This window comes from Melopsittacus undulatus, chromosome 3, assembly GCF_012275295.1.
Source record: "Melopsittacus undulatus isolate bMelUnd1 chromosome 3, bMelUnd1.mat.Z, whole genome shotgun sequence".
Lineage (NCBI taxonomy): Eukaryota > Metazoa > Chordata > Aves > Psittaciformes > Psittaculidae > Melopsittacus > Melopsittacus undulatus.
This window is the reverse complement of record NC_047529.1, coordinates 38988988-39133166: the sequence shown is the minus strand read 5'-3', so window position 1 is coordinate 39133166 and position 144179 is coordinate 38988988. Positions and strand designations below refer to the sequence as shown.

The 144179-nt window shown below is 38.6% G+C and overlaps 1 protein-coding gene across 2 annotated transcripts; it reads right to left on the bottom strand.

Annotated features, from left to right (window-relative positions):
- Positions 1-36263: 36263 nt before the first annotated feature.
- Positions 36264-143705, bottom strand: PRIM2 (DNA primase subunit 2). Of its 2 annotated transcripts, XM_034061243.1 has the most exons (14): positions 143662-143705; positions 143294-143467; positions 142521-142624; positions 142136-142215; positions 139358-139478; positions 117984-118079; positions 116518-116655; positions 74523-74590; positions 70340-70412; positions 69016-69201; positions 51171-51297; positions 50258-50340; positions 42922-42990; positions 36264-38442 (listed from the first exon to the last, which is right to left on the bottom strand). In XM_034061243.1, the coding sequence occupies exons 2-14, from the start codon at positions 143448-143450 to the stop codon at positions 38215-38217; spliced, it is 1530 nt and encodes a 509-aa protein (XP_033917134.1). In that variant the 5' UTR covers positions 143451-143467; positions 143662-143705; the 3' UTR covers positions 36264-38214. The 2 variants fall into 2 exon arrangements, with proteins under 2 accessions (XP_033917134.1, XP_005153241.2); XM_005153184.4 differs by lacking the exon at positions 143662-143705 and having other exon boundaries at positions 143294-143509.
- Between the last annotated feature and the right edge of the window lie 474 nt (positions 143706-144179).

Here is a 144179-nt window from a genome sequence, read left to right as displayed (position 1 = left end):
TATTACCTGAACTGCATGGCATGAGTCTGTTAAGTATTGCCTGTGTAAGACTTAAAGTGAATTAAATTCAACACTCAGAAAAGTTTTAGGCAGATCTCACCTTAATGAATGTAATTCAAACAGGCTATTTTTAAAACTTTTCTATTATAAATGAAGCTAAAATCATTGATCAGATTCTTGCACAGTTAAACATAACACAATGGTTTACAATAATGGGGGAAATTCTCTAAATTTCTATCCAACATCAAGAAAAATTAGAATATTTATTTTACTTCCCCCAGGAAAACTCCACATTCTTTTGCCGCAACTTTTTAGACAGTTTGATTTTTATGCATTCAAAACAGAAGGCTTTCTAGTGATTCTGTTCTTAATGTTACTTGACAAAAGACTATAATAGGCACCTAGGTGCCAACAGATTTAAATCCTGTTTTAGCAGGTGCAGCAAAAGATCCCAGTCTTTGCTAGAAGAATCATTTCCTTAATCAGGCAGCCAAGGAAAACAAGCATGTTACAAACCAAAAAAGAGGGGGCACAATGAAAGGTTAGTAGTGATTACTTCCCATAACTGTAGTTTGAAATGTATTTTACTTTGGCAAATCAAAACTAAGAAGGATATGGATATCAGAGGAAAATAGCAAAAACGTCATCGGGACATATTTCTTCTTTTGGAAGAAAGAGAAAGGTCCAGAAAGGAAATCAAAGGCTCTGAAGAAAGGAGAACACCTGAGGAATAAGAAAATCTGAGGCCTGTTGTTAAAGGCAGCCACAGCCCACAGTTAAGAAGAAGCTGAGAGGGCAGAAGATGGACTGTGACCACCACTGTCAGGTTAATTGCACATAATCATCTGCGTTACACTGCCCACCACCTGCTTCCCAAGTCCTTCCACTGGTTTACAACAGAAGATGTCTAACCTAATCGTAAGAGTGCACCACGATGGTGCTTTCAAAACCTCTCTAATCAATCTGTTTCCATGAATGAGTATGCCTTCAACATTAGAAAAGTTTAGGGGATTTTTTTATGGTTTACCATCTCATCCAAACTTGCCCTTCTTCACTGGAAGCCCATTTCACTTTGTTGCATCCCAAGAGAATAAAAATTAATATTTGGAGCGATTGGCTTTCTTTTATTCAGAATAAAGAATAAAAACTTTCCCTAAAAGATAAAGACAGGTATCAGGTTTTCATTCCTTCAGAATTTCAGTTACCCTGCGCAAATTCCCAAAGATTAATAATGACTCATGATGGATTCAGTTCTTCCAATATCCTGGCACAGATGTCACGATCCAGATATTTTGTTAAATTGCTTCAAGTGTTCTCCCATCTGTCTTTCCACTGGTCTAACATAAGATTCCATCTACTATTGTCAGTCTAAATAGCAGTTTTCCAAGTGATAATCTGAGGAATGAAGCTAAGAAAGCTTTAAATATTTCTGCATTTTAGATATCATCTGTCCACAATTTTCCCTCTTCACTGAGTGGAAGGTTTTTGTTCTTACTGTTGTACTTATATAATGATATATTTTATACTGCATGTTCTTGGTTTGCTTATCTTTGTATGAATTAGATCTTCTGATTTTTTTTCTCTCATTCCTGTTTCATTCTTTACAATTAATCCTTAGTAAATTGACCAAAATCTCCACATCCAGTCTTTTTAGACTGTGAATTTGCTTGTGGCTAACATTTTTTCTTATAGTACTTCCTATTCTTCCTCCTCATTGAAATGATTCATAACTGAACATTTAATATAGCTTCTCAGGGAACTGCCAACTATTCCTGACTCCTTTTTTCATCTTCGATTTTCCCCCTGTGATTAGCAATACCACTGCAGCCATAAATCTGAAATCACATGCAGAAAACTAACACAACCTTTACACATAGTAGGGAATGAATTTCAGAAGTGAGAAATTACTTGCAGATCAAATAGGAACTTCTTCTGTATACATGAACTGGGGAAAGTCCCCTTTCAAACAGTACATGAATTTGTCAGGTTTGAAATTTGTAATGATGTGTTAATGTTACTGCACTGAATCCCAGCAGTCAGTGGTGAAGAAAACAGACTTTCATAAAATAAATTACTGCAATTCAAGAAGCTGCATGGAGAATTAGAACCAATTTAAAAGTTTAAGATAGCTTTTCTGAATGGCAGGAGTCAGCTTAGTAAAAGGCTCTTAGAACATAGTATTCTCTAGATGCCAGGATGCTTTTACTTTAAATAATACATGCTAATTATGAACTTACTTGACAGACAAAGGTATTTTCAACTTATTTTGTCATATAAAAGTTTGGGTGTTCCCATGGGGACAGAAATGAGGCTCACTGAAGTCAGTATAAAGCCTCAGACTTACCTCAGTGGTCTCTAGATATATCTTTAACGTGTATGATAACATTATGTGAAGTAAAAAACTCAAAGATAAACATAACCAAAGTATGACGGAAGAGCTGTGCAGACACAAAGACTTGTTAACTGAGTAGAGGTGCATTGCATCATTGCTCAGAAATAGAGAAATAAATAAAGTCTATTGCATAAGTCAAGTCTGAGAAAAGAATAAATAGGTGGTGATGTAGAAAGATCTGTGGAGCTGTTTATCCTGTTGGTGTTGAGCCAAGTTACAACTATTGGAGAACATATCATTCAAGTGACTTTTACACTGCTGTATAATGGACTGATAAAATATGCTTATAAAATGTTAAAGAATGCAGGAAAACTAATACAGACTAACAAAAAAGGTCTGACAAAGCTTCAGGAAAGGGGGAAAATATCTGAAAAGATACAGAGAACTCTGCAGGCATCCAGGAAGTTACATTTTTCAAGTTATCAGCACTGTCACTACAAGAAACTTATGAGCCTGTAAGTGCTGGTTGCTTAAAATGAATTTCAAAATCTGGAAAGGTAAACTGAAATTTATCAGGATTCTTCATAAAAGAATGGAGATTTGCACAATATGATGTGAATACACATTTTTCAAAAATTTAATTACAATATCTTTTCTACTTGAACTGCAAAAAAGTGATATTCAGACAACATCTTCTGGGGAGCATCACAATTCCTGGCACAAAAGATTTCAGATTTCACAGCAGTACATCTATTTTCTGATAAAGCAAATTAGTCAACTATTCATCCCAGCCAAACAAAGCATTTGGTGCTTCTAACAAATAACACAATACAACCCAAAATGTAAATAATAACAGCAAGACAACACTACCCTGAGAGAACAGAAAATACATAGCTCTATCCAACAGCAGCTCAGCATTCCCTCGCGAAACTAACTGCTAAGATGTATTACTCTTCTCTTAAAAGACAACCACAGCAGAAGTGCCAAACTGAACCAGACAACTGAGCCAAGTACAGATTTCCCTTCTGCAAGAAGTTTCAGAAACTCCTCTCTCTTGCCTAAGGCAAGGCTGGGTAATTCTAAGCTTGAAGACAGCACAGTGCTAGAAAAAGCTGGTGAGAAGCAAGTAGGTATTTCTTGGCATCATTGTGATTCACAAACCACAATGCCCTTACTTACTCAGAAATAACTGAATCAACATTGAAGATATTGAGAGTGAATTGAGGTTTTATACAAGTTCAGGACTTAAAGGTTACTTTAAGGGAAAACACCTAAAGCATAATGTCAGCTTACAGGATTCCCCTTTTTTTTTTTAATGATGTCACACAGGCCTTTCAAAGTAAAACCCCATCATTTTAAAGCCATTTCTGCAGCACCAGAGGATTGCAGTGTGAGGCTTGACCCCAGCAGCTTCAGGCATTTCCCTATGGTAGGATGAAGGCCAAGCTCTTTTTACTAGAATGGAGTTTGCACTTAACATCTAATGATCAGCAGCTCATAAAACATCTGCATTTCAACCCTGGCATTGCTTTGAGCTTTGCTTTAGATCCGTCTGAAACAGAGAGGTGATCTTTGGGGTACTCGCTGCCCTTGAAAGAGTCAGAGACAGAATCATTTAGCCCAATAGGTTTAATAAATGCTTTTACATGAAAAAGAGACTGAACTTGTCTTTTCCTTTTCAAGAGTATTCCCTATTATTCTGTCTGTCAACACAAAAGCCATGGTCAACTTTTCATTCCTCTTTCAGATCTATTCCTTCCAAAGCAAACACATTTTCATTTAGCTGTACAAAATGCTTTTGTTCAGCCCTTGGTCTGTAAGTCCCAGTAGCAGTACCACCAGATGCATGAGCCCAGAGACTGGGCATATGTTACTTTAAATATTTACAGTACAAAGAGTAATGCAACAGGATTTGGAAAGATGAGACATTCGGATAGTGCGGTGGTACTTACACAATCAGATGTTTATGATCAAGTCAGAAAAAGGTCATACAGTGGGAATGACTCAAGGGGAGTCCAAGGTGTCCCCAGAGCACACAAAGCTGGAGGTTACCTCTTCCCAGCTGACATTTGGCAACAGACCACATACACTTCCAGTCATTTGCATTGCAAAGTGAACAACAGACGTATAAATCACCTAAAATCTCAGACATTCACCTGACAGTGCTACAAAGAGTAGATGATTAACAGCACTTAGTGCTATGTCTAAGTGAGAAGTGACATGAGGTTTACTCCATGTTTTACAGCTGATATTTCATTTTTGTTTTCATCTCTGCTTTGCTTTTGCATTATACTTCCTTAATTGCTTCAGGAAATGGTTAGGGTTTACAGGCTGCCTGGAAATTGGGATGCTTTAAGAGAATGTACTGAAGCACATTGATCTGAATGATATTGAAGCTATTCTTTCTCAACAGTGCATAGCAAGTGACCTTACCTGATTGCACAAATCTACTGCTCTTCCATTAACAGTTTAAAACTCATGGTTCCAGTTTTCATCCATATTAAATATATTACAAATCTTGGACTTGAGAAGCAGCCAGCCAATATGCAGGACTCTGTAACGTATCAAAACTCTTCTGTTGTTTGAAATTATGGTTAGCTCCTGGGGATGGGTTTTGCTGTGGGCAGGCAAGGGGTCTCTGCTGAAATCTGCTGTTAAAAAAGCAGTGACAGTTAGACTTCTTATTTTAAAACTCCACACCAAACAACACCTTTATGCAAGTCAGCTGCTTCAGAGAGTACATACAACATTTAAATTAAAAATTATGCTTTTTTTCTTTGTTCCTTAGCCAATGGTTGCAAACCCCTAGTGCAGCATAGTGCTTGACAAAACACCTATGCATTGTTTGCAATGAGACATGGAACAGAGACCCAAACTCAGAATTGACCTCTAGTACTGCAGTTTTGTCTGAGAAATATATATTTAATGTCTTGGTGGGGTTTCATGTGTCACATCCATCATTATCATGTCACTACAACTAACAAGCATTTTCAGAAGATCCAATAAACTGAGCCACAAAAGTTCTGTTAATTATTTGATGCAAACATTGCCCACAGCATGAGAGTGATTTTTGTCCTTGCCATTTCAATCACTGGAAATAGATACAAAGAATTAGAGATTTTAGCTTCTTATTTTGTTTTTGAAGCAGCAAAGCGTCAGCCATCATTAACTATGTGCAATGTACCTGAATACAAATGAGAAAGGAAATGTCAAGAAACCCTTATCTATAACTGTGCTACCTGATAGTGCAGTAGTACAATACTCCCTATACGTATTGGACAAGAAAAACCAGAACAGTGTTTACTGCTTCTTTTCAACAAGGTAAAGTCCATGTAGTTTAAACGTTCTCTTTTGTTTATGAATTCTAATGAAGTTGTAGTGACAACTTGTAGCCAGTTTGTAGTTAATACAGATAAATATGGATTTATCTACTTCAGCTCTCCATAGATGAAAGGATAGTCATTATTAAAGTAGGTGTTATTCTGAAGAAAAACAGATTAGAGTTGTAGTTTTCAAAGAAGGGCTTTATGTTTACTTCACAAAACTTCTGCTTGGAAATGCCCATGAGGCTGCGATGCTCTGCACACAGGTTTGCCAAGTTTAACTTGGGATGGACAGGATCAGGAAACTCAATCCATGCACTGATATTATTCTTCTTGAGAAACAGGTATGATAACCAGCACATCCTGCCAGAAATACAGCTACTGAGTACAGAGCTGAAACAATCTCATGCCCCCTCAGCAGAAGGAGAAAGAGGAGTGGGTCTCTGTGGTTCCCCCAGTGATGACAGGGCAGCCCCAAATCCCAGCCTGATGGGGAGGGCATGGACAGAGCCCTCTCCCACCGTCCTTCTTCCCTTGTTTCCACTGCACTTTTCATTATGAAAGGTTCATTTTTGTAAAAGATCAGCTGCAGCTCCTCCATAAGTTGCTCTCCCTGCTCTGCAGCCTGTCTGGAGTGGATATGAGTGGGACTAGGGAGGAACAGCTTTGCTGGGCTGCAGCTGGCAGTTGAGCAAAACTGCACCCAGGCCTCCCCTGTGCCAGCTGAATTGAGCTTGGCCTCAGTGGGAGGAGAATGTTTATTGTGAGAACAATCTATCTGGGGCCCTGAGAAGCCAGATTTTCCCCCAGGCACAGGAGTTTCAGACAAGCATTATAGTTTTCTAATATCAACCTGCTTCATAACTAAGTTTCAAAAGTAAATTTCTCTGTCAAAACCATGGGAGTCTTGCTCATCTCATGGATGCTTTGGTAGGATGCTTGCAGGTAAGCCTGGAAAGATTCACAAATTCCCATTTTTCAGTTCCAGTGCCTGCGACTGGATATGATTTTTTACAGGAGCTTAAACAATGAACATACACTCTTCTTCTGGCTAAAAAAATCCACGATTGTTGGCATTTTGCATACCTGATTTCTGCTGCCATGACACAAACTAGTTGCTTGCTGAGAGAATTAGACACTACAAAACATCCTAGTAAATCTGTGCTGTTCAAAAACCCCAAATAAACCCAAACTCCAGAGGCTTATGCAGATTTAATCTCCTTTCTCACTAACCTTGCCAACTAATTCCTTTTCTGTAGTGATCCCTGCACATCACTAAACTTTATGTGAAGACCAAAGGTCTACTTTATGGCAATAGTGCTGCTTTACTGTTTCATTCCCTCTAGAAGTGAAACTAGAGCAATGGAGGCTCTTCTTTTCAATATTAAAGCTTACTAACAAAAGAAACACTCGCTGTCTGCCTTCACACCTCTTACCCACAAACTATGGACCTGTGACAATGACAGCTGTAGTCAAGGGCAAATTTGCTGCCCCTGTGTCTCCTCTTATTGATGGATGCTATTCACAACATAGCTAAAAATATTTAAAATGAACCCTAGCATGAAGCAGTGTCCTCTGCATGCCTGAAAGTTTTATTCCTCTTCCATGTGGGGTCTCAGTGGTATGTCTCAAACAAACTTTTTGTTTCAAAAGACAGCTTAACCTTGCAAACACATTCTGCACAAGCAGCATCAAAGGATTTCTTAGGTGTTCATGGTTTATGTGAGAGTTGTTCATTTCACAAACAAGGAGATAGGTATTGCTGACTCCAGCTGACCCAGGCCACCTTCTGTGTTACTCCTGACTTGTGCACAGCCTCCACCACTGAAACTTTCATGTCCTTTCTCTGTGCCTTTAGTGTCCTCCCCCAGATCTTAATGGGGGCTCAACTTGTCCCACCAAACCAAATCTTACTTAACGGCTCTCTTGTGTTGGGAAAGTCAGAAGAAAATCCATTTCATTCCTTTTCAAGTGTATCTTCAGGGCCAGCAGCAAGAAAAAAAGAGGCAGAAGTAGCTAAGGAAATTCATCTGCAATGAACAAAACTAAATCCAAATCTGTATGCACACAGGAAATGAAATTGCTCCATAAGAATGTTCCACTTTTATATATTAGCCCTCCAGAGATAAAATGCCCTTTAAGATGTGAATCCTGGACAGCACGGGTAAGCAACAAGAGAATGAAATTCCAATTATTCACCTTGTGCACGAAGAGGAAAACTCAGAAAATAAACACATGGCTTCTACTGTCCCTAGATGCCCTACCTATACACAAGGGGCAGAGAGAGTTTGTGATTCCCTCCAAGGTCATGTCACCATAACAGGGATGGTTTGTGTTTTTGTTGTCCTTTGTCCTGAGTCTATTCTACCTCCAGTTGCCAGAGAAAAGGGCATGTTGCTACTTACAAAGAGTAAGCTAATACAGTTTTATGAACAGGCTCTGGTGAACTGAAAAATAGATAAACAATGACTTAAGAAAAAGAGCTCTTATCTATTTAATGTAGACAAGTGAGCATAAGAACAAGAGGCCAAGGGGATTCTCTGGTGGAAAGCAACCAGTTCTGAACTGTGATCCAATGTGATGGTCACAAGATACTTTCATGGGAACTGCAGCATACTGGAAGACAAAGGAAGAAGAGGACATTACATGGAAGAAAAACATACAGGAAAAAATACTTGCCTGTTTGATAGAAATGTGCTAATGGAGAAAAGAAGTTCAACTCCTCAGAATGTAATGAAAGCACGTCATAAAAACTACCAGAGTAAATGTTATACCATAAAAGGCATATCAGGTAAGACAGTTGTGTTTAACTAGTTTAGAAGTTACTGTGTGTATTTAGCCAACCTTCATCTTATCACACATATTAACACACAGCTTTATGAGCACACTCACCTGGGTAAAATACAGGTTTGGCCACTTACGATGACTCCAAGGATCAGCTGAAGATCACTTCCCACCACCAAACAGGTCCCCAGTTCCCCTTTGGCTGGACAGCCTTTGACACCTCGGTCACTTTTTTCAGCACATCTGGTGACACCGGGAGACAAAAGTCACCCCTTCCCTCCACTGCCCCTCTACCTGCTCAGCACAGACACTCATGGAACAGCACTAGAACACAGACTACAGCAATGGACTGGACTGAAATAACCCTCCCAGATGAGCTACATGACAGGCCACTAGCTTGATTTCCAATTGTCTGTTTAAAACTTGGGTTTTTCTTCCACACCCCCAAACAGAGCTGTAATGACCACTTTGGCATGCAACAGTTGGAAAACTAATTTTGCAGATTTTATGCTTTTTATGTAGCTTTGGACATTTCATATCTTTTTCTGGACCTGCTGAAAATTCTGCTGTGGCCATTTTGAACTGAGCCCATACCAGGCAGGACCATAAAGCAGCATGTGAAGGAATCAGCTATGAAGAACAAGCCAGAGAAGGATAGGAAGTGCAGAGCTGTTCTCATTTTTAAGTACAAAAGACACAACTGTAATGCATTCTCTTCCAGTTACTAATGGTCGCTAAATATTTTATTGTCTCTCATCCTTTTCCTGGAGAAATAAGGAGCATGTGTGATTGTAAGCAGCTGACCACATCTGCTCCAATGTATTCCATAAAGAAGCATAATTTACAATCACCATTTATTATTTACCAGATTGGTTGCTGGACAGTAAGAGCAGAGCTCTTCAGTTTTTATCATCAGTGGCAGAGGATGAAGAAAAGAGGAGTGGTGAGTGTTAGAGCAGCATCACTGAGTGACCCCCCACCTGCACAGCAGGGGAGGAACTGCAGCACTGCCCTGCCAAGTCAGCAGTACAACACAACCCTTCAGAATAATTTTTGGCATTTTACCTGTAAAACACTGATGGTTTTTAAGCAGCAGGTAGTGGGTAAAAGGGCAAGGAAAAGGTTTCTGCCTGGCATGAGACAGAGGTGACCTGAGGGCCACCATGCCAAGCCTACTCCAAAGAGGACTCCCCCAGCATTGACAGAAATTGTTTACAGCTCACTTGCTTCTTCTCTTCCTTCATAAATAAGATAACAGGCACATCATTGCTGGGACACTCCCAGTCTTCTTGAAAACTGCTTGCATTTCATAGCTAAAGACAGGAATTACATGATGAAATGGGTCATTAAATAAAGCATATGCTTTTATTGTAGCACATTAACTTCTGCTTTATTCTAGAAAAAATGCTTACGCTTGCCTGAGTGCACGCTCCATTCCTTCAAAGCCAGCCACTAAGCTTAAGCCATTTGTCAAGCATTAAGGGAGTCAGATCTACACTCTCAGAGGTCACTGACTGCCTCATACATTCATTTGCTGCAACAATTTTTTAAGCATCCAAGGCACTTCTTTACAGTACCCGCACATCTGACCTGGCTCCATTTCTTGTAATGTCATATAGCACTTATGGCATCTGTCAACATCTGTAGCTGGTCTCAAGGTAATCTGGAAGGCGACCCTCAAGGAATAATAATCCTGTTCAGGAAGCAGCTCCTTAGGTTTGGAGGGCAGGAGGTTTCAGTTTAAGGTAAGCACAGTGCACTTGTGTCTGTCAGCCCAGCTGATTTTTCCAGCACACAGAGAAACACCCTGTGGGAGTCACAGAGCAGGTGGTGAACGTGGGGGTCTGGGAAATGAGACTGGGGGTTTTGTTTTCCAGAAAGGACATGAAATGCATCTTCAGGAAGGACAACGGCGCACAACAGAGAAAGGATAGAGCAAAGTAAAGGGGAGAGGAAGAGAGGAACACCTTGAAAGTCCACCTCACAGCATGCTTAGTGGTAAAATCAGATCCTTTTAACTTCTAATAAGATGGATGAATAGAGCTTACCATTTTGTTTCTGCTTGAGAAAACTGTGCTGATGCTCAGATGCATCTAATGTGCACTTTCATTTTATGGCAATACAACTTTTAACATTTCAACTGCTCATATCAAAAGTCATTTTGATGCCAGTTGAGTTGCTGAGCACTGTTTCATTGGAAGGGGTTTTTTTCACCCACAAATGTAATATGTTTTTCCTACCAGACAAAAAGTAATGCAACGAAGGTAGAAAGAGAGTAACTCCACAGAACAGCAGTGCAGTGGGATTCAATTCTTCAGACTAACCCCATTAAAAGGATTTTGTAATGGCTTGTGTCCCCTCTTCTTTTTCAGGTTTCTGAGTGTGCCACTAGATATTGCACTGCAATGGGACAGGCATCCACTGCACCTACAGTCTACAGCAGCAGGTCCCAGATGTGCCACAGTATGAGAAGGCTTTTAAAGATAAAAGTGCAGCAGCTTCATACATCACAGATTGCTCTGCAGCCCAGGGTGCCCTCACTGGGTGCTGTCAGAATCGCATATACATCTCCTCCGCCCTTGGCACAAGCACTACAGACACAGGCTTGAAAAGCCACTGCCAGGTCAGAACGTAAGTTCTGACCACAGCATCCTCCTGGTACCAGGTAGGTCTGGGTAGCAAGGGAAAGCTTCCCTTTTGAAAGGGAAAAGATTAAAAGGGAAAACGATCTGCAGAAACCAGCAGTCAGCTTCTTTTAAGCATCAGTAAACCAGGAACAGATTTCCTTACAGTAATTTGGTTTTTTACTCTGTCTGACAGACCCATTTCCTCACTGGAGCATCACCTCTCACAGCTGCCCAGGCAGTGGACAGGACAGGATGCCTTGTGCCACCTGCCCTATGAACACATCCCAGTATTTTCCACCAACTGCTACATCCTCCCTTGCAGTAATTCAGCATAAGACACATTGTTTAAGGTTATCCAAGCCATCAAAAGCATGAGTTGTCTTTCTGCCTCTCAGCATTCTGGCAATCCAGCCCTACAGGACAAAGGACTAACCAGGGAAAGTGCAGGATGGAAAAGCACCAGTGATGAGATGGAGGGCCAGCACAGCAGCAGCTGTGGACAGCTTCCTCCATTCTCAGTAGAGAGACAGGGATGGAGGACAAGGGAGTCCCAGGGAAAGAAAGGACCCAGGGCTGCCCCTCACATACAGCAGCTGTCTGGGGCTCTGCCAGGGACAGAGCATGGCAACAAAGGTCATGGTTGCATTCCTGGTTCCCTAGGCACCTGCCTCCTTTGTGCATTAAATTGAAATAAACCACATGGGACTGGATAGGGATGTAGGGGAGGAGGGACTGCAGTGCCCCTCTGCACACAGGCTGAGCAGTGGTAATTTACACAAGTCTGCTCCTCCTGTGTCAGTTCTCAGCTGAGGTGGAAGTCATTAACAGCGGTGGGTTGATACTTTTTAAACCCTTCTAACAGAGGGGCAGAGTTCCTGTTCTTATACCCTGACACAGCAAAGGGAATTATAGCTTAATCCTCAAAGTTAAACATCTATTCCTCCCCAGTATCAAAAACCTTAGTGATTAACCAGAACCTGAAACTTACTCCAGCAAGATTTACAAACTGCAACACTGTACTATTGAAATGTAAATTAAAATCTCTCAGGGATGCACTCTAGCATTTAATTTTAGGCTGTGCAGAGCTGTGGATGAATGCCAGGAAACAACTTCCCTCCCCCTGTAGAAAAGCCAGATTAAAATATAGAAGCTGGTTTACAGTGTTTTGTGCTGTCGTTCACCCAATGCTACCTGTGTCAAACAAATGGCTGAGAATCAACTGGCCATCAATAAGTCTCAGAAACATTAGTGAACTTTACATGCAGCCCTTGTCCTTTGGACTGGGTACCAAAACCACTTCACCAGATGAATCCTCTGAGATGAGGCTGCAGTGCTCCACACTTGTGAAGCACCAACCATCCTAGTATCTGCACTGGGGCAGAATAGGTGAAGCTTCCTACAGAATGACTGTAGGGTAAGAAAATGTATTTCATCTGACACTGCCAATATTGCCAGAACCAGGGACTGTGTGGTGGTAATTCATATGCTGAAGTAAGTGCTCCTCTTCTAAACACTATGACATAAGTGACACTAAACTATGACCAAGTTACTTCCCATTGTAAAGCAGAACAGAAAGGGAAAAAATCAGTCATTTCCCCTCACCACAGTGGAAATGAGCAGGGGAGAAGGCCTGGGAGGAGAAAATGCTTTTCAGAAGCCACGAAATATAGAACCAAACATTCACTCGTCCCCTCTTCTGCCTAACCCACTCTGTGGCAAAATTAATGCTTGGGGCTACAAATTAGCATGTGTGCTAATCCACTGTAGAAAAAAGGCAGTCAGCCCCTTAATGTCTCACTCAGTTTTGGGGACCCCACCCTCACCAGTGTAACAGAGACACCAAAGCTATTTTATCACACCATGCAAGTCAGATTTGCCAACCACAACCACAAGAAGACTGCACTATGTGAACGCCTTGTACAATGCCCTGTCCAAATTCCTTCCAGAACAGATGAGGGAATACCCTAAAAAGACCACAGCTGAAGAGAGAAAGCAAACCCATATATACTGACTGCTATTAAAGACATTTAGCCAGCCTTCATCAGTAAAATTAGAAAAAGGCGCTGTATTACATCCCAAAAAGAAAAAGCTGTGCAACAAAATGTTCATTTAACACTGCTGGCTGTACCAGAGCAACAATCCTGAAATTAGGACTGGAGAGACAGAATTGTTTGGGGCCTCAGTCTTGTGTCTCCTCAAATCCACTCTATCCCTTCATGACCACGAACCTGCTCTATTTCCCACCTCCCTTCACTGCAAGTCTCTCCTCATTGCTTTCTGGGTCCCGAAGGCCAACACTTGGAAGGAAAGTCCCAAAATCAGCAGCGCAACCTATTGCTCTACATACTGCACAGGCTGTACCCATGTGAGGTGAGGTTCATTCCTTAGCTGCAATAATGACTTGGCAGTCCTTTCACACCAGTGGGAGTTGTGCTACTGAGGACAGCGGTGCTGAGCCCATGCCCCACAGCATGCTGGCCAGATGGCTTCTCCCGAGAGAGCTGGGAGGAATTCTGCAGAGCTTTGGAAACAAGATCATTAGAGGTGCATTTCACCGCCACCACCTCCAACAGCAAAACCAAGTCTGTACTCACAATTGGTTTGCCTGATTGCAGGTGTGAATTAAATATGCAGGAAGCACAGGGAGCAGCAAATACTCTGATTTATTGTAACAGGAACCTGTCCCCATTTATAAAAACTTGAATTTTTGCTCTACAATGGTTTGACAAAAGCCTCTGTAAGTCATTCTCTATCCAATAGCTACATTGAGATATCACATGAGCAGCCATCACTCAGGGTGACAGTCTCAGCACAACAGGCCCCTGTTGAGGGCACATGAGTTTATGTCAACATGAAACAGATGAGCATAATGGATATCTGCCTGGATGAGTCCAGCACCTGCACATAGCCATCAGCCTGACTGCACACAGTGGGACAAACCAAGCGAGCAGTGCATCTCCCCAACATTGCTGTCTGCACAGTATGACTGTCATTTTTCTGCTTTTGTTTAGATAAGCTTCAAGTAGTAAAAATAACTCCCAATGAAGAGCCACCAGTCACATCTGGCAGCATCTTTAGCACTGGGAAGGGCAGTAACCTCTCGAAGGTGATGGGAGAATGCTTGATTTTCTCTATCAGACCTGATCCACCTGACACACTGGGCACAAAGTTAACAAAGATACACAAAGGTCTGACTATGCAGCTCACTCTGGGGAAGAAAGAGGCTGTGTCCAGTTCTAGTGCATGTTAGACCAATCTTGGAGGCTATTCTAGCCCCAAATCTATGATCTTCTTTAGCTAGTTCTGTGGACTTACCTGTTTTATCGAACATCTTGGAAGGCAAGTTTTCTAAAGCTGCTATCTGAGAAAGATCAGGATTTCCTCTTTGGCTCTGTCTCTTGATTAGGAGATATTTCCTTACTGCAAGCAGACATCACTGTTTCTGAGCTGATGCCAAATAATTTTTGCTAAAACCTACAGCTGAGCCTCATGGTGCAAAGAGAAGATTAATTCCCTAACCAAGGATAGCAGAGAACAAATACAATGCACACCAGTTATTTTTCTACTGCCAGTTACTTCATTGTCATTTTTTAATACACAATTCTCTAAACTACATGCTGAAATTTCCTTCTAAAAAAAGTAACAAAAGTCAGTGTCTGAAAGTAGAATATTCATCTTGTGCCTTTTTTTACTGCTGTATTAGGCTTTTATATCTTCACTGCATATAAGAATGCGGAAAAAACAAATGGTAAGTAGCTAGTGAGATTGATTTCTGGAGCTGTTATTTAATCTCTGGTGGTTTTTTCAGCACTTAACACAACATAGCCAGTAGGCAACAGTCACATTTTGTGTTCATTCATCTGCTTAAGGAGAAAAAGTAACTTTGTAATGCCAGGCATTGAGCAGGGATTAGCCAAATAACCAGTGTCTAAATCATCAAGCCCATCCCTTCCCTCCATCCATCTCTGCACAGCCCTTCAAGCAGGGAGATGCAGGGCATCAGCACTCCCAGCCCCTGTGATGCCACCACCCCCAGAACAGGGTCCCACCAGGGCCAGTACCAGCCCCTGAGAGCCCCCACCAGCCCCATGGTTAGCACAGCTCCAGCAGAGTCAGGAGGCAGCGAGGGGCTGAGAAAGTTCTCCTCACCATGGGCACCAAGGAAGTGCCACCACAGACAAGACAGAGGGATATTACATCTATTTGGAGTAATTTCTTTGGAGCTTTGTTTAAAAGGAACACCAGGCAGATGGGGATAGAATAAATCCACAGTGAGAAGCAAAGCGGGATAACCAATAAGACAACAATTCTGAACTCTATTCTTCAGGGAGCACGTTAATATTCTTATCTAGTAATATGTCCCTTTAGTGATAATACACTGGAAACAATGCAAAATCATATTAATATAACTAATGGGTAGCTGTTACCAAAACTCAGTTTAAATGACAATGCTGTCTAATAACGTGAATTCATCAGTATCCTCTTCCCTGGATATCTAATTTGCAACTAAATTGTTTGGGGGGTTATGCTGTGCACAACCCTGACCTGATGCTGCAGTACTTTTACTCCCAGAGAACCGGAGGGGGGAGGAGCAGGCTATCCTCTGAACCATTGTGAAACACCAACAGAAACAGTACAGCAACTTCAGTACTTGGTCAGGGAAAACCTGCTTTAAAAGGTTATTTGCAGAGAGAGTAAAGAGCAAGAGATCAGAGCTCCACCGTGCGACACAGCCACAAGAAATTGCGCCATATCTCTCTGTCCAAAATGGAGAACACCACTTACAGAAACCACAGCAAAATTGGTCGAGTCGTCCTCCATCCATCACAATGTTTGCAGCTTCCTCCTCAAGGCGGGCAAGATGATGATAAATATGGTGCGACAGTATTAAAGTGTGTCTTTTTCTGAGCCGCAAATAAAGCTGCCTGCAGGATCTGCCTCCCCAGCAGTAGATGCCAAGAAGAAATCCAAGGAAAACAAAGGGAGCTGGTTAATTGAGTGATGCCCACATCCCTCAACAGACATGATCCTAGAGAATGGAGCATGCAGTCCCAATCTGGCACTGTTTACAAACACGATGCAACTGGCATCATTTCAGTAGTGTTGTAACAGGTGAGCACATGTATAGCCTGGGGAGGAAATAGCTTTTTTATTGTCTGGCAGATTGCAGTACTACATTACATTGAACATCCCACTGAAAATTGAGTGAGCCCTGCCAAAATACAGCACTGTGCAAAGGTTAGCAGTACAGTGGCCATTTTTCCAAGCTTTGCTGTAAAGCTTTATGGGTACAGTTATGTCGGTTATGATCGCTAAATAAATAAATAAATAAATGCATACTGTATCTCAAAGCCATCTTATCTCTACCACAGGAACCTGTTGAGTAGGTACAGATATGCTTTTATAAGCTTAGTGAGCTGTTCAAGGAAATAGTGCAACAAAAGTGGCATCGACATCTATCTGTGCTGCAGAGCTCAGCAGACACACAATGCTGCAGCAGCACTGCTTCCACCTTAAATCACCCTGATGCAAGCTGTATGCATGTGTGCACGCATGTATAGATAATGTGTGTCTGTATGTACATACCCTGACTCTCAAGTCCCAGTTCCAGCTGTGGCCATGGCCTTTGGCTGCTTCTGGGGCACGCACAGTCCCCAGCAAGCTCCTGACAGTGTTGACCGTCACTGCACTGCCCCGCCACCTCTGTCACTCTGCAGTTCTGACCTGACATTCAGCATACTTTAGCACTGAAGGTTTTGCATGGATCTGAATTACATCTCTGCTAATTACACATCGAGTTTTCCTCACTGACAACTTCATGACTGGTATTTGGTTGACTATGATTTCTGCACTGAGCTTCAATCTCAGCAACCAGGGCTTGAGGACTCATCAATATCATTAACCATCAAATACTAGAGAGTAAATGTTCCATGTTGTCAAAAACTAGGGATGAAGAAGGCCCCCATGAAAATTTAAGTCACTTAAATACCTTCAAGGAATATCATGGAATAGCCAAATAAGTCTGGATGTGATGACTTTCTTGTCCTGCAAAAAATCCTTAAAGGTTTTGTTTTTTTTTTCCCCTTGCATCCTGATATAACAGAATTTGGAAAAAAAACCTGGAGATCATATATTTCTCAAAAATTACTACTATACCAGTTAGAACATGTATCCTGAATGAGAAAGATGGGAAGCAAATCCCTCACCTGCCTCTTTCAGACCAGGAACTTCCTTTGAAACCCATTCTCTCTGAGAAACTTGTTTCATAAATACGTAAAAAAAATAAAATTATAAAATTTGGCAGCCTCTTTAACTTACTTCCAACATAAATTCTGCTCTGGACTATTAGACAAGAAGGAAAATCACGGCAGCTTATACTAAGGTTAGAAACACGTATATTTAAAGTGAGCTTTCGTTGGTAGCTGAGCCAGCCCTGAGTGCTGGCAGAGCTGACTGTTCCATCAGCTGCCTGTGGTTACTTAACCCACTGCCTGGGAAGCTGCTCTCCGTTGACAAGAACATACCAATATTTCTAGCAGGAGAGAGAAAGGCTTTCTTGGCTTCTCCTTTGACACAGCTAAGTCTGGTGAGAGGAAACAGCAGGAGGACCCTGACCCAGGTGTTGCACTGGGCCCTGAAGCTCACATTCCATGTGTGTTTATGCTTGCTGCTGATTTTCAGAAGCCTGCTCATTCTTTCAGAATAGCCTGCTCCCATAAAAAGAAAAAACCTCCAGCACACACAGGAGATGAAGAGCATGGAATTGTGCATGGAAAAGTGGGGGGAGGATTGCCAAAAATTAGTTTTTCAGTTATTAATTTCTTCCAAGGTCTGAAGTTAACCTAAAATACTTCTGCAGTTGCCTCAGCCAGCTCATGTTCTTATAAAATGCATGGAAATTTTAATTTTCAAGACAGCATTTGAAGGCCACACTGGATTCCAGACTTTTTTTAATCACAAGACAGAATAATCAGCAGATCACAACAGATAAGGCCAGAAGGAGCCAAACTCACTGAAGTTGAAAGATATCTCCAAAAGCTCTAGTAGGATTTGTTCCAGAGCTTACCTTGTACTCTAACCACTCTAACAGCTGTTGGCAAGCAATGAGACAGTATGATTTCACTGTTTTCATCATGAGAGTCACATGAGTCGATAAATGGTGCCTCATTTGAAAGCTGGATGCTTAGTCCCTGGCTTTAATAACACTCTGCAGACTGATGACTGATTAATTGACAGCATTTTTGGGAAACCTGCTGGTGAATATCAACAACAAAGCTAAATGTCAGCGAGTGAGTGAAATACATTTCAAGGCTTGCATGGATTATGAGAAGCTGCATTATCAAACAAGACAACAAAGTCAAGGGATAAGCAAGTACAGAATCAGAGCATCCAGTAGGACAGTGACAGTTAATTCCAGGGAGATAATTTTATAAACATAGATTTAATAGCTTTACTCAGATTCTCATCTTTTCTTGTATAACCAGTAGGGTTATTCCAAGATCCTATTAGTAATTGACTCAAGTAGAACTGGCAATGTGAGTAGAAAAGGGCTGCACCAATGAATAGATAGGTTAAAGCAAAGCAAAATTACAATTTCCCTGCTGCCTACTAATGACTTAATGACCTCAAATGTTATCCATAGGGGGCCACAAAAGGAAGCTGTCTTTTGAAATTCAAGCAGGAGTTTCATATCTGTTATGCTAATTCTCAGACATTAATGTGACTGATTTTATATATAAACAACAATTTAATCTGTCATTTGGGGATCAAGTTGCAATCCTTTTTGGTAACAAAAATATCAGCAAGTAAGTAATAATGTCCCTTAGGCTAGAATTGTGACCCTGGTGTCACCTAAAAAACAAGCCATGTTAATCAGGCAGCTGTAATGCCATGAAAATAAACCCATCTGTTTATGAGAATTGCCTGTTCTTATATACCTGCTACTGGGTGCATCATATGAACCACTGTACATTCATAAGGTGGCTGGCCAGAAAAGGAAAGCTCTGCTTAACAGAATGGTTCATATTTCACCACATAGTTTTGCCTGTTCTAAGGATGAGGTGGAACAACTGTGCATGGTTTTGGGAAGGAACAGGAGAAAAACACATGGTGGTAAGATAATTGCTGCAGATAGACAGTGTGAAATTACCATTCCTTGAGATGCCTGATTTCCCAGCAGTTCCCCAGCCATGACACTGTGCAATCAATATTCCACACTGCACATATAAATTAAATGACTGTCTTCCAATTCGCAGCCTCTAGATCCCTAAGGAGTCCATGAAGTGATTTAAAGTTGTCCAAGAGAGGAGATAACAAAAACAAGCTCCCATAGTCCACACATGATTGGGTGGAGAGGTTTTTGGTGTCCACAGATTGCTTGAAATTGAAATTCTCTAAATGAAGTTTTAAACAGGTTAAGGGGAGTGGTAACACCAAAATCATGAGGCTTGACCTGCAGACTCAATAAAACAGTGGAAGCACCACAGCCATCAAGGATTAATCACCTCAGCATTTCTGCTGCACACACCAAGCCAGAGTCTGAGGACTTTCTAACAGAAACCTCCTCGAAACATTTGACCAAAACTATTAATTTCAAAAGATGGTAATTTTCCTACATTAAAAACTTTCCAGCCACCTGTAATAAACACAGGCATGCACAGTTTGCACAAAGAGCTTCAGTCCCTGGGTTTTGTAAGCTCAGAATCAACAATTGAACCGGAAAACTGAAAAAAGCCTCAGTGTCAGGAGAGATTACAACCGAACAGAATTACCATAAATTAGTATGAGAATAAATACATATTCTTTTCAAACACTGTAAAGTCTGATATCATATTTAAGCAATTGTTTCATTATAGCAGTGCTTAAATACCTAAACAGCTACAATTACATGTTGGTTTCTATTGCTCAGACCATTTTCTATGAGTACATAAGGTTCAGATATAAATCCTAGGTGGTGATTATTTTTAATAGTGCAATTATTTTCTCATCTTAATCACTGGGGTACTATTCCTGTTAAACTATTCAGCATTCCTTGAGAAAGTTAAGTAAAAATCAATCTGATTTACTTTAAGGTAAGAGCTTCCCAGCTCTGTTCTTTCTCTCTCTGCTCAAATAAATATAAATGTGTACTAGCTATGGGGAAAATCAATGAAATTACATTAAACTTGCAATTCAGCCAAGTGTCTGCAAATTCAACTAATTATTTATATTTTGAGTCATGTTGATGCTGTTGTTATTGAAAAGCTCAACAGCCCATCTCTTTAATGTAAGCAATATCCGAGGCTTTTACACCTCCATTTCATTAAAGTTAAAACATATTGTGGCCGAGTTAAGTAGTGTAGGCAGTGTCCTAATTGTGTACTGGAAATTGTGAAAGAAAATTTAGTGTCCTGAAACCCATTTTGTAAAGTAGCACATTTTGAATAGGTGCTGATAGCTTAGTAGATAGGCTGTATAAAAAGATCTGCATGCTTGGACCTCATAAAATCACGACTGATTGTGTTTACTTTCCATAGGACTTCTCTGAAGAGTTCCTGGTGAAGGTGAGAGAGGAGCAGGTCCCTCCAGACCCCATGCAGCAGGTCCTGCTCCAGCAGCTGCATAAAAAAAGCCTAAACCCATAATCCTCCCTATTCTAGCAGTAAGAAAGCAATTAGCCTGATGTTAGTAAGCCCTGACAGGGATGAGGAAAGCCAGCCCAAAGACTGTAAGGCAATGAATTTCAACCTATAATATGACGAACATTGGTGTAAATACCTCAAAATCAATTTGAATCCACAAGGATAAATTCACCACAAAGACCAACCCTCCCACAGTTGCTAATCACCCTGTGACATTTATCAGAGGAGTGCAGGTAACAACCTCACTTCTCTTTGCTGGTTACGTTCTGCCTCCATGAACTCACCTTTAAAATTTCAAATGGATTGTACATTAATTTCCTGTTTCAAAATGTCCATTATTACCAAAAAAATAACATTTCGGTAGAGAAACGATTTCAATGTAATCTGCAAATCAATGTGTAAGGATTTCAGCAAAGCAATTAGGGGAATTTCTGGACTACAAACACTGTGTGAGATTTCATCTTGACTGATAGACCTGCCAGGATTTCCACCCAAAAATACAGCGGTGGTTCCCTCCTCACCACCCCACCTTTTCCTGAGTTATATCTGAAAGTTTTGTTCTTTCCTGTATTTATTATTGGCACCTTGGCACTTTACCCAACTTTAATCCATTTTAATCCTGCTGTTGTCCCACTGAGCAGAACAGATGCCGAGCAGGACTGGAGAAAAGGAACAAATTAATGCCATATCTTAGGGGCTCAGGAGCCACCAAAGAGAAACACAGACCCAATTAAAAACCTGTAAAATGTACTGAGTGCTCGTTGGGCAGGGAAAGCAAGGCTGAACAAAGCTGAGCTTGGGTACATCATGCAGCCTGCAGATGACAACCAGTCTCAATGCATCCTAACAAAATAAGCAAAATGCAAGATTAGAAGTTATAAGCACTGCCAAAAGGCCCCAGGGCATCATTTTAGGAAGATTCATGGCTGGGTTTGGGGTGGGGAATTGAGATTTTTTTTACCCCTCTTTCTCTGTGTGAATTCATAGTTTTGTTCCAGTCTTTTCTGAACTGTGCACCAGGGACATCATAAATAACAACCTTGCTGCCATCTCATTAAGAGTCAGAATTTTTCCAGCCATTAAAAACCTGAATTCCTTTCACATTTGCAGGTTGTGCTGTCTCGCTGGCAGCTTCCTCTGAAAGGTTCCCTGACATCCCAAGCTTACTGCAAATAAAATTAAAACCTTCATTTATCCTCAGTCTTCTTCTCCCCCAGCTCTTTGTTAGAAATGTCACGTTCACAACACTATTTTCAGCCCCATCTCTCAAGGGTCATCTGCAGTTTCCCCTTCCCTCTCTTACAGCCCATGTCAGTCAATCTGTTAAGATCTATTCTTTTTCCCTTTCTCCTTGGAGGCAGTCATATCCTGGTTTGCTTATTGCACTTTCACTTCTGGGGCCCTTCTTCACTTTAAGTTTTGCTAGTCTATACAAAACCAGTCTTCCTTTCTGCCTTGCAAATCCCCACAAGCCTATCTGGGAGGTTAGTTTAGATGGTTAAGCAAAACTGAGCTGAAGTAATTATATATTGCACATGTATAAAGCAATGTCTTATGAGCACCTGGCATCCCCACACTAAGCCTAGCTCTTATTTTGACCTGTCTCTGCACCATCACGCCACAGTAAGAGAGAAATTCATGAAGTATTTAACCAACTTACAGAGTTTTTGTGTTGGAAATAGAAATAAACAGAACAGCTGAGCTGGTCAAGAGCATCCAGCTAGGACCCTCTTCCCTAGGCTTCAGACACAGTCATGCCAGCTGCGCTGGGAGGGAACAGGAGCACACATAAACAGAACATTCAAGATAATTAGATATCTACAGCACTGCAAATGACTTAAATAGCAGTTTTCACACTCTGAAGGAGTGGGATGGAGCTGCTCAAGACAGACTTTTCATGTCTGCATCTGAACTGACTACTGAGGAGAATAAGAGAGCAGAAGAGTGAACTCAAGGCAAAAGCAGCCTGCACCACCCACGTAGCAAGAGGAAATTTCCATTTCCTACCTTATGCACACCATGCTGCAGCCCCAACACACACACAGTACGTGGCCCTTAGGAGTGCAGCAGAGGACGTGTTGTGAGAGGGGAGTGGGAACAGTTCCAGATGAGCTGCAACCACTGGAAACTTGAAGGTAATATCAAATGGCAGACAGAAATCTAGCATCCTGCACCAGTGTGAAATCCAACAATTACAGAATTAGCAACTAGGAATGCCCCAAACACCCAGAAATTTTAGCATCAGAATACTAGAGGAGGCCACCTGGGATATTTGTTTCTATTACAATCCAAGGTTATTGCTCAAGTACAATACAGCTTTACACATCAAGTGCCTGGAAGAAGAACTTTTATCATTGCTCATTGTCACTGAGGCAAGCTTGGAGAATCAGCTGAGACAGTGCTCTCACTATGCTACACAAAGTAGCAGACACGATACACACGGTATAGCCTGAAGCAAATGGCCCAGAAATGGGGTAAGGAGAAATGTTTTCTCCACCTTGCAGGTGAGGCAGGTGGGCAGCTTGCCATGGATCACTAGGGAGCTCCATGGTCACATTGCATACTGAACTTCAGCATGGCCTTTGAGTCATAAGAAAGGTGACAATCTGCGCCAACAGCAGTGATGTGGTTGTGCCTGCTCAACCAGCATGATACCTGGTACATTAAGAAGGAAAAATGAATGCACTTCACTCACTCTTGTCCCAGCATTTCCAGCACATCCCCGTACAAGGGCTTCTCTGGCCACTGCTGGCACCCAGAATCTTGCAGCTCTGCTGGTCAGTCCCCATTCCCTCACCTTGTAGGAAGGTGTTTTCTTCTCCTTTTGAACAGCCCTCCAAGCAACTGTCCTTTATTTGTAATAACATTATGCTCTTCCTAAAATCTGTCACTTGAAAAACAGGTATATGCAAAAGCATTGTGAGATTAGCACCTTTCCATACACAACCAAAGCCTCATTCTGAGCTCCAGCAGAGGCCTTCATTTTTCCTCTTCCTCCTGTTATGCAGAAAAAGCCATGTAATTCCAGACTGGGAGGAAATGAAAGTGGAACATGACTGATTGCGTCAGGAGCTGTCCCCTGCCCACCACCAGCATGACATGGGCACTTGCACAGCCCATGCTCAAGCTCATTGAGGGAAGAGCTGTGCGTTTACTCAAAGCATCATGGAGAGATGAAGAGATTAATGGGGCAGGAAAAGACAGGGCCAACAGCAAAATCTGTTGCTGCAGCTGCACCACTTGAGAGCTTTAGATAGCAAATTGTGTATTTGTGTCCTTCCCCACAGCTCCCCAGGCAGAGCATGCTGTTTTAGAGATATGACCAGATAGATGCAGGTTCAGCCCCAACAAAGTTTCACAGTAAAAAGGGTTTGCAGTCCGGTCAAAATTCTGGAAATATTTGGCCTTGGGCTCACCTCTGGCATTAAAACCTGTCAGTTCCCAATAAGCAGGCAAGACAATGTTTTTCTCATCATATCTTAATGGTCTTGCCATCATTTCGCATTCAGCAAGGCAAACCCTATTTCACCTACCTCTGATTGACAGGATTACCCTCCTAGCCCCCATTTACCATACTTCATCATGCAAGCTGAATACTGTACCTGCTTATACAGTCTGAAGCTGTGGTTCTGCACATTTTTATTATTCTCTTTGCAAACCATTCTGTATCCTTTTGTACTGCAGGGAGATGAAATTGTTTTCCCCCTCCAGATCCTGGAGTATTTTAATTTCTTTAAATACTGAGTAAAACAAAAAAAATCACTTTAAATGACTGCTTTAACCTATACTTATGCCTAAGATATGTCATTTTGTGGTGCACTAATAAGAAATATATGTCAGAACACAGAAGCTGCAGGGTTTACCTGCAGTCCATTGTGACAAAGCATTTATTTCTGACTGTATTCAGCCACCATCTGTGGTCACTGTGCAACCTGACAGCTACCACTGGTGGTGTGACCTCCTAAGTAATCCTTGGTAGTACAGCTTCTTACCATAACATTTAAGAAAAAGGAATGACTATGAAATAGCTCCCAAACATGCACCTCCCTCTGCAACTAAAATTCAAGGCATGAAACAAAAGAAAGAACATCTGGCAGAGAAAGAACATCTGGCAGAGAACAGTATATTTTAATCAGTAGTGGAGAGCAAATAAAACATGTTTGGGAAATCAAAGATTGAATTCTTCGAAATCAGAAGAGATTATATCTGCCTATGCTGAGGAGGAAAAGCAAGTGACTGACCCAGCATACAAGAGCATTCCCAGTTAAAGGCTCCCAGCTGTTCAGCAGGCGGCAGAAACACTCCCTCTCCCACAGAGGCGGAGGTTTCTGGATGATGGAAACACCCTGCCACCAGTGTAGACTTCAAGCATTATTTAAGGGAGTTAGGTCAAAAAAATATTTTGTGTTTTTTACCTTCTTGTTGGGTATCTTCAGGCTATTTGATGCTGTGCCCTTGGAACCGAATGCTCAAAAAGCAGATAGAGGAAAATGAGGTTTTACTCTTCTCCACTTTTTGTCATGAACAAAAGCATTTGCTTCCTGAACCACCTGCGGAGAAACACAAAGACTTTGCAAAAACCCATTCCAAATCAGAAACACAAGGTAAAGGCCAAAAAACTGGAAGCCTGATCAAGGATCACAGATTTCCTTATGCGACTCCAATTCTCTTAGAAGTTCAAGTTTCTGCTCCTGAAAGTACTGTTAAAAAAAAGAAGTAAGTAAATGGGAAAAAAAAACCAACCCCAAAAGCTCTCCTTTAAAGCAATTCTGGCATGGCAGACAGAAATTAATTACGAGACCAGAGCCCTGTTCTGAATGTGTCCCCAGTGCTCATGAAATATCTTAAACTTACTCAACTGACAGCTCTGAAAATAAAACCCTCTGTGGATAGAAACAGCTGAACAGAAGACAGAATATGCTTCTTGCTGAGCTCCAGACATGTCTCTAACCTTAGCACATTCGGGGAACGTATCTACAGTGGGATGAATAAAGTATCCAAGCATCTATTATGGATATCCAACCATCCAAAAATTGTTTAAATTATTAGGTTGCATTTAAACAGAGAGGATAACAGGAACAGGAGCTCTATTATTCCTTAGTCAACCAAATCTGCCAACCAAAAGATTTTTGTTGCTTTTTTCCTTAACTGTGTGTTAATTTGCATATTTCAAATTGTTAATAGCTATAATTATGTGTATATATAATTTTTATATATAAATTTATATATGTGAAATTATATATATTTATAATTATGAATATAGAATTTACATATAATTTATATAATTATAAAATATAAAAAAATAAACAGACCAGTTTTATGGCATGAATCCAAAACCATTTGCTGCAGCACATGAGCTAGTGCATGAAACTTGCTGAAGCCAGAGTTTTGATCCAGCTGTAGTATCACAAGACTAGAATACAAAATGGCATTCAGATACAATGAATTTATGAACATTAAATACCTGTGTTTAAAGAATATGAGCCCTGTAATGCTCAGAAGAGACAGCGACTACAGAGTGCACACAATCCTGTTCTTTGGTTGGTCAGTAATTATAAAAATATTTTCTATTTGGGGCATTTCATCTCATCTTCAAGACCTCACATAGAGGAGTATGGTGATAAAACACAGGGTTGGCTTTGGTTTTCACAACACTGAAATTAATCAAGTATCCGTATGCAGTCCAAAGGGACAACAAATCATGTTTGTCACACCTACAACCAATCTTCCGAAAAGATGTAACAATTCAGAGATCCTTAGATGCCCTATATTTATCCTTTCTCTGAGAGCTAGAAGTGAAGACAATCCACCTCTCTCTTCTTTTTTTTTAATAAGTCTTTTTTCATAGACCCTTTTTTGTGGTAAATTTGTTACTACAGCTGAAGCTTTTGCCTGAGGCATAAGACATTTGAAATGTTTGAAACAGAGCACTCTGTGCTCCATGTGGGCTAGATTATACTTCATATGAATAGTTATTATATTAATCTTAACATTCGTCATGAAGTATGACAAAGTGTAAAATGTCTTAGATTTGTTATGAAAAACAGTATTAAGAAAAATCCTTCCTATTACATCTGTTTAATTTACTGCCTCCTTCTACATATATATATTCTAGTTGAAAAACATGTTTGGTTTTTTTATTGGTAAATATTAGAACAATATGAGAGACCAAATTAGAAAAAATATGTGCTGTTGTGAACTCTTAGTTACAGAATTACTTGCTTCCACTGCACTGCCTAGATAATTTGTTGATCCATACACCCTAATAAATATTCACTCAGGTCAGTCTTAAGCACAGATCCTCATCAGGTAGACATGTTTGAGGCTTACCAGCTTCTGGAGCCAAGAAAACACAAGAGGATCCATATTTTCCCTCATCATGTCCAGCCACCTTTGGTTACCCCTAGCCAAAATTACCAGGTACCCAATTAGAGCAGTTAGCTGGCAGCAGCCTTCATGCAGGTTCCACGTGAGATGTGAACTCGTGCCTCTGGGTGCGCAGTGAGGCTCATTAGCTGCCCTGTAACAGCAACTGAGGAAGTCTCTGGAGCACAGGGACTGCAAATAGGGCTTGAAGTCTGGGATAAACCAGAGACAGAAAAGGCAGGAAAAAGGAATATCAGAGGCATAGAAGAACATCCATGTGAAGAAGTATTAAATTCAGTTTAGGAAAGGAATAACTGAGGAAGGACAGCTAGGACCTGTTGCATTGAGAAGGTGAAAAGAACAGTTAATTGTTGTTTCTCATCATTACAACATAATGATACAATCAGGCAGCGAGGTTAAAATAATGAAAACAAAGTGTTTTTTCACATAATGCATGACCACATCATGGGAACTATTGTTACACAAGCATGCAAAGGTATAAAAAATAAATTACTTCAAAAAATGTTTCAAAAATTCATGGACTGCCCAGGGAAGGATCACTGCCCACTTGTCCTCTTTTCCTAAGCATCCAGCCAGTTACAGCTGCCAGGAATGAGATACGGACCAGGAAGCTATCGGACTCACTCACTTAACTTCATTAGGTAGAAAGCACTCATCTCAATTTAAAATGCTCAGGGAGTTCGAAGCAGCAGCAATAACAATGAAAATTTAAGATGTGCCCATCAGAATAAACAATATACCAAGTAGGCAAGAAGTATATATCAAAGCTTGTTATTGCCATTCTATGTTATGAGAATTAGAGCTGGGATTGAGAGATTGCAAGCAGCTCCAGTATTTCTCACCTGAATTACAGTGCTTTTTTGCTAACAGACGGTCTTTCAAAAGACAATATAATGACTAGTTCATGTGCATAATATTTACTTACTTAAGTTGGATTGAAGCAAGTGAAGAAATCCAGGGTCTCAATGCCCTTGCAATCACTCATAAATGCAATTTAGTGCACCAAAACCCAATACCTTAAAATAATCTTTATAAATAATTATGAACTGACACCTAAGAGCTAACACAGCTGAAATGACAAATGAGAAATGTCATCTCCCAGTGTGCGTTAGCCCAGTGTCACTCAAAGCCAATGTATTTTTACTCATACCAAATTAGAACTGCCAGCTACTCTGGTGTTTTTTTTCTAACTTGAACAAGGTACAGCTGAAAGGTCTGCAAAGACAAACTTGACTTTGAAGCATTTCTTTTGGAGCAATCCATAAACCATCTCCATTAATGCTGGACATAAGATCAGGCTGCTGTGTGTCAGAATGCTCACACGACAAAAGGGCTTCTTTGGAAAAATGATTTGTATAAGCTGACAGAAAATATTACAAAGCTGAATGAAGGAGACTTAGGCAGCAATGAAACAGAAAGACCTGGGCTGTTCTTTCTCCAAAAGTCACAGGCAGGAGAACAGGTAGAGCTTTCTGGACTCTGACAAGAACAACATCATGAACAGACGTCTTGCCAGACACCAAAGAATCCTTCTCAGGGACACACATGTAAAACAGGCACATTCCTGTGTTTTTTGTTATCGATGCAAATCAAAAGAGCCAGAAAGTGAAGGTCCTTACTTAGACAAGGGTTTCTGCGTTGTCAAAGATCCTGAAAAGTTTGTGGGTGGCAAGAGAATTCAGACAGTAAAGGAGGCACAGGCTTCAGCTCAGGGTTATTTAGCGTGTAATTTGATTTCATATGTTTTCCTGCTTTGTATTCATTGATTTCAAATCCTTGCTCAGTACCCATTTCTGCCAGAATAGCTATGGTAAATTGCCAGCCCATATTAGATAGGCAAGTGGCCAGCTGAGACTATGAATGTAATTAATGTGTCTATTTTAACAACCCACCTCAAACCTTCAATCTATACAACCCATCAGTGTATAAACATCTTCTGGTCACGGTCCTTTCTATTTTTTTTTGTCATCTGCCCCTCATACTGGTTACATTCACCCATCACAACATCTCATAATTGAAATTGTAAGCTGCTGAGGACAAAAAAAAATCTGTCTTGTATATTCTTGTGCTATGAGACCATGAACAATGAGACCCTGCCACAGTAGCTCCTCTGGAAACTAATACACGCAATAATGTTATTATAACCTTCCAACTATTTCCTTAGCATTTCAAAGTATATTTTTTGGGCAGAGCAATGAAAGCTGCTGTCTGATTTGCATTCAAACGTGAATAAGATGCCAAGTGCTGCACCTCTTTGCACTGTGTGCTCCTTACAGCATGCATCTTCTGCAGACAAAAGTGTGCCACAGCAGCAGTAGATTAAATGAATCCAGACAATTTTTGTCCCTCAGGGAAAGGCACCCAGTTGTTGTCACGCTCCCGTCTGTTGCTGCTCTGAAGTCAGAGGACAGCAGTACGTGGCATCTCAGCATTGCACTCAAGATTAGAAATGAAAATTGTGTTCTTCTTTAGGAAAAAAAAAGATCTTTCATACAACATCTAGTGACCAAAGTGCTGCAGCTTTGGTGAGTAGCTATCATTTAAAGCAGCCTTCAGCTTCCATAAGGAAGTAGAGGGTCTTCACACGTTCCTGGTGCATATTTTCCCTCTTCCCAATTCCCTAAACATAGAACATATAAGACAATGACAACATGGAGTTTACCTGAATGTTTACATTAGGCCAAACCTGTTTTGAAGAGCAAACCTGACATCAAAACCCATCTAGGGAGTGCTTTCCATTGAAACCCTCCTAAGAGAGAGCACACACAAATGGAAAGGCCTGCTTCCTGCCAAAAGGAAAAAGTTCTTGGGGTTGAATCACCCATCTATTAGTAACTGTGAATAATAACAGCAGCCTGTAACCATGAATACTATGACCAGAAATGATCACTGCATACTATTTTGCTTATGGCCAAGGGTGTTCTTAATGGTTTGGTGGTTTCATGCTAAACAACCAGGTTTTAACATGACATGTCTTTCGATACTGTGTTTCTGTGCATTCATAGAAATTAAAATCTATATAGGATTTTATTTTTTGGGTGGGGTATTTGTCTTCTAATAACCCAGGAAGGTTATTAACCTGAAGAGAATTACATAAATATGTGAATCTTCCAGCTTTGTAGGAAACCACCTAGCACCCCTTTTTGTGCAAACTTGGAATAAACAAATACCTCAGTACTGCATGTGAATTGGCTATTGCACAATGGGTAACAGACCCTGTTTGCAGGACAACAAAGCCACCCCAAAGGACCCCAAGGACCAGCTGGACTCCCTTCAGTGCTAAGAACTGCTCTGAATTATGAGTCTTTCTTCATCCCTGGGAAGTTAAGATGTTACCAAGCACTTACAAACATTCCACGGAGACTGGTTTATAAGTATATATTTATTAGACTTCAGTCTCCCACCCGGCAGAACAAACAGATGCAGAGTAACCCGTGGCTTTAATCATTTTCCCTCCATAGGCACAATTCAGTCATACATCTAATTTGTGCTGTAGATTCTGCTTCATGAAGCACTGAAAATTATCCACACAAGCAAAAAAGCACTTCCAGAGAGTACATTTAGGTTAAGCATCATTCAAGGATTTGTATGCAAGACGTTCACCACAGTGAACCATGAAGACATTAACATCGTGATACATTGAAAAGATACACCAAATGCATTTATTTATTTAGAGCACACACAGAAGCCAACTCCTCATTCCCAGAACAATCATTCAGTGACAGCTAAATGCTAAAACTCTTCAAAAGTACCCAGGGATAGCATGTAGTGGTGATGTTTGTTTAGTTTTAATTAAAGTACTTAGACATCTGGAATTGAAGGAAAGACCAACAGCCTTCAACTTTTTGGTAGAGAGAGAAGATACTTCTACTATATCCCTACAACTTCATTTTAGTTCATAAAATTTAAAACATCAGTCCAAACTAACTTGATTATCTCCTTGTGTAGCTATACACTGAGTATTCAACTTCATGTAAGATCGCTCCCTGGCAGACCTGAATACATAATCCTCAGCTGAAAAAAGTAATGAAGAACAAACAGCTTAGTCTGATACTATGAATCGTAGCTCTATTAAGGCACCAGTTGATACCAACTGCAGTATAAATCATGCTCAGTAAAACAGAAAGGGTCTATTCATTTCTTTTTAATGTCAGTTTAACAATGTCTGTTATAAAATGGTCTTTACCAAAGCTTGGGATGTGCTCATTTAGACATTTCTTCCAGGTTTATGGACAACATCGTGTCTTTGTACTTAAATGATCCCTTCAGTTATAATGGCTACAGTGCTGACACCTGAATAAGTAGCACTACATACAGGAGAACTACTTTCATTTCTGTTTTACTATATTGTTCTTGCAGGGTACAGAAAAAAATCCTCAGATAACTTTTGTTAGAGAAAATGGTTCTTGCACCCACTGTCAATGAGGAAGTTTAATGGCTGATACAGGTTTAGGTCTACTAAAATGGAGGGAAAAAAATAACATAGGGAACAAACTTCATCACTGGCAATAAGCTCCAACTGACTTTAAGAAACTGTAGTAAGAGACCATAATTAAGAAATGCAGCATTTTTCCAAACAGATTAACTACGATTAAAAGCTTTTTATTTATTTATTTTTTAACATTTCCCAGAAACACTGGATCACTACTGCTGAAGACTGGAAGTAAAATTTTTGAAGCAGCACTAAACTCTAATGAGGAAAACCAGCAATTTTAGGGTTTGTTACATGTTCAAAACCAAGCTCAACTACTATCTTTTTGAGAAACTGGATCTGAACTGAGAGCCAAGAGCACTTGGTGGCTGGGATTACTGCAGAGATTTGAGCAGCATTCCCAGAGCACTGGGCTTAGTGTGTTTTAAATTCTGCACAACAGACAATGGAATAAATATTGAAACTATCACATAATAAGAACATTGCTTGCAAAAATAAGTGTTACTGCTACAGCTATTATTTTTTTCAGACATAAAATCAATTTATCAAAAGTACTTTAGCAGAACTAGTTATAAAGCTATATGTTATATGGGAACAATTTTCTCCACCTGGGCCCCAGGGAGGCAGCAGGCTTCCCTATGTGTGATTCAGCAGGTTTCTTGGTATTTTTCTAGAGCCAGCCACTTCCCTGAAACTTGTAGGTGGCCAAGCCACTGACACTCCAAAGACCTGAACACCAAGCAGCTGAAGCACACGTTTCTCACTCTTACATCTCTCTACTTAGATTGCCTCTATATACTACCCAAAAGCACTAGAGCATGTGTCTGAACCAAGGACACTTTGCAGCTTGGAAGATTAAATTCTTATTAAACTCAAAAATAAATTCAAGTGTCATAGACTTTAATGGCCAAGTCAGATTGTCTACTGTGAACAGTCCAACACAGACCATTACATCTCATCCAGTAGTTCATGCATCAGCTTGACTAGTTCAGTCTGAGCAAAGACATTTCTTCTGATCTAACTTGATTTTTACTGTTCGTTTTATAAGTGTTTCTATGAAGCATGGCAGAATTTCTGTTGGAGTTATACCTCTTACAATACAACTCTGACCCTGAGCAGAACATAACGTTCCTCTAAAAATTAAATGTTAAGATTATGCCACACCTACTTCTGCTACACTAATGTCCCTCACATTATCCCATGTTCATGAAGAATATTAATTAAGGTTTATATGACAAAATAGCTTCCAACTTGGCTGAGAACTTTCATTTCACCTAGAAAGATAACATCTTGTGATATTGTGTTATATTCATTGTGGTTATGTTTTATTTCTTAAGAGATATTGACAGTTCATACATCTTGCTGCTTTTTGCAGACTAATCACCAATTCCTGTTCTCCCTCAACAGATCTGTGTTGATATCACCATCCTGTCTGCAGCTATTAATCTAATTTTCACCTACCCTAACCCACTTCTGAAGTCTTCTAGTGCTTCCTGTTAACAAGTTAGTATTTAGCTATCTATGCCTATTTCCCAGCTACAATTCACCCTTGGCATTATTCCAGCCATTTTTATATCTGTTTTCCAAGCGATTTACCTATGTAAATGCTTCAGGTTCCTTGGGGTACTGAATTACACCCACTGATCATATCCTTTGTTTGATTCAAATAAGTTAGATCCTTCAGCAGTTGAGGGATTTAAACAAATCTTAGCACACAAGTGTGCTAAGGGGTGAAAGTCTGTATTTTACTTTTTGTTAACTAGACACCAAAGGTAGAAGTTTTCACAGAGAGAACACTGTTACCAGGAGTACTTCAGGAGTGAAGATCCATGTAGAAAAAAAAGGTTCATAGTCTCAAAATGGTCTGTTAGAATCAGTGACCCACTGTTGTAAACTAGGCTTCTGATTCAGAGAGCACAGTAACATCTGTAAGGTAGAAGGGATAATACAACATGAAAGGCAGTGACTGGAGAGCATGGCAGCAAGGACAGGTTACTCTGCTAATGTGAACCAAGAAGTGTACTTCATGTAAGTCTAAAAATCACCAAAACTAACATCTACCAGATAGCAGATAAGGAAGAACACAAAGGATGGTTATTTAAGAAGACTGAACAGCAGAAGTTTGTTAAAAGATTTATTTAATAAAGACTTATTTAGTAAGCCTACAGTGTAGTAAAAAGAAGCTGAAAAGTCCTTGACTTAGTTACATCCTGCTCAGCAACGGCTAAAACATTTGTGTGTTATCAACTTTATTCTCATCCTTCACACAAAACACAGTGCTGTACCAGCTTCTAGGAAGACAATTAACTTTACCCATGCCTAAACCAAAATAAATCACAAAGGCTTTAGAGTGAAATGTTCATCATCTTCAAGGGAATATCTCAGTCATTCCCATCTATTATGCTTTGACTCACACTGCTTATCACTATGAGTGGTTGCAAACTGGATTCCTTCTGGAAGAGTCATCCAAAAGGCACACCCTGCAATGTTCCTCCATCTCCTAATGATCACTACAGCTATATTGTGAGATCAAAACTAGTCCAAAGCAAAACTCTCAAAACATGCATGCCTTCAATACCATGTACTCAGCATCAGCTGTTTTACTGCATGCATCCACTTTTACTGTGTCATGATGGTTGCCCTCACTGTTCCCTTGATGGGGCAAAGCTCCACACATCAGCAGAGCACTTTATAAGCAACACCCAGCTTGAGAGCTCCTCACATCCTTCTGCTGAATGCCCATTAGTAAAGTTCACTTTTTCATTAGGTCTTGAAAGGCTTTGAAGTCAAAGATTGTTTTGTGGGTTTTGATGCTAGCAATTCAAAAAGATCACAGGCTATGGATCATCATTCCTTTTCAAGCATCCACCTCTAAATTGAACTGTGGTACATTTAAGATCAGATGTGAAGAAAAGCACTTCCCACATTGTCCTGGGTTCAGCAGTAGCAGTCATTTTTTCTCCTTCTTAGTAGCTGGTGCAGTGCTGTGGTTTTGACTTTCAGTCTGGGAACAGCACTGATAACACCGATTTTTTTAGTTACTGCTCAAATATTTGGTCTGACCAAGGATTTTCCGAGTCTCATGCTCTGCCAGGGAAAAGGGGAAGCTGGAAGGAAGCAGAGATGGGACACCTGACCCAAACTAGCCAAAGAGGTATTCCATAGCACAGCACATCATGCCCAGGATGTAGAACTGGGGGCAGTTACCTGGAAGGGCTAGATCACTGCTGGGTCGGGCTGGGTATCAGTCAGTGAGTGATACTGTATTCTCTTCCCTTGTTATTTCCTTTATCATTATTATTATTGGTGGCAGCAGCAGTGGTTTTGTGTTATACCTTAGTTACTGGACTGCTCTTATCTCAACCAGTGGGAGTTACATTCTTTTGATTCTCCTCCCCATCACTCCGGGAGTGGAGGGGAAGAAAGGGCAGGACAGGGAGTAGACTGCGTGATTCTGATTTATGGCCTGGGCTTAAAGCACGACACACACAAGCACCATAGCTGCACAAAGCTATCTTTATCACAGTGCCTCCCCTCAGAAATGCACCCAAATATTAGTATATTCTTTACTGACCTGGAGTATATAGGTGTTTTGTCCAGAACAATTTCAAACTTCAGATTTCTGTACATCTCCTGTTGGCTTTTTTTCCCAAGTAACAAAACATAACAAAACTTACTTAGGAGAGTTGATGCTTGCAAGAAGATTCATCTGTAATGCTTTACCGATGAAAAACATTTTCTGGGGTTTTGTTTAGTTATTGATTTGATTATTAGTTTATTTGGTTATACAGTTTGTTATTACTTTTGACTACTGCATAATCATATCGGGGTCACTTGGTTTTCAGAATCCTTATCTTGTGACTCAATATAAGTTTTAATAGCACTACTACTATGCAGGAAGTGTTTCAAATGAGTTATTTACATATTCTTAATGACTTTGCCTTTCTAATTTCAAACAGCTCTATAATCAAGGAAGAAGTGATTCTGAGTGAATTTACAACACATTAAGAGTTTAGAGATCCTTCATGTCCAATTGCTCAAAAGGATTCTCATTTTGAGTTTTTCTACATTATCAATTTTAAAATATTCTGCATTCAAAGAAAAATCAAATTATCCAAAAATATGCAAAATGTGAAAATTACCATTTTCTTCAAATAGCACCAAAAGCATTAATTTAAATCTTTTGCTACTTACTTGTAACTGTATAGTATAATTTGTATACTTTTCTGTTATATACTTTTTTATAGTCATCCTGACAGGTAATAAAAGGGAACAAAATACAGTGTAAAGCTATTTGTAGTACTATTACTCAAGAGAGGTAAACTCACAGTAATGAAGCAAACCAGTGAAGGACAAAGGCTTTGTCACAAACTGTTATGTTTGTTGCATTTCACATTAAGATTTTTCATTCAGAGGATTTGTGCCATTATATTCTCTCCCTTGTAAAAGAGACTTACTTTTTATATGTTGTATCAGAATTCCTAAAAATAAGTTTATTCTGCCAATGTAGCAATCTGTTGTGAGGTACTGGAACAGGCTGCCCGGAGAAGTTGTGGATGCCCCTCCCTGAAAGTGTTCAAGGCCAGGTTGGATGGGGACTTGAGCAGCCCGGTCTAGTGGAAGGTGCCCCTGCCTATGGCAGGGGTGTTAGAACTAGAGGATCTTTAAGGTTCGTTCCAACCCAAACCATTCTATGATTGTAGAACACATGGAAGCAGCCCATTCCCAGCATAATAGATCTTGAAGTACACATAAAACTCAGAAATTAAGAGCTAGGAGTTTTATTCACATAGCCAGTGACAATGTCTACATGAGCAGGGTTAGGGTACAACAGAATGTTTCTACTAAATCAGATATTACAATTTCCCTTGGCTGAGAAACACCACCTGCATTCAGTTCCTCCACCACCTCCCAGCTGTTTCACTTAGGAACATAAATCTCATTGTAAAACTGAAACCATTTCCCTTCTAGCAAAAGGATCCATGATGTCCACTAAGGCACTTCCAACTCAGGCAGTCAGTAACGCAAAATTAGAGGACAGTTACTGCTTGCAAGGACACTTCAAAACCCTAAGGTCAAGTTTCTTAACCATCTACCAGTGGACTTCCATACATTGGGTAGGGTGCTGCCAGGAGCTTAATCAGCAAGAGAAATCAAGCCCATGGCTGTTTTTAAGTCCTCCTTGTTTCCTGGGCCCAGAACCATCAGCACCCTGCAGGATTCAGGTGCTGAGCCTTTGCTCAGGGTGGACTTCTACAACTCCTTTGAATATACAATATCCAAATGAGTATGAGGCTTGGTACTTTACACAAAACAGCCCCTAAATAAATTGATGAATAATTCAAGGAAGAGAAAAAGAACAATGAATCCTGGCAGATTCTCTTCTAACAACAAACAACTTGTTTTATTTTTAAAGCCTGATGTTGCACTGGCCCTGTGTGAGTTATGTGCCTTTAGGGGATCACTCTTCATATGAGTCAAAGATCTACAGATAGCCTAAATTCTTATGCATAATCAAACAGTCTTCAGTCCAGCCACAATATTAATAGTCAATGATTGCAGAGAAAGCATTTGACATAATACAACTGCCAAATGTTACCTATTCATACACTCTCTTGAATCTATCCTTTTCTATAGCATACACACATCTTTCCACTGCCCATTGGGGTCCTGGAACCAACAGTAGTAAGGGTCCCACGTTACTCATCACAAGTAGTAGGATGCCAGTGGTGGGGATTGTTCTTTCTTCTCTCCATAGTCCACCTGGAAAATTACAAATTTCCAAAACCATTCTATTTCTTGTTCCTTCTTCACTGGTCTGGCAGTTCCACATTACAGCCAAATAATGTGGTTTACTCATGTACTAGCTATACCTGGAGCTTCCACCTACTGCATGGTGACCACTGCTCGACTGAATGCTGTCCATGTGTTAGGCAACTTAGGATTTGAGGAATGGGTGGAATTTAGGTGACTTTAAAGCTGCTAAGGTAAACACAGCTGTTTAGCTTAGCAGGATACTGGAGGCTAGAGCCACACTCAGGCATTGAGGAAATTGGAAAAGGAACATATGCTAATAAGTTTTTAACTTCTTCAAATAAGTCAGACGGTAGAGTATCAGCTTTTTGGATTACCTTCTTAGGCATCTAAAATAACTGCTTATGTTCAACCACCAAAACAAGCTCTCTAAATTTAGTTTCAAATTAAGAAGCTGATTTCCTTCAGGTCCTCATGCAGAAAAAAGACAGAATCCTCCAGAGGGTAATTTTGATCATAGGAACTCCTACTTAATTACCACCCAAATATGGCTAAAAAACCCTAAAACAAAACAAAAAAATTCCACAAGCAATTTATTTATTAAGCAGAAATATATAAAAGTGACCACAAAATGGGATAAAAACAAACATTTTGAGGAAATACAAAAAAGGTATATCAAACAAAAATCACCAAATTGTGAAGGAACTTTCATTTCCAATCCTTCTACATGCCATTGCCTAAAGCAGCAAGAGTAAGTACTGGATTAAATTGCAGCTTCAGTACCTATCTTTCTTTTCTTCAGTCTATTTAAAGCACAAAACACCCATTTCTTCCAGGAAGTGAAATGCATATTCCTTAGCATAATGAAAAATCCAGCTATAGAAGGGAAAGAAAGAAAACAAACAAAAAAACAAACCAAGGGAAACAAAACAAAAAGAACAAGTGACACAGTTGCTTAATCTTCAGCGAAGTATTCGTCCAGGCCCTCCAGCTCCGCATCAGCCGTTGCTTTTGAAGACGTGGGAGTAGAATTTGAATTCGTGCCTTCCTGACTATTATTTTTTTGTTGAAAGTTTCCTGAATTATTTATTTCCTTCTTTAGTTCTCTACCACCATTTAACAGCCTTTGACTCTCTGTAAAATACTGATTAGGATGATTCAAAGAAAACCCAATGTCATCAACCTGCACATAAAAGAAACACTGAGTTATTATGTTTATTTCAAAAAGTCATCTTTTTCACATTCAAGGACAAGTTAAGTAGCAGTTCTGATTTTGCTGAAGAAGGTGGCATCTCTTTGTAAATACTACCCCAGTAAATATTAGCATGACACAGATTTACATTCATCACAAAATATCTTCCTTCATGTTAGAAGAAGAAAAACCACTACTTTGCATATTCAAAAGATATATTTCACACTGTCCTTGCTACAGTACAGAAAAACAACACCCCAAAATATATAAAACAACACAAGTAAATGGCATATAATTCCACATTTAGGACAATCAAACCTACACATTAAAATAGCATTTCCCTACCTGAAAGAGGGACTCAGACAAGTCTGAGTGCAAATGACAGCAGGGAATATTACTATAAGTTGTAACAACTGCACAATATAAATACAGATCTTATGTATCAGTGTGAAACTGTGAATGGAAAGGGGTAGCCAAAAATGTAATATTTGCAAGCCAGAAGGCTAAGACAGAAACCCAAAAGATCTAGCTTATCTCCTCTCCATCACTGCCAACATCAGCATCCAGAAACTAGATGAACAAGCACTGCCAAAGAACATTAGTCTTCCGTGGAAAACAACAAAGAAAACTAACATAAAAGAAGAATATTTTTATTGCTCCTCTCCACTAATAAGCACATTCTTTAAGGTCCATTATTATTTGATAAATGAACATTCAATTAATGCTTATCAAATATTTCAAATCAACAAAGCTTTCTGTTTTCAAAGTAAGCTATGCTGACAATATTCACTACAAATCTCAGCTATAACCTTTGTATTTCTTTTGGGAGGCTCAGAAGTTGGAAATGCTTGCTTTAAAAGATGCTCCCACCTCCTACTCAGGCAATCTGCACCCTTTTTTTCCTGTTGGTTCATGTGAATACTAAGAACATTTTAAGAGAAATACTACTCTGGAGAAACTTTGGCAAACCTTCCAAACCTGGGATATATGAAACCAAGGAAGACTAAGAAATATATACTGTTCATTTTCTGCTCCCGCTATTTTCCCTTTTTCCCAGAAGGGTGGAGCTAATTCAAGCATAACAAGCAACTTTGCACACACAGAGCGTCTCATGAGGACACATACCGTGGCTGATTAAATATGCCAAAACCCATCAGTTTAAATTTCAGCCACTTGTGAAAAATCATAAAGCAGAGGATCAATGTGTGGTCTAAATGGCACCCTGATTAAATGCATTACCACTGCCTAGCTTAGCTCCATCAGAAAAAGGTGACAGGTGTAACAAAATCTAATTCAGACATGAAGAAGACATTAGCAACTGCAGTAAGTGACCTTATTTGAAAAATCTTACAAATAAGTGACAGGACCAGCACACTAATTTGGTACTCAAAGGCACAAAAGCAGAAAAATAAAAGAAACCCAAATCCACCAATGAATTTCATTTCAGTCTTATCTGGATGAGTTTCTGCCAGCCAGCTTTCATCCATGCTCCAATTTCCATTATGTTGGAACTAAATTACTTTAAAAAAAAGACTTAAAAAGAAATGATATAGTGAAAACTTGTCTTTCCTAGAAGAAGCTCTTAATTAGCTCTGGATTTTTTAACTTTAAAAGCTCAGTTTTCTTCAGACCAATTTAAGAGTCACTTTGTAACTCTTAATTTTGTCCTGAACTTATCTCTCCCCAGCAAATTGGAATAAGCTGTAGAAGCAGCTCATTGTATGAATGAAATCTACAAACAAATTTTCAGAGGTGACAGAAGGTATTTGGCTAAAATCCATTTACAAGTTGTTAGTTAAAATTGTAGTATGATTCCACGTACCATTTCCCCTTTGCAAACCTGAATACTACTAAAATAAAGCTCTACAAGATGAAGCTTAGATGATTCTATTTTAATTAAAAGATTTCTGCCCATTCATACTATCACCTTTTTCTGAAGGCCTAAGGAGGGAAAGAGGAAATTTTTCTCATAAAGATCATCTTAATTTATTACCTAGTGATACATAAATAATTCCATCCTGTGTAATTTTCAACAAGGTTCAGTGAGCATTTCTCTGCATAGTAATATTCTGCTCTGGCTAGAAATATACAAGAAATTTGACCACAAAAACAAGGGGTGAAGCATACAAAAATTTCCTGGCTTTTCATGCTAGACTGCTTATGTTACTTTATGTAAATTTACAATGTTTTTAGGTACGACAGATCAAAGCACATACATTTTAAAAGCTTCATCACTAACATAGCTAGAACTAGACTTCTCCAACAGCTTTATCCATTCACACCTTAAATCTACCTGGAGTCCACCATGGCCAAAGAAAAACTTATTTTCTGGGCAATCAAAAATTTAAGCTTATAACATGTATTGACCCAAGTGTAAAGGCCTGTCACTTTGGTAAGAATAGTTTATTCCACCTCAGCAGTGATACTAACATAAGACTGCTTTTAGATTCAAAAGATTTTGCACGTACTGGTTTTCACACAAACACCAATTGTGTTTTCCCGCTATAGCAAATCTTGTTTTGAAAAACCTGAAACAACCATTTTGAAGCTACAATATCTTTGAGTTTTAACCAAGAACTTTTAAAATGACAGCTGATAATGCTACAGCTAATACTACAGAAGAAGCATGTGAAGGAATCGTGGTGCTACAGTAAGTTATATCAATTAACCACATCCCTAAAAAGGTCTTCTTGCAATTTGATCACAAAGGACTAATGAAAACAGTTTTTGCACATGGTTTTAAATAAACTAAGTGATTCTTCTGTACCATGAAGTTTCTTATGTGTCACATGTCATTTACTTCTTAAAAAAAACCCCACAAGGATTATAAAATATCAGTATTCAAGAATAAAATATTTAGAGATAAATATTAGATATAGATAGTCAGCCGTTACAGCTATAACTGTAACAAGTAACTAATATACAGCAATACTCATGTAACCAACATTAACATCATTGGTTCCTTTGGAACATAACTCAGTGACACGGGCATTAGCCACTGAGACATTCTTATTTATTCACAATACTCAGGCTCGTAAAACAGTAGATTTATACACAATCAGATTTTAAAGTACTAACTATTTCTGCAGGCAGCACACTGTCACAAAAAACATTTCTTTAACCTCCTAGTAGCTCATAGCTGCTAGCATCAATCTCTTTTTCTGGTCTACATATACATAGCCAAGATCTCCAGACTGGACTGGAAATATCTTTCTCTGGTTTGAGATGCCGTCCAATTCAACCAACTAAAGTAAAATAAAATCTTGCCACCATCATGACTATTATGACTGAACAACATATCCCATCCCTGGAAGTGTTCAGTGCCATGCTGGATAGGGCTTTGAGCAACCTGGTCTAGGAGAAAGTGTCCCTGCCTGTGGCAGAGGAGATTGGAACTAAATGATCTTTAAGGTCCCTCCCGGCCCAAACCATTTTATGATTCTATAGTTCTATGATTACTGTGACTATTTACTTTGAGTTATGGTTACACTGCTTACATTTTCAGGATGTTATGTTTGGAGTGATGGTATTTGTCTTCCCAAGTAACCATTATACTGGATACAGGTTCAGAGTATACCTTTACTATATATTCACACATATAACTGCTGGAAATTTGGGGGGACAGTTCCATTTAACTCAAACGTGAAAACCAGTGAGAACAAAAAAGTTAATGGTAAATGTCATTTAATCCCCATCCACATTTTTAGCAAGGCTGTTACACAGTCTGCTGTTTGAAAGGGATGTTTCCATTTTTTTAGTTGTTAGAAAAAACATCTAAGAATCTTCATTGCTTCTGCTTCATTGGTTTTTCCTGATGACAAGGAATCTTGAACTGATGCAAAAGCTAGTTCTTTGAATCAAGAAATCACATAGCAGACAGACTGCAGCCATTTACTATCTTACAATTTTGTGGAGGATCTTACTTTAACTGTGCCTGTGATTAAGCAAATGGGAAAGATCTGAGAATGTTCAACTTGATTTAACAACTAATCACACATGACTAAGGATGTGGAAAAATACCAAGTGAAAATTAACAACGTTAGCTATGTATGTGCTGGGAGATTAGAATTTTAATAACACTTTTCAGATTCTTTTTGTTTATTTTCAAGGTATATCTCAAAAGATCAAACTTGCGTAACAGGTTAAAAAAACAGACTTGATTAAAACCAGCATTATTGAAAAAATAGAATGGCCTAAAATAGGTAAAATTCGACAATATTGACATTTCCAGAAAGAAAGCATAACTCACTACATCTTGTAATGCTGAGGGTACTAATAACATCAATATATAAATGCTGAAAATAACAAAAAAAAAATTTGAAGTTATTGAAATAAAATCTAACAAGGCAAGACAGCTAATGATGGATGTGAAAACTGCAAATAGTCTCTTGGCTTCAAGCATGATTTCCAAGGCCTTCCTCAAGATAAAGGCAGTGATTATAGTTTTAATAAAAATTCAGAGGTACTTACATAATGTGTCAACTCAAAGTACTTCTGACAGGCCAGCTGATAATGCATGCCCTTCACCAATTCCAGGATCTATACAGAGGGAGAAAAAGGTAACCAAGTCAGATTATAAATCTTGTTGATACCTACCAGGTATCAAGGTATTTTGCCACAGCCTTGTATAATAGCTCACATAAATTTGCAGCACATAGCATCTTTGACATCTGTGTATCCTACTAAAAACTAACAACATTTAGACATACTGTTGTTCTTTAAAAATACCCTGGCTACATTAAAACAAGATAAAACAGCAGGAAGACACAACTAGTCCTTAAAAAACAATTTCAATACTCTTAACTTCAATAATAACTTGAATCTATATTTTGGTAATATAATTGTGACAGTTATTGTCAAACTATCATACTGCAGCATCTCTTCCATAACTGCAGACATAAATCTAGTAAGTCAAGTGGTTGAAGCATGAAGCAATGATGGACACAATTTGTATTTTTATTTTCCACATTAACAGTTCGTGCAGATGCAGAATAAAATACTACTGTGCTTTCATCAAGACAATTTAATGCAAATCCCTTAGACAAGTATCTGTGAGAGGGGAATGCTTTTACTTTCAATCAGATTTGTCCTTTTTGAAACGAAGTTATTTCTAGTCAAGCTCAGCAGAATACATGAGCGAATGGCCTGTTTTGAACACCTATTAGGAAAATCATGCCATCTTTTGTAAATACAATTTGCTTCCCAATTCTACTTAAGGTAATCTTCTCTGTGCCGCATAAAGTCCCATTCTTATCACCAGAATGTAATGCCAGTTGAAATTTTTTTAAGTTTCATCACCTCCTCCATCCTTTACATAATCAAAATGCGTGCTCTCTCTGCTTATCAAACAGAGAAAATTGCTGGAATTAAGAGAGCCTCAGTGGAAGGAAAAATAGTTTTTAAGAAATGTTAATTTCAAGCCCCTTTCCCAAGGATGACCTTTGTGTCAAACACAGCAATAAACTTCAGCTTAAATCCCTGCCGTACTCATTATTGGATGCCGCCTCGTATTTATTGGCAGATGTATAAATAAATTACATTTGCTGAATGGATAAAAACAACATCACAGTGCCAAGAAAGTACTTAGCCACATTGTTTCTCCGTAATAGTCCAACTGATTACATTTTTATCCCTCTTGCCACCTCCTGTTAAATCTTCTGCAGAAGATCAAGGCCAAGGCCAACTAGGCAATGAAGTCTGAAATGTGGATCTCTCTGTGTATATACTTTTTCTTTATTTTACTTCCTTCCTCACTTGACATTGACTGGAAAAATTAGTGTCACATTAAGCAGGTATGGACTGAAGAAAACTCAGCTTTCTAAACAGTTTAATTATATGTTGCCTTGTGCTTCCCTACTTGTTCCTTACAATAAAATCTATGCCATGCAAAAGAGCTATCTTTATTCTTAAGTAAATGCTAACAACATCGTATGCACGTATTTCCTTTAAAAGTATTTGACCCACCTGTATGTACTCTGTTAAATAGTATTTGACCCACATTTAAGGTGGAAAAAGGGACTTCACTGAATCAATGCTGCTGACATATGAAAGCCATAATAGTCACATTATCAGAGTTGGCCTTGAGGGACTTAAAATTCTGAAACAGGAACCATGTTATTTTGTAGCAGCTCAGTCTTTGTTGTCCAGCTACACTGCCCTTCCACCAAGAAACTACTCTCCCACATCCCTGAGACCTGTCTTCAGACCTCTCAGAGGCTATTATTAGCTCACCACACAGATTTTCTACTCTACTACTATGAAGATACATATCTTGCAGGAACCTCTACCAGCATTCTCCAGTGAAGTTCAGCAAATAGGTCTTCATGTCACTTCTTTTCCCAATATTGATAGAGTGCTCCATAGAACAGATGCCCACCAGGACAGACCACAGACTTGCATCCAGTTTGTTAAATTTATTAACATACTTGATTGCACTGGTAATCATCACTTTACACCTACCCCATTACCCTCTCCACCACATGAGCTCCCCCACTGCCTGATGGCAAATTTCAGCCAAATTTCACAAGTACAGATAACAAATGTGTACAATTCCTTCATGTTGATTAAAAGTGGTGCTTGGCTATAAAAGCCAGACCAACATTTCTGGCTCATTCAGAAAAAAGCAGTTACAATTCAGCTCCTACTCATTCTGAGAGGCAGCCAGAAGGCAGGTAAATGATAAGCCTGGTATTTAGCACATATGTAAGTTTAAAGCAGTGACATCACAGGGAATCAGGTTCACCTTCTGTATTTATGATCGGGTTGAGGAATAAGGGGCACATTAAACATATCCAAAGAAGAACAGGTTCAGTAGATTAACTGGTTTTAACAGGGAACAAGTTTCTAAGAAAGAAACATCCCTGGCAGTGTTCAAGACCAGGTTGGATGAAGCCTTCGGTGATATGGTTTAGTGTGAGGTGTCCCTGCCCATGGCAATGGGGTTGGAACTAGATGATCTTAAGGTCCTTTCCAACCCTAACTATTCTATGATTCTATGATTCTATGAAATTGCAGTAGATTGGAGCACAACTAGAAAGAAGTCCTGTGCGAGAGACACTGACAATCCTCTATTTAAATGAAACAGAATTATTCCTCATAATAAATCTTGTATTTCCTACTACATTTGTGCACATAATGAAAGCAAGCTTGCAGCTGTTTTTTACTAGTGTTATGCAGAAACAAACCTCCACTAACAACAGCAGCAATCTTTTCCCTCTACATATAGTAAGACATTTACATTGCATTGCTTTATTTTGAAAGTAAAGTTACATACCAAAGGACTGTTTTTGTTAGCTCCTATGTGCCTTTATCTTTTGCTGCCATCTGCAACTTGTTTTCCTGATGTTGCTTTACTGACTACTGATGAGGTTAAGATGATGTTTGGCAGCTGTACGCAGCCACCTGCTTTATAGATCCGCAGTATTCAAAGCTGCAATGTTGCATAGCAGGAGTTTGGCTCTGTAATTATCCATTGTTATTTTAGAATCCTAGAATAGTTAAGGTTGGAAAGGACTTTAAGATCATCTAGTTTTACTCAAAGTTAGTTTCTTTCATTTGAAAACTGCAGAATTAACTTATATTTTGCAAATTTAAATCTTTCTACTATAGATTCAGTTAAGTGTGATTTATTCATTGCTTTCCTTTTATTTCAAAGATGACTGAAGATACAACTGGATGCAATTGATAGAGCATATATGAACACATTCCAATTTCTTCTATTTCAGGCCACTTTGTGACCACCTCAGCACTAATCCTACCCCAGGACTCCCCAGTGCCCTTTGCTTCCTGGTCAGTAGAGCCATCTGTCCTTTCTGCTGCTTTTAGACGCTACCTTTATATTTTAAACTGATTTTGAAGATTTCATGTTTCTAAGGTACACATGTATAGTACAATTTCCTCAGATTTAAGCTGTTTTCCTTAAGGGACTGACTTCCAGGATGGAAAATCATCGTTACTGCTTTGCCAAAACTCCTTTTTCCTTTACACTCTTTGACTTGTCATTTGTAGTGAAGAGCACTTGATTACACAGTGTTCAGCACTGTACATGGTAGTACTTACAGCATTACATCAGATCAATTTCTCTCCTGCAATTTGTATCACAACTGTCAAAAACTGAACTGTATTCTAGCACACTTTAAAGAAATAAAAGAGGCAGTCATGATCCAGAAGAAGGTATTCATTAATATCTCTTTAAAATATCTGTATTTTTCCCTCCCCTTTTAAAGTACAGGTTTTCTAGCCTGTACTTCTTATCTCATGTATGTCAGTAAAGAACTCATTAGATACTTAACAAAATTAGATACTTAACAAAAGAGAAGTGAATGTCTAAATATGTTGATATGTTCCCATGTTTGCAGAGATAACCTGTGGGCAGCTTATTAAATGAAGACAAACCTTAACATAAACTGAATAAATCACTTTAAAAGGAAACAGCTCTAATGTTGGTTTGTTTGCTTGCCTGTGGGCTATTTTTCAAAGTTTTATACAGTCATCTGCTAAAAGTCAATGGTGTGAGCATCAAATCAAGAAGGGTTAATGCACCCAAGTATTCCACTTTTCTGTTTTCACATAGTTCTAAAAAAATGTGATACATTTTATGATTAGAAAATTTGTCTGGTTTTCAGTGACACATTTTTATTTAACTGACAAATCTACTTATTTTAAGACAATTATGCCTGGGTTTAGATATAATAAATAACCTGCATTCCTCTGTTGCAATGCTAAGTCAAAGTCTAGACTGTTATCAAAGATGAAAGCAAACATCTGAAATAATTCAAAATTTAAAACCGGCTACAAAAATTGCTTCATGTACATTGTAAGTATGCAACATAACAGTTTGGAGAGCTACGAAGTTTTTTATTTCACATGCGTGCTCTTTGTTGTCCTGTTTTGTCATCCTGAACTGCATGTTAATCCCTTTGAATTTTTTTTGTGTGTTTTTTTCCTTCCTTCTCTTCTAAACAAAAAATTCATGAGTAGTTTAATACATCATAAATTGGAGCTGCTGAACTGTGAAGACACAGCCCCTAATTCTGTCCACCAATTCCTGCCAACTCAAAATGAGCCTCATTCCTCTTCACCTTCCCCAGGTAAGCCTATAGTTGGATAATTTTTTTAATCTGTTTTACCATGTAGTCATAAGGCCAGCACAAAGAAAGGAATGGACACCAGCGGGACCCATTAACTGCTCCTGGAACTGAAGTCTAACGTTAAAGAAAATTCTCCACCCTAGGTTTCCCGCAGCAGAGTCTCAGCCCTCTGATTCTTAGAAAAACAATAAGTGAGTGGTACAGCAATAGGAACAGCTCAAGCCGGATGCCTTCAAGGGAGGGATCCAGAACAATGAAAAATGAAATTCCTGGGATTTTATACCCTTACATTCTGTGCACCTGACCATCACATGCTGTTGCTGTTCATATACTTTTCATGCACCTCTTGGGCCAATGGTGAATTTTGGTCTTCTTGTCCATCTTGTTTCACTGTCTCGAGGCAGGAGTAAAGCATAAGGCTCCAGCAACTTCAGGTATCAGTGCTAAGCACTACTCATGCTAAGAAAAACTACTCTGTTAAAACAACTCAGTTAAAGGAATTTGCCTAAACTTAATTCACAACAGTCAGCAACATCAGTTGCAGTCTTCCCTAGGAATCGCTGTGGTACCCCTGCAGGTTAATACCACATTCTTTCCAATTATCTTATCCTGTTCATCTGGACAAAACTCTTTCAGCAACAGGTTAACATCAGCCCAAGACTGGCCATGTATCAAAGAACAAGAAAATAATGATGCACACCAACAACCCACATTTTTCCTTAATTTGAGCATTTGACTTGTCCACAAAACAAAATCCTCAGCGTTTGCAGGTGATGGGTGTATATAAATACAAAGAGCCCAAAAGCAGTGCACAGTACAATTGCTCACCACCCAGTGACCAATGGCCAGCCTGACCTGAGCAGTCCCCTCCCAGTAACTCCCGCCGGTTTATATACTGGGCATGATGTGCTATGGTATGGAATACCCCTTTAGCTAGTACTGGTCAGGTGTCCTGTCTCTGCCTCCTCCTGGCTTCTTGTGCTCCTCCTCACTGGCAGAGCACAAGAGGCTGAAAAGTTCTTGATCAGGGTAAGCGCTGCTGAGCAGCTATAAAAAAACATTGGTGTGTTACTAGCATTATTTTCAGACTAAAGCCAAAATACAGCACTGCACCAGCTACTGGGAAGAAAATTTAACTCTTCCCCAGCTGAAACCAGGATAAAGATCAATTTCTGAAAACCCAGCCACAGCCAACTTTTATAACTATTAAGCTTTAGGGGAGGGTATTTTGTTTTGGGTTACCTTTGGTTTAACACTAGGAGTGGCCACTGCAGAGCCCTGTACCCCAACTGCACTAAAACTGACACCACAAAATTTGTGCAGAGGACAGAGTCCATTCCAGGACAAAGGTGACGCTGATGGAGATAGTTTTTGTTAATTCACTTTTGGTAAGAAAATGTAAGACTCCTAGTGAATCCCAACCCAACTATACAAGGGAAAAAAACCCCAAGCACATACACAACCACAAACTGAAACTCAATTTATATCAAGTAAGGAACTGTGCTAAATATAAAGATACTGTCCTACTGCTCGAATTCACTGAAGTCATAACCTATCCACACACAGTAAGGCAGCTAAACCAGCAAATCCTCGCCAATCTTTCCAATGATTACCAGGATAAAAATCTCACAGCAGCATCAATTTTTGATGCATATAAAATTGAGAAAAGCCAAAGTATCTCTACCGCCTGTCAGATACACGGAAGACTGTAAAATGCTTATTTATATGAACAAGAAAAAAAGAAGACAAAACCAAAAGAAAAACCATTTCTAGGAAAAAGTCTGGATATTTCTAAATTTGTAAAGAATGACTATGAGTGAAACTCATTAAAACTATTCTCTTTTAATTTGTACCTTAATTATTCCTTCCAAGAGAGACTACTCTAAGGGGAAGTTCCATATTTTTCTCTATCTAGTGCTAGCTTAACACTTCGTGGATGCCTGATAAGCAATGGTGACACTCCACACAAGCTAAAGATGACAACTTAAAGCAGGTTTTACCTATGGAACAGTTAATATACACAACTTTTTGCTGAACTGTCTCAGCTTAACTTGAACCCATGTATCTTCCTCCAGTTAAGACAATGTCATCCTTTTATAGACTCTTGCTAAAGATAGCAACAGAATCACAGTCCTTCAGTATACATGCTGAAAAGTTCCAATTCCCATGCTGCCCTTGCTGTATAAGATTTGGGTTTCAATTTCATGTTAACTTTTAAAAAACTGCTAAAAATCTCCACTTAATTTCACTATGCAGTTACATACATTTTGGTTAAGGGAAGTTAGTGCAGTGGATGATTAAGAACGTATTTTTTTAGTTTATGACAGAAAACAATTGTTTATGTGTACTGAATACAGAGTAGAGTCTTGCACAAATCACTGCAAGAATAAAAATAAATTTTCTCAAATACTGGCAGATTCCTTTAAACTTCTTTTTTATCATAGCGCAGTAAAACAAAGTGAAACAAAATTCTGAACTGTATCCACTATAGTAATAAACCAACTCGTAATATTAAACAATGAAAGATGACAATAATCAACACATCAGTGGAAGCACTAGAGCCAGAAAGCCACGATTCTGGTTTAAACCTTTTATAAGAAGAGGTACTTCACAATACATACTGACAAACTGCATATAGCATTCCTAACCAAACAGAAAGAACTGAAAGGCAGTGCCTTATTAATATTAACAAAAGTGCCAACCAAAATATGCCTTACCTGAGTTATTCCACTGGGAGCGATCTTGTACGACTGCAGCTTCTGCTTCAATAGCTCAGGATCACTGTGGCGGAATGGGCACCCTGACAGTAAAAAACACGTAATCTCATAAACAAGGCTGTTTACCCAGGAGTTAGCGCAGTAAGGCACTCAAGAGACCAGCTAAGCTGCTCCTAATTGTCTAACAGCTTATTAATAAAGAAAGTTAATTGCCCATGTGTACAATTCCTTACTTCTTTTAATAATTACTCCACCGCACGGTTATCAAGGCACCACAGGCTCAAGAGTTACACAAAATATCCAAACATAACATGCCACAGTTCACTGTCAGGAAAAGAATTTTAGTTAGCTTTGTACTAACAGTGATAGCACTGCTACATATAATAGCTGGGAAGAAAAAAAAAAACAGGAAAAGACAAGCAATAAGAGCCAACTGGTCTTTAAAGCACAGTCCTTTGAAAAAAATATTACTTAAAAAATACCTTAGAAAGTTCCATCATCATTTAAGAGTGAGGGGAGTTTTGTCCTAGAACTGGTTTTGAGATACAACTAAATGAATAACTTATTACTAAAAAAACAGCAGTGAAACCATTCTGGGTCTTCCATGTTTAGTCACATAGAGGAATAATGATTTAAAGTACCCTAGCAAACTTCAGAATTTCTGCACAATTTAATTAATCTCAAGACACCTCTAACTGGTCACTTTTTACAGCATCTGTTCACTTAAAGTCCCTTGCACTCAATGTCTAGAAAAACAGAAAAAGAGCTATCCAGTGTGATCTAAAGAGAACAGTGCAAGACCACTATGGCCTTGAAGTTAAACATGTAATTTAAAAGACTACAGAAGCAAGTAACTCTCTAACCAAGGCTTTATGCTGGTTTTAAACTTCCCCTCTCTCCCCAAAGAACTCACCATGGTAATCCCCTTGACTTGGTGGATTGGACATGATAATCTTCATGCAGCTATATGGGGTATAATCAGTTCTCTTCCCTTCTCTTCCATAGTTGTGGCGAATGCTGTAAGCGTATCCTTTGTCAAACTAAATAAAAGCAAAAGAATTCTTGCATGTTGTGCCAGTGATTCTATTTGCTCTGTAAACAGAAATACTGGACAACAAAATAAATCTTACAATCATATTCAAACTGAGAAAAATCAAAACCTAGTTACTTGCTGCTAGCTTTGATTTTTGCGCTACATGGTATACACATACATGTGTTGTGAGAAGTGATCATGAGAAGTAATCTAAAGTCTTTTCAGCTGATGCAGTAATCACTTCAAAGATAAAATAATTTCAAGATCACAGGTTTGAACCCCATGATGTTAGTAAGTGGAGATAACACAGCACTTTAAAATCATAAATTGATTGCTTTATCAGGGCAAACACCAGAAATATAGATTCTTTTTACTCAGGTTCATATTCTTATTCTCCCAAAGCATAATGTTTCATCTATACTTTGTTTCAACACTGAAGTTCAATTCCTTATATTCTAAAATAGAGTACACTTCACTTGTACAAAAGAGAAATATTCTAGCAAATCTCTTTTGTCTAGTGATAGATTATCAGCTCCTCCAATAAAATGAAATCCTCTAAAGTAATACAGATGTAAACAGATATTTATCTTGGCAGCTGAATACAGTACTATCAATATAACATTTTAGATAAGTCCTGTGGAGAACATGCAATGATACGAGTTCATGTTTTTTTATAAGTGGCAACAGGTGACAGAAATTCTGTAGTAGATAGAATCAGGCAATCTAACATACATTAGTTACTATAAGACATCAAGAAACATTTGTTCAAATACTGTACTGCTAGTCCTGAAAACAAAACAAAACCCCAAATGGAATAAGATAACGAAGCATCATATTTAAAATTACACATCCTCAGACTCTCTTCTCCTCAAAAAAGCTATGAGAGTACGTGAATAAAACTCTGCTCTTGCTCAATTCAAAATTTTGGCATTAACCTTATACAAAGTTCTGCATCTGAATATAAACAACTACCAGAAGAATTTGTTTTTTTCTCCAAAACCACTTTAAAATAATTCTGTACTCTGGTATTTTATAAGACAAGATAATATACTAAGAAAAATCATTCAAGCATACAACTGGCAGCACTACTGCTTCAAGGATACTCTCATTTTGACATGTAAAAGCATTTTTCTGTTTGGCCTTTGGCCTTCCAAAGAGTAATTCAGTATATTCATATACCTAGTAGAAAAGTTAGTTCCTATAGAACACTTTAATGTTTCTGAAAAATGTAATTGAAAATCTATAATTTAACATGCAAATACATAATGAACATGTATAAAAATATACACAACCTTTGAGAATAAAATTCTAAACTGCATCTGGTTCAAGAGGTAAAAAAGTAACTTCTCTGTCAAGATGCTAGTCATAATCAAAGTCAATATATCAAGAAGAGTAACATTCAACACTCATTCCAAATAAGGTTCAAGACATCCAAAGCTCTGAACAAACACAGGAAAGAGACAGAATAAATACATAGCATTGTGCTTTCCAGCATAGCCACAGGCAGGACCCAACGCGTAGGAATGTTCTTATCAAGTCAACATTTTGGCTTAGGAGAGAAAAAAACTGTTTGGAGGAATAGTAAATCAACAGCATTTTTGCTAGCAACAGAGCTGGGCTTGCAAACTCTTCATTAGAAAGAAGAGTAAGACTGTATCATGATCTGTAGATATGTGCAAGTACTTGGGAAATTACAGGAGAACAGGTACCCTTGCCCTCTTAGAAGGGCAAGCAGCAGCAGAAAACATCAAATACAAAGATTCACAGCCTCTGAGTGAACTTGCTAACTAAAGATGGAGTCTAGAATCCCACAGCCAGTTATTCTTCCATCCAGAATCTGTGGAATCTTTCCTCATTTTTTACTAAAAACAAATGAGAGCGTATTTCATTTGATTAACAAAGGACATCTGAGCAAGCAGTTAGATTATTTTTCTGTAAGGGAAAAGCAAATCTTGAGTGCTTCAGGATGTATTGCTTAGTTTACTGGAAAATTAACACCCCTCTTTAACATGTCTGTATACCAAAATCTTGAGCTATGCTTTTCATATCACTTGCCTTAACACCCACAGAAATTATTTTTACTACCTAACTCATTATTTTATGCTGAGAAGCAGCTCTTGCAGTAAATAGAAACAACAGCTACATAGTAACACAGCTTTGGGATGGGTTAGATATTTTTGCATTGCTTTCTTGTAATCCTGTTTGCATCTCAAGAGTTTTCACAGTGGCAGAGAGTAACATAGCTACATGGTGCAAGTTACTACATGCACAGTTACGTGCTTTAATAACAGCTCTCATTCTTGTGATTCAGCATTTCTTAATACTGATCAAGGAAACAAAGTTTTAGCAGGACCAATACCCAACAGGCTGTGTGGTCATCCTCGTTGGACAGAAACCATGAATTGCAGTATTTCATTTCAGAAAATACATCCTCTGGCACAGCCCTTTCTGTACATTGGCAGATGAACTTAATAATCACTCATTATTTCCTAATGTCATTACTCTAGGACGTGCACAGATTACAGTCCCCCTCAGAAGCAATCCCTTTTGCCACCAAAAGCACCAAGGTATTATTAGACATGTTGGAAATATATAGAAACAAGGTAGAGGTAAGGAACTGTCCCTTCCTATTTATTCTAACACCCCAAACTGAAGTGGTAGGATTTTCACAGCTCCTTGAACAAAATAAGCAAATTACACACAGCACACACCATGCATGTAGATGTTTGGAGGGTCATTCTAACTGCGTTATAAATTGCTTGGATTGAAACTATTTCAGAAAAACAGTTTAAAAACCTATAAAACTACTATTACGGTGTACTCTAACTGCAATTTGCTATAAGGTTATTATGGTAAAACACTCCAAAGGGTCAAAACTCATATTAAGTTATTTGACAAGTCACTTTTTTGCCCCGTAAGAACTTTTGAGGTTTTTATTGAAGCCTGATATGAACTTGCTTAAAAATAATGATGCTGCAGGCATCTGTATATTTCCCATGCACTCTGTGTGACGGTTTCCACTGAGACAAAAGAATATGGAAGCAAAAAAATCTTTCTATTATCATAGAAAAGCTGGCAATGCATTTATATCACAACATAATCTGAGCTAAATATCAATGAAAACTTACTGGCAGTTACAATAAACCAGTAGTGTTAAAGCAACGTCATTATACAACTTATTATCTACTGCTGGTAAAACTTGAGAGCAGGGATTCTCTGCAACTTTTTAACTGTATGGCCCACTTCTCAGCTATCTGTTATTTTGCTTCTATTTAGCTCTGAGTTTCCAAATGCTGACAGGCATTTGTAATTTATGTGCAGGGTGGATGGGCCACGGCTTAGATGAGGGAGAAAAGGATCAAGAAATATGTCTTGTTAAAGCAATGAACTGGTAAATACCAAAGCCAAGAAGCTGAGGCAAAGAGAACCCTTTAAGAACATCTCTATCAACATCTGTCATTGATGTTGGAATGTGCAAATCCTGGGATTAGCAGCAGTGTGAAATTTTGTTTTAAAAGACTGCAAGCTTTAGCTTGATCCCTGAAGATACAAAGTATTTTCAGGACTTCTCTTTCCTCCAAGCATGGCTGTAGAACACACGTGATGCCAAGTCTGAAATGCACTGCTGATGACAGGTGAATAACTTTGAGTTGCTGTGCATCAGTGTTTGTTGAAATGAACCAAGGGGACAAATGTATGGTACTTAATGTACTAATAATGATCCTGGGTATCCTGGAACAAGCGACACCAAAGCTTTCTAAGATTTCTCCCTACAAGAAAACTAATCTCTTAGCACTGTTTAGTGGGACTAAACCAGTAGTCTAAAGCCAGAATCAAGGAGGCTGGGGGACAGCTCACTGGGTAGAGATGAGTCTGCTATAGCAAGAAACTTATATTTTGCTTTTCTGTAGTATATTCACATGAGTATCAGACTAATGCCAGTCAATTTGCCCTGTATCTGTTTAATATACTGTGTTAGACAACTTTCACTAGAAGATATCCAAGTTATAAATCAGTGTGTAAGTGCATTAAAATATGTATAAACTATCCATTTACAACTGGTATAGCTTGATGCCAGATTTCTACATTCCAGATAGGAATCTAAGGAAATCTTTTTTTCAATAAATTCTGATCATATAAATGCACAGAGTATCTTTGGATATGGAATGAGGATGTGCATCAAATGGACCATTTGGCAGGTATATGCTCTTCTTTGAAGAAAAGCTTTTATCAGACGAAGCAGGGATGGATGGATCATGCGTACCTCATAATTATCAATTTGACACAATTGAATACACTTTCAAAAGAGAACAATAACAAACAACATTCCCAAGGCATTCCAGTGACTACGGAATAAGTATGTCATGACTGAGTTACTTTCCTTATATCACTTTATTGTCATATTTGCAGATTAGTATCTGGAAACAGAACTAGGTCCTCCATAAATTTTGTTATCAATTCTGACATTCAGCATGTATGTTAGGGTGGAAAATAATTTGCTGACAGATCTTTGTACGCTCAGGCTCGCACTTCCGCAAAACTTTTCATGCTTTAGTACTTTTATATACTTGTGCAAATTATTATGCATCTATTCCTTACAGTCCTGGGAGATTTATTTATTTAAAGTCTAACAGCTAAGCAGAATGATGGCAGTAATTTTGTCTAGCTTCTTGGCTGACCACCAGATTAGTTCCAACTCTGCAAAATTCAAAGAAGTAATGGTTTAACACCTTCTTTTTAAACAGTCATTGGGTAATTTCCTGTCTAAAATTGTTGAGCCTGTATGGATAACAGCTTTCAATTCATAAATTTATCACACACACTTGTGTATCTTCTGAAGTAATTTTTTCACTTTTTCATCCATTTCCTAGGCAGTTGCTCAAACTAATACTGTTGACGCTGCTTAGCTGGCATATCTTTTTCCTAGCAGCTTGCTTTTTTAAGCTCACTATTAAAAGCACCTCAATTTAAGATTATCTTTTCCCAAGCACAGGTATCATTTAGGAGCACAAGTAAATGCTTCTCTATCTGTCAACAAGAAGTTCTAATTTATCCTAAATTCTCAACCTGTAGCACGATTTTTGCCTTAAAGGCACAGATCAGAGACACCAACTAAAACTGAGCTGGAGAATTCCAATACATTGTGTGGTGGTGATTACAGACCAATTCACACTAAGTACAAAAAGCTTCTTCCCCTCCAATTTCAGGTTTTCCAAGCCACATGAGGCAAGAACTGCTTTGCCCTGAAGATGATTCCATCCAGCATGAGAAAATCAGAAAAGTTTTCATCAAACTCCTTGTATACTATCCACATGAGTGTAAGCTGCGCAGCTAATGAGCTAGTTTTTGGGCTACCCCAGCACGCAAAAATACAACAATGGCACCTGTTATCTAAAGTAGCCCAAATTGCCTTAATATAACTCAGCCCAAGATACAATTCATGTACACTATTTCTCCACATATTTGCATGGACTAAGACTTTGAAGCAGAAGCATAAAATAAACTACAGCAGGACATCTTCTGTCTTAAGACACGGCATCAAATTAGCAGCACAACACATTGAGCAACCTGGAAGTGGAAGGTGTACTTCTCGTGGCAGGAGGGTTGGAACTAGATAATCTGTCAGGTCCCTTCCAATCCAAACCATTCTGTAACTCTATGATCTTAAAGCCACCTCTCAGAAAAACACAGTTTTTCTTAGGCACACACTTGGTCATCTATACACAATTTTATTAGCTACTTCAAGACACTGCAGTATTTCTTTCTGCATAAGTTATCAATACCTCTTTTAGTCTGTTGATGTTTCATGTACGTTTTACTGAAAAAGAAGTAGATGCATTTTGAAACACATGGTCAGAAACATCTCAATTCATGTTTGAAAGGGGGTCATAAAGGTTAAAGCTACAACAAAAATGACTTTAAACAAAAACTAAGAGCACATAAAATTCTGACTTGATTTTAATGCTCGCCAGTAGAAGGAGAAAAAAAAAACTATGCAATTTTTATTGTAATACGTGATTCATTTCTACTTCTGAAAAACTGAAATGCCTTTGTGATTACAGAACTATGCAGCAGTCTTTGTTTAAAGGTTATTTTTACAGATCTGATTCCCTTAGCATAATATCCTACATTCTTGGAATAATATCACATATACAGCATTTTTCTTTGATAAAAAGATACATCTGAAAAAAAATAAATCCTTTCCATATTACACTGCACCAATCTTCTACTACTTTATGGGATTACAATGCTTAAGTCATTTCACATAGCACTCCACAAATTATACTAGTAATTTTTTTTGATATCTTTACTATTTCAAAAAAAATCACAAATGTAGCAAACGATGAAAAGGCTGTGTATCTAGGAATATCACTGTTTTGACACTCCCAAGAATCATTATTTTTCCTAAATATTTGCTTAACCTACTTCAAAATTTTCTTTGAGTGACATAACCCAAAAAAAAAGGAAAAAAACTGAGAGAGTGAAGATAAAAATCAGATTGTGAGTGACTGATTTCACCCATATCAGAATTCCACTAACAAGTTAATACACAATCTCATTGGAAATATTGAAAGTTGCATGCTGGCAGTTCAGAGTGTTGCTGAACAGAGAGATGCAAATATCTGTAATTTCAAATAAAACAACTACATAAACAGTCATGTTTATAAATTATAATAAAGAATTATAAGGAACCTGGAAATTATAACAAAAAAAATGTATTTTTGATGGTAATTAACACTGAATAGATGATGAGAACTTCTGCTGCTTTGTTTATAATAAATAGTAAATCTTATTTTAGACAAAAATTAAAGCAGCTGCATTAAAATGGCAATATTTGACAGCACCATCAAAGATACCATGCTTTTCTTAGGTATCTATAAAAATATATTGGTATTTTCTTTCAAATAACAAATGAACACTCAATAAACCACTTTACTGTTATCTTCAACAGATTTATGCAGACCACTCTACAGTCTAAAGGAGCTCTTAAGAAAAGCCTTTCTAATATCAGAGAACAATTCTGAATCCTTTACTAATATTTACTCTGTAACATACTCATTTAGAAAGTTTGATATTAAAAGAAATTCCGATAATCAATTCTTCAAGCAAGGAAACTCATCCAATTAGGAACAAAACTCACACTGCATTTCTGGTACTCCATCAATTACAAGTACACCAATGCCTTTCAGAATTTTAAGATGATGTTTTTCAATTGCTGTTTCTCACATTTCAGTATCCAGAGAAGTCAACTGATGCAACTTGGAAGTGTATCTTTTCAGGTAAGAAGTAAATTAATGGGGCTATTCGTTTCATCAGAAGTTGCAGAGAGAAAATAGGAGGTTCAAAAAAATGCAATGGCAAAGGAGAACACAGAAAACATTATCACTGAAAGAGATGTAAGAGTGTAAACAGATTGCAAAGTAGACAGAAATTTGGCATGTGGTACAATAAAACGACTGAAAGTTAAACAGAACAGTAACGAACTGTATGCATCCATAAGAATAAGATTCAACTCCAGACATCTAAATTCGGACATCTCCCATTATTGTCAATGCAGGTCAATGCAATCCAAGAAGTCTGGGGAGCAATTCAATTTACCCTAACATAGGCATCCAGAGGCTAATTAAAGAAATCATTCTCCAGACACTATTGACTGTATAGGCTAGATGTCTATTGATCATAATGGCAGCTTAGAATCCTAGTGTAAAGAACATGTATACCAAGGAGAAAAGAACCTCAGTAAATCTGTATCAGAACTGGGAGAAATCCATACTTACACATTTACTGCTGTGGACATATTACAGGTTTCCAGAGAAGATGGATGAAGACTGGCTATAGGCTCAAAGCTAAGTCCAAAAACTAAATCCCTATTGCTTTTCCAGGCTCTATCAACACTCTGAAGAAGAGTGCACTCAAATGATGTTCTTATAGTTTTATTTGAACATGTTTACAGTCTCATACAGTTCATGTTCTGTAATATTGTAGCATATACCACAACCTAGAGTAGCATGTACAATAAAAACCTAAATATATGGGAAAGAAATGGGAAAGAAAACTGATGTCACACATGTTGCCACTATGTGAAGAATCCTGAAATGTATCCAACTGGACTCTGACTATAAGACGAACCAGAAGTGAAACACAGGACTGGGACATGAGGTTTAGACTGTACACTGACACAGGATTTAGTCTCACTAGCCTGTCACAGCATCTTAAAGCTGTGGGTGAGCATAGGCATCAGAAGACCAGACTGCAATATGCCAAAGTGGCAGCCAACTGGACATTGGAAGAGATTTAAGAGAGCCACTACTCTCAGCTCCAGTTCACACCCCAGATATTTCCACTTCACAGAAAATAGTGCAATGTGTTATCATAGAATCATAGAATAGTTAGGGTTGGAAAGGACCTCAAGATCATCTAGTTCCAACCCCCCTGCCATGGGCAGGGACACCTCACACTAAATCATATCACCCAAGGCTTCATCCAACCTGGTCTTGAACACTGTCAAGGATGGAGCATTCACCACCTCCCTGAGCAACCCATTCCAGTACCTCACCACCCTCACAGGAAAGAATTTCTTCCTTATATCCAGTCTAAACCTCTGCTGTTTAAATTTCAACTCGTTACCCCTTGTCCTATCACTACAGTCCCTAAGGAATAGTCGCTCCCCAGCATCCCTGTAGGCCCCCTTCAGATACTGGAAGGCTGCTATGAGGTCTCCATGCAGCCTTCTCTTCTCCAGGCTGAACAGCCCTAACTTTCTCAGGCTGTCTTCATATGAAAGTTGCATTGTTACTTAACAGTCTGGCATAACAGGCTCCTGAATTCTAGTAATAACAGTTTTCCTGATAAGGAAGGAGAAAGAGCATACCAGAAAACAAAGCTATCCAAGCAGCCATAGTACACACTGGAAATTTAGATGCAAACCAGCACAGTAGTCCTCATTGATTAGAATTCTATGACTGACCCAACCTAGTCATTTAAATGAGTAATGAAATACAGTAAAGTCCAAGAGATTCATAGAATCATAGTATAGTTAGGGTTGGAAAGGACCTTAAGATTATCAAGTTCCAACCCCCCTTGCCATGGGCAGGGACACCTTCACTAAACAATGTCACCCAAGCCTCTACGCCTCAGATTTGCAGAATCATCAGCATCACTCAAAGAGATACAGTGACTTGGGTTGGAGAATATCCATTTAACCGATCCAAGGGACAGTTATCAAGATGTGATACAATTGTGGCAAAAAAAAATTGCCTTTTACTAGATGTGGTTAAATCTCTTAGACAAGGACTGGTGTCAGAACACAATTACATAATGTCTCAAGATACCAGCAAATCTCCTGTGTTAAGTGCAGATAAAAAATAAATTAATTTTATAGCTAAATTGATCATTGGAAAAAATCAAGTAATTCTTAAAATGAAACTACAAGGAGGCTGAGTAATTAATATGCTCTTAGACTGATAAGTACTCCTTATGTCTACTCTTGAAACATGTAATCTTAACATTTTCAATGCAGTTATAAAAGAATGACAAAAACCAAGGCATTAAAACACAAAACTGTATACAGATAATTGATGTTTGTCAACCCTTTTGAACACACAATAAACTAGATATTAGAGCTCTCCAAACAGCATGATTTGATAAAAGACAATCATATTTTAAGACAATGATCAAAGGAAACAGAAGAACAGAAAAACACATATTGGCCCTTGCTGTCATAATAAGAACTGCTTACATATAAAGACCTTTTAATACCCTATCTTAAGCAGAGTGCACTGTAATCAAGACATATTTGAGCTCTAGAATGCAACCATGACAAGAGTCTCTCTGAATTCAACAGAGGAAAGCTTGTTTTAAAACACACAAAACTACACACACACACCCTTTAACTTTTGTTAACTCATCGTGGATTAAAAGACGACTTCACTGCAGAGGAAATGCAAACAGAAAAATAAAGAAGCTCTAATGCCAGACTGCTCTGAACTGTCTCCGAAGGAACATATACCTCATTTTTTAGTGTCTGCTGTTAGGTTCTAAAAACAGGGAAATAATTCTGTAAGAAAAAACATGGAAGAACCCAACTACTGTTATTAATCTTAAATACAGCTCAATCTCTCCTGTTTAAAAAAAACCACAACAAACATTTCCTGAGTTTCACTGGTGTTGCTCCAGTTCTCATGCCCCAAACCCAACTCCATTAAGCAGATAAATTAGAAAAATAAAAAAAGAATTTAAACAACAGATCTTGCCATAAGGACCCCTGGCTTTTGCTAGCTGTTTGAGGGGCATTTAATTTTTCTCCTTGTGTAAGTGGACTTAAGAAGGGGCAAAGGGAACAGGAAAAGCTCAGAGCATACCACATTATGCAGACTTCAGTTTCACAACTAAATAGCATTGTACAGTTCAATATAAAATCACAACCTAACCTAAATCAATGTATTAAATTTCTGAAACATAAGTTGTGCATAGCCCAAATAACATATAAAAGTGCTGTCCTGTATTTATTCATGAGATTCCATAGATTTCAAAGACAGCAGCAGAATGTTAAATCAATTCTAAAAGTAAAACTATATTTTTATTTACATTGTGCCTATGCAGTATATCAGCAGAGTGCACATTTGATACAACATGCTGTTTTTCTGGATGACTGAATATGAAATACAGACACGACTTACTGGCTGAACATAGACAGATGGAATATGACATCTATATGATGTTACAACAATTACATGGATGTTATCAGAGAAGGTAAAGTATACAGGATTCTGGGCTTTGTTTGGGAAGAGAGTTCATATGATTACAGGAAATCTAACATTTAATAAAATAATTTTAAAATCTTTTTTTCAAATTATTATATCATAGAATCATAGAATAGTTAGGGTTGGAAAGGACCTTAAGATCATCTAGTTCCAACCCCCCTGCCATGGGCAGGGACACCTCACATTAAACCATATCACCCAAGGCTTCATCCAACCTGGCCTTGAACACTGCCAGGGATGGAGCATTCACTGCCTCCCTGGGTAACCCATTCCAGTACCTCACCAACCTAACAGTAAAGAATTTCTTCCTTATATCCAGTCTAAACCTCTGCTGTTTAAGTTTCAACCCGTTACCCCTTGTCCTGTCACTACGTTCCCTAAGGAATAGTCGCTCCCCAGCATCCCTGTAGGCCCCCTTCAGATACTTCAGATATCAAGATAAATAACTATTCCATCAAAACCTTTCTGTTCAAAAAGCATAGGAAAACATCTGGAAGAGACCCACTATGTCATTCAGTTCATCTTGGAAAGTAATAAAAAGACAAAGATTAATTTCAAAACCAGTTAACCTCTGACTTAGAATCTGGGGTAAACAGCTGAAGAGCTTAAATACATTACTGGTGGTGTGTGTGGCAACATACAGCAGGTATGTTTCAGCAGATGGCTACAGAGAGCTGTATAGTTAAGAAGGTATTTGACAAAGCCTGCTAAAGACCATATTTGGTGACACTCAGATACTTCACATTTGCTGAACTTAGAAATTTGGCAACTGTATAGGCATAACCATCTACTACTTTTCTTAAAATGCCATGGACTTACTTGCTGTTGCTGTGATGGCTAATAAAACAGGAAACTCTGCTGACAAGTACACAGTCTTTCTACTATCAGCAATAATAAAGTGCAAGTCTGACAAGTGGTTCAAGGCTATGAAAGAAATTTTAGAAAATTTAAGGTCTAGCTGTACCATCCTTTTTTATACATGCAATTTTAAAAAGATATACAGTATGGAAATAAAATGTGTGGTGCTGGGAATAAAACAAGTCATAAGAGAGCCAATTCTGACCTAAATTAGTTTTAATACAGGAAAGATATTTATTGCTTTCATTCTTGTCAGTGCATCAGATTACACTGTACAGATTTCAGGGCTTAATACGTAACAACCATGGAAACTGATCCTATTTCTTTCTCTTGTAGAAGTATAGTTAAAAAAACTTTACTATAATTATGCCAGCAGTGCAATTAATATCCTGGAAGAGAGATTATGTCCCTAAGACATGCCACATGCTGAAAGACCATCCAAAATTTTCCTTTATAAGTCAGATGATGAAAACTGAGAATCAAAAGGAAGAGCAAATACAGGTTAAAGAAAGGCTGAATAAACTGAAGTACTTCAAAGTGAATAATCATAGGAAAACACCACCACAACTCTGGCTTCACAACAAAGATTGGAGTATTACAGTTTTCATAGAACGTAATTGAGAAATCTGGTAGCAACTGAAAAAGCAATAATGTTTGGAGTGAAAGAACACACACTTGTACCATAGCGATTACTGTGATTCCTAGAGTATTTATGTGCCTACACAATAACCTCCAACTATATCACAGCCTAAATTATTTTGTTTTCTAGTACATCATCATCAGTTGATATATATTTGAATAACACCCACAAAACAAAAATATGGTGAAAAACAATGGTTTTATACCATTTCCATTTCATATAAGAAATACTGCTTTAAAATTTCAAATTTATTACACAAAAAATAGCATTTTTAAGTTTAAAAAAAACACCAATGTTTCAGTAACAAAAATGCTGTCATATTAAAAAAAAATAGAAAATGACAAATAGTGAAACAGATTCTTGTCACTATTCAGTAAACTTAGACAACTAAGGTACACTGAGATGCTGATTAGTAATTTACAGCCTAAGAAAACAAAGTGTCAGAGGGGAATACACAGAAGCATGACCAAGTTTAATATGTGTCTACATTAGCTACAGGGCATAATTAAAACTACATAATTCTCTTAAATCTACATAATTATGTCCCAAAGACACTTTCTCTTAAGTATCCTTTACTGATAAGCCAGTAAGAACCTTGGGTTTAAAAGGTCATGCAAACGTTGTCTTAAAATAAAATATATGCTTTACAAGTAAAAAGGGTAAAAAAGTAAGGGTTTGGTTTGGGTTTATTCCTTCTAATGCTCAGGCCTCCAAGTGTGGCAGGCAAAACAAAATTCTAACTGACACTGAAAGAAAACAGTACCAAGTGAAGTTGCAGATTACTCCCCTGCCAAAAAGTACAGGGAATTGATGCAGCATCTACCACTGGGGAGGGTGAGTATATGTGGGAAGGGAATGGCTAATGGACACTAAAAAGCATCATTAATTTTTCTGGGGGTGGGAGGGCATCTCTTTACCAGTGAATATTCTACCTTTAAATTTAAATACCACCCAAGTGAACTAGTTGAATTCAATAGTACATTATGCACCACCTGCACTATATAGTCCAATTTTTTAAACTTCTGAATACAATTAAATCATGTACAAGTTATATATACATATACATACACAATACATACACATTTATTAGATATATGTTTATATAAATCTATAAGTTAACAGTACCTTTTCAGTAATCATTACATAGAATCATAGAATCATTTCGCTTGGAAAAGATGCTTAAGATCATTGAGTCCAACTGTAAACCTAACACTTGCCAAGTCCACCACTAAACCATGTCCCTAAGCACCATACTGCTTGGAATACAACCAAATGCAACCACTGTGAGCATTCTTTTTCAGTCCTCTCACCTCCACAATTCATTACCCATCTCCTTCCCACTGCTTTGGTCAATATGTATACAAGAAAATTGAAGAAATCAAACCATGCAGTCAATAATATGCCAGCAGTATTCATCCGAATGTTTCCAAATTCTCAAGTGCTCCACAAGAGAGAAGAATGGTAGTAAGCACAGGATACAAAGGACAAATGCCCATCTATAATACAGAACTCTTAATGAAAATGATAACATATGATTGCAAGAATCTTGCATAGACTTAACATACATACTGTGATACATTTAATGTCAAAAATAACCCAATTTTAATGGTAAAGGAAGTTTATTGTCATTCAGCTAAACTCCATGGCCAGACTACAGAGGTTTTGTAAAAAAATCCCAGTTTTCAGGCTCAGCTTTAACCATTCATATGGAACCAAATGGGAAGAATAATGGCTATCTAAAATGCAAGTCCTCAGGATTTGAGTCCAACTCCTCACTGCTTCTTATTAGCAAATTACCATGGCCAAAGGAAAACAAAATTGTTCTCCAGCTACAACCAACAAGAAAGCAGTATTAATTCAGCTTGACTCAGATGCAAGCAACAACAGCAACCCATGCATTTATGGCTTCAAGTCATGCTTTTAATTCTCATGCCTAGTCGTATGAATTTTCACTATAAAACACACTCATTCAAAACACTTCTTCTGCATATTGTTTATTAACATATAAAAGCAACTCTTCAGGCAAGATCACACCAACTAATCAATCTCAGCAGTCATCTCTCTTCACATGAATATCACCTTGTCATGGGTTCAGCAGTAGCTCATGCTCTGCCAGGGAGGAGGGAGAGACAGGGCGCCTGGTCTGGGCTAGTTGGGGAGGTATTCCATACTACAGCACATACTGCTCGGGGAGGGGACTGGAAACTGGTCGGAAGGGAAAAGGTTAAATCTCCTCCGGGCTGGGCTCGGGGAGGGAACTGTAAGCTGGCCAGTGGGGGAGGGGTTAGCTCTCTCTTCTGGGCTGGGCTCGTGTCAGCGGGTGTTATCGTATTCTCTTTCCCTGTTTATTTCCTCTAACATTGATTTGTTAGTGGTAGCAGTAGTGATTTCTGTTATACCTCAATTGCTGAACTGATTTTACCTCAATCCGTGGGAGTTGTATTCCTCCGGCTCTCCTCCCCATCCCTCCGGGAGTGGGAAGGTGGGAGGGGGGGGGGGAAACAAAGGAGCGTGTGGGACTCCGGGAGTGAGGGAACTGTGCAGATTTAGTTTAAAACACGACACACCTTTAACAATGGATATGTCCCATTTGAACAACGTATATGGTAAACTCCCAGCTTTAATTTATATAAAAAATTAAAAAAAAATAAAACATTAATGAAGCTGTATGAAAGGAGTAGAACTCCTGATGATTGATGCACTGTTATCAAGCTGATTTCTGGAAACTAACATGACCTCAGACCATTGGGCATTTTTAACTTGGTGCTCAGTGTATCACTGTTGCAAAGGCTGTTCAGCTTCTTTGCCATAGTGGAGCTGTGGCATCTTGGTTGAGTCATTTCACACTTTTTGCACAAATACTTGGATTTCATAGATCTGGCTGTTCAAAGAATTGCCATAAAGGACTATACTAAAAAAACCAAAACACTCAACAAAATGCAAACCAAACCATACAAAAGAACTCGGGAACAGTGATATCTGAGGGTCCTTTTCCTTAGCCTTTTGGGTTAAAATTCAAATCAAAGATTAATTTTCGCTTCAAGCCTCCGTGCCTAGGATTCACTTCAACCACCTACTGTCTTGAAAGCCTCATAAGCAATTGCACATTACTGGTTTTTCTTCAAGCTTACATTAAACTTTTTCTTTAAATACAAATTCAATTGTAAAATTAGGCAGCAAAATGAGCTTCTATATGAAAATATAGATTTACATGTTTCTTCTGACAATTAAATCACTTTTTAAATGACTGCTGTTAAATTCATTTCAAGAGCTAACTTTGTAGAATACAAAAAACATTTGGAAATATACCATAAAAAATACTTTCTTTATGCTCAGTTATACCTTGTAAGCATCGCCATTCAACATACAATAATGTTATGAATAGTGTCATTTTGCCAGTACAGAATAAAAATGATTCACGCAAAATCTTTAAAATTCACTTGTTCTATCTCACTACAACTACAGTATGAAATGATAATTTCCAAGTAATGAAAGAGAAATACAGACAGTAAATGGTTCTACTGAAGCTAATTTTTACAGTTGCTGGTGGAAGGAAAAAATATTATTTAATTTCATTAGAAGTTTAACAATAATACAATTTAATCAAGAACTTGACTATCTAGTCCCATGATAACCAGTGAAAGCAGAGGCAATATGCTTAACTATATTAATGCTTTATTACCATGCATACACTTCCACAGAATTCAGGGGCATAAGTGCTTACACGTAACATATGCTGCTCTTCTATTACTTTTTTTTAACATACGTTGTAGAAGACAGCAAACATTTTCTTAAAGTCTTGTAGTAGCCTTTACACATTGAGAATTCAATCTGGCCATCTATTTGCATTACAGTACTAGTGATGTACCATTAAAGACCAGATTTTAATCTGTATAGAGGAATTTCAATTATATCTTTATCTCTTAGATAAAGTTAAGTATTGTGGCTTGCTGTTCAACATGTCACTCTAAGCTGCAGATTTTTAAAGTTTAAAATAATTCAAGAATAAATACAGCAAACTACATTTAATTAGAGAATTATAATAAAAAATATTACAGAATAAAGATGCTTTTCTAATTTATGAATCAAAATATGCTCCCAAAATATTAGGCACCATTACCCAATATAAAGGGGGCAAGAAAAAAAAGAAATCTAGCTGAAAATCGACCCCCAATACTCAAACAAATGAGAATGTAAAATACCAAAACCAAATGTAGCTAAGTGACTGATAAAGAAAATATTCCTGGGGTTTTAAGGAGGTGGAGGTTGTTTTAAAGAACCACCACATTATCCATGCATTACAAATTGCCCTGGGGATAGTCATGTCCTGCAGATTACCACGTGCCTCTTTCCATTTTTATTTAAACACACGGGGGTGAGGAGAGTGTGTTATAATATAATTGTATAGACCTACAAAGCAGTATAGCATAAGCACTTCCGTTTTACATCTCTATATCAAATTTGCTTATTCTTTTGTGATCTTGTCTCCCTCTAGTGGCTGGCCGTCACAAAAATGTATTTATACTTGTATGGAGAATTGCAAAAGCAGTAGTTGTTGCCCCATGTCTTGTATAAATAGCCATATCCCACTGAACCTAAGTTGACAAAAGACTATCTACCAAACACTACAAAATACTTCATAGCATTCTGGAAAGCTGAGATCTCACAACATCAAACACAAAGTATCACAATCCAAACAAAACTGCCATAAGGTCTGGGAATTTTTGCTCTAACACATACCATAGGCCAGGTGTTTTTTCTCTCATCACAGATAGATGAGAGAAAAAGCCTGCTTAATTCTGCCTAGCTTGTTCAGGGTAAGGAATGGGTCACAAACCTCCAAAAAACAGCATACATTTTTCACACTCTCAAAAACACAGCACATATATGTTACACTTTCCTCACTCACAGTACTCTCAGTAATATTAGAAAGGGTTAGGTCATTGACTAATATACGTAATAATACCTTCTGTTGCACTGAACAGCATTTTCTCACTATTGTCTAGAAAATATTCTGTCTTCGCTCACCTTCAGTTTCTACTTTTATTATTAGACTGTAAATTTGCTCAGACAAGCTCACCACATACACAGCTGTCCAATTATTTTTTTGATTAACCAACAAAAAAGGCTAACCTTGCTTTTCAGATAGTACTGTGTATGGTCACTCCTTAATGAATTCATTTAGTCACATTCATATGTATTTCATAAAGGCCATTGGTTTCCTAATGATTTAGTAGTAAAGTAAGACCTTACTAGTTCTCACCTATAAAAAGGCTCTTTGTGGCTTGCTTTGTATCCCCAGGTTTCAGAAGGATGACCAACAAAATGAATAAAATCATAGACATTACTGTGCCTTGTGCCCAATTATCTACTTTTAAGAAGTATCTATTTCTAATACATAGCACAATATGCATGTTCATTACATCCTCACATTCATATATTTAGATATTTTTCATTTAACTACCTTGTCTGCATCCACTTTTCCTCTGATAAATTCTTTCTTCCAGAATTCCAGTGCCTGGTCCAGAGTCAAACCGATGCCTTTTAAGAACAGTCCGTACTGCATACGGCCCCCGTGACGGAGATGATGGTTATCACGCAGAGCTTTGTGCAACTGGCGCATGCACAGTGGGAATGATTTCACAGAAAGCTGTCAAAGAGAGAAACTTGTATTTAAGACATACTAATAGTTTCGTTTGTAGGACAGATATATGTCGATTGTGATTATTAGTTGGCATCACCTGAACAAACCAGTGGCTGGAAGAAAAGATATACATGTGCAGAGTGCCTTGGGACCAATGCTAACATAAGTGTGTCTGCAAGCCAACACGGCCAATAACTATCTCCAGAACAAAATCCAAAGGACAGAGTAATTCAGGTGGTAGTAACACACTAGAAAGTAACATGAGTTTAATTGCTGTAACGAAAAATATATCCACAGTTCCATTACAAGGTTTCTTTCTTCTTCTTTATTTTACTTTCTGGAATGGCAACGTGATCTTTGTTAGAGGTGACTTTTCTTAGAGTAGTTGGGAATCATGTCAGAGCATGGGGTTTTTTTCTAAACATCTTGAAAAACTACACATGTAAGTAAAATCCACTGCAAATGATCTGCAGGTTTTTTCCCTGGAGAACAGCATTTCTCATAAAGCCAGATCTCGGATGTAAAAAAATGTAACATTCAAGTTCACTTGGGCTTTGCGTTTTTACTTTTAGCATCTGAGTCATGCCATGGAATTCACTAACGAAGGAACGCTGCCATGGTTAAGATGGACACTGAAAACACAAATTATTAAAGTTCAGATAAAGAAGTTTTAATGTGGTTTTAATTGTCTCTGCACCAATGCTGTGATTTTACAATCCATTCCATTTACTTTGTTTTGAAAAAACCTTCAAGTCAAAAGGCAAAAAAAGAGCACTGAAAAGGCTAATACTGCAATGCAATAATCATAAACTAAACATCATGGGTTGCAAAACTATTAAATAAGAAAATTTTGTTAAATTCAGCTTATAATTGTTATGTATTTGTGAAAGCACACAAAATTATGCAGCAAACTAAGCAATTCATTAATTAAGCTCCAGCCTAAAGCCTGATTAGATGCATTTGCAGTGAATTCTGCTCCATTTTAAACTTTATCACAATTTCATTCAAGTAGTACTCAAGAGTTACAAAGCTAACACGAATCAATAAAGATCAAAGCTTTATATATTGTCTGTACATAGAATACTCAAATTTTAAAAGTTACATATGAACATACAATGTAACTCAGTAAACACAGAGGACTTACAGCATCAATCTGGTCTAGAGAAATTTTTCCTGTGTTCTTTTGCACACTGTAATCTGGGCCCACATAACAATGGCTGAAAAATAAAGCAAGCAATACAGCATCATTTGAAACGGTTAATTTTATTTCTTTTTTAAGTTTACAAATTTAGAAAGAAATTAACCAGTTAAGGGCTGCAAATATTTTAGACAAGCATACTTGTCTAAAAATCAGCAAAGACTAGGTAAAAACAAATTTCTCCTTGCAAGAGGGATTTTGCAACTAACTTACAAAGATAATTTCTTACATCTTCTAAAGGCTTATAGAGGTTAATTCCAGGAAAAAGGAATTTAGCTAAATGATGATACTTGGTACTACAGATTATTTTGTGACATTTCAGTGCTGTAAAGTGTGAAAAGCATAGAGCTAAGAGATGATTTTACTACAGTACAAACAGTTTAATTATATATGCATTCATTTGTCTTCTAGCCTTATTTCTGGCACACACTGGAGCACTAAGCAAGCTTACTATACTTAATACATTTTTTTTTCATTACACAACAATGGATAAATATTTAAAAGTATTTGCGTAATGTCTATTACTACTGATCCTACTAGAGTATTATCTAAATTCCCTTGTAGAACCAGATCTGCATCACTCAGGCAAACTACAGGCAAAAATCACAGTCCCTCAATATTACAATGAAGTACAGAACAACAGAAAACAGCTGTTGCTTAGGCAAAGTATTTTTCTTTTTACACAACCCATTATGAAACAGACCATTCAGTCAGTTATCACATCCCAGGATGTGATACAAGCTGCTCTACCATAATCACTGTAGATCATCTGCTTGTATCTTACAATATTTATGATAATCATACCAATATTGAAAAAAATTGTTAAGCTAAAGAAAACTACTTCATCCAGGCAATCGCAGAAAGAACTGGCCTGTAAAGAGGAGGTCCAAAGAGAAGACACAAAGGTTCTCCTGCACAATAGGTGAACAAAATAAGACTTCAGAAATTACTGTTAATAACACATATTCTCTGACTCTTGCTGACCATTACATCTGGAGTTGGTAGAAAACTTTACTGCAAGGACAGAAAATTAAATGTCAAGTTGGGGGAGAAGAAGAAATTCTTCTACTTTTCAGACTTTGAAAAGGTCAAATATTCTCAGCATGGTAAGCAAATAGGAAAAGTTTTTCATAAAAGTTTCCTTATGTTTACATTGAATAGTAGCTTATGACCTTTACAAGGTCAAGGTTTCTTGACACCTGACACCACTCACTAAAGAGCTGAACCCTACAAACTGTCTTCAAAGGTGATGCTCTGAAAAAGAGTATGCTTTATCCCTCCAAAATATGTGGTAGGCATATGGAGGTATAAGGAGGCCAGCATCTGCCATGAGGCCTTAGCAGCTAAGCTGTTGGATTCCTGTCCCAAGGAGCTCAAGGAACCCGCAAATGAAATCCATAAGCATAATCTTGTATCAAATATTTTAACACTTTTAGTTTTAAAAGTTCTCTTTCTGTCTAGTACAATTAATATTAGAAAGTACTAATGAAACAGAATAGAACAAAAAGACGACGTAAGTCACAGATAAAATATGTACTTAGTCCCAAAGAGTCCAATTACAAAATAATGTTACATCCATTTCAAAAAAAAGGGCATGGATTAAAATATCTACACGGACAAAATCCACAGTAAAATGACCTTTCCTGAGGACTAGCTATTTAATAAATCACAAGCAGACACGAATAGGTTCTAAAAAATGTGTGGGATATTAACAACCAAACCGCTCTGTAACCTTCAACTACATGCTTTTTTCATACATTTCGAACAAAAGTTTTTGCTCCCCTGATAAAGCTCTATTGACTATGCCAAAAATAAATACCGCTGCAAGCATTCACACAACAAAGGTAGAGGAAAGGCTACAACTAATATTCTCTTATGAGCAAGATGAAGCAAACGCAAATCACAGATTCTCGGAAATAAATACCAGAGAAGACCTATCTGGTCATCTGCCTGTTCACTGCCAGAGCTTGTTTTTTAAGTTGTAAGGTTTGATATATTTTGCCTATTTTAAAGGAACTTCCAGAAAGGCAATTTGGAAACATTTGTATAGTTTTTTTAGTTGGTGACTGTCATGGGTTGAGCATGTTTTGAGGGTGTTTTTGTTCAAGGTTTATTCCAGCCAGGTGGAGGAGGGGAGGCCAGGAGGAAGGAGAGACAGGACACCTGACCCAGGCTAACCAATGAGGTATTCAATACCATAGCACGTGATGCCCAGGATGGATACTGGGAAAGAGAGGGCGGGAGGGGGGGAGCTCTAGGGGAAAATGGAGGAAGGAGCACGCGGTGCTCAGCCAGGCAGGGTGGAGTGAGTTATGGGTCGGTGGCTGGTGGGGTGTTGTATTCTTTTCACTTGTTGTTTGCTGTATCATTATTATTTGTAGTGGTAATGGCAGTGGTGATTCTGTGTTATGCCTTAGCTATTAAACTGTTCTTATCTCAATCCGTGGAGGCTACATTCTTTGGATTCTCCTTCCTAACTCTCCGGGAGTTGGGGGACTTGGTTTAAGCCACGACAGTGACATACCCAAGTTAGCCTAAGGATGTGCCAAAAAATACCTTTTACATGAATGCAGTATCCCTGTTAAAGTAGCCACTGTTAAACCAGCTTTTGTTACAACCTTCCCTTTTCCCATATTAAAAAAAGAGCACAGAGAGAACTGTGATTGCTTGACTGTTGTCCTGCTCGCACAGAGGCGCAGGATGTATCAAAAGAAATCTCAAATTTCTCAGCAATTACTCCTAGGAAACACGATTTATAACAAGCCAACCTAATAGCTCTTTACCTTTAAATGGAGAAAGGTATGCCACTGAGGTGCATTTTTTAAAATCCCAGTAAAATGCATGGTAAAATAGAAGGTTATAGGCATCCAGAAGTGTCACCCAACCAGCTACGTAACACCCTACAATATTTTTGTTCTTTCATTGCTCTTCAACAAATTTTAATCATATTTAAGTAAGCAGAGATACAATCAAAACTATTTTTCCTATTCTCTTATACACTAAAAGCAACAAAACATGAAGCTGTTCCTATGTAATAAAAATATTTTTTTTAAAACCAAAATAAAACATCAGGGTTTGGGTAGGGAGCAGTAGAGCAGCACAGGAAATAGAGAGAATGCTAACTAGACCTGCATCCTAATTCCAAGGCAGTCCTATCATGATGGAGCCTCACTGTTTCAATTTCTAATTCATCCAACATCATTTCAGCAATCTTAATAGAAAGTTGTATATGTTTAAATACAGAGTTTTCATTACTGACATGCAATATTTAAGCAAATTTATATCCTTAGAGATATTAAAATTTCAACTGAATAAATACCTGAGCAACCTGATCTAACTGGATATGCATTGAGTAGCAGCTACATTAAATGATCTCCAGGGGTTCACTCCAAGGTAAATTATTCAGTGATTCTAAGCCAATGTATCTCCTGGTAATTGTATGGACTTTGTCCTCCTTCATACTACCATAGCAAGAAAACTCTCCCGAACAATATAAAGTGGTAAAAAGTAATCACATATATAAGAAAGAGACCAGATCTATGCTTAACCCGAAGAAGATCAGAAAAGTATGTTTTCTTACTCTTCAGCACCAAACACATTCAAAGAAAGTAGAAAGCTTCTATATACTGTATAACTACAAAGAGAGAGGCAAACTATTTCAGCTGTGTTGCAGAGCACCTTAACAGTTCACACGTTCATCCCTCTCCTTATGTCCACCAAAAGAACAACATAGGATTCCATTTCTCAGTGACAGTGATATCTTTCAAAAAGGCCACAGAGCATAAAATATGTGCAACAGGGAGGGCCCATACTCTGAGCAGTGTAATTTGGAATCTTGTTTTGTTTGTAAAGATGCTTAACAACTTTGCACCTACTATTTAAAAAGTTCTTATAAAAGCTACAAATGTTTTCCTGTTACTTAGAAGCAATGCTAGCTCTGTAAATTACGTTTCATGTGAATTATGTTTCATCTGATTTATAAAGCTTTTGCTATGGTGAAGGGATACTGTCAGGGTGTTTTGGCACATATGAGGTGTGTAAAAAAAACAAAACCAAACAACTCTGTAAATAAAACAGCATTACCTTCATCTGCATGAAAGAATATATTCATGTTTTCAGTTTATGTTACCTGAGATGATTAAGCAAAGGTTGTAGGCGCTCATCAGACTGTATGGATGGCAGCGATCGTGCTGTCAGCTAAAAGAAAGCAGAAATTCAATTTGTAAAAAATTAGCTAAAAAACTTGTCAGCACACAGCGGGAATAATGGAAGAAATCACTCTGCTGATAAGACTTTACACAACATCAGATGAGACATATTTTCTTCTATTACAAATAAATAAGCACAAACATCCTGAATTGGAAGTTAGCAGAAATATTTATAAGTTAACAAAGCCAAACAGCAAAAAATATTTTCTTTAACATTACAATGTTATTTGAAATAAATAGCAAGACATCACTGAAAGAAGTATACTTGTTTCCAAACATTTGAACTAGAAGCCATAGTGTACCTAAACAGCCTTCTAGAAATCACATGATGTGTAGAGTCCATTAAGCTATATTAAATATATTTACATTTGTACAGAAATATTTAAATTTGTACAGAAACATTTACATAATACTTCCTGCTATATGAATTCTATATAGACATACCTGTGTACACTAGTTTTTTTTCAATAGGCATAACCTGTATTTTGTAATTTGACTGTTCTAACTGTATTTTTCTTGTAAATCTTTCCTATGGCAAGTTAAACATTAAACGTTTCTGAAAGAATAAACCTAGTAATCTAAAAGAAAAAATCAAGTACGGCACACTATTGCAGAATACTAGTTAAGTAGCACATTAACTAAAATAACTGGAAAAAAACTCCATGTATTAGATTTGCTTAATATCTGTATACAGGTGTCTACCTACACCTGTAAAAGGCACAAGCATTGCACCTTGGATATTGCTGACATATATCTAATATACAATAACTCTATAACATGCCTTTCATGATTCTACTGCTGCCAAGTTAGGCCATATTTAGAAAACTACCATCATACAAATTTAAAATTTCAAAAGAAGGGAAAATGGATGACCCAGGGTATTACAGACCAGTCAGTCTCACCTCTGGGCCTGGCAAAATCTTGGAGCAGGTTCTCCTGGAAGGCATGCTAAGGCACATGAAAAACAACAAGGTGCTTGGTGACAGCCAGCATGGCTTCACTAAGGGGAAAACCCACCTGATCAATCTGGAGGCCTTCTATGACAGGGCTATGGAACTGATGGACAGGGGTAAAGCAGATGACGTAATCTAGCTGGACTTGTGCCAAGTGTTCGACACTGTCCCACACGACATCCTTGTCTCTAAATTGGAGTGTCATCAATTTGATAGGTGGACCACTTGGTGGATACAGAACTGACTGGATGGCTGCATGCAAAGAGTTGTGGTCAATGGCTCAATGTCCGGCTGGAGACCAGTAACGAGTGGTGTCCCTCAGGGATCAGTGTTGGGACTGGTCTTGTTCAACACCTTTGTCGGTGACATGGACAATGGAATTGAGTGTGCCCTCAGCAAGTTTGCCGATGACACCAAGCTGTGTTGTTCGGTTGATATGCTGGAGGGAAGGAATGCCATCCAGGGGGCCCGTGACATGCTTTTACAGTGGACTGATGCCAACCTTAGAAGCTTAATCATGCCAAGTGCAAGGTCCTACACCTGGGTCAGAGCAATCCCAGGCACAGCTACAGGTTGGGCAGAAAGGAAATTCAGGGCAGCCCTGTGGAAAAGGACTTGGGGGTGTTGGTCGATGAGAAAATGAACATGAGCCGGCTTCAGTGTGCGCTTGCAGTCCAGAAAGCCAACCATATCCTGGGCTGCATCAAAAGAAGTGATACCAGCAGGTCAAAAGAGGTGATCCTGCCCCTCTACTCTGCTCTCGTGAGACCTCACTTGGAGTATTGTGTGCAGTTCTGGTGTCCTCAACATAAAAGGACATGGAACTGTTGGAACAAGTCCAGAGGAGGGCCATGAGGATGATCAGGGGACTGGAGAACCTCCCATATGAAGACAGGCTGAGAAAGTTGGGTCTGTTCATCCTGGAGAAGAGAAGGCTGCATGGAGACCTCATAGCAGCCTTCCAGTATCTGAAGGGGGCCTGTAAGGATGCTGGAGAGGGACTATTCATTGGGGACTGTAGTGATAGTACAAAGAGTAACGGGTTCAAACTTAAACAGGGGAAGTTTAGGTTAGATATAAGGGTAAGTTCTTTACTGTGAGGGTGGTGAGGCACTGGAATGGGTTGCCCAAGGAAGTTGTGAATGCTCCATCCCTGGTGGTGTTTGAGTCCAGGTTGGACAGAGTCTTGGGCAAAATGGCCTAGGGTGAGGTGTCCCTGCCCATGGCAGGGTAGTTGGAACTAGATGATCTTAAGAGTCGTTTCCAACTCTAACCATTCTATAATTCTAACATGGACTAGTTAACTAGCAGGCTGCAATTTCTATTTATAATCTACAAATAAATATAGCCCAGAAAAAGCTGCACTTGTTGTGGTTGTGGTGCACAGGTTTATTTGTATGAAAATCTGAGCCAAACTCCACCAACTCATAAGCAGATTGTGTGAATATGAAGGAGTTTAATATTTTTCTGAGAGATCACCCATTTATCACATCCACTTCATAACCTTTGCTGCTAGGCAGATGTCAGACTGTGACTAAATTTTAAACTCACACCTTAAGCTAGCAATAGTAACCACCAGCTAAATGAATAGGAGGTTCAAAGCAGCTGGTTTGTCAAATAGAAGTTGAAACTACTGAACACGAGGACAGCAGGGAAGGAGGAATGGGCCATTTCAGCTGTTAAGCCAGGTCTGGCCTGCAGCAATAACCGCTTCAAAGCACAACACTTTTCAGTCCTGGGTTACCCAAGTGTACTCATCTGATCTGACTGCTGCATAAAGGCAAGCCAGGCAGTCTCAGCAATCCATTCACTTTTCTTTTAAAAAAGGCTGATATCTTGGCAATTAAAGCTTTATCCACATTCCCTTATTTTATAGAGCTAGACCAAGATGCATATGGTATATTAAAAATTTCATAAACTCTGTAGTTAATAGCAAGTTTCTTTTGATTAAAAAGAAAATATATATCCTTTTCTTTTGATTAAAAAAAAATCATTTTCTTAGCACTGAGTATTAAAGGCCAATGCATGTACTGTTCTATATTCCTGTCCTCCATAAAGTAACCCTCTAATTTTGTTTTAAACATAATCACAAAACCACAACTTCTTTCTGAAGAGAAGTTGGAGGCCCTCTAAATACCAGTCAAGTTATTCCACTTGGCTAAAATCAGAATAGAGCCTGGGTTACCTGAAATACCATTTACTTCTCTTTCTATTAAGAACCTAAATGATATTTGTGCAAACACATCTATATTTTTACATGACAAGATACAGTCCCTACACACACAAACCTTTTAACTCTTACAACAAATAATTTGTTATGTTAGTTCAAACATTTATTTTGAAAATGTGGGATCCTCATGACACTGTTCAAGACAGTTTTTCTTAAACACAGTTGAGAAGACCTCAACACAGCTGAGGAGAACTCACTGAAATATCTGAAAAATTTTAATTGAAAGAGCGTATTTTCCTTTAATTTACCCAGATTATGAAAATAAAAGGTAAAAATTTTATGTATTAAGTCTTTCCTCACAATTGTGTTTTTCTCTGAGACACACTGTAAATAAAATTGGATTTTACAAAGGTGGTGGTAAATTAACGCTAGTGTTTCCAAACATCTACGAATTTTATGCCCTTTTTCAACAGTATTTTTCAAAAAGGAAAGGATAATCCCAATTACAGTGCAGTGGTACTTCAAGTAATAACGAAGTTAAAAGGGTGACAACTAACAGCTTGATGTCCAAGAACTAATCTGGTTTTCCTCCCTCATCCAAACATGAGACTAGGACATGAAGTTGCAAGTTACCAAAGGTTACTATCTTTGCTAGCTTGTTTTTTTTTAAGTTTTTTGTCTTAAGGATTTAGGGGGGTTTTAAGTTAAAATTAACTTGACACAAAGGCTGAAGTAGTAGCTCCACATGCTATCAGGAAGGCAATGAAGTTTTTACACACACCAATTAAGAACAAGATTACTGTGACTCAATTAACTTGTCTCAATTTTTTAGATAGTAGGTGAATTTGATTTTGAGCTTATCATGTGAGAGCTATCTGCTCCCTACATGGTTTTTACATGTTTTGTTGTTTGGTTTTTTTTGTGCAAAAAAGGGGCTATCATTTTCACAGAGTTTACTTTCTAAAGGAGATGTCCTAATGAGCTGCATTGCACAAGAAAATTTCAATATGCTGTCAGACCATTTATTTCTGATTATCATCCATATAATCATTTGACAAATACGCTATTTTTTTTTAAATCACATTGAGAAAAATGACATGGAAGGCTTAGGAGGAAAGCACAGAAAGAAGGGGTTTGTGGCAAAGGTTACTTATAGCTGAGGCAGGCTACTGAATTACTCCAGGCACTTGCTGCAATTTACTAGGCAGGGTAAAAAAAAATAAAAATCCTTTAGGAGGGACATTAGAGAAGCTGAAATCTAAATTATTACCAGGAGTATTTCCTTATCCACTGCTAAGTACTCCTAGAGAACAAGGAGTGTCTGAAGGCATGTGGTCTACATGCACATCTACAGCCTGTGAATTGCATCTACACAGTCTGTCAAGCCCAGGTGATGTTTTTTCTTTCATATCCTAGAACTACCTGTGCTGTCATTAATGCTACTTCTTTCATATTTTAAAAAACACTGTACAAGGAGGATTAGAGTGTTTTTGCCTCCTCGGTTCTTTTAGAAACCAGACAAGCAGGATTACATCATATGGGACTCACATTTAAAAGGGAGAGTGACTGCACTGTGGGATATGTCTACTGACAGGGTATCAAAGAATGCTCAATCCCTGGGAAGCTATCTTGTTTCTTCCACCCAACAGAGGCCTGCTCTACCAAGCACCAAACGTACTATCAAACACTAAATACTTTTAAAGATGAGCCCACAGTTCCCAGCAGGCTTTCTACAGTTCTACCTAAATTATTTAACCCGTATCTCCATGGGCAGTTCCAGAACAAGCTTCCCCTCCATATGTGCTCTACTTCACAGCATAACAAGGTGTGGCTTAAGACCAGGCATAGTTTTCGGAGCCTTTTGTGGCACAGATGAACAGATTTTCCTAGAATGTTATTCTGTTTATTTCTGCTACAATAGTTACACTACTAACAGTAAAAGAACAAAGAATGAATAAACAAAAATCTGAGATGACTGTGTCAATCTAACTTCATACTATCCATGAAACAAGAACCACAAAATTTCCAAAACAAGGATGTGAAGGAACAGCTCTAATCCAAATACAAAGATAAATTAAGGTTAAAGTAGATCAAAGCAGCCACAAAAAATAAAGGCTTTAACAAAAACACCCAAAACCAACAAACAGAAAAAAGTTACCTTTGTCATCTGCAGAAGTCTACCATCACTTGTGACCATGTAACATCATGCTCAGCAATAAAGGTGCAGGGCATTTCTTCCTAAGTACCAATTGCTCAGGGCCTGGCTGGACGTTGGTCTGCAGGTGATGAGCATCACTTATGGGTTTTTCCTTCCCTCCCTGCCCCTGTCATACAGAATCCAAGAGCTGCCATTGGTCTGTACAAAATCTACTAAAGGCAGATCTATAACACCTCATTTTAACCTTTTATGCTCAATAGCAATTCTAGTCATTTTGATGAACAACAGCGATTTTGATGAAGCACAGAATAATTAAAGCTGTTAGGCTTTTGTTAAACTTATATTAGATAATTAACAAGCAAATTATAGAAAGTAGTAAGAACACAGAAATTACAAATCAGAGTATCAGAAGGGGAACAAAACCCTATCTGTTTTGAATCTTACACTACAGGTTACAGACCACATTTTTATGGGAATTAAATTTATCCTGTGAAGGCCCTTGCATTTTCCCATTATATATATTGATGAACAGATAAATAAATTATTAGGTAGCTAAAAGATTCAGTAAAGAGAGGAAATTTCTACTTAGAAAGCAAAGAAACTAATCATGGATTAGTGTGTTCTTTTACAGTATTCTGGACACTTTAGTCCGTTCTCCTGCCAACAACTATTTGTTCTCATGACACTTCAATGACTTCACAGTTACAGGCACCCCCTTCCTGAATTTCTGCTTCCCAGTTGTTACAAAAAGAGAAGACAGAGCCTAACGACAACCAATATTAGTCTGGACACCAGAACTTCAATTTCAGCCTTCCAAGCGGAAGCCTTAAATAGTTCTTAATTGCTTTAATAAAATTTAACAAATATTTTTATGAACAGAGGAAAGAAACATTGTGTAATGTCAACAATTCAACATATTCAGAGTGAACACATCACTAAAATGCTTCCTTAATAATGCTGTATGGATAAAAAAAAAAACAAAAACAAAATAAAAAAACTAAAAAAAAAAATCCACCTAAAAAGCCACTCAGGTCAGACATTAAATTACTACAGTTAAGACTTAACTATTTTAAAGAGTAAATTTATTTAAGTCTCTCATTGCTGCCTAAGGAATAAGCTGTAACTTACAAGTTTTTTCTTCCATTTATTTTGTAATATGCCCCTTCGTATTGCCCGAGCATTTAGTTAGATGATTCTTTTCTGTCTGCTCTGAAAAGAACCCAATACATATGTGATGGTTCAGAAAAGCATTAGTTTTTTAACCTGAAGGGTCACAGTGGTCTAGTGTGTTGTCTAAAAGGAAAGCAAATAATGCAAGTTTGGGTTGTTTACTAGAACCAGTTTTGATTAGTTTGAACTGTGGTATTACAGATTTATTGCTGATGTTACACAAAAAAGATTTTCAACTAAGACTGGAGCAGACAGGGAAAAAGACACCACTATTATCCAGTGGCTTAAACATACCAGTGATTTTGCACCTCTACTGGACTTTCCCTGAGAGATATGCAAAGCAAAATAATGTGGAAACCTTGACGCTAACATAAACTTGAGAACTTTGTTTCTGTAGGCAACAGCAATTATACCATAGCTTAATCAGTGTTAATGAGAAGAAAATTAATACATGAACTAGACAAAAATAAGAGAAACATGGTTCTATGGATGTAGACTTCACAGAAGCCTTCTCCACGCGACATTATGCCACCATGTTTCTATAAAGTCATGATTACTCTAATTTTAATAGTGAGAGGTCCTAACACTACATGCTGTTGGAAGTTTTAATAAAAGAGTGACTTTTTACAATAATGTTTCTGTGATCAGTCAAAAACAAACTTAGCTTAGAGGTAAAGCAGGATCTGGCCTGGCGACCAGTAAGGCAGAGGAAGAGGAAACTCCTTTTGCTTGTGGTACACAAGCAAAAACCAGCTTTTCCTGAAATTCTTCAAGCTTACTATTACAAAGGTCCTCACATGAACAATTTATCTCCATCAAAGGCTACACAACAAGTCTATTTTCAGGAATTTAAAATCTATTTATCTAGTAAACAAACTTTCACAGGGAAACAGGTGATAATAACTGCATTGCTCCTCAAACCATTCAATTCTTAGATAATGATTAAATATCATTAAGCCGTACATCTGTTAGAAAATTCTCCTTCTTACACGTCTGACTGGGGTCTATTTGAGAATGAACTTGCACAGTCATAAGTGTAAGAGAGAGATAAGGTAAAACATAAATGGAAACAAAGCTGTGAGTAAAATATAATATTGTAGTAGCATCTGCAGCAGTAACACCTCCGAAGTAACGACACACAACTAGAAATTACCTTTTGTGGAATGAAATGATGTTTTAGTCTGGCAATCCAACACTACTAGTCACATCTTTCTCTTGGGTTTTTTTTTCAGAGACTACATTTAGAGATACCTATTTAACATTACTAGGCAGTACACTTATTCCAACTAACTCCTTAATACTATACAAGTTTTATTCAAAGATTTGCTTGGCCAGTAACGTTTTGTGTTCCAGATCAAGAAACTGTATCAGCTTTTATCTAACCAAAACGAGATATCAACTTTTTTTGATTGACACAACAGTGGCCACAACATATCTGAGAGTTAGAAATACAGATCCAAGTCTTCCCCTCACCAGGGTATCTGAGAAATGAGAAAAGACACTGAGATGTGGAAGTTTACCACCTTACTTCAGGATTTTTCTCCTTATCCCTAGTCTATCTAGATTACCTATCCTTCTGAAGTCTCTGCTTGATCAAAAGCAAGAACAACCTCCAGGAGATGCTACAAAAGCATCTGGCTTTTCTCCCCTCACCCCAATTTTAAGGTACAGAACATGTTAAAAATAATGCTTTAGAAACATCTTTGTTCCACTTACTTAAGGACTGTGTCATAACATTCACTGTATTGTTACTGACACTATGCACATCAAAGTACTCTTTATATATTGATAGTACTCGGGATCAGCATGAACCCTGCACATACCCAGCATGATTACATTAAAGAACAGGCCTCTAAGTCTCAGTTCCACTTAGTGAATCCAACTGCAAGTGTCTCTCAATGTATATAATCAAGACTATGCTTTTATCTTAAAAAGGAGACTCCACGACATACTGATCCTATTTCAAACATAAACATCTCAGGTACAACACATGCACCAAAATACTTGCCTTAAATTAAATTTAAAACATAGTGTCTAGAAAGTTTTGTACTTCTGAAAAGTTCTTAATATTTTCTCTTGCCTTTTTTTTTGTTTTTAAAGATACCTCAGAATTATAACTTAATATGGTCTTTTGCAGCCACCACTACAAAATCATAAATGTAGCTATTACCATAACCCAATAATCCAGTTTAATATTTCACAGAAACTTCAACATCCAACTAAGTTTCCGGCTGTCTCGTACCAATAAAACCTGATTAATTTTGAAACATCAGCTATCTTGCTAATGTTGTAACAAAATGTCACAATGCAAATGCTATGTGGCTGGGGAACCTGGAATAAGAGCATGGTGCTTGCATGCTGGTGTGCTGCTGCACCTAGACAGTTGACATTTTGGTGCTGATCAATCTTCTTTTGAAAAAAGTTGGGCTTTAACCTTTCACAGCACATTACAAACCTCAAGTGTTGCACAAAATTAGTAAGTCATTTTTGCCAAGGCTTTTTCAGCTATTAAAAGTTATTTCAACAGCACTTACACTTAAATATGCTCAATAAAAACTGAAGCAAACAATTAATATTATATTTATTCCACATGAACTGTTTGCAGATAATCTATATGGCAGGAGAAGACATATTTCAAAACTAACAAAACCAGCAAAAATATTTTGGACATTACCAATTTATTTTAATTTTTTTCAATGGGCCAATATAATACAATCACAGAGTGTTTGGAGTTGGAAGGGACCTCCGGAGATCAACCAGCCCAGGCCCCACGTCAAGGCAGTGCAGGACACACAGAAATGTGTCCAGGCAGGTTTTGAATGTCTCCAGAGAGGGAGACTCCCCGACCTCCCTGGGCAGCCTGTTCAGTGCTCTGACACCCTCAATGTAAAGAAGTTCTTCCTCATGTTCAGGTGAAACTTCTTGTGATTTAGTTTATGGCCATTGCTCCAAGAGGTCAAACAACTAAAAGACAATCTATCCAGCTACTAGAAAGGAGAAAAATAATTGTCACAGCTGAAGCCTGGACAGTAAGTTAATTCAAGCTACTAAAGGACAAATCTTCCATGACAGAAGAAACAAATTAACAGTTGTGAAGACCTTTTTTTATCTACTATTTAAAGAACTTTGAAGACACTGAACTCCACACATTTCAGCTCAGTATTCGTCAAATGCATTCAGAATAATAATTTATGTTTTCCTGAGGCATTTGCTTCTGAAAGTTTCTTTTTCTATTTGGAAATCTTTCGTATTCACGCTGAGGTATAAATAACATCTGGGTTGAAGATTAATGTTTAGTATTTCAAGCAAGATTTTTCAATAATTAAACCTTGTTTAATTTGTACATGGAATGTTGCTGGAGTTTGCATCATTATTGCTTGTTCATATACTCACTTCACTTCCATGCTAGGGTGTAAGTATGCAAGTGAACTCCTCTCTTGCACTCTAACATAAAGCTGAAGTTGCCAGTTACCAAAATGCTCATTAGATACTTTTCCCCCAAAACAGATTATTAATTTCATCTTTCTTACAATAGTGTACAGCATCTTTCAGGTTTAATTGTATGTAGATTTGAAGTAGCCACTTAGAAAGCTACCTTGTCAGCAAAGTCCACATCAAATAATACTGCTCCCCATAGCTGTGAAAGTTCTTCAGTGATTTTATCAACCATTTCACATTGACTTGCCCTTTACCAATAGATTTCTTAACTTTTGATTTAGTCCTCTGTATTTATGTATCTAATTCCAGATACCTAATAATTTTAAAGCTAAGGAAATCGTGTACTGGAACACTTGTCTTCACAGCAAGCCTGGAAAATAATTTACTTTATTTCACTACCAACTTCTGATACATGTATATATTTGTTCATCTTTTCAATACTGCTAACTGTCTTTTAACTGCATGCAGATCTTTTGTTTCTTTTCCAGGCATTATAACCTGTTTTGCTGTCTTTCTCCTGCATTCACAGACTAAATATTGATTCCAGTACTCCAAGGTAACCTGGAATCTGTTCTTCCGTTCAACTAACTACACATTGCTGCTTTAATTAACTTGTATCAAGGAGCATTATTGGAGGGGGAGAAGGTCACTGAGACAGCAGTGATTTCTCCAACATTTTAATGTTACGATTTTGAAGCATTCTGCCCCTCTTCCCTTCATTCATGAGAAGGAAATTAAGAAAACCACCATCTTTGCATAATTTGGTAGAAGTTCCCAGCCAGTACCACATAAGAAGCAATCAGCTAGAAAGCATGAAAGATTCATTACTTCTTCATTAAGCACCCTCAAAGCTGCTGTCAGAAACCGTGGTAGGTTTTTTCCCCATCACAAACTTCATCAGTCTACTATTAATGCTGTATTCCAAAACTGCTTTAAGAACAACCATAACCACACTAGCAAAATTTCTGCAATAACAAAAATATGCATGCAAAAAGAAAAGAAACAAGCGTCTATATAGCCATTCAAAAACCTTGATTAAAATCTCATTTTCCATAGTCATCATTACTACTACAGGGCTTCATCTATTGTTTTACAATGAAGGCCATTATAAAAATCTTGAGTTAAAAAGCCGTTACGTAGTTATTAAACTTGGCAAGCCTTATTACTAAAGCCCTATGCCATTCAGAAATCACTACAGCCTGTCATGGTATAAAAATCAGTTCTATTACAGAACTTTAGAGGAAATATTTCATTTTCTTAACAGGACTTTATTATTAGGAACCAATTAGTCCAGTTCTAGGCTCCCCAGTACAAGAGACAGATGGACGTGTTGGTGAGAGACCAGCATAGGGCCATGAAGACAATTAAGGGACTGGAGCATCTCTCCTATGAAAAAAGACTGAGGCAACTGGCACTGTTCAACCTGGAGAAGACTCGTCAGGGGTCTTACTAATGCATATAAATACCTGAACGGAGGACAGAGACAGGCTCTCTTCATAGGTCCCCAGAGAAAGGACCAGAGACTATGGGCGCAAGCTGAAACACTGGACATTCTATTTGAACGTCAGGAAATACCTTTTCTCTGTGAGGGTGACTAAGCACTGGCACAGGTTGCCCATGGAGGCTGTATTAGCCTCCATCCTTGGGAGATATTCAAAAGCTGCCTGGACAGTCCCCAGCAACCAGCTCCAGATGACCCTTCCTGATCTGTGGGGTTGGACCAGATGATCTGCACAAGTCCCTTCCAACTTCAGTCATTCTGTGATTCTGTGAAAAGCCACAGGAGATCAGACAAGTTCTGCCAGTCTTCTCAACTGCCCAAGTATCAAAGATGGTGAAAAGAATTACGGTTGTTTAAAACCAAATAAAACAACATGTAATACAAACCTCCAATACCAAGTATTTCTAAACAACTACTAACATTCTTATTTTCCATACAAAAACTCCTATTCCCTAAGCTTCCTCAAAAGTCCACATCTGCAATGTGATGAAATTTTCAAAATTATTAGTGATTAGCATTTGAACAAATTCTAACAAGATTGCTAAACTCTTTTTCAGGAGTTATACAGATGAAATTAAGTGATGTTCTAGAAACAAAATCATTTTACTCTTGGACTGCTTTCAGAGAAAAATAATTAACAAACATTTCAATAATATTTCTTTTTAAGGACCATGATTATTTACCAAAATAAATACTGCCAAAGGCTGTGCTCCTATTCAGTCTTCAAACACTAGGGTGAAGACATTAACATCTAAGGAAAAAGATCCTATTGCAAAGCACTTTCTCTGTTTAATGAGCGTCTCAAATCTTCATGTACTCACTCCTCTTCCTTCAGAAAGTTACTATACAACTTCAAATAAATTTAAGTAATCCTTGAGAATTCTACACTTGACCTCATTAGCAACAAATATTATCACAACAGTCTGTGTGATGCCAACCTCCTACTTTCAAACCTCAGACGGTGGCATTTGAAGTTCAATGGCATTGTGGTTAAACCCCACAACACCCAAGAAAGCTTCTGTTTCTTTCATATTAGTTGGTAGAGACATTGCTGTTGTCTTGTTGGTCACATCTATAGGGATCTGGTGACGTCCATCTTACCATTTTATTCCCAAAAATTGAATCTTCTGTGCAGGTCCCTTGACCTTACTCTGGTTTATGGCAAAACCGGCTTTCAGCAGGATTTGGATTATTTTCCTCCCTTTCTCAAAAACTCCTTCTGCTGTATCGCCCCACATGATAATGTTGTCAATGTACTGCAGGTGTTCTGGAGCTTGCCCCTGTTCCAGTGCAGTCTGGATCTGTCCATGGCAGATGGTAGGGCTGTGTTTCCACTCCTGGGGCAGTCAGTTCCAAGTGTACTGGATGTCCCTCCAAGTAAAAGCAAACTGTGGCCAGCGCTCTGCTGCCGAAGGAATTGAGAAAACTGCACTGACAATACCAATTTTGGCATACCACTTGGCTGCCTTTGACTCCAGTTCATACTGAAGTTATAGCATGCATGGCTAGTTCTAGCACAGTTCTAGCATGTACGGCAGCACTCAGTGGTAGTATGACTTCATTCAGGCCACAACAGTCTACTGTTAGTGTCCACTCTCCATTTGACTTCCACACTGGTCATATGGGGCTGTTAAAGGGTGAGTGGGTCCCGCTGATCACTCTTTGGGTCTCCAGTCTACGGAGCAGCTTATGGATGGGAATCAGGGAGTCTCAGTTGCTGCGATACTGCCATCAGGGCACTGTGGTTGGTCACAATTGGCACTTCTTGTTCTTTCACCTTCAGCAACCCCAAAGCAGAAGGATCCTCTAAGAGACCAGGAAATGTTGACAGCTGCTTAATTTCTTCTGTCTCCAAGGCAGCAATACCAAAGGCCCATCAGTACCTTTTTGGGTCTTTGAAATACCCTCTCCTGAGACAGTCTATGCCAAGGAGCCTCTGGACCAGTCAAAAAAAGGGTGCTTTTGCCACTCCTTCCTAGTTAGGCTGATTTCAGCCTCTAGTACAGTCAGCTCTTGGGATCTTCCTGTCAATCCAGAAATAAAAATGGATTCTGTCCCTTGACAGCTTGATGGCACCAGGGTACACTGTGCACCGGCATCTACTAGAGCCTTATACTCCTGTGGGACTGATGTGACAGGTCACCTGATCCACACAGACCAGTAAACCTCACTGTCTCTCTCCTCCACCTGGCTGGAGACAGGGCCCCTCTAATAGCCACCATAAGATTCTCCACTTGTTCTACAAAGGCATTAGAATTCCTTTTCATAGGAGTCAGAATAAAATCAGCTCATCCACTCCATCTGGGAAGCTGCTCACCGAAGACTGGAGCAGCAACTTTCATGGGAGGATCATCATTGTGACTGTTGTTTTCCTTTTCAATTCGTGAACCCATCCCTTCAGAACTGAGATAGGCTTTCCATTCCACTTTCTCACATCTTCCATATGATCCTGAAGGTAAAACCATAGGGTGGCCTGTGGCATGTACCTCCTGTATCTTCCCTGTTGAGCACCTTCTGTTAATAGCTGAGATGCAGGTCTGCGCATGTGGGGAGCTCGATAGATTGTATCTCAATTGCTTGAACTCCTTGGTTAGGGGTTTTGCCACAGCTGAAATGATGGAAGGGGTGAGACTGTCTTCAGACTCCCAGAGCTGACAACTCACTTCATCCACTACAGGCACCACTGCATCCCTTTAGCTCATTGTTGCCAATGAGTTGGCATATGATGACAGTGCATTTCATGTAAATTTCTGCCACATGGGTCATATACATTGGAGTTCATCTAGATCTATGGGAATATCCCCAATATCCAATTTACAACATATCTAGTTTATTCTTTCAACATGTGGTAGTGCTTGGAAATACTTGTTTTGTTGCTAAGACTGAGAAAATACCTATCTTCTGAAAATAAAAAGGTATTTGCAATACTTTTGCTCAGTTATACGTATTTCACAATATTGATCTTTGGGTGGTTTGTTTTTTTTAAAAACAAAACCAAATCTTACCAACCTTTGCAGAGTTTTAAGCCCCAGATTCCCATATGCTCAAGTACCAGTGATTACATTCTTATCTTTACTGAACAGAGCTAAAAACATGTCAGATTCTCAAATTTCGTGCTGCTAAATACCAGCATTAATATGAGCCTACTTATCATCATTTTCAAGTATTTTACTTAATCTCAACTCTCAACTGCCAGCAACAGCAATGACATTTCCCAAATGTTTAAATACTTTTTTTTCAAAACAGAAAAGGACATGTGCATTAAGGAAAACTACTAGCAACTCCAACAACATGCAATTGTTTATTTCCTTTTTTAAATGTTGATTACTTACATTTGCAATTATTAAAAATATTTCACTTCTGAATAAAATACACTTGGAGATTAGAACGCTACCCCCAGGACTCAAGCTCACAAAACAGAAATACAAGCCTTCAAAAAAAACTACTTCATTATAAAACACAGTATTATTGCCTTAGAACTTAACTATGGAAGCAGAACCTCCATTTGACCCCCATTAGGTCCTGTGGTTTAATGCTTTTAAGTAGATCAGAAGTATACACAACAAGCTGCTACAGTGAAGCTGAAGTTGGTGGGCTTCAAGGCCCAGGGATGTTTTCCTTCTCAGCCCGTTGCAGCCATGCTGCTTCCAGCTCCTGACCCTTGCCCCAGCCGGGAGCAAGGCTGACCATGTACCACTCAGACACAAACACTCACTGCAAATGCTGCTGGCCACCATACCACCACCACAAACACAAGAACAGTCACCACACAAAAACAACATATGCATAAACCAACTACAGAATTTGCTTAATCTGCTCATTACATGTTGTCTTACCTCATGCATGTGAGCCTCTCATACCTGGCCACAAAATGTGGCCTTGTCCAAGAGCTGCCTCTCAAAAGCACTGACTCTCCCTTTGGAAGCTGGCATGGACATCAGCCCCTCCAACCACTGACTTCCAAATCCTCTGCTCTCTCCAGCATCCTGCACCAAGACATATGGGCTCTGCCTCTCAGTCCTCTGAAGCTACCCACCAGCTATTGAAGTTCACTAGTACCACACACAGAGAACAGAGAGAATCCTCAACCAGCAAAATAACTATGAATAGCATTCAGTAAGATAGATTTCCTTATTAAGTTATTACTGCAGTGACAGGGCACTAGGCACAATCTGTTTTTCAATACATTTCTTATGCTCTCTTTTCATGCCTTTGGCTTTTTCACTAGATGATGCATTTACACAATCTGACAAGCTCCCTCAAATATCCCATAATAAGTTTGCTCTTCTCCATGAGACACATGATAATCTTATTTTCCTCAAGGCTTTGAGCGACTCCTTCAGTGGTCCATCAACCAATAGTCTGATAGTTTAGGTCTTTGGTATCTTCTTAATTATCTCCCATTCTTCAAAGTCTTCAGAGTCAGTGTTTAACTTATTACTTGTCCTGACTTTTGTCCCAGTTTTTCATGCTGAATAGCCATTAACCAGATACACTTGCATAAGGATATGTGGATTGTAAGACTACTTCCCATGTTCAAAAGTTTGGGTTTTACCCCTTGATGTTAACCATTAACAACAGCAACAGTAATATATTTTACAGATTAGTAAGATAGCCACTTACACATGAGGTAAAGCAGAGAACATAATAGAAAGAAACCACAGCACAGCTCTTGAAGTATTAGGACATATCTTGAGCTAACAAGAACCTTATGAGGTTCAACAAGGACTCATGTTATTTATAGATATTGATAAGATCCCTCCGAGCCACGCCTTCTCCAGGCTGAACAATCCCAGCTCACTCAGCCTTTCATAGAATAGAATAGAACCATAGAATTGGCTAAGTTGGAAAACACCTTTAAGATCATCAAGTCCAACTGTTATCCCAGGACTGCCAAGACCACCAATAAACCATGGTACCAAAGGCCTCATCTGTATGTTTTTTGAACACTTCCAGGGATGGTGATTCCACCACTTCCCTGGGCAGCCTGTTCCAATGCCTGAGCACCCTCTTTCTGGAAAAATTTTTACTAATACCAAATCTAAACTTTCTCTGGCATAGCTTGAGGCTGATACCTCTTGTCCTATCACTTGTTACTTGGGAGAAGAGACTGACCCCCACCTCACCACAACCTCCTTTCAGGTAGTTGTACAGAGTGATAAGGTACCCCCTGAGCCTTCTCTTCTCCAGACTGAACTACCTCATTTCCCTCAGCCATTCCTCGTAAGACTTATTCCCCAGACCCTTCACAAGCTTAGTTGCCCTTTTCTGAACCTGTTCCAGTACCTCAATGTCTTTCTTGTAGACATTTCCCCACAGGAGAAGTGCTCCAGCCTCTTCATCATTTCAGCAGCCTTTTGCTAGACCTTCTCCAGTATGTTGATCCATCTCCTGGACTGCAGAGCCTAGAACTGGGCATGGTACTACAGGTATGGCCTCACCAATACTGAGTAGAGGGGAGGGATCACTGCCTTGACATGCCAGCAACACTCCTCCCAGTCTAGTCTTTGCCATAAGGACACATTGCTAATACTCAATTTTGCATAGACAGAGCCTTAGTAAAGGACAAAGATGAACATCAGTTATTTTAGTTGTGCGTCATGACATCCTCATCTTACATATACTCTTCTTTATAAGTCTCCTACTGGATTTACATATTTTAACAGAAAACATCTTAGATTTGAAAGCCAGTGACTTTTCAAGAAAAAGGGCAATTGCACAGAGAAGTACATAGAATAAACTCCCTTAACAGAATCTTACATATAGGTTAGCAAACCCATTCCCAGCTAGAGTGTAAAGGCAATTCAATCCTTTCCTAAGGATTAATACTACAAAAAGCACTACTTCTAATAACATCAAGACACTGCATCTTTCCATCTCCATGCCCCCCTGACCAGTAACTAATACAGCTTCACTGACAAAGATAAACTCATTTTCAAGCCACATAGATCTAGAAAATCAAGAGGTTAAGTAGATACCATGACAACTATTTTGCACATTTTCCCCAGAGAAAATGAAGCTAGAGTGATCCTGCTATCTACACTCCTCCTTAAGTGTTAGAATTAATAACTTTTACTCATTTTAGCCAATCTCACCACATTTGATAGCGAAAAGAATCTGAAAAACACTCAGCTCTAACAAATTTTACAGGAAAATATTAGGCGAGAGGCACTATTATCTCTCAGAAAGCAAAACACAAACAAAAAAGAACACAAACCATACAGAACAACAGAGGCCATACAAGGAAAATGTACTGTATGTCAATTACAAGAGAATTTTCAGAGTTTTCAGTTTGTTAAATTCTAAATTATCCAGACAACAAAATAATGACAGGAAACCAGCCCCCTGCTCCGATAACAATGTAATTGAAAAGATTAGCAGACAAATAGAGAACAATTAACTAGTAACTGAGGTGCATCTATTACTATTGGAAGTCTGATTTCAAGAACAGAACACGACACCAGCAAAACAGAGAACATTATTAGAACCATGATTCCCACCAGCATGTATTTTTTTCTGACTACTAGTCATTTGGAAGAAAGTCTGAATGTTGCATTAACTAATGTAATCTGACTTACTGTGAGATGACTAGTGAAAATAATTAAGACACTGAACAGATAAATGCACATTATGACAGCAGCACAAGGGTGAAAAAAGACTACGGAGTTCAGCAACAAAAAGTGTACAAGATTGCAAGATGTAAGTGGCTGTCTGAAGCCAGCTTAACATGTAAAAGAATACCCAAACCAAAGAAGTGCCAAACCAGGAATTACCACTGCATTTCAGGAGAGAAGCTACTTTATAGCAATGCCCTCAAAGTGGGCATTAAAAACAAGCTTCTAAGAAGAACATATTCATGAAACCTTAGCCTTTGAATAGATCCAGTATCCATTTTCCAAAGCACGAACAACAAACATATTGTTAGGCAAAGCCTGTGAGTAAATATTCATTGTAGTACTCTAGCATTCTTCGAACTACAGCCCATGATCCACTGGGAGCCATGAAAATATACAATGGGTATTGGCCAAGCATCTGATGGAAACAGACAGCAGAAGTTTGGTTCCTCCTGAATTACAGCAGTTCACCACCCTTGAGGCAGAGGAATAGAGGATGTAATTACTATTGGCAGAGGATCAGAGGTTCTAATTACTAGTTCAAGTACTTATGTTAGCCAAGGAACTCCTGCTGCAAGCATCAAATCTGTTTTGCCATGGCAGCTGAGTAACTGTAAAGCCCTCAAGGACCTAAGCTGCTCAAAACTACTTGTAGCACACTCTCATGACAGAAAATAACCCATGTAGATGTAGACTACAGAAAGTACATAAAAAGCTACTTTCTACATAGTTCAGCAAAGCCACTGCTAAATATAGTAAAACAAAAAAAAATATCAGGTCTATAACAATTAAATGTTAGAAGTGACTAGACCCAAATATGGATCAGTCTTGTTCTGGGTAGTTTAGCAACAAAACAATAGCAAATAATCATAAATAATAACTTGTCAGTGAGAGTCAACTTACTGATACCCATTAAATATTTTCTCAGTTCCTGAAACATGCTGATGACAAATCCTACCACGCATACCTCCTGCAGCACTCAACATATTCCATCATCTCTATGACTATAAAAATGTCAAAAGCTCCAAATCATCACAGGTCTGACACTTTAATTTCACTTTTTACAATATTTTTTCTAATGGTTACTGAAAATCGTGTGTAACACCACTCTCCATTTTGTGTAAGAACACTAGCTTCTTTCCATACTAACGTCTGACCTCATCAAGACTAAGTTTATACAGAATATTCAAACAGGAGAAAAATTATCTGGGACATGGAAAATCAGGCTACGGAGGCTGGGAAAATAAAATTGTTTTCCAATATGTACAAGAGACAATGGAAGAGATTAGGAGACAATGGAAAACAGTTCCAACAAAATCACAATCATCTCATAGCCCATATACAACATAGTTTTAGAAAGCAAGTTTTAATGTGGAATTCTTTGTCTAAAAGATTATCTCTGCCTTTTAATTTCAACTCAGTAAGTCAAAACACAAGGGCACACGCAACAAAATGCTAACTTCTTTTTTCATTATTATTTACTTCAAACTTTATATGCCAAATGACTTTAATAAGTGACAGATGAAAACAACTGTATATTGTCCAAGCCTGCTTGGAAAAATCACCTGGAAAATAAGACTTTGACTACATTTGTCCAACACTAACTCTTTAGATGATTCCAGTATACACTATAAGCACATACAGTATACACTATGCACAGGAAAAAACAAAGAAGCATGGATGAACTTGTAACATCTTTACATTCTTACAACACACTTGGGCCAGAAAGCCAAATAACAACAGCACCTCGGGTAACAGTAACAAGTGGATCTTAGATATGGGGAAGGTCAAAGAGATAACATCACCAATGAGGCCACTGACAGTTTATACCATCTGACAAAACTAGGAAACAATAAATAAGTGAAAACTAATAGCCCTGGGTGACACATCCATGATCATCCAACATTGCAAAAGGCTGAGCCCAAAGGGGAAGCAGTATGCATGGAAGCCAGGCCACCAGCCAAGTCCTGAACCACTTGACCAGCTGGAGTACGCTGCTCAGAGCACACAGCACCAGTCACAGCTTGGCAAGAGGAGAAGATGACTTGTTTGATGTGATTCTGTATTCTTTGCAGAATGTGAGAGTGGGTCATAAAATAGACCCCCTAAAACAGTTTGGTGTGTGGATCTTGGTTAAGCTCTAGCTCCCACCCAGTCATTTACATAGTCTACTTCCTCAACAGGAAGGTGGAAGAAAATAGATCAAAAATCTCATGGATCACTTACCAATTACTGTTACTGGCACAACAGACTCAATCTGGGTACAGGTGATTTAATGTATTGACAATTAAAATTTATCTCAACAGTGAGAAACAAAAGACAGCCCAAAACACCACCTTTCCATTCCCCCCACCCTTTTCCCAAGGCTCTTCACCCCTGTATTCCCAGTTTCTTTATCCTGCCAAGTGGTGCACAGTGGATGGAAAATGTAGAGAATAAGTCAGAATCAGTGTGCAATGCTGTATTTAGGAAATTGCAATGTTTTTAACTATGTGCTCAAAAAGCCATATTAATGGTATGCTGCCATGAAACAGAACATGCAAGGTCCTCCATCAAGGCTTCTGGGTATAAACAGAGAGGTGATAGAAAAGAAGTAATACAAACTAATTAGTAAACCCCAGAGACAACAAAATTTATATTTGTATATATACACTTCATAAAACATCATTGTTTAAATCAAACATTGAATTTAAAAACCTAGTAAGTTTTTAAGGTAGAGATTTAAGATTCAGGTAAGACATAAACATGTCTTATAATATAAATAGCATGTTTAACTTTTGCATACTACCAAATACTCAGAAACAAGAATCTGCTAATTCTCACATCAATTTGCAGTAACAATACAACTGTTTTTTACATATCCCTAATGGCTAACCAAGTACACTTAAGAAACACCCCACTCCCCTAAAAAAAAAACCTGGAATCTCTATCAAAATCCTATGAAATTTGTTTCATATATTCAGCTTGCATTTTTAATGTTCCTTATGTGCCTCACAGAATTTTTAATTACTTAACTTAGCTAATATAAGGAAGACTGGGTAAGTACTTCCCTTCTAAGAAAAGTACTCAGGACTGACAGGTAAGGAAACAGAAATTTAAACCATTCTACCATTCATCTTGTTCATTAGTGAGGCACATCTTGTTTTAGGAATGACACATTCAGAACTTCACTATTCAAACACTAAATGAATCTGCCTTCTCCACAACAACTGCCTGATGACAGCAGCAATAAGTATCCTCAACTTTAATTAAATAGTAATTTAAAATTCAGTGAAACACTGACAGCTTTGTTTTATTTTCCTAAAATGTTCTCTTGGTTCAAGTTTCAGACAATGAAAAAATGCATGACCATACACATTTAAATATATATAATTTATAGTACTCTTTTAGTTAGTGATTAAAAGCATTTAAATACATGTAAGGTATAGCAATTAACTTTCTTTCCAGGGAGGGGGAAAATTATTAGGACTAGCTTGCAAAACGTAGAATATCTTTGCTTTAACTCATAAAATGCAAGTTCTAGGGTTAGCTCAGAATCACTTTGTATATCAAAGACCTTCCACTCCATCTTGCAGATAAATAAAATTTGACTTTCTAATAACAAATAATTAAGTAAACATATCTGACACTGCCCTTCTTCAATAAAGATTTGCAGCTTTATGGGTCAGCAAAAGGCATGAAAATACCCTTTCAGGTGCTCAAAGTATCTTCAGATACCTCGTTTTTAGAAACAGATGCCTGCTTCTAAAGAGCAGCCCCATGTGGGGCCTTCTAATTTAAAGCTGTGTAACTGGATCATAAGCAGAGTTGATTAAACTGTATTTTCAATTCAATGCAGTACATAAGTATATACAGCACACCACTATTCTGACTCAAACTTCATAAACAAGGTTTATAAACACAAGTAGCTAACTGCCAAACAAAGACAACTTCTATCACTGAGGTATCACCAACATCTTATGGTTAGCATTTATAAAGTCAGGTATCCACTACTGAGGAAGTACTTCTCTTTTTTTTTTTTATTACTTTGAGAAAGACCATTGCAAAACTTCAGGAGGAAACTTTGTTTCAGGAGGCAAACAGCAAAACTGAGCTATACAAGTGCTGCTTACAGACAAATTATGCCAGAAAACGTGTCAAATATTTTTCAAGGCTGTTTTATTACTTTACGTTCCACAAGAGCAGACAACTGCAGAAACAGATGAACAGATTTCCAAACTGATGTATTTTGTTAGTCAAGTCTCTATTTCATTGGTTTACCAGCTGGAATATCATCAGCAACACAGTTTCAGCCTATTCCTGATGTGCAAAACAACCTGATTTCATATTGACACTTAAATAAGGTAGACCTGAGCTGAATTAGAAGCAAATCCGAACTACATTTGCAGTATATTCAAATTCACATGCAATAAGGCCATAAAATGTAGAATCATGTTCCAAACATACTAGCCTCCATGTATGCTAGACCTGCACAACCATCACTAGAGATACCACCACAAATCCGAGCAACAAAATCATTACATTAGCATGGAACTGCATCTGTTACTACTTTCATCCGCTTCTCAGAGCTATCAGTCACAGCATGACATAACACAGATATGGAGCTGAAGGTAACAGAGCCACATGTACCTAATCCTGTTATCTCTGCAATAAGCTGCACAGTTGCCACCTAAGTATAACTGGGTTTTCGGCTGTGGCTCTACCAAGAATAAGCAGTGTGGTTCATTTGTTTATTTTTACTGTAGATCTCCATGACAGAGTTGTGCTTAGGATTTTTTTTAAGCTTGCTGTAGAACTGAATTTGCTGCCAAGCAGGGAAGACACAATGTAAGATAAGATAGATCCGACAACAGAATTCAAATAAAATACAAGTCTCTGGGAAATAAATTTGTAATATTAACACTTGATTGATAAAGTGCCTTGGGTAAGCTGATTCCAAATCTTACTATAGGCCTAACAAAAGAAAATAACCTGCTGTTTTTCTAACAGATCTAGAGAAAGTGATAGAGTATTTAGAACAGTTGGTAGCTTAGTTAAATGCAGTTTCATCAAAGTCTGACTGCATCAATGACTTGGAAAACCTGAGGCTGAGGAAGGCCACTGTAACAAGTAATCTGGCTTGTTGGTTTTGCTTTGTCGCCTGCTGCTAAGAAGACATAGTAGCTACATATTGTGATTGAAAAGGGAAGTTAATAGAAAAGCCAATTACGTTACAATTAAGCAAATTCAAGTAAAACTTCTAACACTGATCAAGTGCTACACATAGTTACATCATATTCTTGCATAAGTGTCCAGGTATAGAGCAAGGAATAATGACCTTTTCATTATGCAATTATTTTGAACACTGAAACCTATAGTTGTATACAAGTAATTACATCCACATTGAATACTGACCTACCTTTGCACAGGGGTTTGCAAGGCTCATTGAAAGATCTTCAAACTAGATTTGAAGGAGGAAAGGGCTAAAACCAGGCTCGCTAGAGATAAGCCTGGAGGCAGCATGCCAGTGTTTGAGGAACAGTGTGCTAGTAAAGTCATTCAGTCCACTGTCTCAGTGGAGGTAGAGGATGGGGAAACATGCAACAGCAAAGACACAAGGATTCTTAATGTGTTAGGAACCATGGAAGCACCTGATCTTGGTCATGTAGGAATTAGGCCTTTTTCCCAAAAAAAGGTGGGGGCCCAACTGAAGTGCATCTACACCAACGCACCCAGCACAGGCAGCAAACAGAAGGAGCTGGAAGCCATTGCACAGCAGGAAAGCCACAATATGGTTGCCATTGTGGAAACATAGGGGGATGACTCCATGACTGTGGAGCTTCTTGGCAAGTTTTCTCTTTTCTATAGTAAAAGATGAGAGTGTACAAGGCAACCCCCCCACTCCAATCCCCCCCAGACTCATCTGTCAGGAAACAGGTAGCTGATAGGGATGAGAAGGATACATAAACACCTCTCAGCTGCTGTTGCTGAAAGACATGGATGGATTTGCACTTGATAATGAGGACTCCTGCTCCAGCTAAACACCAAAACAAAATCAGTATGACAAGTAAAGCATCTCCAAAGAACATCTAGTCTTGAGAGATCTAAATAAGGGGCAACATTTGTAAATTTCTTTCTTCCTTCAATGAAAATACAGGGCTTGAGACTATCCCACCAGTTGTCAGCATGACCCATTATAATACAGTTAAAATGTAAGCCCTTTTGCAAACTCTACATGTAAGATCCTTTCTTCCTTTCCCAATGATTCTATGACGGGGTGAAGATAGGAGTCTGTGAGTATGAATGTTATATATTCTCTCCTTGAAAACCTTCTGTTATTAGCTGTGCTGACAAGAATAAAAAAAAATCTGAGACAGGAAACAGTATCACTGTGACTCCAGAGTATCAGGAAGGGCTGTGCTCTTCATCCAAAATCAAATGCAGGGCATCCTCTAAACATCCAACTAGTAAAATGGTATCTGCAGAGATCCAATAGGCAGTATTTGCATTAAAAAAAAAAAAATCACACATACACACAGATCTTAAACTATTTGAAGATGGTCTAGAATACTCTGATTAAGATAAGGTGTGATGAATATAACCATGTTAAGATCAAGAACAAAGCTCTTAACAGAGGGATGACGCTTACAGCCAGATGTACACTAATGATCCATCTGCAGTATTTCAGGTTACAGAAGACTTGAGAGAACCTGAAAGGACGCTGAAAGAAAATGCCCAAGTAATAATCTTAAAGCTGAAAACACGTGAAAACAGAAGCAGAGTTTTCAAAATGAGTGAGTAGCTAGTTGGTTAATAACAGTTTTCTGGTTTATGGATAAGTCCAAAAAGCATTATTTTCCAAGATCAGCATTAGTTGGTAAAAAAAAGTATTCTGAGAGAAAGAATCACTGATCTTCTGAATACGATAAAAAGCTTTTAACTTAGATTATTAAAAAAAAGGAACAAGAAATGCCGATTTAAGAAGAATATAACTGGCATCAGGAACAAGATTAAGATCTAAGGAGAGAAAACAAGAACAGGAGCTGCCCATAAAAATCAATGCTAAGCAGTCTCAACAACAATTAAGAGAAAAACACAATTGCTATTTGTGGTCAAACACTGTTCAGTCGATGCTGAATTTCATGGAATTAAGCCTAATGACTCAAAGATTAACCTACATATCCATGGCATCATGGCCAAAAGATAATACTAGCTTAGACACTGAAAACTTTCAATGCACCAGGTGATATCCACATGAGATTAAAAAACAAAATGAGCTACACATCACCAATACATAAAAACCTAGTAACTATGAATGACATATGCAAGCAGACTCATGAGGCTACTGTTAAGACATCATCAGAATTTTTACATATTGGTAATTTCTTAACTTTTGTTTATCAGTTCATACTGACAGATACAGGGAAATTAATCACAGAACTAAAAATTAATGACATTTAGCAAAAGACTTATTTGCATTCGGTGTACACCAACAGAATAAAATCCACTTCATTTACATACATTCTGCATTAGACCAAATACAAGACATTTTTCTTTAGAATTAAGAACTCAAGACCATGTCTTCATCTCCTCCTTAAAGGAATACCACTGCTGTATAGAACAGCTACATTTCAGGCACAGTTCTCCTGTGTTGCCTGTTCAACACTCTTACAGTACCCTCTGATGGCCAAGGCCAGAAGGTGCAACTATAACCTCACAGCCCAGTTAAGCATAAAGTCAGAGATCATAGAATAGTTAAGGTTGGAAAGGACATTAAAATCATCAAGTTCCAACCCCCCTGCCATGGGGCAGGGACACCTCACACTAAACCATGTCACCCAAGGCTCTGTCCAGCCTGGCCTTGGACACTGCAAGGGATGGAGCATTCAAAACTTCCCTGGGCAACCCATTCCAGTGCCTCACCACCCTCACAGTAAAGAATTTCTTCCTTATATCCAATCCAAACTTCCCCTGTTTAAGTTTTAACCCGTTACCCCTTGTCCTATCACTACAGTCCCTAACGAAGAGTCCCTCCCCACCATCCGTATAGGCCCCTTCAGATACTGGACACAAATGCTGTAACCATCATGTGTCAGTCCAGAACCGTAAAAAAAATGCATTGACAGTTTGATTGCGAGAATAGATGCAATAGCATGCCAGAATTTTCTCCCAAACCTCACCCCATTAACTGTGTGCTGACCAGAATTCTCACCAGAGCTTACAAAGAGTCAGCTTCTGAAACACAAAGTTCATCAAGCTGCTCAACTCCACAACTTTGCAGGCAAAATGCCCAATTAGATTGCATGATATAAGATGTGGAGCTGCAGCGACCTGGACAGAAGGCTCACACATGAACATTTATCTTTTAGTATTTTGTCTGGGGTTGCTTTTAACAAAATGAAAGGCTCCTTGAATTCAAGCCCATCACACAAATCGTTGCTTTCACAGAGCTTACTTTAAAAAGCTGAGAAAAGACTTCAGACAAAAAAGAATTTTAAATTTAACTTAAAAATTGATGGAATTACCAAAAAATATTTTGCAATTTCCACTCTGCATTTTGAATCCTGCAAATATAGAAAACTTCTGTTGCAGCCCAATTATGCAGACAATGAAGTATAATTGCTGTACCATTTCCAAGTGATACTAGAAGTGCAGAGTTTAATTATGTTTATTGTGACAGGACACGGTAAACAAAAAAAAGGGATATTACATACTGCTGTTTCGAATTTCCAAAAGTAAATAGAAATAAATTAGGCCTTAAGTGTTTTAGCTTCAAAGACTACCTCTACAAATTAGACAAATGCAAGTTAGAGAGCAATTCTACCCTGTACATTTTCTGCTCATCTTTACTGAAAAGGTTTCCAGATATTTATGCATTATGACGATTATTCAAAGAAGTGAAGAACTACTAAATAGCATTAGTAAGTGACCTACCAAGAAATCTTCTCTCCTGCAAGTCCATGGAACCTGATGAGACATACCTCAGGGTGCTGAGAGAACTGACATTATGAGCCCACTCTCCATCATGGCTGAAAAGCCACTGCAATCAAGAGAGGCTCCTGAGGACATGAAGGCAAGTCTTGCACACATTTCCTGACAGAGCAGTAGGAACGATCGGGGAGCAGCAGGCCAGTCAGCCTTACTTCAGACACTGGGAATGTCAGAGCAAATCTTCTAGGAATGAACTTCAGAGCACACAATGGAGAAGGTCATCAGGAATAGACAACAGGAATTAATCAAAGGTAAATAATTTGTATTACTATTAACTTATTTTTACCTAACCTGGCTGCCTTCTGAGACAAAATGAGCAGTTCTGCCACTAAAGAGCAGTGGATGTCATTTGCATTGGCTTCAACAAGGCTTTTGATACAGCAGTCTACAGTATCGCTGTAGTTAAGCTGCAGCTTTATAGTCCAGGTAAGCTGACTACTAGGTGGGTGAAAAGCTGTTGGATCATTGTAGTGATCCTAATCAAGAGATACAGCATGGAGTTAGGGATTCCCTGAACAGTGAACATGAGTAGGGTCAAACCTGGGCTGTGCTATACTGCATGTGTAACTTTGCCTTCAGTACTATCCTCTCTCTCATATACTGCCTCCAGTAAACAGCATTTTAAGCCACATTTTACTGAGTTTAACAGCCTTTCTTACTGAGACAAAAACAAACCAGCAGCTGCTGCTGAAAAGAGTCATCATGCTCCAATGGTAGCAGTAATGTTTTATACACTACCTGAACACCATGTACATGTGGAGTTCCTCGAGTGCCTATCCTAAGACCTATGCTGCTTCATATCTTTACCAGTTACCTAGAGGAGACAAAATATGTCTTGATCAGGTCCATAAAACACATAAAAAACAGTTTAGGGAAAGCAGCCAATGCATCACAAAGCTCAGTGCTGCCTTTCAGGGGGATCTAAACATGGTGGTGGACTGAACTAACCAGAACCTCATGAAATTCACCAAGCACAACTGAGAAGTCCTGTACCTGTGATAAAACCTTGCACCACCACTGTATGGTGGCTAACTTGCTGGAGAAAAAGCTCTTCTGGAGAAGCCCTGAAGATCTTGTAAACAGTAGGCTCAACTTTGTCAAGAAAGACAGGCAGTAAATGTAGAGGGCAGAATTCTACTACACTTAACCCAGTTTATCAACATCTTTCTTGTACTGGGAGCCCCATGAGTATTCTAGATGTGGTCTAATGAGTGCCAAGTAAAGGGGGTCTCTTCCCTCTACCTACATACTGTACTTCTGTTGATACAACCCAAGATACTATCAACCTCTGCTGCCAGAGCATTCTGCTGGCTCATGTTGAGGCTACTGTTTTCTTAGATGTGAACTACACTTAATTCAAACTGTAATGCTTATACTGAAAGTTAAAAAACAGGATCACATGAATACAAGTTGTATCATTAAACTCATATACACAACCCCATTGTGGTTGCTTTTTCTATGCCACTAGGTAGCTGAAGGAAAATACATAAGTAGTCAGGGAAGTTCTTGGTGACTGCGACTTAGATTTCAACAGTGCTATCCAATATTCACAAGAAAACCTATGGAAAAAAACTTGAAGAACTAATCCTCGCCCTGGAGGAACCACCTGTTAGAGGAGAGCATGCTATCTTCTGCTATATAAAGTAGAAAATTTCTATGCTGAACCAGATCTTTAAAAAAAATAAATATACACACCACAACACATAACACACAAACACAAGCAAAAGATTTTTTTCTTTTCCTGGGAGGTTTCTCTGTGGCTTCTCTACACTGTCACAAAGGCAAAAAGGTTATGCAAAAAAATATTAAAAGAAAATTGGTTTCTTTTTCCAAATATCTTATAGACTTCTATTATTCATAATATCATTCATGCCTGAGGCATGGAAAGGCTTCCACCTGAAAGAAGTGTTCACAATGATGCCTGTATAGCTTCTGAACAGAGGTGCTAGCACTGCTGGCAGAGCACCCTGCAGGGGGCAGGTCAGGAACTTTCATTCTTCACTACGCCACAGCTCCTTTTTAATGTCTCAGCAGTAAAGCTCAGATTTATACTCAAGCATAGCCTGATGTATTGTTCATTGCATCAATAGAATTGACATATCCCCACATCTGCTCATGAAACAATACAGCTCTCTAAAGAGCCAAGTGGACTAAGCTGTGGACTTCACAAGAATTATCCATTATATTTGAACTGTAATAAATTCCCCAAGGTCACAGGTCATTGTCTGCATAATAAGCTCTAACTCTTTAGCCTATATCCATTATTGCATTTCTTTTACCTATTTCTTCATGCAATGTGAGATATCACCAACTCTCATTGAGAAGCTGGTGTTTGCTCTCTGTCACTGAATGGTGAAATGTAATTTCCCGAGATGAGCAGATCCAAACAGGACACCTGGAACCCGGGAGAGAGAGAAAACCCCGTGTCCAGGAGCCTCAGTTCTGACCGGTGAGAGTCACCGAGGGAGCCTCGAACCCTCGCCAAGCCTTGCCCAGGAGCCAGCAGCTCTGCTGAGGCGAGCAGGGACTCAAGGTGAGTCAGGCCAAAGGGACAGCCCCACCCTGAACAGGTAAAACCCGCCTCAGGGAGCGTGGGAACAGCACGTGGCACTGCAGTCAAGGCGTGGGGCAGCAGTTGGTGCCAGCCGCTCAGCAGGTAGCGAGAGGGAGGGGGAGCGCTCACCTCAGGGTCGGGGCCCAGTCTAGGAGCTCTCTTCAGGCTGCCCTGGCAGTAGCACTATCGGCACTAGACAGAGTGCAGAGCTCGGAGTGTAGAGAGTGCCTGCACTGGTCTTGTGAGGGAAAGGTGCAGAATGGGCAGGGCTGCACTGGGTGCTCACTGGTGGAGGTCCTGCAGCAGGTGACTGAGCCGTGGGACGCTGTCAATAGGCTGAAAGATGTCAGGGGAGCTGAGGAAGCAGGACTGCCTGCTCCAGGCCCAAGGTGTGCAGGGGCCTCAAGCATTCACCATAGTGCATACAGGAAAGGAGGAGGGCATTAACACAGGAAGCTGGAAGCTAGTAATAAGACCACAACAAAGCAAAGAGGAAGAGTAAATTTAAAAGCAAGGGGCTTCCTTCAAAATCCAATGTCCCCAGCCAGAACCTCATTGCAGTTCTGCAGGGGGCAACAAGGAAAATGCACACCGCACCAAATGAACAACCATCTGATGTACCTGTAAAGAGAACCACCACTGGTGCCGCCAGGAAAAAGCAGCAGGTCACAGTAGCAGTTGACTGTACTTTGAAAGGCACAGAGGCACCTGTCTACTAGGAACTCGGATCAGGGATGTTGCAGAGAGGCGGCCTGGCTTAGTAAGTCCCACTATTACCAGCTTCTAGTAGTCCATCTGGGTGCTAGGGATACAGATAGCAGTAGCCTAGAGAACATTAAGAAGGACTACAGAGCCCTGGGAGAGGTGGTTAGGGGTTCTGGGGCTCAGACAGCTTTTTCATCAATCCTCCAGGTTAAAGGGGAGGACCTTAAAAAGGCTGGGTGGATCAGGGCAATCCCAGGCACAGCTACCTATCAGGCAGAGAAGAGATTCAGAGCAGCCCTGCAGAGAAGGACTTGGCGATGTTGGTCAATGAGAAACTGAACATGAGCCAGCTTCAGTGTGTGCTCGCAGCTCAGAAAGCCAACCGCATCCTGGGCTGCATCAAAAGGAGCGTGACCAGCAGGTTGAAGGAGGTGATCCTGCCCCTCTACTCTGCTCTCGTGAGACCTCACTTGGAGTACTGTGTGCAGTTCTGGTGTCCTCAACATAAAAAGGACATGGAACTGTTGGAGCAAGTCCAGAGGAGGGCCATGAGGATGATCAGGGGACTGGAGCACCTCCCATATGAAGACAGGCTGAGAAAGTTGGGGCTGTTCAGCCTGGAGAAGAGAAGGCTGCATGGAGACCTCACAGCAGCCTTCCAGTATCTGAGGAGTGCCTACAAGGGTGCCACAATTCTATGGCTGGTATTCTACACTAGTGCCTGAAGACTCACCTCTCCCAGAAACTACTTTAAAAGCTTGTCATTTGGAATAAGAATCGATTCATAGTTTTATTCATTCACTTTGACAACTGGTGTTTTTTTCACTTTTTAAAAAAGTAATTCAACCTTGTCATATACTCCAAAGAGGATTTTTCTGATTCACGGCTCTGGTTTAAAGCAAGGGTGGGGGAGTGTTGCAATCTGCAAATTTTTTACTTTTTTAGTCTACAAATCAAAGGGATGGAGGGAAAAAAAAACACACAAGAAACCCACAAATCCTTCGGGATTAACAAAGCTGGTAACAGAGCAACCTTCAACTGATTTTGGTAGCGTAAGTAGGAAAACAACATGGAAAACTCATGGGGTTTTCTATTACTTAAAAAGTTCTAAGCACTGCATTCAAATTTAATCCATTTCTTTCATATGTACATATATAAACAAAGGCTGTAGTCATTAATAAACCATGTCAGTTTGCTCAACTCACAACAGATAAAAATCCAACCCTTTCTGATATTTGTCAAAGACTACAGATTATTTAAATTAAACACCAGTTCTTACAAAGATCCTAGTATTTACATAAATTTGTTTACAAAAATACAGAAAAGAATATAGCTAAAAAGCTCTTTCACAAGCCACATGTAAACTGAAGATGTATTATCTTCGCCAGTCTGTTCTTCCCTGATACTTCATCTCATTTTCTGTCTTTCTATAACTCAGACACTGAACAGCTAATTCAGTATCCGTTCAAAATCTACAGAGCACATAAAAGCTTTTACAAAACTTCACTTATGTGGAGACTCTCCTGTGACTTTGAGTGCTGAATAAATCCATTGTTATCTTTCAAAATCCATTTTCACTACAAAACATCTGTACTGCAGTACACTTTCATGCACACTCCCTGAGGCAGATGAGCCAATACAAAACATTTACATATATACTTAGCCTTGACAGATTACCAAACATACCTAACTCATGCAGAAGCTATGGAAAAACTCTCCTGGTCTTCTATTTCAGAGTAATATAAGAACCAAAAGGAGTAACAAAATCCAGCCCAGCTAAAGTCACACAGACATGCCCACTAATGTAAAGATTACTGCTACAAAAAAGATTATTGCCAGGTTGGATGAAGCCTTGCGTGGCATGCTTTAGTGTGTGGTGACCCTGTACGTGGCATGGGGGTTGGAACTACATGATCTTGGGGTCCTTTCCAACCCTAATTATTCTATGATTCTACAAAACCACCTCCTCCTTACACACCTCAAGAGAAAAGAAAGCCACTTCAGACAAAGATATTTCAGTTCACAGCAATGTCAAAGTGCTCCACATGAAGTTACTATGATCTTTTGGGACTCCCCTGCTTCTAAGTGTAGGCAGGCTTGAAACAATGACACATTAAGGGAAACATGTAAAGGTGGAACACAACAGCACATGGCCTTAAGGTTCACTCAGTAATGTTTGTGCATCCAACTTTCAGTTCATACCTTCCTTCAAGCTGACAGATCCCATGAGAAAACTGAATATACAGATATAAAATACAGTACACCTCTTGTGGAAATGCAAGGCTACACTCCTCAATAAGAAGTGGAAAATTAACTAGGAAGTATGCTCCCTAGTGAGAGGTAGCTTGCACTGGTAGCTCAGTATTTCCCTGTAGGTCAGAAATCCAGGAATTTGGCAAAAAAATGTTTAGGAGTGAACTACAAAATAACATGATATAATCCAGCAGGAAGTATAACCAAAAGAAGCCTCAAACAACCAACCACCCCAAAAAAACCCACAGCTTTCACAGTCTTGTGTCCAGTACCCAAGAGAAACTTAACAAGTAAAGAGCTGAAGGGGCTGTCAGTTGAGGGTAAGATACTCACTGATTACCCAATTTTTAAATGCATCCCTGCAGTAAAGATATTCAGGGACAAACCAGTACCCTCCTCAGGCAGGTAAGTTGCTAGCCTCTAGGAGAAAAGGAAGTGAAGATCCAGTAGGAACCTGGCAGCAGGGTACAGGCATTTCAGAGGCACCTGATGATCTCCTGGAGGCAAGTCATTGTTCAAGTAAGGATCCGCTTAGAGGTATGAATCAGAGGTATGATCAGCCAGAGGTATGAAATGAAGCCACAGCTGGGAAGTAAGTGGGACAGGCTGTAAACCAACTGGCCCAACATGATTAGAGCCAAGTTTAACTACCCTAGCTGTGTATTTGCAGGTTAATTAAATCACGTTTCAAGATTTCAGGAAGACAGAACCCTGGCAATTTCAGTGACAGCCTGTACAGACTGCTCATAAGATGCCAAAGTGTGTTTTTATTATATAAATTCTGCTCAACTCTACTGCCTCTGACACATACCTTGCTCTCCTATTACCAGGAAAAAATATTCTGACAAATAATCTACGTTTACAAGAACCACAAAAAATTACCACTTCCTCTCCAGCATACAAATGCAGATTAGCAATTAATTGCAGAAGAAATACATTAACAGATGAGATTCCCTTTGGGAAATTGCAGTAAAATGGAAAGCTATATAATGAGACCACACAGAAAACAAATGTTGCAACAGCAACAGTGACCAGCATTTCTAAAAATACTCACTTCATCTATATTTAAAACAGTTTTTAAAATAACTATCCAGTATAACAAAAAAAAAAAAACAAAACCATATTGCTACAGTTTTTCTTAAAAGAGTTCAAATTAGTTGTATAACCAGTAAAATTAATGTGGGTTTTTTTTAAACTAGTCTTACAGCAGAATTTCTTTTAAACATATCTTGGCAAAGACTTGCACATACTTTATTCTTACACATACTGCTTGAAGAAGTGTTCCAACCTCTATAAAGATTCCATACATTAATTAACCAAGTGTCATCTGATACGACTATCAGTTGTCCAGTTTATTTCACATCTGACTTTGAGCTACTGACAGTCATTTCCCATTTCTCTTTCTGATTGAAAAAAAAAAATGTTTATGACTTAGTCCTTCCCCAACAGATCTTTATCATTAGCAGGAATGGGAAAAACATGTTAACATCACATACGCAATATCACAAAACTTTACTTGGGAGAACAGCAATTCTCCAGATTTCACAGAGAAATGGAAAAAAAATATGATGTAATTGGAAGGGTGGTCATCACAACTTTTAGTGATTCAAACTATTTCTTTTTGCCTGCTACATAAATTTGCACTAAGCATTTCTGTTGTTAATCCAAATTCTTAATTCAACCTGTAATTGTAACTTAAGACACTACAGCTTAATTTAGGTCTCAACTTGCATGACTCCATTTTTTTCTTGAATGCTCAATCTTATGCTGCTGTCCACACTGCTTTCAACAGCTACGAGACTTATTGATTCCATTGTGACTACTCACAACAGCAAGTCCTACAACCATCTGTATTTGGTATGCTATAAAATGTTATTTCTAAACAAGGTGCAACTTTCTGGGAATCTACAGTAGGTTTATGAAGGTGTGCAATATGTTAGCCAAAATTTAACATCAAAACAAAAATCATGAGAAGTAAGGGTTGCAGACAATGGAAATGATGAAAAAATCACTGTGGTAAATGCAGGTGTATTTGCTCTTGTATTTTTGTGATTTTTCCATCATACCCAATTTCTTAGAATTACATGGCTAAGTTTCAAAAAAGTTCCTCTCCCCTTTACTTCTGAAACAGCTTTTAGCAAGGGAGCAAAGCACATACAAGGTTGGCACTCTAAAGTGTAATGAAGAAATCTGGGGGAACCCACATTTCTTTCAACACACAACACTTGAGATTAGCAGAAAGGATGAGCTGGAGCAAGAGAATGTCCAATTTTAAGAACCAGACACGGGCATGTATGCCACAAAGCTTTCAAATCAGAGAAATTTTAATTTGGCTAACAGCAGTGATTAAATGAATTGCCAGAGCAATTTGGACAATGAGGCAAGCAAGAATGAACATATTATTTATATTCTACAGGAACTGAAAATTTAGCATAGATACATGCAGAGTTTAAGCCATAAACAATTTGAAAGTTAGGACAAAAGTGGCACACTCCTTAAAAATGTTATAAAAATGTAACTGTCAGGATTAGACCATGTTTGTTCAAAAGTGTCAATGAGGCAGCAATATTGCTTTTTCACAATCATGAATTTAAGAATCCATTTATTAAGCCCAGTAAAAAACTGTTGTGTTCTAAAAGCAACCACATCACTTGAAAGAAGTGGTTTAGACAAAGCACAGTAAGATTTATGCTCCTTTACAGAATCCTACAACATTGTAGGCAAGATTCAATTTATTAATTTCAAGGTAAGTTCTTGATTTACTGTACATAGCAGTGGTAGATAAAATTGTGTCTCTTGAGCCAACAACAAAAAACAGTAAGTGGTTGAAACTTGGATCTCAATAATGAGCCTCTGTTAATCTACAGATACGTGAGAAATCCAAGTCCCCACTACCACCGAACAGATTTAGCTAGCATGACTGAGATACATGAATCAATTTTCCCCAAGAAACAAATGGAGACACAAATCAGTCTCATTCCACACTGAAGCAGTGGAAGGCTGAAAAATACCCTAGATACAGCTTCCCAGGCAGCTTGGATAGCTCCCTGCATCACTCCAGTTCTGCTCCATTGGTGGCCAAAGTAAACATCAGCTAGACCTCTACCAGTTAGCTTCCAGAAACTCACCTAGTTTTCTCCAAGTAAAAGCCAGAACACAGCTGATGAAATAATCTGTCATTAACTCAGGTGTAAACCAACTCCAGATATCTACAGTTATCACATGGCAACTGCCTATGGGTCACCAAAGGCCATAAGAATACATAATTAGGAGAAAACTCTAGTTTCTCAGAAAATAATCAGAGGAAACTCTTAATTTCTAACAGTGTCATCCTGAAACACAGCTTTCTGTTTACTTACCAACCACATATGGCATTACAGTTCTTTCTTACTTGCCTCATTCTCAAATTACCATTACCCACATGTTGATAAACATGTTGTCGTGTGACATTAGACAGGTACTATACTAACTGATGCATTTCCAGGTCATCACATCTATTGTACAACATAGAAATAAAGCTGCATTTCTTATATATTCTGTTCCAATAGTTTTTCTGAAATTTGGGGAACATCTCAACAGTTAAGTAAGCTTTCCACATGCTTCAAATCCTGCACATTAGTTTTATTATCATGAAACACCCATATTGATTTGAAGGTGAAAGTATTTCCATATAAATGAAACCAAACAGGATCATGCAGAGACTACAGCAATTGTTTATGCTGCAAATTTAGTACTTAAAATCTTGGACTTTGCAGTACATGCAAGAAGCAGATAGAAGATATAGAAAAATACTGAATATAGTCAAATTTACTTTAATCTCCTAATATTATTTATAATTGCTTCATGCTAGCAACCTAAGCAGTCTCTAAGAGAAACACATATACTTCAATTAGCAGAGGACAAAACGCTAGAAGAACTGATTCCAGAAAACAGCAAACAACAGGAAAACTCAGAGGCCGTGGCAAAAAGGAGGTCCAGCAAGTTTCCCTGTCTCACAGGTAACCATTCTGCATACAGGTCTGAATTGCCTTTGGCACAAACACAGGTGCAAAATCACTTCCCTTGATTTTACTTCTCCCACTCAAAATATCACTGTTTTATTCAGCAGACCTATGCCTTAGACAATGACCTTACCATGCAACACTACTCAGAAATTAACACCAGCTGCTTCTTTGCCAACACTCTCACAGCAAACTTGCATGAGAGACTCAGAGGACAGTCACTGTAATCACTTTCCCCTGCACTGCCAAAGCTATTACCTCACTAACCTTGTATGTGCGTATTATAAAAATCATCCATTTATGTTACAGTGAATTACTTTAACTTAACACTGGGAACACAACACCTGAAACTAATTTCAAGTGACAAAACCATAATCAATCATACTTTCTCAACATTAATGCCACTACATAAAGCTTTCTGCTTCACTGCTTGAAAATGTAGGTGTTTTAGGAAGAAAATGTGTTGCAGATAGTGCTATGTATACTGATACTTTTCTCAAATTAGCAGGTTCTTTGAAAATACAGCATAAATCAACCGAAATAGCAAATCTGTCTAATATTTCATTTTAAAAGACAACCCATCACAAAGATCAGTAAAGCCAGAAGCAACTTGATGCACATTTCTAACAGTTTTGAAGATTACATCCCAAATAGGGAAAGGAATAAACAAAAAACAAAACAACAAAACCAAAAATAAACAAAAAAAACCCCACAAAAATTAGAAAATAGTAGAAAAAGAAGACTTTACTGCTAAGTCCTCAAAACCCAACAATTTGATTTGTAGGCATTTTATCAGATTACACGAGATCATGCTGCAAAGTAAAAAAGTGTAGACATTCAATTCAGAAGAAACACATGCTATCAAGATTGTACATATTAACATGGAAATCTTGATTTCTTATGGTATCTGTATCATGGTTTAAGCCCAGTCAGCAATTCAGCCATGCAGCCCTCACTCACTCCCCCCTCCCCTCTTTCTTCCTCCCCAGCTCCTAGAGGAACGGGTAGGAGAATCAAAAGAATGTAACTCCCACACGTTCAAATAAGAACAGTCCAGTAACTGAAGTATAACACAAACCACTACTGCGACCACCAATAATAATAATGATAAAGGAAATAACAAGGGAAGAAAATATACCTGCTCACCACCTGCCGACCGATACCCAGACTGACCGAGCAGTGATCTCCCCCTTCCAGGTAACTGCTCCCAGTTTATATACTGGGCATGACGTGCTGTGGTACGGAATACCTCTTTGGCTAGTTTGGGTCAGGTGGCCTGTCTCTGCTTCCTCCCAGCTTCCCCTCCTCCCTGGCAGAGCATGAGACTCAAAAAGTCCTTGGTCAGAGTAAACATTACTGAGCAACAACTAAAAGCATCCGTGTTATCAGCACTGTTCCCTGGCCTAAAGTCAAAAAAACAGCGCTGCACCAGCTACTGAGAAGGAGAAAAATGACTGCTACTGCTGAACCCAGGACAACCAGCTTGTGTTCTGTTAATATTTTAATTTGCAGACCGTTAAAATCCTGTATGATGTTCTGCTATAATATTCTGCCATATACTGTCATCTCGTGAGACCCCACTTCAGATCTCTCCAGAGCAGTTCTCCTTTGTGCAGTACTGAGTATAACAAAGCTCTGATACAGGTCTGTGCCTCTCAATCACAACACAAAGCCAAACCTTCTGATTTCCACAATTCAAAAATTAAAACAGTTATCCTCAGAAAAAAGGTGATCCAGGCCTGCCAATAATTTCACAACCTAAATTCACTGCATGACTACAACTGAAATTACCAAAATGCAGCTGCATTTTACTGCAATTTACTGCAGAAATGTTTGTGTATTAGCGTAAACAGAGTGAAACCCTCAAAAAAATAATGCAATTTGAATTAGTAAAAGTTTGCTTTAAGTTATAAAACAATTGTAGAGCTAATATGATAACTTACATGAAGTACAGAAAATGTTTAAGCTTTCTACACTTTAATCATCATTAATGGCACAAAGGAAATTATTTACTATCAAAAGGATCAGAGAATACAGCAAGAAGGTCCTTGCAGTATTGATTTTGCACACAAAATGAACTTCTTCAGTTGCATTTGCAATTGTCAAGAAGGCTTGACTAGTATTAACTCCCCCTCTTATTGAGCCTCAAGGAATTGCCAGTAGAGATGTCAAACTTACTTTTAAGGGATGAAACAAACCATACGACTATGGTTGACTAGTAAGTGATTAAAGCATAACTCTGACTAAACTGAATTTGTGTCAGTGTCAAGGTAAAACTTTTTTTAAAGCAGAAGTCAGCACTATGAATTATTTACTGTTCTCTGAAAGCTCAGTATCGACACACCAATTCACTCTCATTATATTCCTCCTTTATAATCCAGTTAGAATCACCCTCTAACATGCAAGATGGTGGCAACGTGAGCCTGCGATGTAGTGAGTAATGTAGTAAGGCGAGGCAATCACCCGAATTTTTCTGTGCTTTGGAGAACAAGGAAGAGTAGCTTTAGCACATTCCCATGAAGTGTAACAGCTTCAGAAGACCTTGAAAAAGACATGCCAGGCCTTAATCATAAAATCATTCCTAAGTAGGGATAACTCCTAAAATCCTCTGTGTGCGTGATTGCTTAGACTAGCACCAACCAGTGTCAGAGAGGCAAAACATGCATGATAGTACAAATAACACCACATATACAGCCCACAATGGAAAACTATGCTGCTTTAACATTAAAGAATTGAACTACTAATGAGAGCTGTAAAAAAAAGTTTCTGCAGAACTACGTGCCTGAAAGATCATCTTTCCACTATCTATATTCAAAGGATTTTGTCCCTTAGAAGCTTGTAAGAAACTGCCAAAGCCAGAAGTACTGGCCAAAGTCAAACTACCCCACAGAAGATACAAGCATTTAGCTTAACTTTATGACCCTGTGAAAATAGAAACCCCTTCTTTAGAAAAGGCATTCAAGCCTGATTTGGTTTATCACACTCTTTTAAGATTCTCATATTCTAATAAAACAAGGATTGGCCATTAGAAAGTACTGAGAACGAACTGCAAATAGCCAGATGCTACAAAAATACTAAAACATGCTCCCAAGAGCACACATAAATAATGCTTACAAAAGTGGTAATGTTGTCAAATACATTAATTAAGAGACCGATTAAATAAGAAGGGTCTATTACTTCTTAATTAAATCTGGCCATGATGCACAACTTCTGTGCAAAGTCATAAAGACCTCTATTCTACCCCAGTGCTTGAAACTCAGCACATTTCTCTTGCTTGATTTTTCCTTTGCAGCAGACACATACAAACATCCATGTGCTGCAAAAGCATTACCAAGCACCTCTAAAAACCAGCTGTACTTGCAGAACTCAGGCCTAGATCAAATAGTATTTCAACAATTACTTTTTACAAACAATACTGGAAACATACCACTGTGTTATAACTTCCATTAAAAATATGCCTCTTCAGATAAGCCTGAGGAAAAGATTAAAGCTTATCCTCCTGATTTCTATGTTGTGGAACAGCAATGGTTACCATCTTCAGATTTTAAAAAGACTCATTATGTACAATCCTTTCTTTAAAAAAAAAAACAAACAAACAGAACATGTTTTCTTACAGTTTCACAGAAATTTCAGTAATTGATTGACAATAATTGATGATTACAGTCTTGTTTCAGTGAAAACTACACCAATTATCCAGCTACCACGTTAGGCCTTCAAGTCCAGTTATGCCTATTTGGCGTAACAGAAGAACATTAGATTGACCTCTGATTTTTAGTCTTTGTTTCAAAAGACTCAATAATATACCCAGCATCTCTCACCAGTGCACTGTGCTGACTAAAATTAGCTGAAACAGCTTGCTAAATGTAATTTCTCAAATTAAATTAGTTTGTAAATCAGTAAACCAAGACCCCACAAGTACAAGTAGGAGCTTTGGAATAGGACAGAAACCACTAATCTTCTCTTATTCCTTACTCTGAAAGTATAGCAAACTTTCATTAGCAAAATATATGTATTAAAACTAAAAAAACTAATGCAAACCTGAAATACTGCAATAACTTAAAACACAACAGTTCTAGAGAAGATAGTTTTCCACACTTGTAAGAGTGTTAGCAGTTTCTAACCCCTTATTACAGAAGGCAATATAGAGCACTCCTTCACTATAAAGCAGTTACTGGCTTTAACAAAGTAATCTGGGTTAAACAAAATTATAAGATAGCATGAGTTTGTAAAAAAAGCTGCACATTTTTTCTCCAACTGAAAATTCAGCCAGCCAACTCATTACAGTACCTTCTGGTTTTCAGACTTTTCAGCTTAAACTCCACAACAAATCCTTGCACAACAGGCAAATTCCAGAAGCTTCCCAAAAGTATTTTAAATAGATGCTGATAACCTTGTGTATTTTGCCATATTTCTACAGAATACACTCATTGCTTTTAAATCCTACCCAAGTATTATCAGCTTTCAGCAATAACATTATGCATCAGCTGAAATGCCTCTAGTTACAGCTGTAATGTATTAATGCATATGTTCACATAAGAGTATCACGATTTTTGACTTCACGGTAAATAAGTTTATAGACTCTAGTTATATTCAAAATTAACAAACTATAAAATCAGCATACTGACAGCTTCTTAAAGGAATGCCTTTTGACTTCAGAGTGTTTGTTTACTAAACGCTAGCAGTCAACCTTGATATTAATGTGGCATGGCAATGTAAGGCTTTGAAAACATTTTTTAAAAGCAATCTGAACTGCCTTCATGTTATGCAATGCTGTATTTTTTAGGACTAAAGCTCTGTGCATTCTACACGATCACCAATTTTTAAACCCTGTGAAGAGTCTCATATTGTATAATTAGCATTTCCTAAATTCATAACCAAATTACTAACAGGAGAACATTCATATACAGTATTTACTATGTGTCCTAACTAGATCTGATACCTGAAGCATTCCTATAATGAAGACCTCATTTTTCCTTGACATGTTCTGACTTATCCTCATTTTAGTTCTCACTACAAAAAAAGAAAAACAAAAAACACCAACAAACCACAAATCAGTATTTTGCTTATTTCAACAGAACAAATGTTGCAAAAAGTTCTGCGAGAAAATACCGGTAACAAAGAGAAAAAAAAAACAGTCATGTGCATGGCGCTCACATTATGAATGAAAAGTCATGTTACTCTCTATGGAGGAAACAATTTCAAAATCCTCTAGGAGACATTTACTTACCATCCACGTCACATGCTAAATTCCATTTTAAAGTAATGAAATTCCAGTTCATAACAAAATTTTTTAGTGCTGACAGCATTTTTGACAGGGTTTCTGGTATTCTTCAGATGGAAGCACATGCATTTAAAAATCAAGAAGGTCTTTGTCCAAGAGTGTCTCTAAACAATGCAACAAAAGTTGTACAAATCAGTATCAGACTTACCGCCAGTGCTTTAGATAACTTTGTTCTGTAATTACTCAAAACAATTGCATCGATATCCTTAAGTGGCACATACGCAAAGCCGTCTTTAATAAACACTCTTCTGGTTCTAAACAGATCCACAGCATCTGCAAGTCCAACCTGAGAAAGAAGAAAACCCCACATTGTAGAATAGCAAAATAACGCAGTAACAATGTTTACAACCTTAAGATTCAAGACGGATCAGTACAGCTTTAACTCATTCTCTGTCATAGAATCATAGAATAGTTAGGGTTGGAAAGGACCTTAAGATCATCCAGTTCCAACCCCCCTGACATGGGCAGGGACACCTCACACTAAACCATATCACCCAAGGCTTCATCCAACCTGGCCTTCAACACTGCCAGGGATGAAGCATTCACAATCTCCCTGGGCAACCCATTCCAGTACCTCACCACCCTCACAGTAAAGAATTTCTTCCTTAGATCCAATATAAACCTCTGCTGTTTTAAGTTTCAACCCCGTTACCCCTTGTCCTACCAGTACAGTCCCTAATGAATAGTCCCTCACTACCATCCCTGTAGGCCCCCTTCAGATACTGGAAGGCTGCTATGAGGTCTCCATGCAGGACCTCTTCTCCAGGCTGAACAGCCCCAACTTTCTCAGCCTGTCTTCATATGGGAGGTGCTCCAGTCCCCTGATCATCCTCATGGCCCTCCTCTGGACTTGTTCTAATAGTTCCACATCCTTTTTATGTAGCACTCTATCCAGGCAAAATGCAAATGGTTTGAAATTAAGTGTTGATTTTGAAATAGCTGATCATTATTTTGGTGGAGAAATTGTTTACTTGCATAAGGTCATGCAGCTAGGCAAAATAAGCTACTTTAAAGCTTATATCTATGATTATTAGCCCAATTATGTAACTTTGCATCATTTACTGATTTGATATTTGAAAACGGCCTTCTGGTGGCCTTCTGTTTCAGGCAACTTGAAGTATTTTATTCATGAAAAGCTGCATATCTTGGAAGTAGATCTGGAACCCAACCAACTTCACTCCAAAAGAGTCAGGGGTTTTCACAGACACATTTCCTCTCCCTTTGCTCTCTAGCAAAAAGAATTTCAGACTAATACATTCAGACCAAACCCAGCTTCAGCAACAGATGCTCGAGAATGCCTCCAAACTCAACAGTCTGTCAGCCAGGCAAGTTAAGGCAATTGTCGGTGAAATGTTAAAACTTAAGATCATTTTTGTGGTGAAAGACAAAGGATGGCAGAAGAGGACAGAAGACAGTAATAGTAGTTCAAAGCTCACTTCACTAGCAGTCCCTCCTTTCTACCTTTATACTGCCATGAAGAAGAGAAACTTTTATTAGTCTCAGTTGACACATTTTGATTAACTGTTAGCAACAGTATTATGTAAACATAGTAACTCCAAGTTTAAGTGAAGGAAAATGAGTGCAAATCTGTGGAACTTGGCAGTTTTTACTTACCTTATAGAATATTTGTTCTTTTACTTTAGCCACACTGAAGCCAGGGGTTGATGCAAGCAGCTCATTTGTCAATTCATTTTTCATGTCTTCACTAATCTAAAATTAAGAGCTTGTTTTAAAACTGCTGAAATACTTCAGAATAAGGTTTGTTTGTTTTGATTTTTTTTAATTAACACAAGATAAAAGATTACTTAATCTGTGAATATATAAGTCATTTCGTTGATAAGGGAAAAAGAATTGCATATTCAGCAAGCGATCACTAATAATTAAGCAAAAAACAGCAAAACACTAGTGGTCAATAGTATTAAATAACCTTCCTTCCAAAGCTGTAGTGCAGATTTTAAAATACAATAATTTTAAGCATTGACACAAAACCACATTTTGTAAAAGTCAACCTTTTAAAAGCCAACAAATTAAAACTTGTGATAAACCCTGCTCACATCTAGGTTTACTATATGCATTAAAATAAAGCCTGACAACTCAGTGGCGGTTAGTAAGGACTTAAACAACTTTATTAGATTTTTGACAAAAACGTGAGTTTCAGCTCATTTTTAAATCCAGACTTAAAAAACCAAACCAAAACAAAAACACAAAAGACAAACAATACCCCACAACATGTCATCTACAGTATACTTCTTGTTCTATAAATGTGAGTGCTTTTCCAGTTCTTGAAATGGGCAAATTAAGCAGCAATGCTCTAAATTAAAGACTTGAACTATTTAAGCCAAAATTTCTAGCTTGAAAAACCATGAACAATGCTACACTTCATAATATAAAAACTTAAAATACTGCATATACTTAACTATATGTGTTATGCTTTTTTGCTACTTAATAGAGCACCAAATGCAGCAGAAAAGCCACACAAAATTAGTACATTATAATGATTTTACTAATCAATAAATCATTTCAGGGTTTTATACAGCGGAAAATAACAACAAAATTTGGAATCAATTTCTTTTGCCTTAAATCATGATTAAGCTCACTCTTTAAAGCTGAAAATGTAAGAAATAATAAAAAAATCTAAGTAATCTACTCTGATAAAACAGATCATACAAGCTAGTAATCCAGCAGTGATACCAAGTAACTTAACTACACGCAACTAAGTCTTAAATATTTGCACAATATATGTTCTTGATAAAGTACAATGGAAGTAGCCCCTCACTGAAAGGGATTAAATGGTAAGAAACACAGAATACCTTCCCAAAACATAGATGGACACAGATGTCACCAAAGTATAACACACTGTGTGACAGTGCTCCAATAACTATGGAGAGGTGATACAAGGCTGCAGCCAAGACAAGCTTTTAGAGACCCACGAGGAACCAACGCAAGGCAATTGCATGCACTAGAGAGCCACCCAGACTCCAAACACAAGATAAAACAGACAGTAGCATTCATCTGCATGGAAGGGGATGTGCATGAACAGTTCAGTTTCTTTTCCAAATGGGACAGAATACCTAATTTGTTGACCAACACTTCTATGCAATTAAATACGCATTTAATTTTTTTTTCCTTCTTCTCAGTTGAAAGACAGAGAAAATGAAACAGAACAAAACCCCACTTTTCTTGGAAGTCATAGGAAGGACTCTTTCACTGCAAACTTAGAAGAGTAGTTCAGCAAATGTGCTCTATGAAAGTGATTTGATGGATGCACATGAAATGGCCCAAGGCAGGGATGTCTAGAAGGCTTATGGTTAGCCTGTCTGCATCTTGATGTTGATCTAGATGCAACTGTAGTTCTCTCAGGAAAATCAGCTTTAAAGAATAATAATAAAGCTGTCAGCAAGGCAGAAGAATGTAACTTTGAAGACACAGGAAATACACAGTAGCATTATATTTCCACGTGACAATCTAATGCTCAGAGAAAAACAGGCTGTATGGAGAACATTTTTCTTTAGCAAAGTAGCTGCATCAAAACAGTTAAATTTGTTTGTGGAAGTAATTTGAGGAAACACTATCTATAAAATACTCCCACTAATGATCTCATTCGTGTTAGTCTTCGAAAGAGTCTCACTTTTCAAACATGACATGCAGAAACTATATACAAATTTAACACAGTGCTACCAAAACCCTGCTACTCCTTCCAGATGATGTATTTCTTGTTTAAATAACTATAAATCTAAGTCACCACATGAGCCTGCAAGCTTGCCTTTCACCTAGTACAGACCAAAGTTTTCATTTTAATTCCAGAATAGCAACTTCCATTTTTCAAATAGAACAGGTTTATGCTTTCTCAGTAGAAATTGCCTACAAAAGCCCAGCCTACCACAGATGAAACTGTCTTCAAATGAAAACAGTGAAACATATTGTATAGCTATAGTGGTTACAATTGCATTATTTCTTCTAGGATATCTCACTAAATAAAACATGAATCCAAGCCAAGGTTTTTTACAGACAGGCATTAAAACAATCCAGTCACTGCTTTACAGATAAAGCTTACAATATTGGGGGAGAATGAGAAGGGGGAAAAGCAAGGATTCCTTTGTTTTTCTAAAACCAATTAGCTCATTTCCATCCACAAAATCATTTAATTCAGTCGTACATTTAATTTCAAGGTGTCTTTACCTCTTAATATATATATAAAATAATTATACTGACTCCAAACTTCACAAGCTGCCTAGAATCTTATTAGTGATTTGACCATACCAATCTTGTACAGATGTAAAGTCACACTGATGCAAGATTTCCTTGCATCTCACTAGCAAAAAAAATAACACTGTTGGGGTAAAAATGATCCTGGTGAAACCTCCAGTAAAACAGGTGTCGTGGTTTAAACCAAGTCCCCCTACTCCCGGAGAGTTAGGAAGGAGAATCCAAAGAATGTAGCCCCCACGGATTGAGATAAGAACGGTTTAATTGCTAAGGCATAACACAAACCCCCTACTGCCATTCACTACTACAAATAATAATGATACAGCAAACAGCAAGTGAAAAGAATACAACACCCCACCAGCCACCGACCCATAACTCACTCCACCCTGCCCGGCCGAGCACCATGTGCTCCCTCCTCCATTTTTCTCCACCGCTCCCCCCCTCCAGCTTTCTCCTTCCCAGTATGCCTCCTGGGCATCACGTGCTATGGTATGGAATACCTCATTGACTAGCCTGAGTCAGGTGCCCTGTCTCTCCTTCCTCCCAGACTCCCCTCCTCCACCTGGCTGGAAAAAAAAACCTTGAACAAAAACACCCTCAAAACATGCTCAAACCATGACATTATCCACCCCTTATTCCATACCATTCACGTCATGCCCAGATCCCACATTTTCAATACACCATCACTCTTAAGTCCACCCCTCGATCATGAGACATCTCTAAGTTGCATCTCTGGACTAATAGCCTGAAGTATCTGGGCCCACCAAAATCATTCACCGTCCCCTTCAGCAGTTCTACAGCTTGCTGCTGGGGACTCCATACAGCTGCCTTCCACCTCCAATGCTTCCAAAGCACTGGAGGGGCCCAGTGGATCAGATACCCGGCTATACTGTCCCACATGCCCTGCCACTCATGACTGTCCAGACTTGGGGACAGTCTCCTGGTGCTCCTATATCCTTGTCTAACCCTAGACAAGACCCAAACCTGACTCTGCTTAACTTTTGGGATCAGACAAAATGGCCGTGGGTAGAACACACTCTGTGTGTGTGCCAACATGCCGATCACCATTACAATCAGCAGGCAGGTCCCAAGGGCACCCAAAAGCCATTCAAAACCATCAGAACTCTCAAATGATGCTGCTGCACTTGTCACTGGGGCTGATGTAGCTGCCGTGCTTGCCAGTTCTCCCACCACCAGCTTCTCTTCTCCCGAGTCCGGATCTTCCTCCTCTGCCTTGCTGGGAAGTGCTGCCTGGTCTCCTGTATCCTGCTGGGGCTCAGCGGGTGACTTCCGGGGAATATTCTCGGATGCTGCGGGGTTCGGAACGGCGGCGGGACTCGGTTCCTCCTCTGCCTTGCTGGGAAGTGCTGCGTAGTCTCCTGCATCCTGCTGGGGGTCGGCGGGCGACTTCCGGGGGACACTCTCGGCCGTCGGAGGGTCGGGAACGGCCGCGGGACTCACCCTCCCCACAGCCTGATCCCGCTGCTCAGCTACCGCCCTGCTCCGCTCCTCCCCCGCCTGCTCCCGCTGCTCTGCCACAGCCGTTTGGCTCCCCGTGCCGCTCTCCCTGGCAGCCTCAGCTGCCGGCAGCTCCCGGGGCCGCTCCTTCCTGGCTTCACGCAGCTCCACACAGACGACGACGAGGATAAGGACAAGGACGGCGAAGAGCAGCGGGACGGCCTGGTACAAGTTCAAGTCCACGGCCACGTCCATCCCCCCCTGCAGCCGGAGCCCCACCGTATTACAAGCCTCCGACACAAACACAAACACATCCAATCCATATACAAAGTACCCGGTAAAATCCCGAAACAGCGAGATCCAGAGAAAAACCTCTAAGAGCCAATAAATCAGCATTGTGACAAGAGACCATAAATCCGCTCAGATCTGTTCTTATCTCAAACCCTTGGGCCCCACGTTGGGCGCCAAAAAATGTCGTAGTTTAAACCAAGTCTCCCTACTCCCGGAGAGTTAGGAAGAAGAATCCAAAGAATGTAGCCCCCACGGATTGAGATAAGAACGGTTTAATTGCTAAGGCATAACACAGAACCCCTACTGCCATTTACTACTACAAATAATAATGATACAGCAAACAGCAAGTGAAAAGAATACAACACCCCACCAGCCACCGACCCATAACTCACAGGTTAATGGACCACGACTGTAGATAAGATTATGACCTGTGTTGAGTGTATTTTCTTAAACAAATAAATGTTCTTGCAAAGCAATATTTATCGTATAAATAAATATTATTATAAAGCTGTTAAATAATTTACATCTTACAGCCTCATGCACCTTATCACAGGCAAAACTTGAGGCAAGCCCTACCAACATTTTGCTCCTTGCCTTTTCACCAAATTCACATTGCCTTCATGTTTTCAGCTAATGGAGGGAAAGGAAGAAGAAACAAGGATATTCCTAGCCCCTAAGTAAAGCTGGGAGATAACTCCGGAATGAATTTAAATATAAAACTTGCTTTTCTAAAGACTGGAAAATTAAAAATAATTGGTATTGGCATTAATGATTTCACTATTTTCATGAAAAACTGCATAAAACTGCCTGAAGACACAGTGCAACGAAAATAAGCTCCTTACAATCTGAAGTCAGACTGAAGCTTTCAGCTGGGTCATGCCTGTACCTCTGCATACAGAGCATCATGAAACATGCACCCCATTTTTACTTAGTTCATAGAAGCTGGAAAGGGATTTTTTTCTTTTTTTTTTAATAACACTAACATTTGTACATTTAATAACCTCATTTCTAAAATGGCACCTGCAAGAACACTTTCCGGGAATCATTAAAAAATTAGACACAATTAAACACAGCTTTTAAGATTCTAATCAAGATCAGAAAGATAAACAGACTGCGTATCTTTTGACAGAGCTCAATGACGCTTGCCAGCTAAAATACAGGAGATTCTAAAAATAAATAGAATTCTTCTGAGGGTGTCACCTGCTGCTCATCTGACCCTTCACACTGAACTCATTCAACTCACTCCACAGACAATAACTCCCTAGTTTTGCCTCATTTGTTGCCAGTTCAGCTAACGAAAACTGTTTATCACCAAGTCATTCTTCACTTTGCACAAGCAAAAAGTAACACCAGGAAAAGGATCTTCCCTTTTCAGTGACAGTGGGTCATGTATTGTAGCTTGAAACAGTTTAACACTTCATCGTAAGTTTTAAAGACTTAAAAAAAATTAGGAAAAAATCACAACATGAAAAGGGAAGGCATGAGAGGAAAGGAAGGAAGAAGATTTGGGACAAGTTGCATTATTTCTAGTTTTCTTGCTTTATACATGCAGGTTATTCATGGACTTTTAATCACAGAATCGTCTCAGAAACACAAAGACACATAAATTTAGATTAAAATATTAATAATTTAATATGTAAGCCTTGGTTAAACAAATGCTAGCAGTGAGCCAGTCCAAAAACTTCAAAATACATTTTATAACTCTGCTCTGTTTTAGTCAAGAGATGAAGATGTATGCACACATTGTACTATTATATATGCACAACTGCTTACTTTGGCTGTTTCCAGATCTCCCAATAAGGAACAAGAACTCAATGCACAAGTCCTTTCCTTTTCCAAGGCTCAGTTTCAGGTGTTTACAGGCCCACATTGCTGGTGTTCTTACAAAGGGAACTGAGAACTTGCTAGAGCAGCTGGTACTCAAGTGGCGTAATACCCTTTTCAAAAAGGGATGGCATCAGCACCTCAATACTACACTATATTTCAATTTTAAGTATGAAAAAGACAAAACAATCATTTCCCAATCTTCTCCACTGCCACACATCACAGTACAAACTAGACTAGAACTAAATACAAAATTATTAACTTAGATATCATTCAATTTAAGAATATAACTTTAAAGTGTATTCAGCCAGTTACTGAATACTACCTTGATTAGGAAAAGACATCATTCCCAGCCGTACTACCAGTTAAAGCAGGCATGGACTTTAAAACATTACAGAGGTTCAAAACTCTGATGACTCTTCTTAAGGGATATCAATTCCATTTCAGCCAGGCACAATGAATTAAAAAGAAAATTCTATTTCCGATGATACTACAACTTCCTATTTTAGTTCTTGCTCAGGTTGCTGGCATCCCTTAAAGCATAAAGGGCTGTACTTGGAATATTACGGATTCTTATCCATCTACTGAAACATAGTTTGGGATTTTTCTTTAAAGTCAGGAGTGGGCACAGAAAGGACATTTTATGGATCTTCCTCAAGTATGCAGCTAATTCATGCTTACTATAATAATAAAATCATAGAATAGTTAAGATTGGAAACGAACTTAAGATCATCTAGTTCCAACCCCCCTACCATGGGCAGGGACACCTCACACTAAACCATGCCACCCAAGGCTTCATCCAACATAGCCTTGAACACCAACAGGGAAGGAGCATTCAGAACTTCTTTGGGCAACCCATTCCAGTGCCTCACCATCCTCACAGTAAAGAACTTTCTCCTTATATCCAGTCTAAACTTTCCCCGTTTAAGTTTTAACCCGTTACAACCTGTCCTATCACTACAGTCCCTAATGAAGAGTCCATCCCCAGCATCCCTGTAGGCCCCCTTCAGATACTGGAAGGCTGCTATGAGGTCTCCACACAGCCTTCTCCAGGCTGAACAGACCCCACTCTCTCAGCCTGTCTTCATACGGGAGGTTCTCCAGTCCCCTGATCATCCTCATGGCCCTCCTCTGGACTTGCTCCAACAGTTCCATGTCCTTTTTATGTTGAGGACACCAGAACTGCACACAATACTCCAAGTGAGGTCTCACGAGAGCAGAGTAGAGGGGCAGGATCACCTCTTTTGACCTGCTGGTCACGCTCCTTTTGATGCAGCCCAGGATACAGTTGGCTTTCTGGGCTGTGAGTGCACACTGAAGCTGGCTCATGTTCATTTTCTCATCGACCAACACCCCCAAGTCCTTCTCTTCAGGGCTGCTCTGAATCTCTTCTCTGCCCAACCTGTAGCTGTGCCTGGGATTGCTCCCACCCAGGTGTAGGACCTTGCACTTATCATGGTTAAACTTCATGAGGTTGGCATCAGCCCACCTCACAAGAGTGTCAAGGTCCCTCTGGATGGCATTCCTTCCCTCCAGGGTATCAACCAATAATCACAGAGAAAACTCAGAGACACAGGTACAGCTTCCTACATTCCTGACAAACATTGCCCTACATCCATGAAAAGGAAAGCTAAACAAAACAATTACTACATATATACATACATGTATGTATTTAGTAATACATATTGTATTACATACATATTAAAGTTACACATTACTGAGGAGCTAATGGAAGATCCTTATGAGAAATATGCCAACAAGTTTTCTTCCATTCACAAATAAGGATGCTAACGTCAGATTCAATTTTGCAGAAACTTATTAACAAACGTTTCTCTAGATTGAATCATAGGATTAGCACGGAAGAGTATTTCAATGTCTGAAGACCATTTTATAAAACTCACATCCAAACCAGCAGCTAGTAAATTCTACTTGCAGCGTATTTACATCCTCCACAAACTATCCTATAAGCTTTTATGCTGCTTTACTAAGGAAACATTTCTGAAGTTACCATCTGCACATTCACTGCTATGTGAGGAAGAAATTCATTTTGGAAACAATCTTATCCTTAACCATTACAAAAGAACTTAGTGCCTTCACTGTCCAAAGGATTTATTTTCTTTTTGAACAGCATATGGACATCATTTTACAAAAAGCACTACTGATTTCCCAATCTTCTCTTTATTTATGCCAAAAAAGAACGTCTGAAATATTTATGGAAAAAGAAGACACTCGATGACACCATTCTCCTTGTCTTTACAATGTTTCTTCCAGGAATCCAAAATTACTGATTGCTATGAACTAAAGATCTACACTGATCATGGTAGGAGTTGCTCCTCTTTCATCAGTTCCGAGCCACTAAACAAAAATCAGTCACATGTGACCTGGCCAACTGCTAAGAGCTAGAGCACATCATCACACAAGAAGTGTGGATGGCCTTCCCACCTCTTCCCTTGTAAGCTGAAGAACGTGGTGTTGAAGATACCCATTATCTACTGCATTTCTGGTACAGCTGCCACTTCATATTACTTTAGAAATCCAGGGTTACAGCAGAACATTTGAGTCAGGATTCAGACTGGGTTCCAAATGTTGTCTGGTTGTTTTCAACATGGTTTTATTCATCATCTCATTTTTATTGCAGTCTGTTTTGCAATTTTTATTTCAAAGCACGTTCACTTTTTCAAAGCAGGAAGAGGATATACCTTAAACCGCAAAGACTGCATATAGCCCCAGGCACAGAAAGATTCAACCTTAAACAGGACCTTTAGAGGCCACTGTAACTCAAATAATATACCATACAAAGCTACTTAGTAAGAATCATAGTGCTCTAGTGTGCTAAAGGGGGCATAAGTAACTGTACAGTTCGTGTTTTAGTTTAGTTTCACAAGTCAATTTTAAGCAGTAAGAGCTATCTTCTAAGGGTCCATTTAGATTTCTACAGATAATCAACATCTGTTTCTAATCTTAATGAGATGATTACCACATTAAAACTTTTAATTAGCATTTTGCATCATTTACAAACTTGTTCATTATGTTTCTGAAGGTGAAAAGGGACATTCCCAGTAGCTATATATTCTTCAATCACATCTATTGCTTAATATCACAATTTTATAGAACATCACCAACACCATATGTGCAAATAAATACATGCAACAAGAATTACTACAGCAAAATGTTAGTTTTCTCCATTACTAACAACAAAGTCATGTTTACAGTTCAAAGATCCATTAGAGAAAGATAAACAGAGCCCTTTTCTCATCCACCCTAACAGTGCACCAAAAAAATGGCAAGCATATGTTTTCTACTCCTTCCAGCAAACTTCTCCCTCTTAGATTTATGAGATGTGTTTATACTCTCCTGTGAATTTAGCTTTATTTTGAAAGTCTGTAAGAAGATATTACAATTCATTTTAAGTTCAGATGTTTTAATCAAACCTCACTCCATATCTACCCATTGCTCACAACGTTCGCTCACTAGAATACTCAGGTTGCTTTGAAATCAACCCAATTATTCTGGGTTGCAGCCAGTTAATAACACTGCTCTGCAGAAGATGTTACCTTGCAAACAGACCTGCCAGCTGGCCTACCAAATCCTCAGACTGCAGTACAATGACCTGAAGAGTACGACATACTGGTTGAACTGAATTCCCACACTGCTAATACTTCTGAGGAAAGAGGTCTCCCTAGGATTTTATTCCCCTAATACATAACTACAGTCAGCTACAAAAGGTAGCCATAAACCTAGATATCAGTAAGGGGTTTTTTTTTCTTTATATAGAACAAAAAACAATTATAAAAAAGGAACTGTCAGTTCTGTGACAAAGCACTTAAATCTATCTCCTGAAATTTGAGTGAGAAATGTATTCCTTCCTTTAAGTTCTCTAGGACAACAGTAACCTGTTACATTCGTAAAAGCACTAATGGTATATGTTTTGCTCTCTTACTGAATAAACTGTAGCACGAAAAAACAAAAAACAAAGCAAAAACTAAACACAACCACAAACAAGGAAAAATAATTAAATACTTCTAAGTCTTTCCACACACAATTTTGTTTCTATTATAATGATTTCAAGCACAGAGCTATGTGATAGAATACACATTTCTACTTCGGCAGTTAGGTGGTATTTCCCACTTAGCTATGCATCACTTCTGACTTTTGCTGTCACCTTTAAGACAAGCATCACTGGTTTTCAAGGAAAGGGACAAACAGAAGATTGGAGCAGCCATAAACAAAGATAAAATTCAGAACCATTTCCTTAACAAATGTAAACAGCAGCCTGTTTAGGTATAGTTACTGCTTTGGCTTGGTTTAATTTTAAACACAATAAAATTAGGTTGCAGACTGTTTCCACATTCAAGCATTTTTCCCCATCCTGTTTGGGAAGGGGAAAAAATGTTATTTCATGCTTACAAAATGAAAACCTGTAAACCCAATGAGAACATTTTGGTTTATACACCTGGCACCAAAATGAATAACTGTAGTCACAGCCTTTTAGTGGCCAGACACAATATTGAGGTGGGTTTTTTTTCACCCATATCTGTCCTTACTAGAAACACAAACTAGTCCCATTCTCATTAATCAAAATCTGATTTTAGAATCTCACACACCTAATAAAGGCAGCCATAAAACATTTTTTTTCCCCAAGAAGCTAATGTACAAATATTTATACAACTGCCCCACTATGGAGATAAATGCTTTTGAAGAAAGCATAACAGTGATATCAGAAAGTCTCTCATAGGAGTGCTCTGATCATAAAAATGGAAATTAAAGAAGTTTAATTTCTACTGCTTAAAGCTGCTAGAAAACCACTTCAACTGCAACATCAAAGAGCTTCTGTGGAAAAAAAAATACCACTAATGCATTTTACTCTTTCATTTGCAGTTCTTAGTCTTTCATCTCAGATGCTGATAGATGCACTACAGAGCATTAGCTCCCCCAGCTGACTATTACCATCTTCTGTTTATTCCCCATTACTACGGTCCAAAGCATTTTATTAAGATAATGTGCTTTATAACAGCATTAAAAAAATTAAGATGGTTAATTTTGCAACAACTGCAGTTACCCTAAAATAAGACATCTAACCTAGAAAGTATAAAGAACTCGTAATAATATTTTTTTAGATTTCAAGAGAGTTTTCAGAGGTGAAGAAGTTCTAAGCTAATTTAAACAGGATTTTTTTATGCTCTGTGGAGAGAAAACAGCAACACAGAAAGATGTATTCAGGAAATATATGCACTTTGAAGTTTATTTCTTGTGCACACTGCAGAAAGATAAAAGAAGAGAAGCATTGCAGGGAATCTAAATTCAATTTTACATCATCTTTATACCACAGATAAAGACATGATAATAAGTACTAATTTTAATTTCGTGTGGAAGCAGTAAAGAGGAAATGCGTTAAAGGAATGCACAGTCTGAAGATGAAACAGAGATCACAAGGTATCTGTACGGTCAAGATGGTGACCAGAACATCACTGAAAAACCGATTAGGATAAAACTTTACATTCTATTCCACTGCACGTTCCAGAGTATCAGGTTAAATTCCTGGAGAGGTACAGCAAGAAATCAATGCGTCTGATAGCACTTAAGAAAAACACAGGAGACAACTAACAGCCCACACAGATCTGTCAAAAAACAAATTGTGTTCAGTCACTCTCACTGCCTTTATGATAGTGCAACAGACCTCAGGTATAAGGAAAAATTAGGTGTCATATTGTATCAGAAGCCCTTAAAGCCATCCTCATAAGACACTTTCAGAGGCAAACAACCAAGTAGTTCCACTGAATATCCTATAATCTGGATGCAAAACAAATTGGAAAAGCTGTGAATGAAAGAATTTAATTAAAAAATAGAAGGACATGCTAAGCCAAGGTCCAATTATTTAATTTTAAACTAAAATTAATATTTTAGTTCCTAACCTGCACATTAAAACAGGTGCTGCTTACATATTTAAATGCTATGAGGCTGGGGACACTGGAAAGGCTCTAGAGAATGGGATCAGAGAAGAGAATCTGGTCTAAAACTGAAGACTGCATTTCAGCAGAGACACTTCAAGGTTTTAAATCTGAGCCAATTCTGTACAAAGCAAAAGCCGACTAACCAGGAATGATGAGAAAAGCAGCTGAGAGACCTGCCTATCTCTGGCTTGGGAGTCACTATATGATACTAACTGGCGGAAAGGGAAAGAAGAGAGGGGGAAGATGCAAAGAATATATTCATTTAATCTGAGTGTCATCTTAGAACTGGTAATGGTTCAGGTGGAATATTCTGACTAGCTGACACTGCACTTAAAAAATAAGTAAAAAAAAAAAGATGCTGCCCCACTAAAAAATGGCAAAGGACACCCAGAGAAATGACAAATCACCACACACAAATAAAGGCTAAAAGAAGAAACAAGAAAGCATGATTAGAATTTGCAAGTAGAATGCAAATACAAAGAGGAAGAAAAAAACCCAAACAACAACAACAAAAAAAAAAAAACACAACAAACCCACAACAACAAAAAAACACCCTTTAGTGGACAGAACAAGAAGAAATACATAGCATTTAGAAAGCAATGACAGAGTATTTTGGTCCACATGAAAAGGAGACCCTTGAACACTCCCCACAGAGACAGAGTCTAACTGGTTAAGATGAAGAAATTCCACAGCAGGTTTTCACAAGAACCAAGTAGAAAGGAACCGAAAATTCACTGGACCTTCCAAATCAACATCAGATGTATCACCAATGTACAGAAACCTTCAGCTGCAGCTGCTGAAAGGACAGATCTTTCATTTGATGTCTAAGAACAAGTGGTAATTCTTGAACAGTTAAAATTATGCAAAAGGCTGAATCTCAAGATTGAGGGCCTCAGATTAGATGTTTCTGACAGTGCCAAAAAGTAAATGGTGTTCTAAGGAAACATAAAGCTTTGCAATACTAAACATAAACTAGGAGAACATCCAAAAAGGAAAATGGGAAAGACAAAACTAACAGAAAACAGAGCTAGTAGCAAAAGTTTTTAGCTATCAGGTAAGGGTTAAGGCCATACCACACATCCATGAAAAAGAAGACAATTTGAAGAACTGAATCCTACTGCCCTCATCACAGAAACAGAACATAGAAAAGGTAAGTTAAAAGAAAACAGTGAATTGTTAAAATTCTCTTCAAAGCTCAAATGTTTTCAAAAGAAAGATTATGAACAGCCTAAATGCATCATCAGTTTCACTGAAGCAGCCTATGGCATGGCAGAAACCCCCAGAATTTAAGAGCAAAACTAGGTCCTGTTGAGATCGGTACACAGGAAATAGGAATGCAAAATGCTGAGATGGGTAAGTTAGAGGGTTACTTTGTGATAGGAAGAGGCAGCCTAGTCCGATTTGAGAAACAGGAGGGAACAGCAAAATGAGCATGCCAGACCTATTCCAGGATTTAGAAATTAAAGGTCCTGGAATATGTGGCAGTTACCTAAAAATGAATTAGCTAAGTGACAGTTCCTATAAGAAAATTTCTATGAAAAGGCAATGAATAAAGAAATTTTGTTCCTTGTCATTTTAGGGAACAGAAGGATTGAGCAACAGCTGAGGAAAAAAGCCAAATTCACTGAATGAAAAAAGAGTTAATAATTACAGAAGTTAACATGTAAGTTAAAGTCACAAGGAATGAAAAGAAAGATAATTTAGACTTGTGCTAATAGAGTTTCCTTCTAAGGAAGCATTATTCCAGATAATTTATTGTAAACTGGCAAGTTAGTTGCAAATCCAGGGGACTCTGCTTCTAACCATTGAGCAAAGCTACGAGTATGCCTAGGCAACTTTTGACACAATTTCTCCTTTAATGGTACAAAGCACAAGCTGACGTGTATTAGAAGAAAAAAAAGTGTAAATAAAACTCTAAAGAGAATATTGACACCACTTTTCCTAAATATCTTAAAGCAATTACTGAAAGAAGCAGAATATATTAGAGATGCCTATTTATATTTCAGAAGAATGCAAATATCCAGATTAAGATCTAGGAGTTACTATGCGATATGACACAGACACAGCCTTGAAGGGCAAGAAAAAAGCTGCAGAGTGAAGGAAAGAATAGATTTACTCTATTTTTATAGCTTTGGTTATCAGTTGACATCATCTACCTGGACTTGTGCAAAGCGTTCGACGCTGTCCAACATGACATCCTTGTCTCTAAATTGGAGTGTCATCAATTTGATAGGTGGACCACTCAGTGGATAAAGAACTGGCTTGATGGTCGCACTCAAAGAGTTGTGGTCAACGGTTCAATGTCCAGCTGGAGATCAGTAAGGAGTGGTGTCCCTCAGGGATTGGTGTTGGGACCGGTCTTGTTCAACATCTTTGTTGCTGACATGGACAAAAGAATTGAGTGTGCCCTCAGCAAGTTTGCCGATGACACCAAGCTGTGTGGTTCAGTTGATACGCTGGAGGGAAGGAATAACATCCAGAGGGACCTTGATATGCTTGTGAGGTGGGCTGATGCCAACCTCATGAAGTTTAACCATGCCAAGTGCAAGGTCCTACACCTGGCTGGGAGCAATCCCAGGCACAGCTACAGGTTGGGCAGAGAAGAGATTCAGAGCAGCCCTGTGGAGAAGGACCTGGAGGTGTTGGTCGATGAGAAAATGAACATGAGCCAGCAGTGTGCACTCACAGCCCAGAAGGCCAACCGTATCCTGGGCTGCATCAAGAGGAGCATGACCAGCAGGTCAAAGGAGGTGATCCTGCCCCTCTACTCTGCTCTCGTGAGACCTCACTTGGAGTATTGTGTGCAGTTCTGGTCCTCAGCATAAACAGAACATGGTACTGTTGGAACAAGTCCAGAGGAGGGCCACGAGGATGATCAGGGGACTGGAGCACCTCCCATATGAAGACAGGCTGAGAAAGTTGGGGCTGTTCAGCCTGGAGAAGAGAAGGCTGCATGGAGACCTGTAGGGGGCCTACAGGGATGCTGGAGAGGGACTATTCATTAGGGAATGTAGTGATAGGACAAGAGGTAACGGGTTGAAACTTCAACAGCAGAGGTTTAGACTGGATCTAAGGAAGAAATTCTTTACTGTTAGGGTGGTGAGGTATTGGAATGGGTTGCCCAGGGAGGTAGTGAATGCTCCATCCCTGGCAGTGTTCAGGACCAAGTTGGATGAAGCCTTGGGTAATATGGTGTAGTGTGAGGTGTCCCTGCCCATGTCAGAGGGGTTGGAACTAGATGATCTTGAGGTCCTTTCCAATCCTAACTATTCTATGATTCATCACCATCATCGTGATCATTTCCCCAGTGTCACATGTAAGACCAAATATGTGAACAATAGGAAGCTCAGCACCTTAATTCAGGAATCCCTAGGAACATCAGTGATCCAGGTATCTTGCAGTTTTATTCAAACCCAGGCACACTGAAAGCTTTTTAATAATAACTTGTGGCAGTTGTCATAAATATTCCAATTACATCAAAATGCTATCAGAACATCAAATTCTATGATTCTATGATTCTAAATCAATAAACCGGGATTTATCTCACACCTTGAAGGTCTAACAGCATTATTTTAACAAATAATAAGTGTAATCACTCAAGGGTTTCTGATATGGGCATGCATAACCAACTACAAGAAAAAAGTGAAAAAGTGAAAAGGTGAAGTAGGAACAGGAGCATAAACAGGTGGTACGTACATAGCAGGGCATGTGGAAAACGACACAGACAGACAATCTCACTGATAAAATTACATGAAAAAAATGGGGCTTGGGCATAATGTTAACTGACTCCAATCAGGCACTCCTAACTTAAACAAAGGAAAACACCAGATGCCCACAGCTGATGGCAAGAAAGAAAACAACTTTCTAGTTAAAGCCAAGTGTCACCTACCTGTAAAACCATTTACTTCATGCAATTCTTTCATATACTGAACTTACTGAAGAGATTAAAATACTTTCTCTAATAACTAGTAACTATAGTATTTAAAATATTAATTAGATTTCCCTTTAAATATCTTAAAAATCTATATGAGTGGCTTTTACTGCCAGAAACTGTCAGGCATCATTGCTGTAATTACTCATTTATAGTAAGATTTTAATGCTTTAATCTCCTAAATTGATGTAAGTCTCAGTTGCACACCTGTGTTTGCATATTCTCTTTGATAGGCTCTGTCACCTTAAATGTCATCATTTGGTTCTCTTGAGTGCTGCTTAAGGATTTCCTGTGCTCCCTATGTGACTGACTTTGCATACAGACTATTTAATTTGCCCTGAGATCTGAAAACTACATGCCATACATAAAAAGCTTCGGTATTTATCTGGATGATGACAGCACTATCCCTTAAAACTCTACTTTTTTTTCCCCCAAATATAGACTGTAAATATTCTGAGAGACCTTCAGAAACATTCCACAATTCTCCCATTACTATGATAAAAAAACATTTAATATACCAGGGGAAATACTCTCAAAGTATAGATGAAAAATAAGCAAGCTTTAGAAATGGGGAACAGATTAGTAAGTGTTTCTTGTTTCTTAAAAAAAAATATATACATATATATATATATATAAACAATTACACATCAGAATCATACTGAATGTCCTATACTGAAGTGTCAAGAAAGGCAATGTAGCACTTCTTTCAGGACAAGAACGCATCAAAAGCATGGAATTCTCACATCACACCTTAGTTTTGAGGCAAGACTGTTATCTGGTTTCTTCTCCCTTAAGCAGGTCTCAAAAATTTGGTGGACACCTGACAGCAAGCCATCTATGAAGTATTATTGAAGACAGTATTACAGACTGAGGTCCAGAAATTTAAGTGTCAAATAGGGGTAAAAATAAGCTTTACTGAACAAGGCAACTACAGAATTACTGAAGAGAATGTTTTCTAAACTTCCTGTAAGTCCACTGCTCTAAGCTGAACTAGATGTTTTTTGCAAGACAGCAGGGTTTTAACATGAAGCAAGCACCATTCAAATACCTGTTTTCTTAGGCAACAGGTAACATCAAGAGAAATGCCCCACAACTGACTATCAATTAGGCAACACTACTCTAAGAAAACTGTGTTTTAAATAAGCTAGTAAATATCTATCAAAATATTACATCCTAAGAGTTTGTAAAAATGTCATGTAATAAATGCTGCTCCTAGGCCAAGCCTAAAACCTCCCAAGTCAAGCCTAACCACTCCCAGGAAAATACATGGAAGGGAATTCTATGAAATAATGCATCACAGAGTGAATGAGTATGTATGTAAAATAACTTCTGTTTGCCCTCAAAACTTGTAACTCCTGTGAAAGTTCAACAGTTATATTTCCTTGGTGCCTTTTTTGCTGCTGGAAAGGAGGCTATATTGTAAACATCACTTTTAACACCATGGTTCAAACGCAACTTCTTTCAGAAAAAAGACAAGCTAAATACCGAACTGTTTAAATTCTCAATATAATAATTTTGAGGGGGAAGCAATGGAAGGTGTACAAATAACTGTTAAGATAGAAATAATTTTAAAAACTAAATGTTTTAATTTTTAAAGATATCTAAAAATATTTAAGAGTGTCTGAGCAGCACAACTCTTAAAGAATTTATTTTCTACGAAATACCAAAAGCTTTAAAGCTGTTTAGAAAATAAATCAGAAATTAATGGAAATTAACCAGTTAAGACAACTAGCCTCAGATATGACAAAGTACACCAGTTTATATTATTTTTTGTACTATTTGCAGGCAAACCAGCATTTCATTAAAGCAATATATGCCCCTTCCCTTCCGCCCCCCCAGAAAATTGAGGTTTGGTGTTCTGATTAAGAGCCTGGCACCCATTACACTACACAGAATACTTTAACCAAAAGAAAAGAGTTTCACTGCTGTCCCAAACACTGGCCAAAATGCAAAAGCTGAAGCAAGTTACTGTCACAGATGCTGAATACATCCTCTCAGTAAGAGCAAGTATTTACTTATTTTAATAAAGCCTTTGCCATGTATTTTGCTCCACCAGCAATATAGATGTTAGTCACAGGACAGAAGAAATCCTATCATAAAAATTAAAACTCATTTTCATTGAATTTGATTTCTATTTTTAGTTTCAGAAAGCTCTTGCTCTTTGATTAAAATTCTCTTTAATCATGAGATCAGAGCTACTATCATGTCAAGCTCTCCTCAGCTGGCTGTCATATAAAAAATTCAGTAAGCCCAGTATTTTATTCTTCTAGCTGCTAACAACTTCAGTTTTCCCAAAAAGTTACTAAGTAAGACCTTGAATACTAAAGTCTTCAAAGAAATATCTTAACAGCTGCTTACATATTATCTCCAAGTGGGATTCAAGACTGCTTGATTCTATAAAGCAGTAACTTTCAAGCCATGATTCACAAAATTTCAAGAACTACTTGGCAAAAACTCTGCAAAAATTATATAAATAGATCTCACTTTCTCACGCATGTAAGCAAACATGAAAAGCAGAGAAGTGACAGATATGTCACTGGTTTACTTTGCTGGTGCTGTAAATTAAGATAACTGTGACAGAACTGTACAAAGTGATCCACTTACACCTCCTCCCCACAAAAAAAGGGGAGGATTAAATACTGAGGATTGCTTCTTACGTTGTTTCTCAGGATTGTTAACTGGAGACACAGCTATGCCAGTCTACACTGTAGCCTAAACTTCAGCAGCTGTGGCCTATCACAGATTACAATTCTGAAACAGAGAACCATTATCTAGAAAATGTAAGGCACCTGTCTTCTCTTTAAGGAAATTTCACTGACTTTCTTAGGATATCTTCAGCAATTAAAATCCCATAGTAGAATTTCTATCTGTTTACCAATATCGAAACTGAATTGTAATATCAGAACTAATTCCTTTTCCTGATGACCATTCCCTCTTCTGATAGGTGTTGCACAAAGTTTGATTTCCATTTTCATGCACACACAATAAGGCATAAAAACTTGTAAATTCTAATAGAGAAATATGAAGTGTATAGTTTGCCTTCACTTCCTTTATAAGGAATTTTATAAATACAACACTGAGAAAAAGAATATTGCTTTTACAGTTGCCTTAATTTTAGTGGCTCCTATACAGCACCACAGAGTTTACACCTGTTTCAGACATGTATTGAATCCTTAGTAATATTCAAATGTTTTACACATGATCTTGCAAGGAGGGATTACTTTTGCTTAAATTCCCACTGGAATTGGAAGGCGGGGAGGGAAGTAGAAGCAGGGAAGTGTATTTTCAATGAAATGATGCTTTGTCGCCTCAACAGGCGTAGGAAAGCAATACCTTCTTAATCATTTTGACATATTGAAGGCACATTCAATAGTACAGAACCAATCCATACTCCTAGCTATTTCCAGCAACCTGCAAACATTAATTTATTCTCACAAGGCTGAATGCCGAAACTGTGACAGGACAATATGAGACTGGGGAATAAGCAATGGAAATCTAGCTCCACAAACATACCACTCGCTGAAAGGTCTGTTGAACAAAAGAATGACATTTCTAATAGTCTGTTGAAGACCCAGGAAAAGCTGTGTGTTACTGTTTAGCTAGACAAATTCATTCTCAACACTGCACAAATTACCTTTAGCCATCAACATGCACCGGTGTCAGATATTTTAATCCAGGAACATATCATGCGTGTCAGTCACGTATCTTAAAATATTTAAGTTCTTCTAATTAAAGAGTATTTTAAGAGAAAGGTTTTTTTTCAGTAGTGATGATTGTACATCAGTTTTTATTAAGTTTGCTTTGAGAGCCACAGGCAAAGCTGGAGCTTTCTAAAAAAGGAGTTCACAGCTACAGTGCAAAATTTCATTGAAGTCATTAATACAGAAACTGCAATAGGCATTTTCAGTTAATCCACTCAAGACAAAAGAAGCAGTATATAACAGCAGGAACTAATTTGTAATATCCCTAAAGCATCTCAAAACCCACAGTCGTTTGACTACACAGCTTTGGTATTTTCAAAGGGTTTCATAAGCTGGCAAAGAATTAGAATGAGTTTAAGTTACAAGGGGAAAAAGCTTTGAATCTAAGTTCTAATGAGAAAGCAACACCTTTGGAGTAAGAGCACTTACAGAATTTTGGACCCAACTTATATTCTGCATTCTCCTTAGCATGTATTTAATCGCCCAAAATCAAATAGTCTAGTGAATGAAAATAACAGCACTTACATAGACTTCATACACATATACATGTACCAATAAACCTGTTATTTAATTGTACATAATTTCTTTTAAAATTACACGTAAATCCTTCAACACAGTAGGCAATTTTTAACTAAAATATCTAATACCAGCTTGGTTTAGGTTTTTTTTAAGCTAAATCACTTTCTTGGTTACACATCTACAGCTGCAATAACTCACATAAGATGCACAAAAAAGCAGAATTGAAATTATTTTTAGCGTGCACAAACATACAACCATGTGTCAAAAATATACTTGCAAAGTAGAAACCTATTGGTTTTAACCCACAGTGACAACTCCACAGTAAGTTATGTTCTTGTGCAAGCCATACAGGATTTTCATATTTTATTAAATTTTAATTATGCCCTCAACAGCTAAGATGAGTTTTAGTCTTCACATAGCTTTCCATATGTCAGTTTTATGAAATGGTACAAATGTGCACAGTCCCCAGGTCACTGTGGGGACCCACCGCCTTGGGTACTATAGCAAGAAGCCAAGATCTTAAAAGCAGTCAGTAGATTGCAAAGCTTCTAGAGTAAACTTTATGAATAAAGACATATGTTGACTAAAACTAATTTCCAACTAAAGTCAATAAACTGATGAGAATGGACTGCACATATACTTTAGGTTAGAATCAAATACAGCTATTGCTTTCTTATCACTGAAACCCTTAAAGGTGAATTATAAAGCAATTCATCACTTACACATAAAAGGCGGCAAAGTAATTGTGACACAAGTGTCATTTGCTCTGATGGACATACAAATGCCACATCTGAAGAACATAGATTAGCTCTAACCTTTTCAGAATCTTGATTCAAAAATACCTATCAGCTTTTGTAAACATTGCTAACTTACCTTTGTAAGCAGACCCATCTTCTCTTGTTGCAGCACACAATGACATCACTTAATCCTCATTTCTGTGGCATGCATATGATTCTCCAAGTTCAGAAGTTCTGTGTGGTTGGGTTTTTAAAGCCACAACTTCAAATTTTATTTTCTGAACGGAAATACTATAACTACCTTAACAAGAATTTTAAAACACAACAGGCACATCCAACATGACACAAATGCAGAAAGTAACATACTTACAGCTTCAAATGATAAGTTAACGTGTTCCAGGAATTTCTGTCTTAAACTGTCAGTTAGTTCATTGAAGCGATACCGCAAGAGATCAATTTCTTGTTGAAGAAACCAACGCCTGAGATCCTCACTGCAAGGAAATAATGAAAAAAATTAAAAATAACATTTTCTGGTTATGCATTCTCTTTATAAACTAGATGTCAAACATGTGAACACAACATTTAATGTAATGCTGGCTTTGGCATGGGACCCACAAACCAAGTTGCTTGGAAGAAAAGGCAAGAAACCTTCAGGAAGGAGCATTCAATTCAAAAAGACTTGTGAAGAGACAGTACACTAAGAAGCATGACTGCGGATGTTTTGGACTAACAAAGGTAGAGCTGTGTTTGCCATGAAAGTGAATAAAACGAGATTATTTCCTGGTCTTGACAGATGTGACATTGCAAAATGTGAAAAGAGATGTGAAAGAACAGTATGGATGAGACTATTCACTCAAGACTACATACTGTATCTTAGCAACATTATATGGGAATAAGCTTTAAATTCTTGGATATCAGAAGGCAGAAAGACAGAAAAGAGGAGATTACATTACAAATTGAACTGACAAGAACAGTGCAGCTGGACACTTCAGACCATGTAAAAACAAACCAAAACAATACAATACAGACTAGAAAAACAGCTGATGTTAACTCGTACCCCTGGGTGGCACTGTTGGCTAACTGTAAACTTGAAAAGGTGGTGCCGCAGGAAAACAAGCCTGTAAATACAACTGCACAGGGAACTGAATTCAACCCTGTTTGCAGCTCTATTTAAGTACACTTTCAAACATACCTACCTTAACAGCCTTCAACAATTAACCTGATGATTTGTGTGAAGCTTATTTTCTGACCCAGTATGATGAAAGCTTAGAGAACAGTATGTTCTCTTTGCCTCTCAATTTTATCTTTTGGGGAACATGCCAGTTTTAGAGCATAGAAATATCCCTGAAATAACTGCTTCTCAAGAAAGAATGAAGAATGGTAGGCACAGGATCACCTCACAGTGCCTAAATTACTATTTTCCATTTTATGAGTAAGCAGTAAGTCCACCTTCTCAAAGAAAGAAACAAAAAAAAAAACCTAGTTTAAGTAGAAACTATCAAGCTGCTTTGTTGAAACACTGCATCAAACTATGTGTATAGAAACAGGAACACAAAAATACATTTACAAGTAGTTTCCAGAGTGCCCTGGAGCTCCAATCAAGGCACCTCCTCCCTAAGGGGTCTTTCCCTCTAGACAATGAAGCCAGGCTCTTTCCTTGTGATTCTGTGGCCCAAAATAGCTTGTATTTATTTCTGCAAAGTGGTTCACCTTCAACAAACTGCCCACCTCTGTCTTGCCTAATTATTACGATACTTCCCTGAAACACAGGGTTTGAACCATATCTCCCATTTATTTCCTAATCAAGCACTCAGTAAGACAAGTAAGCACTTATACAAATGATAAGGCTCTTTTTATAAAAATATAGCTTGCAGAGAAAAAGAAAATAGTCCAATTATTATCTATTATCTGGAATCAGGAGATTCCACAGCAATATAGTGATGCAACGCATGGTGGGGATAGATGGGCACAGCCCTGATGTTTTTTGAAAGGGCAACACGATGAGATGTGAATAATCCAGGAAACATCAGGGTGTTTAATGTCACCCAGGGCCTGTCATGGTGAGGCTTCCTCCATCTGGAGGCTTTTGAGGCCTCTGCTAATTCCTGTTCTGATCAGATGGTCTGTAGCTTATACCTACCATATTGTTAGACACTTTGGTCTCTTCTCTAACACTTGCCCCAAAACATTCAACTGTCTCATGACCCATTTCAAGGAAAAAACCCATCCATTTCAGCTCCATATCTTGGCTTATAGCACAGTCCCTCCTCACTTTCCCTGTGTGTTTTTGCTTATAAATCTTTTTCTATCCACAGCAGCACTGTCAGCTACCACAGTATAATATATAATCTACCACACTCATCTAATTAAAACTATATTATAAATTGAAATGCAATTGAATTAACAATCCAAAACAATATAAAGCTTCATATTTGACAGATTTAATTCCAAAAAAAAGGACTTCAAGGGCAAGGAGTCAGGAGTTCACGTTAATGCAAAACACAGCTGCTAACAGACATAAAACATTGACAACCTGTAAAATTTCATTCAAAAACTACAGTTGAAGCAAAAGAAATGCACTCTACGGGACCAACTTTGTGCTTGACATTTCACATAACAAAAAAACTGCAGTGCAACCATCCACAGCAATGAACCTGCAAAATCAGTAGAGGAAGCCTCAAATTCAGATGGTATTTTCAGCTTGCCAGAAGCAAGGCTCTCTCTCAAGACAATAATATAAAGCCTATTTACATTGTCAGCTCTTTGCTCAGTAATCAACAGTTTAAGCATATGCAGCAGTTAATTAAATTCTCAATCACTGTGAAAGCCTAACAAAAACTTAATACTGGTGTGCTTTAGTCTTACAAAAGATACCAAAAGGAAGAGACCCAAATCAATGTTCTATGCACAAGACACAGAACTTTATTTTTAAGTATTACAAAATCTGGATACTAATTTTGATCCCAAGTATCCCTTTTGGCACAGCTGTGATCAGGTTCCTAGGAAAAAAAAACCTGCTCTCTTTGAACCTACCTTTCTATTTAGTAGCCAGGCAAGTCTAAAATAACCATAATGTCTGTAACAATGAAATGTCATATCTGTGTAGACTTTAATAGTAAAAGTACAACATAATCCAAAAAGTACTTACGACTGACAGTAAGCAAGGCGTAGTATGAAATGAGATATATGGTCTTTTCTTCTTGCTTCATAATCATCCTCAGCCAAAGCCTAAAGAACATATTGCCATTATTATTCCAGATAATTTCTTCCAGATCAAAAATACAATTCATTTATCACTGATGTTCAATAAAACACTGTTTAATATTCATCTTTAAGGCAATAAATGCAAGACTATTAAAGAAAGGGGGTATCCTAAAGAAATATATATTCTCAAAGAAAAACTACACTTCTGACAAAATGGCAGAATTTAAGTTTATGGGATCACATTTCATCACCTCTACTTTTATTGAGAATTCTCAAACAGTGTAAAGAAAATAAAGTGCAATAGGGTTCCCTTTTTTATTTTTACTTACTTTGTAGGGAAACTTTAGTTTCCGGAGCTCAGACCCCAGCTTAGTTTTGTATACATCATTTCCTTTTATGTAGCTCACACCAAGGTTTTCAACTACTTTGAGCACTGGGGAAAAATGGTTCATATTAGAGACAACATATTGAAAAGAAATCTAACTGTATCATGTCCTGGGAAATGCAAAAACTGGAGTAAGGCCACAGGAATTGCTTTTAGTGGTATGGGGAGCAAACGGGTAAGAAATACAGAAGATAACGTGTGATCCACAAGTGCTGAACAGCTCACCCAATTCTGGGATCCATAGTCACCAAGGAAAGGAAGACAGCCAACAAGGAAAGGGAGACAGCCAACTCTGATGGATCAGTCTCAGAACATCGGTTTCCACCGTAATGATGGAAACCTTGGATTCAGTGGTTTCCAGGAAGTCGGGGGAGCCCTTGCCCCAAGCTACAACGTGAGTCACTGTGCTGAGACATCAAATATGTCACAACACCTAGAAACATGCTTATAAAACCCACCACTGTAAACCACAACCATACAGTCCTGACTGCTATATGCCAAACACTCGTGAAATCAATGACAGCTCTCTGAAACACCTAAAGCAGCACGTTTACCTCTAAAAGCGGTTCATTTCAGCATGAGCACACAGACAGTTCACATTAATAACAGGCAACGAGAGCATCTAAACCCGCTAAAATTACATACAGCCATGACAGGAAGAATTAGAACTCCGAGGGAGGGACGTGGGGATGGAGGAGGGCCCAGCACGCTACTCACACTTCAGGCGGTCGATGGCAAAGCTCTCAAACTCCACCAGAGAAATGCTTTCCGTGGGGGGCTCCAGGTAGAACTGCAGGCTGTGAGGGTACAGCTCCCGCCGGTCCCCGGCCAGCCGCGCCTGCCTCAGCCTCGCTCGACTGCTGGAGAACTGCATCTGCCCCACCGGCGGGCCTGGGGGCGACACGGGCGCTCAACCGGAGGCAGCACCCGGCGGAAGGGGTAGAGAGCGGAAGGCAGCCGCCACCCGGCCTGGGTTCGCCCAAAGCCCGCCCTCCACCGAGTGCCCCGAGGTTCTGCCTCCGGCCCCCGCCCGCAGTGTCCCCATGGCAACCGCCCCCCGCGCCGCGGGAACGCAGAACCCCCACCTGCAGCCCCGCACAGTCCAACCGCCGCGGCTTCCCGCGCACGACAGGCCCCGCCCACTTCCGCCCTCCGCGCCCGCCCGGGCCACGCCTCCTGAGCTGCAATTGGCTGGCGGCCGCGAGGCGGGAGGAGTGCCCACAACCAGCATGGCGGCTCCCTCCGCCGGCTCCCTTCCGAGGGCGCTTGGGGGTGCTCGGACTTTCGTACGCAGGCACCTAAGTTGATTAAATGGGCCTTCTTGTGTGGGTATTCTGACAGCGGGTGATGCGCAATAGCTAACTGACTGCCAGGCTGTGGTCTTCACGAGTGAAGGTCTTTAAAAATGTTTGCCACCAAGTGAGACAAATGCCCTTCCTCTGGTTTTCTTCCAGCCTTTCATGGTGCTGCTAAACTGGATTGAAAGTGAAACATTCAGGGTAGTATGCAAGCCCTGAGGAACTTTCTTTGAATTCCATGATCCCATAAACTCTGCATGTTCTGTAATTGTATAATTTTGTAATTTTTTCAAGATGACCGCAGG

What these genes read in the sequence shown, in the direction of transcription:
- PRIM2 (XM_034061243.1), bottom strand. Translation starts at nt 143,450, where the DNA reads ATGCAGTTCTCCAGCAGTCGAGCGAGGCTGAGGCAGGCGCGGCTGGCC. An exon ending in CCTTTGCTTAATCATCTCAG is followed by an intron (nt 70,413 to 74,522) that starts GTAACATAAACT and finishes TTTATTTTTCAG; the next exon opens with CCATTGTTATGTGGGCCCAG. An exon ending in CTCCCAGTGGAATAACTCAG is followed by an intron (nt 42,991 to 50,257) that starts GTAAGGCATATT and finishes CCCTCTGTATAG; the next exon opens with ATCCTGGAATTGGTGAAGGG.